The sequence below is a fragment of the Metopolophium dirhodum genome, chromosome 1 (assembly GCF_019925205.1).
Source record: "Metopolophium dirhodum isolate CAU chromosome 1, ASM1992520v1, whole genome shotgun sequence".
Lineage (NCBI taxonomy): Eukaryota > Metazoa > Arthropoda > Insecta > Hemiptera > Aphididae > Metopolophium > Metopolophium dirhodum.
In genome coordinates this window covers 104,961,834-105,106,012 of record NC_083560.1, presented here as the reverse complement: position 1 = coordinate 105,106,012, position 144,179 = coordinate 104,961,834, and the positions used below count along the sequence as shown (strand labels likewise).

The 144,179-nt window shown below is 28.1% G+C and overlaps 5 protein-coding genes and 5 pseudogenes across 7 annotated transcripts in view; 5 read left to right on the top strand and 5 right to left on the bottom strand.

Moving 5' to 3' along the window:
- LOC132937069 (peroxidase-like) overlaps positions 1–4,872 on the bottom strand; it is a 12,880-nt gene extending 8,008 nt beyond the window's left edge. The window contains exons 1-2 of one of the 3 annotated variants that reach the window (XM_061003900.1): positions 4,660–4,872; positions 4,428–4,447 (exon numbers count right to left, since the gene is read on the bottom strand). The gene's annotated coding sequence lies outside the window, so the exon portion shown is untranslated. Of the gene's footprint in view, positions 1–4,427; positions 4,448–4,630 lie in introns of all 3 variants that reach the window. The other 2 variants (XM_061003899.1, XM_061003898.1) reach the window with 2 other exon arrangements.
- Positions 4,873–25,964: 21,092 nt separating this feature from the next.
- On the bottom strand, positions 25,965–26,849 carry LOC132945775 (peroxidasin homolog pxn-2-like). Its single transcript, XM_061015878.1, is given in 4 exon segments — positions 25,965–26,155; positions 26,222–26,410; positions 26,485–26,662; positions 26,781–26,849. Coding segments are annotated over 4 exon segments (627 nt in total).
- A 15,994-nt stretch (positions 26,850–42,843) lies between these two features.
- On the bottom strand, positions 42,844–45,270 carry LOC132949176 (uncharacterized; annotated as a pseudogene).
- Positions 45,271–46,904: 1,634 nt separating this feature from the next.
- LOC132937685 (5S ribosomal RNA) lies at positions 46,905–47,025 on the top strand (annotated as a pseudogene).
- A 25,570-nt stretch (positions 47,026–72,595) lies between these two features.
- LOC132937003 (trehalase-like) lies at positions 72,596–124,851 on the top strand (annotated as a pseudogene).
- On the bottom strand, positions 96,571–97,476 carry LOC132936410 (peroxidase-like; annotated as a pseudogene).
- On the top strand, positions 109,755–123,900 carry LOC132936403 (peroxidase-like). Its single transcript, XM_061003125.1, has 13 exons — positions 109,755–109,834; positions 109,951–110,298; positions 110,386–110,612; positions 110,799–110,969; positions 111,052–111,260; positions 112,144–112,682; positions 113,632–113,812; positions 113,932–114,108; positions 114,186–114,375; positions 114,441–114,632; positions 120,676–120,935; positions 123,196–123,495; positions 123,829–123,900. The coding sequence occupies exons 2-13, from the start codon at positions 109,967–109,969 to the stop codon at positions 123,898–123,900; spliced, it is 2,850 nt and encodes a 949-aa protein (XP_060859108.1). The 5' UTR covers positions 109,755–109,834; positions 109,951–109,966.
- A 3,237-nt stretch (positions 124,852–128,088) lies between the features above and the next one.
- Positions 128,089–129,642, top strand: LOC132949166 (tigger transposable element-derived protein 6-like). Its single transcript, XM_061019940.1, has 2 exons — positions 128,089–128,305; positions 128,378–129,642. The coding sequence occupies exons 1-2, from the start codon at positions 128,089–128,091 to the stop codon at positions 129,640–129,642; spliced, it is 1,482 nt and encodes a 493-aa protein (XP_060875923.1).
- A 6,132-nt stretch (positions 129,643–135,774) lies between these two features.
- LOC132949156 (uncharacterized) lies at positions 135,775–138,670 on the bottom strand (annotated as a pseudogene).
- A 2,252-nt stretch (positions 138,671–140,922) lies between these two features.
- LOC132937313 (protein Mpv17-like) lies at positions 140,923–143,713 on the top strand. Its single transcript, XM_061004141.1, has 5 exons — positions 140,923–141,012; positions 141,212–141,300; positions 141,374–141,708; positions 141,776–141,945; positions 143,330–143,713. Exons 2-4 carry the CDS (start codon positions 141,231–141,233, stop codon positions 141,908–141,910), a joined length of 540 nt encoding a protein of 179 aa, XP_060860124.1. The 5' UTR covers positions 140,923–141,012; positions 141,212–141,230; the 3' UTR covers positions 141,911–141,945; positions 143,330–143,713.
- Positions 143,714–144,179: the final 466 nt, after the last annotated feature.

Here is a 144,179-nt window from a genome sequence, read left to right as displayed (position 1 = left end):
TAGGTATTTTTTAATATTTTTGTATACAAGTATACATTTTTACATTTTTGTTCAAAATCAAAAACCATAGCAATATAAAGTAACAGAAGGTATATAGTACAAATTTAAAGCAGTCATAAAGTATAAAATATATCTTGAATCTAATAATTAATGGTCGTTGGCTGTTGTGCTATTTCCGTTTATTAATTTAATGTTTCTGCAGGTTATTACTTATTACTTATTAGTTATTTCTGATCGACCGTGGCGATGTCCTATAGTCCCGGGATTACCCGTAAAAACATACGGGTCTGTTTCGTACAAGACCCGCTTGCGTTACTGCAGTTATAAATAGAGTCTTATCTAATATATACGATTATGATTATATATATATGTAAATATATTATACATTATATATAATATATATTATGATTTATGATCCACCAATAATATCCATCTATACATTTTATTGTTGGGTAATAATAATATGATTAAACCTACTTCAGAGTTTTGATTATCAGAACATTCAGAACGACAAAATACCGTCACAGTTTATTATACAAGTATACAACGCGGACAGTAATTATCGTCAATTGTGATTTTCTTGTGTTCTTGTTGTTTTTACCTATTATTTTTATTTCGGTTTTTGACCAGCTATATTTAAGTATGAAGCGATTTTTAACTACACCATATATGGATGATTCTAAAAAATCCACAAGTGTATCAACAGCAAATGATTTAGCTCAAGTAACTATAGACGACCCAGGTCAATTCGATGACGCTTGTGCACCAACAACAGAAGCGGAATAGCTGATGGTTTTGAGGGAATTTGTCTAACCATTACTTATATGACGGCAAATTTTACGATATTGTGTCAAATATTGGAACAAAATTAATTGCAAAATGTGTACTTTGCCAAAAAACTTTACAAGGCCAAAATAATTCTTCTAGCAATTTTCTAAGTCATTTAAAGGTAAGTTTTTGATTTTATTTTAACCATTTTAAGTAGGTATTAAAATTAAAACATTATTTTTGGTAGGTACTTTGGGTGGTCATTCTTCATATTTAACGAATGATGGATAAATTACATTAATATTATTTAAAAAAAATATAATTATAAAGAGATTCTTGGAACATTTTTATAAAAAAAAATATTTTATATAATGGGTTGTTGGGTATCAATACAAATAATATACAATTTAAATACCTATCATTAGCTAATTTTGATTGGAATTAACAAAATACTTGGTCACTAATAATATAAAATATCTATAATATTGGTAGGTAAGGTATTATATATATATAATATAATATAATATATTTAATGTTAATAATGTAATAATGTATGTATACAAGAAAAATAATATAATTGACAAATTTTTATTATTTTTTAACTTTACAGCTGTTCTTTAAATTAAAGAAAATATAAAAATGTATTTATTTTAATTTATATATAGTATATCTACTATACCTATTGAAGTATAATATTAGCGTTAAAATAAATTTTAATTAATATTTCAGCTTAAGCATGCATCAATATTATCAAAATTAGAAAAGTATAAAAATGAGAAGAAAAAAGCAAAAAAGTCTAACCAGAATAGAGATGTGTCATTAGCATCTATGTTTCAGCCAAAATTACAGTTATCTCCTTCAAAGTCTTATGAAAGTCTTATCAAAGTGTTATGTGAGTATACTATAAGTATTATAAATAAATTGTTCATTTAATCATATATTTTTATTTACAGATTATCAATTTAGTCTTTGATTATATCGTGCAAGAAATGAGGCCAATAATTACCTGTGAAAAACCAGCATTCAGGCAATTAATGATGGGTCTCACTGGTATATCAGACACATAATTTCTTCCAGACTCAAAAGTTATCAGCAAAGAATTGAAATTAAGGTACATGTCCTATGTTACAATATTGACAAAATGTATTTCAGAGCAATCATTTATTTGTACAACAGCTGATATATGGTCATGTAATAATAAAAGCTATTTAGGCATGACCTGTCATTTCATTAATGAAAAAGATTTTAATAGACATTCGTACGTATTGGGTTGTACGCGTATTAAAGGTAGTCACACATATTTGAATATTGCTGAGGTTATAAATAAAATTACTAAAATATTCAACACCAATAGTTCTAAAATTTTTCATTGTGTAACCGATAATGCATCAAATTTTGGTAAAGCCTTTAGAACATTTTCAATTCAGCCACAGTCAAATTCTTCCAACTCAAATAATTTAACAAATAACTGGTTTTGTAGTGATAACGATGAATCAAGTAATGAAGAAAATAATTTAGAGGTTGATGATACTTATGAAAATATTGATATTACAGAATTGTCAACCATATTTTCAAGTCCAAATGTAATTAATTCTTCTGATAATGAAGATGAAATCTGCTTACCAGATCATCTACATGTTCTGCTCATACTTTGAGTTTAATCGCGACTACCGATGTAAATAAAATTGATGACCATTCTTATAAACAAATATCTAAGCCTGTGTTTGAAAAATTATTCCCCCCCTGGAATTTAGTCAGTAGGAGCTCTGTTGCATCAGACAAAATTTTTGATATATGTAACTGTAAATTTCCGGTGCCCATTATGACAAGGTGGAATTCATTATTTTTTGCAGTTAAAAAAGTTTTAACTGATAAAGATAAACTTTTAAATGCATTTGAGGAATTAAAACTAAAGAAACTTAAAATATCTGAATGGAAGTTTTTTGAAGAATATTGCTTAGTCATGGAGCATTTAGCTTTAGCCCTTGACAAGTTACAAGGTGAACAATCTTGTTTCTTAGGATTTGTTGCACCTACAATTATTGCTTTAAGGCTCAAGTTAATTCAGTTAACACATTTAATATATTATAAAAAATTGGCTCATTTATTAATTGTTAGTCTCGAAAAAAAGATTCATTTACTTATTTGACTTAGAACACCCAAAGAGTAAAGCTTTCATCTTGGCTTCCATCAGTCATCCCAAATTCAAACTTAGTTGGGCACCAGTAAGATACTTAAGTTTGTGTAAAAAATTATTTATTTCTGAATGTGAAATATTAAATTTGATTGAAAGTACGACCTCTGGTTTTAACAATACTGATGATGAAACTGATGGCAGTGATAGTGAATTCTATCAAATCCTTAATGAAAATATATGTTTTGAAGAGTCTACTGAATTTTCGCGTAGTGTAAAAAGTAATAATATATCAAGTGTGCAGGCTCTTTCTTATTTAGAGTACAAAAAAAAAAGATATTGATACATTAAATAATTTTCTTGTTGTAAAAAAAGTATTTTTAAAGTATAATACTACATTGCCTTCGTCTGCTCCTGTTGAACGATTGTTCAGCAGTGATATACACATTTTAACTCCCAGTAGAAATAGATTACATGATAAAACATTTGAAATGCTACTCTGTTGTAGGTGTTTGAATTTACAAGTATAATAGTATATTATAATTATATTTATAAAGTATTGTATATTGTATTAAAGTTATCTTGTATATAATAATTAATAATAAAAACTTTATTACTAACCATATAAAAAAAATATTCTAATAATTATTATTTGTTTCAATAATGTTGTTGACTTTTTATAATCCTGATGAGGTATGTTTTTCATTTTTTTATTATTAACAATGCTATTTTTAATTTATATTTGTGTAAAACAGAGAATTTTAAAATTATTTGGTTTTGTTATACATTGGTTAATTGGTTAATAAAGTATAAATTGGTTTTTTATATGTGTTTTCTTTTTCGAATAACTAAATAAACAAAATATGTAAATATACTATATCTTATCTAATCAAACATCATTATTTTATGTGCTAATACAAATCAAAACTAAATACACATTCTGATGTTTAAAAGAGTTATATTAATGTTGTTTTTTATTTTACTTAAGAGTTACTAGGTATGTGATAGGTACATAGGTAAGTATATTTATTGAGTTTAAGTAAAAGCATCAATTTTAAATGATAAAATTAATGATGTAGGTAATATGTGCACCAAAATGTACAGGTGTACACCTAATACAGGTGATGCTGTAAATTATATTATGGTGTTGAATCTAAGGTCCCCCGCATTAAAAGATTTCTGGATAATATGCCACTGAATAGTTATTGCCAAGTATGAAAAAAAAACAGCAAAAAAATTTTTATCTATTTTTTTTATCTAGATAAATCACATTTTTCTATTATCTTTATCCAGATACTTAAAACTTTTTAACTATTATCTTTATCTAGATAAATTCCTACCAAAAATCTATTATCTTTATCTAGATAATATTTTAGTTATCTATTCCCAACACTGCTAATAAACTACATGATTTAGGGTGTTTTGATTATAATTATAACAATAATATAGTACCTACTATTATTATGATTAAATTATTAAAAACTACTATTACATTATTGATAACGCAGCCACACATGATACTCACAAAGCTATATGATCCTTAGACTTGATCAGCGAGTTGAACATTTAAAAAAAAAATTTGAAAATAAACAATTTTATTAAGCAGGGAACGCTATAGTATAAAAACAATTTAAATATGGATGGTAATATAATATCAATGCAGTTATTGTTTTTAAATTTTAACGATGAATGTTGTTATAATTTATAAGGGAGAACCTTCTTATTTACCTTTAAATAAATGTTTGGTAGGTACTCACCATGACTTGAATTATATTGTTTAATGTACAGATACTTATCTTTTGACTGTTATCGTGTCATTTACTTTGTTTTAATTGTGTCGTGAAACACTGAAAATACTCATTCGAAGATTACAATTATTTAACCAATTACGTTTAACGATGAGTTAAATAACTTTTAATAACTGGAAGTCTGCCTGTTGTCTTGGTGAGTGGAGTCGGTGTCACGTGGAATCGTCGTCGATGCACCGATGTTTGTGGTTAGATTCCACTGTCGGCCACCGAGTTATCGGGCGAACGACGATCGTATTGGGTCCACCCCCACCCCCTCCCAACCATGGCGGTGACCAGTTTTTTCACTGTAATTTTAGTCGAGGGGAATGCGACACTGAGACGATGAGTTTTGTATTATTATCGGAAATTAGGAATTCACAAACCGGTTTAACGGTAGTGCTGTGTGTGTTTTATATAATTTATAGTGTTCGAGCTGGAGCATATATTTATTATAAGCCGAATAATAAAAACGTTAGCCAAGCGATTATTTGGAGCCGATTTCCGCGTTCAAATTCATGAGACTTAATAATAAATCTTATAAAAATAATTATCACCTTGTGAATTTTTGTATCATCAAGTACCTATACTTATGTCGTATATGATATATACAATAATATACTCATACTAAGTGACTACTATTATTTTCGAAGAAACCTTAAACGAATTACAAAAACACAAAGTTCAAGAAGATTCAATAAAATCGACATTAATCCTAAATCTAAAAAGCGAGTTCATAAACGAATTTCAACCAATAGGATACTCTATAATACTGAAAGGCAAATTAGAAAATAGGAAACAAAACGACTTAGATTCAATTTCTAGTTTTGTTACGGAAATAGAATATTTATGTAGTCAAATAGACAAGGATATGAAGGAAGGAAGATATTTGTGTTTACATACTAAAAGGCATAAGGGAACCTATATTACACGCAATTTCACTTCACGACCACAGTAACTTAAAAAAGTTAAAAGAAAATTTAAAAAAATATGAACTTATGCAATTTAGAATTAATTCAAGAAGCTCAGGACTTAGCGAATACACAGAAATTTTGAACAAACAAGTAATGCAATTAAATACCGAAACAAAAGACAGCAACCAAGAAATTAAACGTTTAAATACAAAATTAGAAGGAATAGACAGTTATTACAAAAACAAAATTGATCAACTATGTATCGAAATGAACAATTTAAAAAAGGTGGATAAGTGGATGTCGCTCTGCTGTACAGTAGGTTACAAGTGGGTTACTGTAATGGATGGTGTTAAATTTGAATTCAATGATATAATATCATTGTATAAGAAAAACGATTCTGAGCGAAAACGATCAGTCAGCCTATGATATTACCAAGTATATTTTATGATATTATTGTTAATAAAGTAATATTTATATATAACCTATTTACGTGGAGGTTTGTTTTAAATTTTCAATCCTTAGCCATAAAAGTTGAACATTTTATACATTTTTAACTACAAAATAATTAATAAATTATAAATTTGATAAATGTTGTCAAAATTTGGACTTTAAATGCTTATAAAAGAAAATTGTGCATATATATTTTAAATATTTTTCAACTGCAATTGTGACATTATATCAGGAGCCTTGCATTAAATTTTCACGCTTTTTTACACAACAAATAAAATTTTATTGATATTTAAAGAAAACAAAAACTAAAAAACTTGAAAACTGACTATGTCCGTAAACAGTTCAAAAAGACTCAAATTATTTTCAAAATTTTATGGTGTATACAAAATGCTAATATAAACATTCAGTGAAATTTTCAAGTCATTCGTTTTTTAATTACAACAAAATAAGAAAATCGTTACATGAGATATCGAGTGAATATCAAATGTTGTAAAAATATAAATTTCAGACGCTCATAAAAATTTAATTTAAGTTTCTTGTAGACATTTTTTTTGTTGATAAAGGTAGAAAAATTTATGAGTAATCTTATATTACATTTTCAAATCTTAGATTTAAAAAGAAAAATTTTTATGGATTCTCAACTCAAAATAATTTGCTAATTTTCGTGATTTTTCAGTATTTTGTCAAAATTTGAACTATAAATGCTTATAAATAAAAACGGTGACTAAGGATTTTTAATTTTTTTCATCTGTCTTTGAAACAATAACCTAGGAGCCTTCTATTAAATATTTAAGCTTTTTTACTCAACAGATAAAATTTTATTGAAATTTATAGAAAAAAAAACTAGAAAAATTGAAAACCGACAGTCAATAAACAGCTCAAAAAGAGTCAAAATATTTTATGGTTTATAGAAAATTGAAATATAAACATTCAGTAAAATGTTCATGTATCTACAGTCATTTGTTTTAGAGTTACACCAAAAAGCAAAGTGCTTTTGAAAACTATTGGAAATTTTTACTTTTGACCCCCCAAAGTAGCAACTAGATTCACTTTCCTATCAGAAAAGTTACTGTTGAAGAAAATCCAAGAACTTTTACTGTCCTAAATGGCGATGACAGACACAAAGATAAAAAAAAAATTAAATAGATAAAAAATAAAAAATTTTTTAAAAAAACACACATCATTGTAAAATCAATACATTCATCGCTTCGCTCAGAATCTAAAAAACTAAAAAAATTGAAAACTGACTATGTCCGTACACAGTTCAAAAAGAGTCAAATTATTTTCAAAATTTTATGGTGTATAAAAAATGCTTATATAAACATTCAGTGAAATTTTCAAGTACCTATCTACAGTCTTAAAAAATAAAAAAATAAAAAAAAAACAGAAATTAATAAACCTAATATAGGAGAAATTATAAAAATTTAAAAATTTTTATTTCTAGGATAGTTGAATTCTTTAAAAAATAATTTTAAACCATCACCTATAGGTTGAAAAACACCTTTAATAAAAAATGTATTAGGCCCTTTAAGTAATTGAATATAACCTAAAACTTTACGTTCTAATAAAGTAAAAAAAGCAACTCTTATAAAAACTATTAAAAATAAAATCCAAAAATTAATAATTATAATAAATATAAAAATTACTATCTATAATTAAATTCTAAATTTAACACAATTATCTGCCAAAATAGTTAAATTAATTTAATTCACTTAATAAAAAAATTTAATTTAATTATTTAATCCTTTCGTACTAAAATAAATTATTTTTAAAAGATATCAACCAACCTGGCTTACACCGGTTTGAACTCAAATCATGTAAGGATTTAAAGGTCAAACAGACCTAATACTTAAAATTTTGCACCTAAGATTAATTTTAATTCAACATCGAGGTCGTAAACTAATTTTTAAATTTGAACTTAAAAAATGAACACGCTGTTATCTCTAAAGTAACTTTTTCCTATAATTAAAAATTTTAATTCAAATAATCACTAAATAATGTAAAATTTTAAAAAAAGTTTAATAATTTTTTTTATCACCCCAATAAAAAAAATAATAAAATAAAATATTTATAATCCAAAAAAATTAGAATTAATATTTATAAAGTTTTATAGGGTCTTATCGTCCCTTTAAATAATTTAAGCTTTTTTACTTAAAAATAAAATTTTAATTATATAAATAATAAATAATAAAAAATTAAAAGACTTATTAATATGCTACTTTGCACTGTCAAAATACTGCAGCTATTTAATAAATCATTGAGCAGATCCTATATTAAATTAAACTTAATACAATGTTTTTGTTAAACAGATGAAAATAATTTTTGCCGAATTCATAATTTATAAATATAAATTATACTAATTTAATCATTATTACTAAAAATTAAATATTAATTAATAAAATTTAATAAAAAAAAAAAAATAAATTTATAATAAATTAAAACTAAATAAATAATACATTTGTACAAACTTAAAATAAAAATTTCTATTCCTATAAATTATTAAAATAAATAAATTATTATATAAAAATTTTAAGCTTATTCCTAAAATAATTTAAATTTAAAATATTATAATATATAAAATCAAAATACCTAACTTTTAAAATTTAAAATTAAATTTAAATATTAAATAACTAAATATAAAATAACGAATTAAATTACAAAACCAATATTATTTTATAAATATTTATAAAACAATAAATTAATAATAAAATTAATTCTATACATTTTGAGAAATCAAAAAAAAATTAAAAATTTTAATTAACCCTGATACAAAAGGTATTTTAAGTTTGTATTTTGACAACATTTATCAAATGTTCAACATTTATAGCTAAGAATTGGAAATTTAAAACAAGGTTTTTTTTATTTATTTTTAAAATGGATAAGGAAATAAACCTATACCTAATTAATTTTAATATGCTCATTATGGATAGTAGAGACTAGAGAACGATACTTCATACAATATTTCCATAAAAGTTAGATTCGAATGATATATAGGTACATTTTTAATTTTAAACAATTAACGATACATATTTTTTGACATGAAAACGAAATAGACTGAAATAGTGAAATATTATAAAATTAAAAACAAAATAAATTAACTTAACTGACTTCTTAAAATAAAAAATTAACTCATTAATTTCACGTTAATAAAGAAAGAAATTTAGTAAGTTAACAGTTAAGTTAATGAAAAGCCAAAAGTAACTAGTTAAGTTAAAAATTTAAAATAAAATTAACTTTTTAACTTAACTTTAACTTTTTAAATCGTTAATGACCATCCTTGATCGTAATACCGTCGTTGGCAATAATAACATGAAATATATTCTTCTAATTTTATAAATAATTTATATTGTAATAGAATTTTAATAACATTGGTTTTAGATTTTTGTAGGAGCACATATAAAACGTACAATGCATTTGATTACCTTGACTCAAAATACAATCGGAAGAAAACTCTAAATTTGTATTTTTAATAAGTACATCCATATTTTGTTCCAGCTTACGCTTGTTGAACCTATATTATAAATATAGTATAATATTAATCAACGAATAAACAAATATGGTATTATTATAGATAATTTTAGTAGGTTAGGTCAATAGTAATAGTCTGTCAATATTTGATTTTAAATGAAAAGTTAGCGTATAGTTGTGAGTAATTTAAAGTTTTTAAGAATGTATTTTTTTATGATTATTTGTGGATGGTTTAGAATACTTAAATGTTACGTCAGTCAAAGATTGTTAATTATAATTTAACATTTTGTTATAAATATTTTTTGAATCAGTCATTTAATTTGTTCTACATTTCCAAATTAGTAAGTTAAAATTGGAGCTAAAAAATAAGTGATAACACATTAACAATAGCTATTTACATACAGCGAGTTTCATATTTTATGTGAGAATATTTACCAAGAAATATTAAAATTAGGAAAAAATTATCTACCTTTGTAAAAATGGTTTTGAATCATATTATTATCTAGACATTATTACCTAGAAATTAAAAATGTTTTTATTATTAATCAGAAAGAGGATGTATGAAGGGTAACATTTAAAATTAAAATAAAACGATATTAAATATTTTTACTGGATCATATTATAAATGTAGCTTTGTGTTGCGGAAATTATGTGACCACTCCCCACTCTCATTAACTCTCATTAATATAATTACGCCACTGACCTATACCACCTTATATAAGATATTCAAACAGTCAAATACATGAAGTATCTTCTTTTTTAAATATTAATTGTCACATAATATAATTTGGCGTTTGTGTTTTACTGCATTATAACACTATTTGTAACAATAAATTATAGTCCATAACACTACTATTTGATAACGAGTGTATGACCTATATTATAATATTATGAAAGCAACTATAAACGAATAATAAAATATACTGTATGAATACAATAGTATACAACACGATAGTAACATTTCAGTGTAAATAATTGGTCCAAATGTCCAATAACAACTATTGCAATTATTATGATGACGTTTCCCAACCTGCAGTCAAAACATTAAGCTTAATAATTTAATATATACATAGGAGTCAGTCAAGTAAAGTACTTGAGTAAAAGTACTTGGATCAATTATTTTAATTACTTTCTTAAAGTATCTGTATTTAAAAGAAAATAGGATTATTAAATACTTATTCTTTTTAGTTTATATACTTTCTATTTTGATTTTAATCGTGTAAAATAAAATAAAATATATTGAAAATTTATATTGTAGGTATAAGGTATATTTGTTATTGTAAACTATAATACTCAACCTCGAAATCTAAACTTCAACAAAGAAAACAGATGAGTGTTTCATAGTTACATATTGATACGTTGTAGTTTATATAAGACACATAAAAATCGGTATTAGGGCCAAAGCAGAGGCGTCATTTAAAGTGTTGCAGAGTATGCATATCTAAAATTTATCAAGATGTATTTTGGCCTGACTATAATTTTTCAGCGCCAGACAAAAAATTTTGTTTTTAATTTTTAATTTGTCTTAATGAGCCGTTACAGTGACATTTGTTGTCTCCGTCTTACCAGTGCGTAACATAGCAAATTTTACGCTCAGCAGAACATGTTCATCTCCGTTAGTTTAAAATTTAGATATTATGAAATTTAAAGGTAAGATTATTATCTAGACAATGACATAGGCTTTTTATTATATTTTAAGATGTTCAAACAGTTTACAATTTTAAAATACACATAACTGGTGCGTAACATAAGTTGCTATAAGACAGATACAATAAATGTCGCTGTAACGTCCCCTTAAGTATCGTCAAATATGGCTATGCGATATTATGATTAATGTATTATTAAACTGTTTAAATGAAATATAAAAATGTTTGGTTTATAAAAAATATTTTATCTGTGATTGAGGATTTTAAAGTTTTGTTTTATAAATTTATATAAGTACACTATTTATGTACTTATAATATAATTTAGAACTACTGGGCTCCCACACAAATTATTTATTGTTATTTTGAAAAAAAAATGTCAATGTGTTTAGGCACAAATTACTGTCTATAAATATATATAAGTTTAAATACATAAGTACTACCTAAGTAGTTAGAATTATTAGATAATATACAATATTCATAATATATTAGATTATTACATGGATAATATTTAAAGATTCTAATTAAATTTTTTCTTGTAATTACACTACAGTAAAATATATATTGGCTGAAAATTGGTAAGTAGCATAAAATTTATTATTTTCAGTGGTTCAAGAAATATGATAGGAATATATTATATAGGTACCTATTGTTAGTAATTAAGATTTACAGTAATATTAAATATATCAAAGTAAAATATATGGTTTTAAAATTAAAGATAAATGTTACCTATAAATCATAATTAATTTGTTAAACATGAATAAATTCGAATTAATATAGACATTTAAATAAGGATTAATAATAATTAAAATTGTTTTGATGTTTAATAAAATTTATTGTGACTTATATTCAGTAATCAGTAATCACATTGGCATCATTCACAAATACTGTGGCTCAAAACACTCAAGTTTGTTGACTTATAATGTTATAACTATCTAGTAGGTACCTAATAAGTAATAATTAATTATTTTGTTGTATAATAGCACGCCGCAAACTATAGCATAATACGCCGTATTGCACGTATTATTATAAAATAACTGATGTCTATTGACATAATCATTACAAATTTGGGAACTGTTATTAGGTAAGTATATTAATACATTAATACATTTCGATCGCTGATAGCTATACTGCTATAAACACATTGGTTGTTTGAATAATACATTTCAAACAGCATAATACTATATATTTAATACTATTAGGTATACTAAATTACATTATATAATACCGTTATTAAAATAATTAAAATTATATCATTTTAATAATTCACAAGTAAACAAATTTATGACGACAAAATTTCGGCGCCCGTATCGTTTCTGATAGGAAAGTGAATCTAGTTGGAACTTTAGGGGGGTGGGGTGGTGGTGAGGGGGAGGTGTCAAAAGTAAAAATTTTCAAATAGTTTTCAAAAGCACTTTGGTTTTTGGTGTAACTCTAACACAAATGACCGTAGATACATGAACATTTTAAGGAATGTTTATATTTTAATTTTCTCTACAACATAAAATTTTTAAAATATTTTGACTCTTTTTGATTTGCTTACGGACTGTCGGTTTTCAATTTTTTTAGTTTGTATCTCTATAAATATCAATAAAATGTTATTCGTTGGGAAAAAAGCGTGAAAATTGAATGCAAGGCTCCTGATATATTGTTACAATAGCAGTTGAAAAATATTAAAAATATATAATCACAATTTTCTTTTAAAGTTACAATTTTGACAAAATTTATCAAATTTAAAATTTAATAATAAATTATTCTGTAGTTAAAAATGTATAAAATGTTCAACTTATATAGCTATGGGTTAGGTATCATAGGCTGACTGACCGTCTTCTATTTTTAAATAGGCGTGGGAGGCAAAATAGTGGCGTAGCTGTCATTGGGAAAAGTTGGGCAGTTCCCTGGGGCCCAACAACATTACGTGTATATTTAGAATTCCATTTCTAATTTTTACCTTGCCCAATTTATCTTTTGTTTTAAATTTCTAAAAATATTTTAGCTGTATTGTTTAAATATACTAATGAAAGTTTTATATACTTACAAATTTTATCAACATTTAAAAATATATTTTATACAATCAGAAATGTAATTTATTAAATATTAAATATAGACTCATAATTAATTTTAAAAATATTTATTAAAAACAACATATATAGGGAAAATGAAAAAATAGTTAAATGCTGACTATTAATTATTATTTTTAATTTAGAACTTATACAATCTATACCAAAAAAAAAATTACAATAAGCATAATGTATATTTTTTAAATAAAAATAAATGCAATGCCAAGAGTTTCTTGAGGGAAGAAGCCATCCAGTGAAGGTATTTCCGCTGATGATTGATTATTAAATTTAAGGTTATTTTTGAAATGTATCGACCATCTCTGACCAGGGATTGATGTTGATTTTTGGAATTAATTGGAAATTACAGAGTTGCAAATCAGCCATTGCAGGTATCAAAAATACTTTTTTCTGCATCATTGTGACATTATTGCTGTTATCACAAAAGATTCTGGCACTTTTCTGATTTCTGTCAGTTGATTTAAATATTATAAAAATATAGTTAAAATCAGGATCATTAATTAAAAAATATTTCAGATATACTAACATTCATTGAATATATTTAGTAAATCGTAAAAATATCTGTCTGCCATTCTAGTTCTTATAAATTGTTCTCTAATAATACATCTCATCGTTGGGCCAACCATTGAGTCGTCTTCGATTGCAATTATTACGATGACGTTTCCCAACCTGCAGTCAAAACATCAAGCTTAATAATTTAACATATACCTTGAAGTCAGTCAAGTAAAGTACTTGAGTAAAAGTACTTGGATCAATTATTTTAAATATTTTCTTAAAGTATCTGTATTTAAAAGAAAATAGGATTATCAAATACTTATTATTTTTAGTTTATATACTTTCTATTTTGAATTTAATTGTGTAAAATAAAATAAATTATATTGAACATTTATACAGGTACCTAATAGGTAGAAGGTAGGTATATTTGTTATTGTAAACTATAATACTCAAACTCGAAATCTAAACTTCAACAAAGAAAATATATGAGTGTTTCATACCCACACAACACACATATATTTATTTTGTGTACAATAAATATTTGATAAAAAATCTTGATGAATAATAAATATTTAATTTTTATTGATTAAAAATTTTTAAATATTAATTTCAATATTTAATAAACTACGTTTGAACCATTTGGAGTTTTGCAATCAATATTTCTAAACAAATATTTAATTGTTATTATCGACTAATGTTCATTAAAAATTAAACTATTAATATAGGTTTATTTATAATAAACAATAACTATATTATTCCAAATTAATAAAAATAAAAAAATAATTTTCTTCGTATATTAATTTAAATTATACAAACAAAATAGTTTTAAATTTAATCATAGCTTATGAGAATCTTATTACATAAATAATACATATATTGTATATAATATATATTATTATATTTTATTTATAATTATAGGTATAAAACAAAATATTTTTAAATTTAATCACATCTTGTGAGAATATGTTACTACCTAAATAATATATATTATATTCGTATATTAATTTAAATTATATAAAATAAAATGTTTTTAAAATTTATCACAGCTTGAGCGAGAACATATTTGATGATATCCTCCATTTCATTTTGAGATGAATGTTTAAATTTATTTTGCTTCTTGACAGCATCTAAAAAATATTTAAAATGAATAATTATTAGGGTAGTAAAAATATTTAGGATGTTTGGGTATTTTAGCTCTATAAAGCTGCAAAATTAGTGTTAAGTGTAATAATCCTCATCATCATTATTATTATTAGTATATAAATTAATACTCTTATATCTATATATGTATATATCATTGTGTATAAGTACTATTATCTATAACATGCATTGACTTTGTATGAATACCAGATATACGGAAAGCGTGTATATAGTTCAGAGGTGATGTCTAAGATTAGAACCTCATTAGAAATTATCGGTCATCACATTTACAAGGTGATACCGTTTAGCTTAAATAGGAAAGCGATAGGGATAGTGAGGGAGTTGATTACTGGAGACGACGTGAGTACGTTCTTGAATATATCTATTCAAGACGTTTGTTACTTTTAATAAAAACACTTTGAGTATACGTAAATTTGTGTGTCTTTATTATTATACCTCTAATTCAAATTCGAGTGTTGAAGCGGACACGTTACAACATAAGACATTACAATTTACAGCCATAAAAGTTGAGTATTATATTTAAAAAGGTATAGAAGATAATACAATATTAATGTATATATATAAACGTGGGATTATTTGTATTATCTATTATCATCAGATTTACTATTATATTTATATTTATTATCAGTGCTTTAATCTATTGTATTGTATTAAGTTGTTAGTATATTGTTGTGTCACAATAACACGGTCCAGTCAGTAGTGAGTGAACCGTGATCGTGATTGCACCGAGTAGGTTAAGTTGTTACAGTAATACAGAATTATTTAATACTTGACATTGTTGTGTTCGTTAATATCACCCTCAACCCACTTGGAGTTACCTATACAACACTGTATTAACTTCTACATATATATATAGGTGTACATATAATATATTATATAAATAAGAAGAATTATATTTTATCAAGTGTTAATTGAATAATCATTTCATTATTTCTGATTATAATAATATTAATAACTATATATAGGTATATATTATATAATAGTAAAAATTATATCATACCAAAAATCACAGAAGTACAACCCAGACAGCAAAATTTTTTTTTGCCCTTTTTACCGGTGTATGAGTAATCTTTTAATAATTCGTCTTTAAATAATTTTCCCTTCACCCGTTTGACCATGGCCTTGGCATGTTTACTGCCGATGTATGAAAGTTCATTTACCTCAAAAATTAGTAAACATACATATAAAAGGAACATTTTCTTTATACATAGTACATTAGTACTAAATACATTATAATACCGGTTACCCAGCAGCATATTATATAATTTCTTACCAACTGACTACGGAATTCCTTACTGCCAGAATTTTTTCTTCAAAGATTTCAAGATCAATTATATTGTCAAGAAGTATATTGAAATCTTTATCAATTAAAGAAGATGATTCATTGTTGTTAATATTGGAAATGTCATATGATATTTTCAAGTCTAGTTTCTATTATCTCCAGTCTTTGGGCCATATCTCATTGGTTATTTACTGCTCGCTTTAATTCAAATTTTAAAAATGAAAGCCTATGAAGCACTTCTTTTCAAATTCTGTAGTTCTGATCAAAATAAAAATAATACTATCGGTTTACATATTTTTAATATATTGTTAGGTATTATTTTGCATAAACAAATATATTTATTATTAGTGATAAAAAATGAATTAATATTGAAAAATACTAAAATGTAGCAGGTGTATATTATATAGCAGGTTATATATAATTATATTTGTTATAGTATCTCATAAATATTAATTAATTTAATAATTATAGCAACATATTGCATAAAATATATAAGATTACCATAACTTTAATTGTGCACAATAATTATATTAATAATATAAATAATTTAATATATTAAATACAATAAAATAAAAATCCAGTTTAAAATGCTTATTTTAGTATAGTTTTGTAAATTGTTGGAGAGAACCCTATATATATTCAAAATGTAGAGAAATAATAAATGTAAGATTTAATTTACTTTAACTAAATTTATATTATATATTATCATAATTCATAGCTAAAATCAAGTAATGGGAGTTTTGGTGATTGTATAAGAAATAAAACTATAGTTATATGAAAGTTTCATTTCCATATAACTATATCCTATACTTGACACAATATGCATTAACTAAAATAAATGGTTAACTATTATTTATTATTATGTGCAGTTAAAGTATTAAGTAATTATGAAATGGATGTTTTACAATTAATATTATTTTATTTATTACACTAACCCTTTGAAACTGATACAGAATTAGAAATTTCTGGGGTCTGGTTGATTGTAATTTGATTGATGGCATATTGAGGTGTCTCTGCATAACTTCTGAGCTTCCATTATCAGCTATTATATCGTATTAGAAATATTAACTATTTTTGTTTATATATAGGTAGTTCAAATAAAATTGCATGAAGAAATTACTAATTTCAAGATCAGTTGATATTACCTCATTACTGCAGGTAGTTTCAGTACCTTTATTATTTGAGTTTTTATCAAGATAATCATGTTCAAGATTTGTCTGATTAACTATTAAAAAAATAAATATATAAAATTAGATATTTTTGCTATACCTACAAGCTAAAATTCTTACACAAGAAAAATTATAGAAGCTACAGCCACTTAATTAAAAAAAAAATACACTGACAACAAGATATATATTACCAATAAATAAAACAATATTTGATTTGCCTGCCCATCATACTACTATACAAATTATATATGATATTATTTTAAAACATTTACCCATATGTTTGTTCTTGGAGGTCTCATGAATAGATGTATTATTATCACTAAAAGATAATTGTTTCACAATTGATGACTTTGAAGCATAACGACCATCTGTATATTTTGGAAGAGTACTATTAGCTTGTAGATTTTTCAGCACTTCATAAATTAAATATAAATAAACCATATTTAAGTAATTTAACATAATATTAACTGTGAATGTTATTAGATATTATTTTACTGGCTAATAAAAATATGATATATATATATATAACATACATTTAAATATACATTATATAACTTAAAAAGGACTTATATTATATGATACAACGAAACACAATGTAGTATACAGTGTGTTTCACTCAAATGGTAACACGAAATATTTCCGTTCAGTGACCTTGGATTGAATTGGGGATTTTTCGAGGAGCTAGGAAACACTAAAATACACATTTTGTGATCATTTTCGAATTTTTAATTCTTTTATTGTGCGCATGCCCAATAAAACTTACATTTTTTAAAATGGAAACACCTATTTTCAACACCAGATTTCAATAGCACTATTTTTTTTTAAGCAACTTTGATAAACAAAATGATTCCAAAATGATCACAAAATGTGTATTTTAGTATTCCCTAGCTCCTTGAAAAATCCCCAATTCAATCCAAGGAAATATTTCGTGTTACCATTTGAGTGAAACACACTGTATATAAATCTATATTAACTAAACTATATGTTACACATATAACCTATTTTACCAGATATTTTCAACACTTTGGCCGTATGATAACTGTATTCAATATCATTAGGAATGCTTTTTAGTTCAACACATTTTTTTAATGCGTTGGCATTTTTAGTATTCGGCTATGCGCAAGTGCCTTCTTTTTTTTGAACCAGCTAGCTGAAACAGCTTCTATTGAATTGTTTTCATAAAATTCAACAACCAAATATTGGGACATCTTTATTTTACACTATACCAAAACATACAAACTCTTTAATACAAATTACAATTACAATAAATGACTAACATAAATATTACTATAATAATAAAACATATAAATTAAATTTTATATTAAATAGTAAACAGGTACATAAAAATGTATTAACATTTATATCAATAAACTGTCAGTAATTCAAAAATTAAATGAATGTAAAATAGGGTATGCAACATTTACATTACTATCACTAGTCAATATCATATATTTTACGAATTCAGTATTCTCAATGTCTATGGTGGAATAAAATTCTGATAAATTTTTTACCACAGCAATACCTAATTTAAGACTACTGATGGGTTTATCAAAAAAAATGCTATTAGTTTCAAAATGCTTAACTACGAAAACATATTTTTCTGTTGTAGAATCACGACATATATTAAAAACCTTAACAATTTTAAGACATGTTTCATCTGTGAACCCAATATAGCTGTCTGATGAAGACTTAATATTTATTTTAATATTATTTTTAAAAACTATCTGGAAATGTGGAACGGTTAAGTGCTCAAATACTGAAGGTCCATAACTGTAAGGTTTTTTATAAATTATTTTTTTTTGAGAATTCAAAACAATTGGTTGGTTAAAGAATAAAGATTCATGGTAGCGTTTAATATCTTGTTCAAGTGGTTTTTCATGTATCCGGACCATTTTTTTTTAAAACTTTTATGTAATTATCAAAAGGAAAACATGAACACTCTTCAAGTGACTTAAATTTTCTAAAATCGTCAACTATGTGCAATAACCCATACACATTATGAAAAATAAACTGAGGACCATACATTTTACTAACATTTTCAATAAAGTATTTAATAAGTTTTTCACTGAAATTCACTAACTTTTCAGAACAACCAGGACATAAGAGAACTCTAAAACTGATGTGTAAACACAAAAAAATGAAAACAACATTCATTATTTAAAATATCTTTTAAGACCACAGGTCCTGTATATAATAAAAATAATCTAAACTCAGTTGCTTTAAACCGGCAAATTTCAGTTAACCCTCTACATTTTCTTGAAAAATCACTCGGTACAAAGGTATACAATAACGATAAATGATTTGAAATATTCTTGACACTTCGATTTGGAATACGGACATTGATAGGAGCATTTTTTGATACACCGAACCAGAGTAACAGCATTTTTTTCTTAACCCCCATACATACCAAATGCATATTGTCAAGACTGAAATCTTCAACTATATAAGTGATACTTACTTGGTATGTTTATTTGACACTTAACAAACAAATTAACTTCCGAACATTTCTTTATAGTTTAAAAATCGTACCAAGCATCGTAGTAACTAAGATAAATAATTCGTTAATTTTTTTTGTAACTAATTTTCAACTTAACTGTAGTATTTTTATCAAATTTAACGTGTTAACTTCGAGCTAATTATATACAGATTTATTTAAATTAAGTTAAATTATTATTTGTTTTCTAACCATTTATTTATAATTTTGTTGCGTATTATAATTCATAAAAATGTTCAAGAATATTATTGATTTGTGCAGATTAATTACTATTTTCTATTGATATACAATAGGTACCTATTACTATATATTAGGTATGTATAGTATAATGCGTATAGGTAGTTTAATATACAATACGAGTTATATAATACTGCGGGGTAGTGATTGTATAGTGGATGTTACTAATTTACGCGATTAGGTAAGGGGAATGAAATAAAGTTTCACTTTATCGGATAATAGGTATTGTCTAGAAGAACAGTGGGATCAGCCAAAGTCATGCCCCCCCCCCTTCAGTACATTACAGTTATGGCGTTAGAGAGCACTGGTAATAAAGACGCGAAAAAAATTGCGTTAGTACTAGCTTCCAAATGGTTGTGCACAAACTACGTGCCATTCTATAACAACACGAAAATGTATGAAAAGTAAGTCCGATTTGATGAAATAAATGAATAAAACAATTTATAGGGTAGAAAGGGGATACTGTATAGTGTAAACAATATTATTTTAATTTATTATAAATATAGGTACTTTTCATTAAGCTGTTTTTGACTATCAATTTATATTTATAATTCACAATGTACATAACCATTATAGGGGTATAATTATTTGAGACAAATGCCTAAAGTTGCTAAAAAAAAGTTTTACAATATTGTATTTCAGTAGACACAGCTTAGAACACTTTGAATTCCCCATTATCATTTCTTCTTTTTTTTATAACAAACTTGTCCATAGTATAGAAATAAAATAAGTAGGTAGTTAACTTAATTTAACAGAATAGATAATTAGTAAATTAAAATATTAAATAATTAATGTTTGTTATTTCTACAAAACTAAAAAAACACGTTATAAAACTTGGGACACAGATTCAGGGGACACACTTTGATTTTCAGGGGACATAGTATTTTAGCCCCTGGTAGACTGTACATTTTTTAATACTTGTTACTACATCTACAGACCTATTGAAATAAATCATACTGTCGTTGGTTATCGTGTATACTAATTCGCCAAATGTTTTGACAGTACCGAGCGGACGAAGGCGGCCAATTACTCAGTTCGGAAGAATATACAACTGTAGTAAACCGACGTTTTTACATAAAAATGGTTTAGGTGGTTTAACTGATAGGCAGGTTTCACGTGAATTGTAGACTGCAGTGCCTAAAATACATCTGATTTCAGGGGACACACTACACACTTATTAGTTTCACTGTTACTTTTGGGCTCTGACAGTTTTCTATAGTAAAAACTGTGGGAGTTGTAATACACAAAATTCCCGCCCCCCACTTTCATATACTAAAAAACAAATTTGATAATGTTTAGAACATAAAATTGGGTTTGTTAAATAAACTGTTATAATATTATATGTATAGTATTATGTATGTAGATCCTTTTAGTTACATTTATTATAAAACAAAATAACTATCTAGTTCTTTATAATTCTATTTATGATTATACTTATCAGTTTAAACTTTAATTTTTTTAATATTTTAACATATATTTGACTTAAAATAAACTACAATAATACAAATTTATAATATGATATAGTACCTAAGGTACCTTAGGTACCTAATTATATAATATTATGAAAATATTTATATGTTACCCATAAATCATAATTAATTTGTTAAACATTAATAAATTCGAATTAATATAGACATTTAAATAAGTATTAATGATAATTAAAATTGTTTTGATGTTTAAAAACATTTATTGTGACTTATATTCAATAATCAGTCATCACATTGGCATCATTCACAAATACTGTGGCTCGAAACGCTCAAGTTTGATGACTTATAACCAGGGCTAGGATTTATATGCAAAAGCATGTTTTTTTTTGCGACTTCTGATTATTGATTTAGTCAGTAATGTCCACGAACACCTCATGATGAGATAAATTGTGGTATTTTTATTTTGCATGTTTTTGCATATTTTGGATGAAATGCATATTATTGCATATATTGATTAAAATGAATATTATTGTACATTTTGATTATAAGAATGCAAAAAATAAATGTTTTATAGTAAATTTCATAATACTTGGTTTTTTGTCAAACATAAATTTTATTTTTATAAATACAATCCTATGGTACAATAGGTATGCGATAAAAGATTAAATAATTTGACATTCATTTTCGAAAATTTGAAAAAATATGTGATCGTAGCATGTAACACTTGTAATGAATGTGAATTATAAAATTTATTTCTAAATTATTTTTTTTTCTCAATTATATTATATTAAGGCGCCCGATGCCGATGCCATTTTGTCCCCAAAAATATATTCTGCGGGAATAATGATACCACCTTATAGAATCAACCAAATTTCATAATTTTTTATTTAATTGCTAGAGAGAAATATTCTACAGCCCGCATCGATCTCTGTTTTTCAATATTTCATTCTCAAACTTTATAATATGTCTAAAAAAATACAAGATAAAAAGCATTTTTTTTACAAGTTTTTTAATACAATTATTTGAAATAAAATACAAAATCAGAGATTGGTGTGGGCGGTAGGAAGTCTTCTTCTTTCAGATAAAAAAAAAGTCATCAGAATCCGACAATTCTACAAAGCTTGAGCGTTATTCCCGTAAAGTCGTTTTTTTTTGATATAATACACCCTATCAACCCCCCCCCCCTCCCCCCTAAATAGGTATCAGGTAGTAGATTAGTGTAAAAGTCTTATAATTGAAGTGGCAACTAAAATATAAAATTTAATTTTCAAATTTTATAGAATTATGAAAAATTTGAAAAACTGGTAACGTGACCCTAAAGACGAACAGCTAATCACTGATGTATTTCAACAAAAAAATATTTTTTTTGTAACTATAGTTTTGTGTTTATCTTATAAAAATTTAAATGCATATTTTTGCATATTTTGGTAAATAAAACGCATATTTTACCGTTTTTTATTGCATACAAATACTAGCCCTGCTTATAACTATCTAGTAGGTACCTAATAAGTAATAAGTAATAATTGTGCTGTAAAATAGCACGCCGCACACGATAGCAAAATACGCCGAATTACCTGTATTATCATAACACATTTGGGAACTGTTATTAGGTATATTAATAATTTTCGATCGCTGATAGCTATATTGCTATAAATACATTGGTTGTTTGAATAATAAATTTCAAACACCATAATACTATTATTCTAAATTATATTATATAATACTGTTATTAAAATAATTAATATTATAACATTTTAATAATTCACAAGTCAACAAATTTATGACCACAAAATTTCGGTGCTCACAAAATACTGACACCCGGAGCAGTTGTACCTAGTGTCCTCCACCCCCCCCCCCCCCTAAACGGCCCTGAAACGATGAATGTATTGATTTTACAATGATGTGATTTTTTTTTAAAGTTTATTTCTTAATTTTTTTTATTTTTGTGTCTGTCATCACCTTTCGGTGTAACTCTAAAACAAATGACCGCAGATACATGAAAATTTTACTGAATAATAAACTAATGAAAGTTTTATATACTTACAAATTTTATCAACATTTAAAAATGTAATTTATTAAATATTAAATATAGACTCATAATTAAGTCGATTATAAGTACCTATTAATTATAATGTGTATATATGTATATTTAAGTTCAAAATATATATCCACCAAACTATTACAGCAACTATAAATGCTTTTTAATTGCAATTAGTACCTAATATTATATGTATGCCTTATTGAGCATTGACGTACATGTCAATATAAAATTATATACACAAAATTACAAATATCATAAAATATCATGTTCGCAAATTATCACATTAACAAAAAATAAATATTAATATAGTTAAATTATTTAATGTTACATTATAAGATACATTTAATTTCCAATTACTATTGGAAATAAATATATTTTATTCAATGAAGAGAAAATAAAGATAGAATATTAATGATAAAGATTGAATAATAAATTATGAGTTTTAAGATTTATTCAATTTTTAACCATCTTTAAAAATTAAATATTGTTGAGCCAATATTTATTCATACAAAACATAAAAACCAGTATTCGGCAAAAGCAGAGCCGTCATTTAAGATGTTGCGGAGTATGCATACCTAAAATTTATCAAGATTGTATTTTGGTCTGACTATAATTTTTCTGCGCCAGACAAAAATAATTTTTTTTTATTGGCCTTAATGGGTTATTACAGTGAAATTTGTTGTCTCCGTCTTACAAGTGTGTAACATAGCAAATTTTAGACTCAAATTATTATTAAAAACAAGATATATAGGTAAAATAAAAAAAGATTATATTAAAGGCTGATTATTAATTATTTTTTTTAATCTAGAACTAATGCAATTTATACTAAAAAAAGGTGGATAAGTGGATGTCGCTCTGCTGTACAGTAGGTTACAAGTAAGTCACTGTAATGGATGGTGTTAAATTTGAATTCAATGATATAATATCATTGTATAAGAAAAACGATTCTGAGCGAAAACGGTCAGTCAGCCTATGATTTTTCCAAGTATATTTGATGATATTATTGTGAATAAAGTAATTTATATATAACCTATTTACGACGTGTAGCCTTGTTTTAAATTTTCAATCCTTAGCCATAAAAGTTAAAAATTTATAAAATTTATACATTTTTAACCACAAAATAATTAATTAATTATAAATATGATAAATGTTGTCAAAATTTGAACTTTAAATGCTTATAAAAAAAAATTGTGCCTATATATTTTTAATATTATTAAACTGCTATTATATCAGGAGCCTTATATTAAATTTTCACGCTTTTTTACCCAACGAATAAAAATTTATTGATATTTATAGAAAAAAAAAACTAAAAAAATTGAAAACTAACAATGTCCGTAAAAAGCTCAAAAAGAGTCAAAATATTTTCAACATTTTATGGTGTATAGAAAATGCTAATATAAACATTCAGTGAAATTTTCAAGTATCTACGGTCATTCGTTTTTTAATTACAATAAAATAAGAAAATTGTTACATGAGAAATCCAGTAAATATCAAATGTTGTAAAAATATAAATTTCAGACGCTCATAAAAATTTAATTTAAGTTTCTTCTAGACATTTTTTTTTTGATAAAGGTAGACAAACTTATGAGTAATCTTATATTACATTTTCAAATCTTAGATTTAAAAATAAAAATTTTTATGAATTCTCAACTCCAAATAATTTGCTATTTTTTGTGATTTTTCCGTATTTTGTCATAATTTGAACTTTAAATGCTTATAAATAAAAACTGTGACCAAGGATTTTTAATTTTTTTCATCTGCCTTTGAAACAATAACCTAGGAGCCTTCTATTAAATTTTCAAGCTTTTTTACTCAACAGATAAAATGTTATTGATATTTATAGAAAAAAAAACTAAAAAAATTGAAAACTGACAATGGCCGTAAACAGCTCAAAAAGAGTCAAAATATTTTGTAAATTTTATGGTGTATAGAAAATGCTAATATAAACATTCAGTCAAAATTTCATGTCCTTACGGTCATTTGTTTTAGAGTAACACTAAAAACCAAAATCGATTTTCTCGAAAACAGATTTTGCGTAAAAATTCCCGTTTTTCCTTAATTTTTCTTTTGTTTTTCTCGTCGCTTGTGAAAATTACTGGGAAATTTTTTGACCCCCCAAAGTACCAACTAGATTCACTTTCCTATCAGAAAAGTTACTATTGAAGAAAATCCAATCTCTTTTACTGTCTTAAAAGGTGATGACAGACATAAAAATAAAAAAAAAATAAAAAAATAAAAAAAAAAACACACATCATTGTAAAATCAATACATTCATCGCTTCGCTCAGAATCTAAAAAGTATAATAAGCCTAATGTCTGTTTTTTAAATAAAATTAAATGCAATGGCTTGAGTTTTATGAGGGAACAAACCATCCAGCGAAGGTACTTCCGCTGATTATTGATTATTAAATTTAAAGTTATTTTTGAAATGTTACGACCATCTCTGACCAGTGATTGATGTTAATTTTTGGAATTGATTGGGAATTACAGAGGTGCAAATCAGCCATTGCAGGTATCAAAAATACTTTTTTCTGCATCATTGTGACATTATTGCTGTTATCACAAAAGATTCTGGCAAGCGTCACTTTTCTGATTTCTGTCAGTTGATCTTAAAAATTATAAAAAAATAGTTAAAATCAGGATCAATCATTAAAAATATTTTAGATATACTAACATTCATTGAATATATTTGGTAAATCGTAAAAATATCTATCTGCCATTCTAGTTCTTATAAACTGTTCTCTAATAATACATCTCATCGTTGGGCCAACCATTGAGTCTTCTTCGTGTTTCTAAAACAATGCACCTACCAATAGCTCTATATCTCTCCAATGTTTGTATTGCTTCAATAGTCTATCAGTTGACAAAATATTATAATATACAGGAATAAATTAAGTACTATATCATTATTTAATATTTAATATACTTTTAAACTTACGCCTTCAACCATGATCTTGGATAAATCTTGTACACTTCTGATAGCTTTTAGTCGACAATATTTTCTAAATTCTGTGTAGCTTGGTATACCATGATCGCGGGTTCGTTGTATATCCAAGCTGACGATGTCCATTCCAAACGCGTGGTTTGGATAAACACTGTATAAGTGATTTGTAAGCTGATAAAAAATTTGAATCACTAATGTTAAATTATAGTTAAACGTATAATATAGTCTGTTAAAAGGATTATGTAATGTAATGTCATTGCGTTATATTGATTGTATTTCAAAAACCAACCGTTTTAGTAAATAGCATATCAATTTTTTGTGTATTCTGCGTAGATAGCACTCTGACAAGCTGATCCATCTAATTTAATAGTAAACCAGTTGGTCGGTTGTAATGTTCCTTTAGTGAAAGACTTGCGTTGATCATTCGGCCTTCCGTATATAAACTAAAAAATACGTAGGTTCATACAAATTAGTAATTATAAGTAGGCTATATGCGATGATTCTCTTTAGAAACAAAAGCACAGCAATCGACATAATAATATATTCTTGTGTACATTATCAATTTTTAGGTTGGCACATGTATTTATTGTTGTCATATTATATTGTTGAGTCTACAATGTAGACAGTCGTCAATATAATTGTATTTAATATAATATAGGTAGTATAGGTGCAAATATATTTTAGTAACTTTTAAATGTAGATAGGTCAAACAACGAAGGAATCTGTGCTGAAGTGACAGTAGAATTTTTCTAATTTATAACACCGCAATTCGCGTGTACCAATAAACTTGTTTCTGATCTAAAACAGTGATTGAGTTTTATTTCACCAATTTTACCTTCTTACATTTAAAAAAAAAACAGTGGCCCATACGATTATTTAAACCAAATAGTACATGTTATATAGAATCTTGAGTAATTCTAATTTAGAAGGAACCGACAAGCACATACTATCGTACTTCAACAACGCTAATTTAATTTGTTTTAGATAGAGTCAGTCTAAGTATCTTCCATATATAAACTTAACAAAAACGTAGGTTCATACAAATTAATAATTATAAGTAGGCTATATGCGAAGATTCTCTTTAGAAACATTAATCAACAGAACATGTGACATATTCTTATATATAATTATTTTTCATTGATATAAAAATGTAATATAATATTAATTCAAATTTATGTTAAGACATTTTAAAATGTATAGTCATATTATAAAACAATTTCCGATTTATTATATTATAATAAAGATCTTGTTGCCATTACACACATTACTTGGAATGTTTAAAATTAAAATTTACTCATCGGAAAAAAATATTTTAAAAAAATATAGATATTTAAATCAGGTATCCAAAATGAAAATTATAATAGTACTATAACTTGTAGGTATCAATATAATTAAAATGGAAATTATTTTTGGAATAACATTAACATTCATATACATTTTAACAACACCACCTACAAATACACATATAGTAAATTAAATAATTAAAATAAAAACATTATAATATTTAGATGCTTATGTCTTATTTTATTGTTTAGTGCCTCGTACCTATTATGTGACATTGTTACGTGCGTTGCCCGAGAATCCCCGCGAAATTGATTCCGCGATTATAGGTACGTCGAATAATAAAATTATACCTAATATGTAAAAAATGAATAAAGCATTCATAATTAATAAATTAATTGATAAGAATGGTATTGCGGTTACAAATGGAAAAAATATTTGTGATGGTTGGTAAAAAAAATAAATAATAATATCAAACAAAAACGTTATGAAGAAAAATCATAGAAGGATAATAAAATTTAAATGTAATCACTACATTAAAACATTAACAATCACAATCCAAAGATTGTTTACATCTTTAACGAAGTTAGACACGTATATAATTTTAAAATAAAACGTTTAGTATATGTATCAATCACTTGCACAATCAATCCTAAATATTATGGAATAATTACATGGGGCCAATCATAATATTATAACAGTTATTTATTTATTTACATCAATCAATAAAAAATAACCGTAAATAGCTTAGTTAAATATTTGTTGAACAAATCAAAATATACTAGTTGATAGCGATTATGTACTTAGTGAATTCACTATAAAACGATATTAAATATTTTTACTGGATCATATTATAATTGTAGCCTTGTGTTGTTTTTTAAATAAAATTAAATGCAATGGCTTGAGTTTTATGAGGGAACAAACCATCCAGCGAAGGTACTTCCGCTGATTATTGATTATTAAATTTAAAGTCATTTTTGAAATGTTACGACCATCTCTGACCAGTGATTGATGTTAATTTTTGGAATTAATTGGGAATTACACAGTTGCAAATCAGCTATTTCAGGTATCAAAAATACTTTTTTCTGAATACTTTTTTGAATCACTGAAAATAAAAAAATTTATAGTGCCAATATTCCGCCTATTTCAATTCTTTTATTCAAAACACAATAGACCGTACTTATTTTCCTTTTTCCGCAAGGGGTCACTAATAATTGATTTGATAAATTTCATTGAATTCAAATTTTACACCATCCTTAACAGTGACACACTTGTAACCTACTGTAGAGCAAACCGACATCCACTTACTCACTTTTTTTCTATGAATGTCAATAAAACTTTATTTGTTGATTAATACTTGAAAATTTAATACAAGGCTCCTACTGTATTGTATAAAATTTTTCTTTTTTAATCCAAGTATTTCAATGTAATCCTTCAGTCTTTGATATTATTCATATAATAAGACATAGGTTGTAGGTATAACTATATATTATTATTTGTAACAAAAAAAAAGGTTGTATTCGAATCCATTCCTTCAAAATGTGTTTTTAATATTTTACACGCAAATTAAATAGATCATGACTGATGTATTCAAAAAGTTATTTGTAGACATAGTTCCATAAAACAAATAAGAGTTATACTTTTTTATAGAATTATATTATAAGTATCTACTTAATAAACTATGTTCTTTAATGACATATTTATTATCCGTAATAAGTAGGTTGTCTAGTTGTAGGTATGTCCTATGTACTGCAGGTATATTTAGAATACATGATTGATAATATTATATAGAATACTATTCAAAATAAACTGCACCCAATATAACAAAAAGGTGGAAAAATGGGTATACCGCTCTGCTTTACAGTAATTGTCGGGCATGTGATTGTAATGATCGTAAGAACTAAGTAATCAAACTAAATAATATAAAAAATAAATGCTAATATAAACATTTGGTGAAAATTTCAAGAGTTTATTTGTTTTTGTATTGTAAAATATCAATTGTTAAATTGAAAAAAATTGATTGATGGGAATTCGTTAATTTACCATTAAAAAGGTATACTATCGTAAAACTGTTAAATTCAAATACTCATAAAAAATTAATATTAAATCTGTAGGGAATCATCTATTAAATTTTTAAATGTTAGTAACCTTTCACCTATGAAAAGAAAATTTTTTATAAATTTTTAACTGAAAAATACTTAACAAATTTTCGGAATTTTTTCAACATTTTAATTTCATATAATCTATACTCCGTCAGCTTACATTAGTGCTACATGAGCTAAAACTATTGCAATAAGGTACATAATATTAAAATTGTTGACCAAACTTTACATATTATAATCATTGATATTGTATATATGATAAATATTATCTTATGTCTTTAATGATTAAAATTTAAAACTATGTATATAATATTATAGATAAGCCGATAAGCAGAATATTAAGAACACCTTACCTGGTTTGTCAAAACCTAAATCAATACATTTGTTGCATACGCCATGGAGGCAATTCAATAATTTTGAAGTAGTGTCCAAAAGCTTTGCGCAAGTCACATATATGTTCAATTCCCAAAGTTGTTTGGCACTCACGGTGAGCTTGCTTTTATTTCTGGCAGACTCCATTACGAAGGTACTCTGTAATTAAAAAATTGTATGTTTATTCATTATTGTAATACATTTTGTAGGTACCTGCTACCATATCATTATTTAATAATATTAATTACAAGAAACTACGTGAACAAGGTGGGCATCGTTGTCAGCAGTTATCATAATTTATGAATAATATAGATTATATAGACAATAGAGTTTGGTATTATAATGGTATTAAAGCCGTACCGATGTAAAATTATGTAAAAAATAAATGTAGGATATAATGTTCTCGGTACAGTCATCTCGATCATCACTATATTCTTTCAGCATTATTCATTATTTAGATTACAGTCCGCAGTATTGGCCGTTCGGTACGCGGCACGCCCCGCCCTTTTCTCCAGTACCACTACTCACTTCTAACTATTATAATAGTCAATAAATAATAATAATACTAGTCGGTTTAAGTCGGTACCATCCTATTCAACCTACTTTAACGATTAGTTAGCTATCAGATAGTTCTCTCATAGGGTATATGAGTTTATCGATGGCTTCATTTGGGGGGCTGGAGAATTTCTCCATCCCCCATTTGACAATTTCGAAAAATACTGAGAATTTTCAATTTTGACCTCCGGAATGCAATAACTTGATTCACTTTTCTATATCAGAAAAGATGCGTAAGAACTTACTATAGTAAATCGGAGCATTTTTACTACCCTAAAAGTTGACGACAGGCAGAAAAAAAACACACACATCATTGTATAAAACCAATATATTTATTGATACACTTAGAACCTAAAATGTCAAATGTCTATAAATAGCTCAAAAAAATGTTCATGAAAAAATATTGAATTTATATAACGTAATAAATTAACATGTACCTATATACAGTGAGATACTGAGATCAATAGTTAATATTTATAAATTTAAATATAACAACTTTATACGTTTGCGCACCGTTTTGACAGTATCCCATATAGAAACATACTATTTGTAGTTTAATCTATAAAGTTTTAATAGTTTTATACAATAATGATTTTTATGTAGGTAAGGTTTATAAATTATAAGACATAAATTAAATTAATAAGAATAAATTAATAATATATTTAAATCATGCTACACTTTTATGCAAGTTCATGAGTTCTTTAACAAATACTTTTCTGTGATTGGTTGGTATATATGGTAAGCTTTTGGTATAGGAGAACTATTATTTTTAGTTCTATACTCTATTTCCCGTAAGTTGACCCACTTTTTTTTTTGCGCACGGTGCAAGAGTATGATGGTGAAAACGTTATGTGACAATATAGCTCACTGCTGTAGTTCTACAGTTTCACGTCGCGAAACACCACGTGTATACGTAGTGAACTATAATATTGTCACAACATATTCTATACATCATGTACACCGTGTGCGCAAAAAAAAAAAGTGGGTCAACTTACGGGGAATAGATTATAGTTTTACCTTAAATAAAAACAAAAAAAACAGAAATTGACTAAAATATCTAGGTTTTTGTTAGTGGCGTGTATCATCATAAATCATAATTATGCAAAGAAATGCAAAAAAGCAAAAATAATTTAAAAAAAATTGGGAATAAGCATATTTAAAAAAAAAAAAAACACTTTCAAATTTCATAATTTGTGAATCGAATGTGTTGTAATATTACATACACTTCCATAGCACTCTGCTACATGTTGTGTCAATAACCATAAAAATAAGAAAATGATATAAGTGATAAGTCCCAACCCCTGCTAATAAATAATAATCATATTTTATGACTAACACAATATTATATTATATAGATACTTACACGCGAGTGTTCAGATCACCTACTCCATCTTCGTATTGGTATTCTTATAATTGGATGCACAGTAGCGTCATTTTAGTTTTTAATAGAGGAGCAACATTTTTGACCAGCCAAACATAGGTAACTTATAAAACAACAGGTGACCGGTCGATTCGCTCGCAAGAACATATTAATAATAATTATGTTTCATTTCATTTCATAAAACACACACATAGGTAGGTACTTACCAACTTTCATGCACGTCCACGCATATATTTGTCTATATTATATTCCAACTATTAGTAATTACCAATTTATCGCATTATGACAATAATTGGTTAGAACCAAGTAAACCAACGTAATGAAATATTTTCCTATAAATAAAGGTTTGTTTTTGCGCTATGATATAATAGAAAACCGGACACCGACACATCGGGCTGCTTTTAAAATCAGACAGTGACAAATGCCCACTTTGCCACCTCCAAAATGACGCCAATTGGGCGTATTGGCATGTAAATTGTCTAATCAAACAAGACAAATTTTATAAATTAATATTTTTTTTCTTGATTTTTTTAAGACCCATGCCTCTATGTAATTTTTCGTTTTTGTTTTCAAAAAGAGGCAAATTCTTTTTTCATTTTTCATAAATTTGAGTAAGATTTTTGAAAAATGTTGTTTTATATAAGCTGGGGAGCTTACAAAATTAATGTGGCTTTTCTTTGAGAACATTTTTCCATTTTATCAAAATATAATGAATCTTTTTTTCTTTTATTGATGAATCTTTCCGTTTGCTCGATATAATTTAAGAACGATTTTTGAATATAGGTACTACAACAATTATTATACTGAACGACGGGACGTATATCAAATATATATATATATATATATATTATCATTGATTAATGATTATAAATACTTAGTATAGTATATACACATTTTGCCACAGGTTATACAATGTAATATAATATAATGTCATAATGTCATATAATATAATTGATTGGATATAATAATTTTTATTTAAAACTTTGAAATTTGAGAACTATATTTTAACCCGTGTTTGTTTATCCGAAGTTAATAGACTCAAAAACTACTAAACCGAATAGCTCATATGTGACAAATGTTAAACTGACCTTTTAATTTTTATTAGAATCACTAGCTATAGGTATACCTAATTAAATCACTTATATAAACATTTTTTTTATTATTCTTATAGCTTTTCAAACTGATTATATTAGAAGACCAATTACTGGTAGGTACCTATTGGTTTTACTGTATTAGCTATTATAGGTGATACAATTTTATTTTTTATACTTATAACTTATAAGTGCATTGATATTTTATAATAATACAGGGTGTTACTTGGAATAACTTTTGTTCTAATCAATATTTTTTAATTTTTTTTTATATATAATTTATGGCCACTTGCATTACACGTGTAATAAAAAAAAAATTATTTTAATTTTATAATACTGAAAATAAAAATTTTTAATTTGTATAAATTTTTTTGAATAAATTCAAAATAGCCAATTTATGAATCTGATTATAAAAACAATTTGGATGGTAAAAATATTTATCTAAGTTAAGTAGCTTATTTTTTAGCAAGCAAAATATATCATTGTTAATGTTTAAAAATTATAATATAAATATTAAAAAATAAGGTAAATTAAATACTTGAGTAAATAAATAATTAATTTTTTTATATTTTTAAGTGAACATATATATGAGGGTGTGGGGGCATCGCCTCCACGGGATACTTTTCATGTAATGTCAGGTGGGGGCTACAGCCCCCCCAAACATTTCAGCCCTAGTTGCGCCACTGTGTGAATGACATCGTGGGACAGCGCGGTTATGATAATACAGACGCGTGCGCCGCCGTCGTTTGTTTAGAAACATAATATTGTGATTGTCATAGTTACGATAACATTTAATTTTAACTGCGCCAGAACTGGTCACATAGGCAGTTACATTATTTTTCAATAAGTATTTAAAATTTAAATTTTTACAAACTTAGTCATCTTGGATGGATCTGCGTGTATTCAATATTGATTGTACCTATATGTGTCTGTATTTTTTTGTATAATATTAAAACTATATGCTCACTTAATCGCCTACCCTAACCAAAATAACATATTTATCGTGTTTTTTGCTCATCCGATAGACGATAGTTAAACACAAATACTTTTACTATTGTGTTAGTGCACTACTATAGATTTAGCGTGAAGTTGGTCGTCACAGCCTGCAGATCATTTTACGGCTGTCAGAAAGGCAATAATTAGTTTGCACACTTTTTAAATATTTCCTTTTAAGACCACACACAATTTTATATAATAGTAATCACTCGTGTGCACTATAATATAGGTACTACGTGTTTAAACGATATACGATATATCTTATTATCTTCTTATTGATAAATATTATATTTTACTAAGCTATTATTACTCGCCAGTTTATTGTATTGTTTTTTTATAAGATAACTATCGTCGATGACGTACACAATAAAACTATGTAACAATGTTCTACAGATAATTCAGCCCGACAACCATTGGTTATGTCAAATACTAGTAAAAGTGCATTATTATACGCGAGTATAAAAACATAAATTTCTTGGTAGATTGATGTAATATTACATAGGTACCTAAATGCGTATTTTTTCGGTTTGTCGTATTTGCTACTAGAACTTAAAAGAAATAGAAATAAAATATGTTGAAAATGTATTACCTGAGCTCAACCTCATGAATATATTATATTTGGTGTATATGGTATAAATTACGTAAGTCAAAAACGCCTAGTTTTCAGGAAGAGAAAAAAAACATTGAAAAATCATTCAAAATCGTTGATAATGATGTCATATACATGTAATGTACCTATACTTTTATCTTCAATTTTATGTAAAAATTTAAAATCGTTCGTAAAATTCGTAGAATTATTCGTGGTTTTTGAGCGACTTAGGTTAGTTGGATTTTTATATTATATGACCTACACTAACAGGGCATGCATTTAAAATTATAAACATATAATAATTATGACAATAATAACTTAACTTAAGATATTCAGACCATTTTAAATTATTTATGTCAGATTCTCAAATATTAACTAGACATGCGTGTTTTGTACTTTTGTACCCAATATGATGTGACTTTAAATGTTTGAACCAAAATAAATTCTCTAATATGAGTTGTTATAGTTGACTTACGTGATGTGTATCGAAAAAATATAAAAATATAAAAATGTTTGATTCTGATCATACTTTTAGCCAAAAATGTAATTTTTGACACTTATTATACCTTACACCAAAGACTACCTGATTATGTTTTTGCATCATATATTATATATATATATCGATTCTAACTTTTAACCCATCCCAGCGGGCTGGAAAATAGTTATACATTTTAAGCAGGGCTCGGATTTAAATGCCCTTCATAGCACATATCACATACAATTTTGTTTAAATGTATATTGTGTAACACCTATATCAATCTGTATCAATATGTTATTTTGTTCAATCACGCTGTATACACTAATCGGTACATAATGAGTTTTGATAAAAATAAATCAGTACACATTTCTGGATTTAATATAATTTAGCTGGTATACACAAACATGTATTGCTTATTATCACTGCATTGTGAATTAAGTAGAAAGAATTTTTTTTAAAAAATTTAAATATTATGTAAATTATTTTATTTGTCTTATTATGAACACATAAACATAATGTATATACACTACAAGTCTATGACCAATAACATCGCGTAATCGCATTCGAATTCACCCTTTGCGCACGGGGATAGTAAACTTAAATTTAAATACAAATTTGTCATATATATTTGCTTATGATACATTAATTGTTTTATTTAGTTGAAAAATAAAATAACTAGCCACTTATAAGAATAATTGACATAATAAATGGACAACACGGACACACAGTATATACTATACCCTATAGGTGATTTGAACGTACGCGTTTATGTTTTTAAAACGTCACAATTAATAATAATATTTATATTATTATTATTTTTTATATTTATATTATAATTATAATATATTATATTATATTATATTTATATTTATATTTATTATGGAAATTCAGATATTATAATAAAATATAATAATTTATACATTTCGGGAAAAAAATACGACGTCCACAACGGACAGATGAAATGTTTTTTTTTTTGTTTTCGTTTCGAATAGATTCGTATGTAGTTCTATGGCATTGTCGCTACCGAATAATCGCATCTGGGTTAGCACTGTAGGAATTTTGGGACCATGTGGTAGCTGCACGCCAGGCGGGTGCGTTATCGGACACTCTCCTCACGGAACACCGAAGAGTCACTGGAACTTATGCCATTTGCGAGCTAGGTCCACCGTACCCGTATAGCCGACCGCTTCGCCATAACATAATTTTTAGTTTGTACGAATATACAATCTATTGAAGATACGTAGAAAAAAAACCTTAAAAAACGACAGTTTCGAACGCCGTGTGAGCCTTGACGAACGATAAGTGGTTTACACAGATTAGCGGATATTTAGTGATAGTATATATGAAGATAAATATTTATATCAAGGTTATTCTTGTGATGCGTATTTTATTCTGATACGAAAAAATCTAACAAATATTTGATATTATGAAATACGATATAGCTGGTAATGTAACTATCGTTTATCACGTATTAATTCGTATATTCATATACATGTTATAGATAACAATCCGTAACATAGTGATGATAATATAAAAAAATAGCTGCATTTAGACTTAAATTTGGCAATGAAATATTTTAACACAACTACCTAACTTATTAGATTTACTATAGCTGTCATCATCATTTCATGGTTTTGGATAGAATAATTGCCAAATTGGAGCGATCTATGATAAGAAAGTATTGACTCAAAAGTTAATAACAATATTATAATAATATAATATACAGAGTGTCCCATTGAGATATGACAAATTAAATAACTTTTGTTCTAATTAATATTTTTAAAAAATTTCTTTTAAATATAATTCATAGACTATTGCGCTACATTTTTAGTATACATTTTTTATTTTTTATTTTTTAATACTGAAAATAAAAAACTTAAAAACTGATAAAAAAAATTTCCAAAATATCCAAAATAGCCAATTTGTAAATCTGATTTTCAGAAAAATTTATATCGTAAAAACATTTATTTAAGTCAAGTGGCTGATTTTTTACCGTTTTTTTAAATATCAATATTCTTGTTAAGTAATATATGATCTAGTTTATGTTAGAAACATTATAATTTCAAAAAATATAAATCATTTTGAAATTATTTTATATGAAAATTTTGGACATTTTTTTTATCAGTTTTTAAGTTTTTTATTTTCAGTATTAAAAAATAAAAAATAAAAAATGTATACTAAATATGTAGCGCAATAGTCTATGAATTATATTTAAAAGAAATTTTTTAAAAATATTAATTAGAACAAAAGTTATTTCATTTGTCAGATCTCAGTGGGACACCCTGTATAATGGCATGTATTATACATTTATATACAATACTTATATTGTATTATGTTATAACAATAGTGAAAATAATATACACTATGCTTAATACAAAATATGGCATGTTAATGTTTTACGTATTATTATTGATTATTATGTATAGATAATATTATTTATAATATATTCAATTATGGACGTAATGTATAATAATGTATATTATATTATTATATCATATATTTTATACTCACGAATAATACAAGTTATATGTGATCAAAAACGATCGATTGAAAATTGACGAATACGACAATGTCAGGACATACCGATGAAGAAGGTGGAAGTGTGAAACCGTATGTTACCGACTATAGTATAATATTATAATAGGCTATATCGTGAGTATAGTGACTACTAAGAACGTGCCCAACAATACTAACACCAAGGACTGCAGTTTAAAAAATACAGAATGCCGGAAGAACATAATATGTTTAATGTTATGACTTATGGTCGATTTAGCTGTGGAGAGAAAATTGTGATTGCAACGGAATGAAGTTACAATTATTTCGATTACGTGTGACCTAAAACGTAAATACTTACTGTAAAATAATACTAAATAATAACAAAAAACCACTTAAAGTAATCTTGTTGATAATACTGTATATTATAATGTAGATTATATACTCATACCGATTACCTATGTAGTATGTATAATTATGACGCGCAGAACTGTAGCAAAGACTTAGCGAGACTGACCCAGGTCAGGAGGCACAAAATTAAAAAAAAAAATATAGGTACCTACATTATTTTTATAATATACTGTGCAACTCGAGACATATTGGTCATTACTCGAGAGACAACATTCATGTACATGGTACCAGTTTACTTAAATTAACTTAAACAATACAGAAAATCACCACCGCATCGATGAAACCGCACTCCAGCATCCGTTCAGCGACAGCAGTAGACGCTGGACGACAGTACGGGCTTACACCAACTCTGCGACGCAAATACGCCATCACAACTATAGCAATCAATGTGAAGGTTGAAATTTTGTCCGTGACCAATATTATTGGGTGGATTAATTTCTGAAAAAAAGCAGGCATTATTCCGTTTGGGCAAAAAAATTATATTGTACAATCCAGCACGTAAGTATGACGTACTGTGTTTCCTAATATTCACGACATAATGCATAGCGGATAATATTGTAATATAGTAATAATATAATATAATATTATACCTAATTTATAATCATTATAATTCTCAATGCAACGCTGCGGCAATGTCGTGACTATAGCGTGCACACTTAAATAGTTTGCACCGAATATTGACGGTATCGTTATAATCTTTTATATTATAATAATATCATATTCTCGTCGTCATTAATTACGCGATCGGAAAAATTGTATATAATATATTATATTATACAGATGCCATTATAAGTGGTCTATGAGAAAATGTTATTATTACTATTTATATTATGATAAATTATATTTTGAGACTCGTTGTATGTTTTTCGAAAATCCTGGCAAGGTCTGTGACAACTCGAGACATATTGCTCATGAGTCGAGAGTCATGTGGTTGCCCACCGCTTTGAGCAAGGTCGCCAACCACGAGCCGAAGGGCCGGAGCATCGTGGATTTCTTTTACTGTAATAATATAATGAGAGGCCCCGGGACAAAAAGATGGAACCACAGGTATTGCAGTAATAATAATTACAGAATAGAACTCAATACACAATATTTAGGTAAATAAAATAAAATATATTAAGTTGGTGTCTAGAAAGCTTAACGGGCGTAAAACTCGGACTTATAAAATAACAAAGACAGTAATAAAATTTGACCAAACGATGATATTTTTAGTAATAATACTAGTAAGAATAAATTATAATCCCCAACAGCTCCTCTAGGCTGTACAGGTCGTTCGCTTAGGACGTATATTATATATAAATGTATAATTCACTAAACGGATTGTACCGGCCAGATACATAAAAAATAATAATAATACGTGCATAGTAAAAAAAAGGGATCAGACACCCGTCGATATCGACATATTTCTGATCACCATGTTTCACCAAACGCTCTTCCCGCGGGCATCACCGAGAAAACTTCAACGATCGCTACTCTATGTTTTCATAAGAAAAACGTTGATATACAATAATAATTTGCGCCCATGTGTCACCGTAGGTGGCAGGAAGAGAAGAGGAGTGAGTACGTAAACCGACGGCCGTCGTTAGCCGGTCGTCGGTCTTGGAAATAATTGGTGGGAGGTCAGTAATATACATAGTGTTAATAATATAATTAATTTACGAAAATTTGATTGCGGGCACAGGTGATAGAGTGTGCGGACGGTGGTGTTGGAAGTGTCGCACACTGACGCGCGGCGCATTACCTATACGGCTATACCCGATATTATAATATAAATTTAAGATTAATATACACGAATGACCTTAACTTAACGTTCAGTACATTTTATTTAGATTTAGAATATCTGCACAATAATAGTCTATTATAATAGCTACAATCAATGGTAATAATCGTTTTTCGTATACTTACGAATTTTATATCATTGAATTAACATTTAACATAGGTATCCATTACAGCGACCCACACGGTACATAATGTTCAGCAGAGCGGTAACCACTTACCCACCTTATATATGACTATAATTTTAAAAATAAATGTTAAATAAAACTTTTTGTTTAATATTTCACGTATTTTAATACATATTTACAAAAAAATAACATTTGTTTAATATTTTACGTATTGCAATACATATTTTCAAAAAAATAACATAAATATTTATATTTTTTGATTTTTTTTCGTATTAGCCAAGGTGTGCAAACAATTTGAACCACTCTGTTGATTTTGCCAGATCGTTTGTATAAACTATACCTACTTATGCGTTATAACCAGGTAGCTAGTTATAATATGTTGGTATATAATGGTATATATTCTATAAACTATATTATATTTTGAACTTACCCTAGATATCCTAGAATAAAAATACGAAAAGATAAACGGAAAAGGAAAAATAACAATTATAGAAAAATGAAGTGTATAAGGTAAATGTAAATGTGTAAACTTATAAGGTGATATTCTACGTAAAATATTGTATGGACGGGGATGTTGATGACCCCACGACAAGCTCTGCTACTAAAGTTTATGTGTTAAACGGTATAATAAATTAATATTGGTTTACGTAATAAAATGTATGATATATTATGGATGAACATATTAAATAAGTATGTGTTTACTCGTTCTGGTTTTATTTAACGTTGATTAGTGATTTTATTTCATTAGTCTATAGGGTAGATACGTATAATTATTCTACTATATACTTTATTATATTTCATATCGTATAATGATGTATAAATAAAAATATATTATGAAATATTATAATTAATTTACCTGAGTATGTAATTGTAGGTATTCGTGGATACGGGGTTGAGTTCGACGCTCGAAGTCATTGCGGTGTATATACGTATATGTTACGTGTTTTGATTTGTATATTTTATAACACTTATTAGGTATATCAGTGGTGGTCAAATGATTTTGTCAAGGGGGGGGGCGGGAGGAGGGATTTGGCTGATTTTTCAACATGTATTATTTTATCATTAAAAACCTAACCGTTCGTTTTTTATGTATAAAAACATTTTGTCTTACAATAAAATCAGTTTCACAAATACAAATTCATTTTTTTTTTAGGAATACCTTCCCAAATCCATATCTATCTCAGTGTAATTCGTTATCACGATTTAACTGATACTATCTTAAAACGTAAATTCGTAATATTATTATACAAATTTATCTAAGTAAGTGGATGTCGCTCTGCTGTACAGTAGGTTTCAAGTGGGTCAATGTATAATGGAATGTATTAAACTTGAATTCAATGATATAGTATCATTGTATATTGTTCGCTCCACTCAGAATCTAAAATCATACAAAAAACAAAATAAAAATTATGGAAAAACGTGAATTTTTACCCAAAATCGGTTTTTAGCTTACCTAACTCAAAAACAAATTACTGTATATTCATGAAATTTTCACCGGTTGCTTATATTAGTATTTTCTATACACGATAAAATTTTCAAAATATTTTGTTTTGTTTTGAACTGTTAACGGACATTTTAGTTTCAAATGTTTTAGTTTTTTGTATCAATGAATGTCAATAAAATTCCCAATATTGTAGCCATATTTAAATTGGTAATTTAGGTTCTCTATTAGTACCTATAAAATAGGTGGTTAGTTAAATAGTTAATGATGAATAATAAATAAATAATACAATTTTCTGGAAAAATATGCTCATAATGTTTTGAAATATTGTAGAAACATTGTGGAAACATCCGGAAGATTCGGACACCCCCCACCCACCCACCATTGACAACATTGAAATAATAATAACCAATAACCATATCGTATTATACGACCTACATATTTAGTATATTCGCTTGGATGGCTATAACATATAAATTATTGTCTACTAAACTATAGTTTTTAATTTTTTTAATTTTATATCTAGTGAAAGTTAATTCTAGTTAATTTTAAAGTTATATCATAGCTTATAAACTAAAACGTTACTGCGACGTGACTATACGTGAGCCATTCTTCAGTTTCATGCAAGTTGTATACAAAAAAAAAATTAATATAAAATATAAATATAGGTAAATATAATTATGAAATTATGAAAAATTAAAAAGTAAAAATTAACTAAAAAATTGTGCCCCTAAAAATATTACGCCCTAGGCACGTGCCTTGGTGGCCTATGGGTGAATCCGCTCCTGCTTGTGACGATACAAACATCTATTTTTTAAATTAAACACCCCACCCCCTTTTTACTGCAAATTATTTAGTGGAAATTCTAATGAGTATAGTTTTTGAGTTATTAAAATGTTTATGCCAATGATAATAATTAATAACCCTTAAAAATGATTTTACAAAAATATAAACTATATGTAATATAAGATAGATGTAGATAATAATTAATAATTATGTAGTATTTATTAGTATCATTATTACAAATTATTTATATTGTTAGATCAATAGTAATAACCAACATTTTAAAATCATCTTAGTATAATAAAAAGCAAGAGCCGTATTCTATTTATACTCAATGCGACAATGCTTAAGAATAATAGTATTGCCTAAGCTAAATTTGATAATTTAAAAAAAAAATAGATTAAGCAATACTTATTCTTAAGCATTCGACTATATGAATACGACGGCCCTAAATTATATATAACTTAAGAACTACTTAATCGAACTTTGATTTAAATACATTAAAATTCTTAAAAAAATCAATTAATACATTTTTATAAAAAGAATAACACACCGTTACATATATTTTGGTTTAGACGTTTGCGTCAAACGTAATTATGCTTGATTTGTATTTTATTAAAAACAAATATATATTACAATTCCTTATTCATATATAGGTACTTGTACTTACATCATCGGAATTTGGACATGGGACTTTCGATTGATCATACTCTTCTTTTTGGTATTCTTCATCCATATAATTATTTCTTAAAATACTCTAAAGACAACAGCATAGTATGAATGAAAAATTAAAACCATATTTATATTGATATACTATAAATTGTAATATATTATTTATTCAGATAATATTTTATACAGGTGCAATTTGTGAGTGGTGGATGAGTGTGACTTAATGCTAAGGGGTACTGAAGTGATTTCAATAAATCAATTAATTAATTATTAAATGTAGTTATAAACTGCGTGTTAAAATGTTACCTACTTAGGTACCCCTCCACTATTAGTTATTGTTTTCCATTAAATTGCACCCATACCCTGAGTAAACAATAGGTACAAGCTGGGTATATAAAAAACTTGTGATTACTTCATCGAACTGTTCACAAAATAATGTACAATTTATGAGTCTTTTTGAAATGTCAGTTACCACTCCACAATCGCATACGAATTGACCTATATAAACAATAAAAACATGATAAATAAGCTTGTAGGTACAACTGTTATAAAGTAAATCAAATATAAGTAATTCTATGCATTTTTTTGAACTCGAATGCAATATTAATTGCATTGAAATATTCTAAATGTTATATTTTTAAATTTGCAGTTATTCATACAAAAAATGCATCCTTCAGTCTTTGGTATTATTCATACAACAAGTATATAATTATTATTATTTGTAACAAAAAAAATTTGTATTCCAATCCATTCCTTAAAAATGTGTTTTTAATATTTTACACGCAAATTAAATAGATCGTGACGATTCACCGATAAATTCCAAAAGTTATTTATAAACATAATTCCATAAATAAGAGTTATACATTTATATAGAATTATATAAGTACTTAATAAAATATGTTCTTTAATGACATATTTACTATCTATAATAAGTAGGTATGTACTATGTATAGGTATACATATTTGGAATACATGATAATATTAATTATATTATATTTTGGTATTTTTACTATACCTATATAGAATATTATTCAAAATAAACTGCACCCAATTTAACAAAAAGGTGGAAAAGTGGGAACCGCGCTCTGCTTTACAGTAATTATCGGGCATGTCTTTGTAATGTACGTCAATAATCAAACTAAATAAAATTAAAAAAAAAATTGATAATTTTCAAATTTGGTGGAAAATTCAAGAATTTATTCGTTTTAGAATTGTAAAATATCCAATGAATAGTGGTATCCTATCGTAAAACTGTTAAATTCAAGTACTCATAAAAAATTATTATTACCTACCGATAAAGAGTTAAAGGGGCTGCAGCCGGTTTTGCCAAAAGTCAAAACTAATGTAGATTTGACCGCTCTAAACATTAATTTTGTTTGTTATAATTTTTTTCAATATATTTGAATTCCGTATCATAAAATAAACCATAAGGAGTCTGGAGGGGGCTCCAGTCAATGAAAAAAAGTGACTTTCAGACCAATAAGCTAGTCAAAACTGGAAGAATTTGGTTTGACAGTTTTTATTTTTGAAAACGGATTATGATTGATCAACATATTTACTTGCAGGGAATGATCGAGGCGATTTTGAATATACCAATTATTGTTAGTGTCATATAATGAATAGTATAAATACAAAATATCATATTTTTTCGATATTTTTATTCCTGGATATCACAGATGAAAAAAAATATATTCAAAATCGCCTCGATCATTCCCTAGTAAACTTGTTGGTCAATCATAATCCGTTTTCAAAATGAAAATCTGTCAAATCAAATTCTTCCAGTTTTGTCTAGCTTATTGGTCTAAAAGTCACTTTTTTTCATTGGCTTCAGCCCCCTTAAGGTTACTCACACTATTTTCGGCATTTTTTCAACATTTTAATTTCATATAATCTACTCCGTCAGCTTACGGTCAGCTAGTGGTACACGAATTAATACTATTATTGCATAATATTAAAATTGTTGACCAAACTTTACATATTATTATCATTAATATTGTATATTATGAAGAATATTAATAATAATATGTTTAATGATTAAAATTTAAAACTATATTTAGAACATCTCACCTGGTTTTTCAAAACACAAATCAATACGCTTGTTGCATACGTCATAAAGGCAATTCAAAAATTTTGAAGTAGTGTCTAAAGGCTTTGTGCAAGTCACGCATATATTTAATTCTTAAAGTTGTTTGGCACTCATGGTGAGCTTGCTTTTATTTCTGGCAGACTTCATCACGAAGTACTATTCTAGTAAATTTTGTAGGTAGGTACCTAGCATATTATTATATTTTAATAATATTTATTACAAAAAACGACTTGAACAAAGTGGGCATTGCGTTGTCGGCAGATAGCGTAGGTAGCGTAGGTTTTAATTTATTAATAATATAGATTATATAGATAATAAAGTTTGGTATTATAATGGTATTAAAGCCGTACCGGCATACAATTATGTACAAAATAAATGTAGTTATCTTATATTTTTTTCTTTATAAAAATATTGACATATTCCTTTTTTCACGAACACCGTCCTTATAATATAATTATTAAGTTGCAATGTTCTCGGCACAGTCATCTCGGCCATCACTATATTCTTTAAGCATTATTCATTGTTTAGATTACAGTCAGCAGTATTGGCTGTTCGGCACGCGGCTTGCCACGCCTTTTTCTCCAGTACCACTACTCACTTCTAACTATTATATAATTAGCCTATAAATTATAATAATACTAGTCGTTTTAAGTCGGTACCATCATAATATTCAACCTACTTCAATGATTAGTTAGCTACATTGGCGCCTGCAGGGGGGGGGGGCAAGGGGGCCATTGCCCCCCCCCCCCTGGGAATTTTAACTGCATACACTTTAATATTAATATCGCTATAACTAATATTAGATTATAAATAATTTTTATCTTGCCCCGGGTGGGATTTTATCCTGCGGGCGCACTTGGTTAGCTATCAGATAGAAGTCATCCTCTCATATAAGCTAGGGTATAAGCTAGCCATGATATATAGGTACCTAGTACCTATATACCTAATGTATAATTGTAAATTGTATAATATTATAGTAGTTATTTATCAGTGGCTTCATTTGAGGGCTGCAGAATTTTCCCCTCCCCCATTTGAAAATTTCGAAAAATACTGAGAATTTTCAATTTTGACCTCCGGAATGCAATAACTTTATTCACTTAGGTACATATATCAGAAAAGATGCGTCGTAAGTATATAGTTTACTATAGTAAATCGGAGCATTTTTACTACCCTAAAAGTTGATGATCACACAGAAGAAAACACACACATCATTGTAAAACCAATATATTTATTCAAACGCTTAGAACCTAAAATGTCAAATGCTCAAAAAGTGAAAATATTGAATTTATATAACGTAATTAACATGTACCTATACTGAGATACTGAGATCAATAGTTGATATTTATAAATTTAAATATAACAACTTTATACGTTTGTGCACCATTATGATTGTATCCCATAGAAACATACAATTTGTATTTTAATCTATAAAGGTTTATACAATAATGATTTTTATGTAGGTACCTAATGTTTACAATAGATTTTTGATTTAAATATTGATTAAACATTTTTATCAATTATGTCTGAAAAAGCCCGGAGTTATCGTCATTACCTAGGAAATATTTCTAAATGCATCATTGCCTGAAAATAATGGACGTTATTACATTATAGCATTATTTCCTAGTTAATAATCAATATCGTATACCTACTGTCTAATTTGATCGAATGTATTATCGTTATTGAATAATGACTAGTCATTTACGTTAATTCCTTAATTTACATCTTTGCCGGTATCAGACACATAATATTATTATAATATGCAGTCAGATACATAAATTTTCGCCAACGACCATACCACGTTGAATACACCAGTTCTCGTCCAATCACTCAAGTTAAGCAACGTCGGGCGTAGTTAGTACTTGGATGGGTGACCGCTTGGGAAAACACTACGTGCCGTTGGCATTTTTATTTTATTTTCACATTATATTATAATACTAATTAATTATTACCTATACTACTTTAGATATTTTTATCATAAAAGTATAAAGCTTATAAGTTTTAGATTCTGAATGTATTAATTTTACAATGATGTGTGTTTTTTTTTGTGTTTGTCATCACAAACAATATATAATATATGGTTATTATTATTATAATATAGCATATTTTTATATCATGAACCTACTTACCTAATTACCGTAGTAATTTACGGTGTGTACCTATAGAATTGGGCTATAATTAGGAAATAGCTTAAAATGTATTAATCTAAACATTTTGTAATATTTAAGATTCTGAGCGAAGAGATGAATGAATTGATTTTAAATGATGTGTGTGTTTTTTTTTAATTTTTTTAATTTTTTTAAATTTTTTTTTGTGTCTGTCATACTTTTGGGGGGTCAAAAGTTAAATGTCTCAGTAGTTTTCAAACGCGACGTGAAAAACCAAAGAAAAATTAAGAAAAAACGGGAATTTTAACGCAAAATCTGTTTTTGAGAAAATCGATTTTGGTTTTTGGTGCAACTCTATTACCAATAACCGTAGGTACATGAAATTTTGTCTGAATGTTTATATTAGCATTTTCTATACACCATAACATTTTCCAAATATTTTGAGCTGTTTACGGACTCGTGTTTTTGCTTTATAATAAAGCATTTGAGGGGTGGAAACCCAAAACGTACTATTGCCAAAATACTGATTTTTCAGTAGAAACGATTTTATGTTTCCTAACATTTCAAATAAAAAAAAGGTGGATAAGTGGATGTCGCTCTGCTGTACAGTAGGTTACAAGTGGGTCACTGTAATGGATGGTGTTAAATTTGAATTCAATGATATAATATCATTGTATAAGAAAAACGATTCTGAGCGAAAACGGTCAGTCAGCCTATGATTTTACCAAGTATATATGATGATATTATTGTGAATAAAGTAATTTATATATATTATAACCTATTTACGTGGAGCCTTGTTTTAAATTTTCAATCCTTAGCCATAAAAGTTAAAAATTTATAAATTTATAAATTTTTAACCACAAAATAATTAATAAATTATAAATTTGATAATTGTTGTCAAAATTTGAACTTTAAATGCTTATAAAAAAAAATTGTGCCTATGTATTTTTAATATTTTTCAACTGCTATTAGAACGATATATCAGGAGCCTTATATTAAATTTTCATGCTTTTTTACCCAACAAATAAAAATTTATTGATATTTATAGAAAAAAAACTAAAAAAATTGAAAACTGACAATGTCCGTAAACAGTTCAAAAAGAGTCAAAATATTTTCAACATTTTATGGTGTATAGAAAATGCTAATATAAACATTCAGTGAAATTTTCAAGTATCTTCAGTCATTCGTTTTTTAATTACAATAAAATAATAAAATTGTTACATGAGAAATCGAGTAAATATCAAATGTTGTAAAAATATAAATTTCAGACGCTCATAAAAATAAAAGTTTCTTCTAGACATTTTTTTTTTGATAAAGGTAGACAAACTTATGAGTAATCTTATATTACATTTTCAAATCTTAGATTTAAAAAGAAAAATTTTTATGAATTCTCATCAAAATAATTTGCTATTTATCGTGATTTTTCCGTATTTTGTCAACATTTGAACTTTAAATGCTTACCTATAATTAAAAACTGTGACTAAGGATTTTTAATTTTTTTCATCTGCCTTTGAAAAAATAACCTAGGAGCCTTCTATTAAATTTTCATGCTTTTTTACTCAACAGATAAAATTTTATTGATATTTATAGAAAAAAAAACTAAAAAAATTGAAAACTGACAATGGCCGTAAACAGCTCAAAAAGAGTCAAAATATTTTCAACATTTTATGGTGTATAGAAAATGCTAATATAAACATTCAGTCAAAATTTTATGTCCTTACGGTCATTTGTTTTAGAGTTACACCAAAAACCAAAATTGATTTTCTCGAAAACAGATTTTGCGTAAAAATTCCCGTTTTTCCTTAATTTTTCTTTCGTTTTTCACGTCGCTTGTGAAAACTACTGGGAAATTTTTACTTTTGATCCCCAAAGTACCAACTAGATTCACTTTCCTATCAGAAAAGTTACTATTGAAGAAAATCCAAGCACTTTTACTGTCCTAAAAGGTGATGACAGACACAAAAAAAAAAAAAAACACACATCATTGTAGAATCAATACATTCATCGCTTCGCTCAGAATCTAAAATAAAAAAAAAAACACACATCATTGTAAAATCAATACATTCATCGCTTCGATCAGAATCTAAAAAACCATTTATAAATAGAGAAATCATATAAGGTAATAGATTCTGAGTGGAACGATGAATGTATTGATTTTACAATGATGTGTGTTATTTTTAAGTTTTAATTTTTTTTAATTTTTTTAATTTTTTTTGTTTTTGTGTCTGTCATCACCTTTTAGGACAGTAAAAGTGCTTGGATTTTCTTCAACAATAACTTTTCTGATGGGAAAGTGAATCTAGTTGGTACTTTGGGGGGTCAAAAGTAAAAATTTCCCAGTAGTTTTCAAACGCGACGTGAAAAACAAAAGAAAAATTAAGGAAAAACAGGAATTTTTACGCAAAATCGATTTTGGTTTTTGGTGTAACTCTAAACCAAATTTCCGTTGGGACATAAAATTTTGACTGAATGTTTATATTAGCATTTTCTATACACCATAACATTTTGTAAATATTTTGACTCTTTTTGAGCTGTTTACGGACATTGTTAGTTTTCAATTTTTTTAGTTTTAGATTCTGAGCGAAGCGATGAATGTATTGATTCTACAATGATGTGTGTTTTTTTTTTATTTTTTATTTTTTTTTTTATTTTTGTGTCTGTCATCACCTTTTAGGACAGTAAAAGTGCTTGGATTTTCTTCAATAGTAACTTTTCTGATAGGAAAGTGAATCTAGTTGGTACTTTGGGGGGTCAAAAGTAAAAATTTCCCAGTAGTTTTCACAAGCGACGTGAAAAACAAAAGAAAAATTAAGGAAAAACGGGAATTTTTACGCAAAATCTGTTTTCGAGAAAATCGATTTTGGTTTTTGGTGTAACTCTAAAATAAATGACCGTAGGGACATGAAATTTTGACTGAATGTTTATATTAGCATTTTCTATACACCATAAAATTTACAAAATATTTTGACTCTTTTTGAGCTGTTTACGGCCATTGTCAGTTTTCAATTTTTTTAGTTTTTTTTTTCTATAAATATCAATAAAATTTTATCTGTTGAGTAAAAAAGCTTGAAAATTTAATAGAAGGCTCCTAGGTTATTGTTTCAAAGGCAGATGAAAAAAATTAAAAATCCTTAGTCACAGTTTTTAATTATAAGCATTTAAAGTTCAAATTTTGACAAAATACGGAAAAATCACGAAAAATAGCAAATTATTTTGATGAGAATTCATAAAAATTTTTCTTTTTAAATCTAAGATTTGAAAATGTAATATAAGATTACTCATAAGTTTGTCTACCTTTATCAAAAAAAAAATGTCTAGCAGAAACTTAAATTAAATTTTTATGAGCGTCTGAAATTTATATTTTTACAACATTTGATATTTACTCGATTTCTTATGTAACAATTTTCTTATTTTATTGTAATTAAAAAACGAATGACTGTAGATACTTGAGAATTTCACTGAATGTTTATATTAGCATTTTCTATACACCATAAAATGTTGAAAATATTTTGACTCTTTTTGAACTGTTTACTGTCCTGTTTACAATGTCCTTGTCAGTTTTCAATTTTTTTAGTTTTTTTTTCTATAAATATCAATAACATTTTATTGAAAATTTAATGTAATAAGGCCCTTGATATATCGTTCTAATAGCAGTTGAAAAATATAAAAATACTTAGGCATAATTTTTTTTATAAGCATTTAAAGTTCAAATTTTGACAACATTTATCAAATTTATAATTTTTTAATTATTTTGTGGTTAAAAATGTATAAAATGTTTAACTTTTATGGCTAAAGATTGGAAATTTAAAACAAGGCTCCACGTAAATAGGTTATATATAAATTACTTTATTCACAATAATATCATCAAATATACTTGGTAAAATCATAGGCTGACTGACCGTTTTCGCTCAGAATCGTTTTTCTTATACAATGATATTATATTATTGAATTCAAATTTAACACCATCCATTACAGTGACCCACTTGTAACCTACTGTACAGTAGTACACTTATCCACCTTTTTTTTTTCTATAAATATCAATAAAATTTTATCTGTTGGGTACAAAAGCTTGACAATTTAATAGAAGGCGCCTAGGTTATTGTTTCAAAGGCAGATAAAAAAAATTAAAAATCCTTAGTCACAGTTTTTATTTATAAGCATTTAAAGTTCAAATATTGATAAAATACGGAAAAATCACGAAAATTAGCAAATTATTTTGAGTTGAGAATTCATAAAAATATTTCTGTTTAAATTTAAGATTTGAAAATGTAATACAAGATTATCCATAAGTTTGTCTGCCTTTATCAAAAAAAAAAAAATGTCTACAAGAACGTCAAATTAAATTTTAATGAGCGTTTGAAATTCATATTTTTACAACATTAGATATTCACTCGATATCTCATGTAACAATTTTCTTATTTTGTTGTCTTTAAAAAACGAATGACTGTAGGTACTTGAAAATTTCACTGAATGTTTGTATTAGCATTTTCTATACAGGATAACATTTTGAAAATAATTTGACTCTTTTTGAGCTGTTTACGGACATTGTCAGTTTTCAATTTTTTTAGTTTTTTTTCTAAAAATAAAATTTTATTTGTTGTGTAAAAAAGGGTGAAAATGTAATGCAAGGCTTCTGATATATTGTTACAATAGCAGTTGAAAAATATTAAAAATACATATGCACAATTTTTTTTATAAGCATTTCAAATTCAAATTTTGACAAAATTTATCAATTTTATATTTTAATAATTATTTTGTAGTTAAAAATTTATAAAATGTTCAATTTTTATAGCTAAGGATTGAAAATTTAAAATAAGGCTCCACGTAAATAGGTTATAATATATATAAATTACTTTATTCACAATAATATCATCAAATATACTTGGTAATATCATAGGCTGACTGACCGTTTTCGCTCAGAATCGTTTTTCTTATACAATGATATTATATCATTGAATTCAAATTTAACACCATCCGTTACAGTAACCCACTTGTAACCTACTTTACAGCATAGCGACATCCACTTATCCACCTTTTCTTTCTTTAAATATCAACTAAATGTTATTTGTTGGGTCAAAAACCTTGAAAATTTAATACAAGATTCCTCACACATTGTTGCAATATCAGTTTCAAAATATTAAGAATACATAGGCAAGATTTTCTTTATAAGCATTTGAAGTTCAAATTTCAACAACATTTATTGTATTGAAAATGTACAAATTATTTTTCAGTTAAAAACGTATAAAATGTCCAGTTTTTATGGCTAAGGATTAAAAATGTAAAATTAGGTTCCACGTAAATAGGTCATACTGTAACCAAAACATCTAAAAAATAAACAGAGTTTTCTATTTTTATTTGAATTTCAATTTTGGACGAAATTAAATGTTTAAACGAAGAAGAACGGTTTTAGTTTTGTGTTATAATTTAAAAATATAATTCGTGGGTACTTGAAACTTCTTAATTATATTATTATATACAAATCATATTAAATATTGCATATTAAATACACTCGATATGTTATCAGACGTCGTACAATCAACAATGTATAACTATAATGAGACTAGACTCTAGACCAGTGTTTCTCAACTAGTGGCAATCAAAAAAATGTCCTTAAGTATGCATATAATATATTCTAGTTGTAGGTATTATGCAATATATTTTAATTATGTAAATGCTGAACTCAACATCCCCAGTAGGTACTGGCTAAAGCTTATAAAAAATGTGTAACCATGTATTATTGTTTTTAATTGGCTTAAAATTAATATTATTTGAATACGATGAAATATATAATTAGTGGAACTAAATTAGGTATACATATTTGTGTTGCATAGTTTACTTAATGTATTTCTAACGTAAAATGTTACTATTTTATTTCATGGACCACAAAAAGAAAAAAAACAGTGGTCACAAATTCCGTTTTATAAAAAAAAGAAATGGACAAATTTGAAAGTGCTTTTACAAAAATAACAAATTATTACAACAGTCAAGTTTCAAAATAATCATTAGGAATAATCAGTGAACAACTAATGTGTAATGTGTATAGACGTATAGTGTAATATAGTATAATAACATGAAAATATGGGCGAAAATCTATATTTACACTTCTTAATAATTTAGATAGGGCTATAGACAACACGGATGCCCAAAAACGAAAAACTGACTTTTTTACATAATGAATATGTTCCTTGTTAAATTTCTGATTTTTTTTATTCCAACCTCTTTGCAATATTACCATTAAGCCGGATTCACAGCTGCATCGTGTGTCGTGTCATGTCGATCAAATCGTATTGTGATTGGATATTACTTGTTTGGTATCATGTAATAACCAAGGTGCAACCAAGAATTTACTACTGCTCATCTTTTAAACCATATTGGTTACCAGTTGTAACCATATAATAACCAAGCCCTCGCACGACACGACACACGACGTAGCTGTGAATGCGCCTTAAGCTTATGATTTAGTAACAAGTAACTACCATAGTCTTTGTATAAAAAGGTTTTTTCAATATCCAAAACACACTATCTAAATTATTACATAAAAAATTCCTATACCACGTTATCAAAAATTATAAACAAAAATTATCAGTTTAGTAAACTAACTCTCCTGCAAAATATTAAAAGTGGTAGTTACTGTGTTCTGTTTTTGGACAGTAATAGTTACAGTAATAGTAAATTAGTATATACCTATATACTAAATAACATTGGTTTCATTGAAAAATCAATAAAAAAGTATTTTATATTTTAATATTTTAATATCAATCATTAGACCTTATAAGGTCCTGTGATGTACACTCTGCAATCTGCATACCTATATATTTTTACGACACTGCCAACGTCAGATTTCAGTTTCATGAGGTCACCTTGGAGATTAGCGAAATAGTTTACTCTCAACGAAAATATAATATAATGTATTTTGTAAACTGTACTTATGCGTTACTTTTTCAAAGACCAAGATATGGGTTTAACAAGTATAAACGTACAATATTTACCTACTTATGGTTATTTATTACATAATCATAAATCCTATAGTACCTATAGAACTATTGTAGGCAGGGGGTCTCACGCCCCGGGGCCCCTACAAGATTAAAAATAAGATAGATAAGATAAATTAGATTAATAAGCTAGAGACCCCCACAAAATAAGTACCTTTTGCGATAAGTTTGTCAATCTTATAGGTGTCCACAAATCTATATCCGACCCTTGCCCTATCTATTATAATTTCATTTTGTTTATGAATAAATGTAAATTTTAATCTACTTAGTAACTATAAATAAAATATAAAATAAATTAATACCCCTCCGCCAAAAAAAAATCTATCGATGCTACAGCCTATAACAATAATTATAACTCATAAGTCATAACTTATTAACGTGCAAGAATTATAAAATTGATTAATAATCTACATGACTACGTGATACATGCAACATGCATGATGTATAAAAATATAAAATATATAATAATAATAGCTTATATAGTTATGACTTTATGGGTCATGCAGGAGAACAATTATGTTTAGTTCTATACTCTATTTCCCGTAAGTTGAGCCACTTTTTTTTTACTCACGCAAGAGTCTGGTGAATACGTTGTGACAATATAGCTCACTGTGGTTATACAGTTTCACGTCGCGAAACACCATGGTGTATACATAGTGAACTATAATATTGTCAGAACATTTTCAATACATCAAATACACTGCATGCGCAAAAAATAAGTGGGTCAACTTACGGGGAATAGATTATAACTTTACCTTAAGTAAAAACAAAAAGAACAGAAATTAACTAAAATATCTAGGTTTTTTTTAGGGGCGTGTGTCATCATAAATCACAATTAAGCAGGGATATGCAAAAAAGCAAAAATAATTAGAAAAACTGGAAATAAGCATATTTTTCAAAAATCGTTGAAAATAGCAAAAAAAAAACTCCATAATTGAACGTGTTGTAATATTACATACACTTCCATAGCACTCTGCCACATTTTATGTCAATAACCGTAAAAATAAGCAAATTATATAAGTGACAAGTCCCGAGTACTGTAAATAAATAATAATCATATTTTATGACTAAGACAATACTATATTATATAGATGCCTATATCTGCGACGACGAGATTAGTAATTGTCTGTTGATTCCCTTTAAATAAAAGCCATAGCGAGGCCCTTTAATCCGTTGTGACGTATTATAATTCAGTATCCTTAGTGGCGTTGTAAAATACAATTAGGTATTCTAATTTCTAACTTAAATGAAGCTGCATTTTAGATTCTGAGTGGAGTGGTTTTACAATGGTGTTTATTTTTTTTATCCTGTATACAAAACTTCTACCAGAAGGAGTGCTTCGATTTCAACATATCGTATCTTATCTTTTCGAAAATTGGATCAAGATGGTACTTTAGAAAGGTCATTTTTCGATTTTATCAATAGTTATTAAATGCCATGGGATAAACCACCGACAAATTACAAAAAACCGCTAAAAATGGAATTTTTATTTCTAACGTTTTGACACTTTGTTTATCACCATAGAAACGAATAAAAATAAACTACTCACATCTACGTATTAGTATTCTTAAAATTGGATGCACAGTGGCGTCATTTTAGTTTTTAATAGAGCAACATTTTTGACCAGCCCAACATAGGTATTTTATAAAACAACAGGTGACCGCTCGAAAGAACATATTATGTTTATTTTCCTTCATAAGACACACATTTAGGTACTATTACCAACTTTCATGCACGTCAACGCATATGCGTCTATATTATATTCCAACTATTAATTAATAATTACCAATTCACCATTGTGACAAAAATTGGTTACAACCTACATAATATAATATTTTCCTATACATAAAAGTATGTTTTTGCGCTAATAAAGTATAATAATATGATTAATCGAAAACAACCGGGCAACGACACATCGGGCTGCTTTTAAAATCAGACAGTGACAATGCTCCCCTTGCCCCTTCCAAAATGACGCCAATGAATTGGGGAATTGGCACCTTAATTGTCCATTCAAACAAAACAAATGTTAAAAATTAATTATTTTTTTCTTAAGGTATATCTATGTTTTTTTAAGGCCAACGCCTATATGTGATTTTCCGTTTTCGTTTTCGGAAAGGTGCAAATTCGTTTTCATTTTTCATAAATTTGAGTAAGATTTATAGCTGAGAAGTTTTCAAAATTAATGTGGCTTTTCTTTGCGATCATTTTTCTATTTTATCAAAATATAGTGAACCATTTTTTCTTTTATTGATAAATCTTTCCGTTTGCTCGATGTAATGTAAAAACAATTTTTGAATATAGGAACTACAACAATTATACTGAACGACGGGACATATATCTCATATATATATATATGATATATAAATTATCATTTATATCATATAGTATATACACATGTTGCCACAGGTTATACATATAATATTATAATTGATCAGATATAATAATTTAAATTTATAATTTTGAAATTTGAAAACTATATTTTAACCCGCGTTTGTTTGTCCGAAGTTTGTAGACTCAAAAACTACTAGACCGATTCTAATAAAAAGTTATACCAATATTTCAAGGAATCTTCCTTGAAACATAAATGGTGTTTATAGTTTATTTTTTCAATCCCTATACTTATATCTATTTAAATAGTAAATGGTATATCTCAAACGTGGCTTTTCATTTAGCTCACGAAAAAGAATACTTTTTTGTTTATTTATAGTTGTCAATATTACTATTATAATTAGTTGAAATATGGTATAAACATTTTATTACAAATAAATTAATAAAAAAAAATACTCGAGCCTTACATTATAGATTAGAGACAAATAAATGCTTCTTGTATCTGGTTAGTCGCCGTTTGGGTGGGTGTGTGTGAACATAGATAAGATAAGAATGAATAGGCTACTCGCCTATATTAACTAAAAAGTAAGCCGTTGTGCGGAATGTGCATGAAAGACAGGCTGCATGATTTTATAATGTTAGCAAGCAGTTTTATCATTGATTTTATTTGTCATTTAATTGATAAGTAGGTATACCTTTGAAGTTTGAAACCCTGTATTGTCCTAAATATCAAAATGTTCATTCTCGCGTTATAGATACTGGTGGCCTATCCATTCTTATATTATTTTCTATATAACTATATATATAATAATTAATATAGTTGTAAAGGACATCGTGAGACAGCGCAGTTATGATAACACGGACGCGTGCGCCGCCGTCATTTGCTTAGAAACATAATATTATGACCGTCGCAGGTACAATTTTGTATTATAATGTGTAAAATTTTATTTTAACTGTGCCAGAACTGGTTACATATAAGTAGTTACAATATTTTTTCATAAGCATTTAAAATTTAAATTTTGACGAAGCTAGTCATCTTTGGATGGATCTGCGTGTATTCAATATTGGTCGTTTACCTATGTGTCCGTATTTTTTTTGTATAATATTAAAAACTATATGCTCACCTAATTGCCTAACCTAATCAAAATCACATATCTATCGTGGTTTTTGCTCATCCGATAGACGATAGTTACACACAAATACTTTTACTATTATGTTAGTGCGCTACTGAACTTAGCTAGAAGTTGGTCGCCACAGCATGCAGATCATTTGACGGCTGTCAGAAAGGCAATAACTAGTTTGCACACTTTTTAAAAATTTTAAAACCACTCAAAATATTTTATAAGTAATCATGCGTGTGTACTATAATTAGGTACTACGCGTTTATACGATATAAATGCTAAACAAATTGTTTTTCTATAGGTATTCATCATTTCGTAATTTCGAATAGAAATTGTAATTTATAATACTTTTCGTCTTTATAAAATACTATACCAATGATCAACATTTTTAAACGTGACATATATTTATATTTCATAGCACATATATCAGATACAATTTTTTTTTTAATGTATATTGTGTAACGCGTATATCACTCGGTTTCAATATGTTATTTTGTTTAATCACGCTTTATACATTCTGTATACATGAGTATACACTACTCTGTACATAATGGTTTTTGATAAAAATAAATCAGTAGGTACTCATATTTCTGGATTTAATATAATTTAGTAGGTACCTATTACACACAAACATGTAATTAAAATATTTTTTTTTTTTTAAATAATTAATAGTTGTGCAAGCACTATAGTATTGTACTCAGTGCCGTAGAGAAAAAATATCTCATAGCCATGCTACTTTTTTTGAGGAATTTAGATTTTGTTTTTATTATTCCTTTGTTTTTCTATGTCGACAAACAAAGCATTACGAAAATCGGTTAAAAAAAAAACTTGTATACCCTGCCCAAAAACATATCTATGTTAAAGTCACGATTATTAACATATAATATTCCAATACGGCAATATCTATATTTAATAAATACCTACTTTAAAAATAATATAAGTGTATCAATTTTATTTGTTAAAATATACTTAATAATACGAAAAATGTACGGAACCTAATGTGGATTATGCACACGAGGCGAAACGCGAACACGTGTCTCCGTTCATTTCAAGCGTCGCACATTATTATTGTATGATACATGCTACTTATTTTGAAAGATACCTACTATAATATATATATTTTACTGTTTTTTTTTGTGTTTTTACATTTTTGTACCACAGAATAGATTAAAACAGATTGTATTAACTAACTGTTGTATTGTATATTGCATATATTATAATATAGTATACCTACCAACTAATCTAGATTATTTAAGTAAAAATTAGTTATATTTAAATGTTTTTATTTTCTACATTAAATAGGTACTAAGTGAATAATCATAAAAACTAATCACTATAGGTATGGAATGTAATAAAAAAAAAAATACTCAAAAACTATTTTCTTATAATAGGCAAAGTATATAAATATTATTGTATTATAGATATTTACACGCGTTCGTTCAAAGCAATAGGTACGCGTCATAGTATTAGATTCTGAGCGAAGCGATGAATGTATTGATTTTACAATGATGTGTGTTTTTTTTTTATTTTTTAGTTATTTTTTTTTTATTTTTGTGTCTGTCATCACCTTTAGGACAGTAAAAGTGCTTGGATTTTCTTCAACAATAACTTTTCTGATGGGAAAGTGAATCTAGTTGGTACTTTGGTGGGTCAAAAGTAAAAGTCCCAGTAGTTTTCAAAAGCGACGTGAAAAACAAAAGAAAAATTAAGGAAAAACAGGAATTTTTACGCAAAATCTGTTTTCGAGAAAATCGATTTTGGTTTTTGGTGTAACTCTAAAACAAATGACCGTAAGGACATGATATTTTGACTGAATGTTTATATTAGCATTTTCTATACACCATAACATTTTCAAAATACTTTGACTTATTTTGAGCTGTTTACGGACATTTTCAGTTTCCATTTTTATTAGTTTTTTTTTCTATAAATATCAATACAATTTTATCTGTAGTGTAAAAAAGCTTGAAAATTTAATAGAAGACTCCTAGGTTATTGTTTCAAAGGCAGATGAAAAAAATTTAAAATCCTTATTCACAGTGTTTATTTATAAGCATTGAAAGTTCAAATCTTGATAAAATAATGAAAAATCACAAAAATTAGCAAATTATTTTGAGTTGAGAATTCATAAAAATTTTTCTTTTTAAATCTAAGATTTGAAAATGTAATACAAGATTGTCGATAAGTTAGTCTACTTTCATCAAAAAAAAATTTCTACAAGAAAGTAAAATTAAATTTTTATAAGCATTTAAAGTTCAAATTTTGACAAAGTTTATCAAATTTATAATTTAATAATTATTTTGTAGTTAAAAATGTATATAATGTTTAACTTGTACGGCTAAGGATTGAAAATTTAAAACAAGGCTCCACGTATATAGGTTATATATGAATTACTTTATTCACAATAATATCATCAAATATACTTGGTAATATCATAGGCTGACTAACCGTTTTCGCTCAGAATCGTTTTTCTTATACAATGATATTATATCATTGAATTCAAATTTAACACCATCTATTGCAGTGACCCACTTGTAACCTACAGTACAGCAGAGCGACCTCCACTTATCCACCTTTTTTTTTTTATGGTTTTCGTTTCAAATAGACTCGTATGTAACTCCATGGCATGGACGCTACCGAATAATCGGACCATGGTAGCTGCACGCCAGGCGGGTGCCTTATCGGACACTCGCCTCACGGAACCCAGAAGAGTCATTAGAACTTTTGCCATCTGCGAGCTATAGGTCCGCCGTATACTCGTATAGCTGACCGCTTCGTCATAACATAATTTTTAGTTTACGAATATACAATCTATTGAAGAAACGTAGAAACAAACCCTTCAAAAAAAGACAGTTTCGAACGCGGCGTGAGCCTTGACGAACGATAAGTGGTTTACACAGATTAGCGGACATTTAGTGATAGTATGAAGATAAATATTTATATCAATTTTATTCTTGTGACTTTCTGATACGAAACAACCTAAGAAATATTTGATATTAATACCACCTATATAGGCACATAGTATTTTGTTTTATGAAATACGATATAGGTAATGTAACTATCGTTTCCGCGTCTTTATTCGTATATTGTATATATACATGTTATAGATAACAATCCGTAACAAAGTGATGATAATATAAAAAAATAGCTGCGTTTGGACTTAAACTTGGCAATGAGATATTATAAACACATATACACCATATTATGTAAATAAAACGACAGTATCATATTGTACTGTGTTTACTAATATTCTCGACATAATGCATAGCGGAGAATATTGTAATATACCTAATTTATAATCATTATAATTTTCAGTGCAACGCTGCAGCAATGCCGTGACTATGGTGCGCACTTGCACACTATTTGCATCGACCATCGACGTCGCGCGACGTCATCGTTATAATATTTATATAATATCATATTCTTGTCGTCATTAATAAATTACGTGATCGAAAAAATCGTATAAAATATAATATATACGGATACCATTATTATAAGTGGTTTATGAGCAAATTTTATTATTACTATTTATATTATGATAAATTATATTTTGAGACTTGTACGTTTTTCGAATATCCTGGCAAGATCGCCATCTGTGACAACTCGAGACACATTGTTCGTGACTCGAGAGTCATGTGGTTACCCGCCGCTTTGAGCAAGGTCGCAACCAAGAGCCGAGACCCGAAGGGCTGGAGCGTTGCGGATTTCTTTTATTGTAATAATATAATGAGAGGCCCTGGGTCAAAAAGATGGAAGCACAGGCATCGCAGTAATAATAATTATAAAATAGAACTCAATACACAATGTTTAGGTAAATAAAATTAAATATATTAAGATTAAGTTGGTGCCAAGAAAGCTTAACGGGCGTATAACTCGGACTTATAAAATAACAAAGACAATAATAACATTTGACCAAACGATGATATGTTTAATAATAATTCTAGTAAGAATAAATGATAATCTCCAACGGCTCCTCTAGGTTATCGGTCGTTCGCTCAGAGCGTATATTATATATAATTTAATATAAATGTATAATTCACTAGGTATACGTTGTACCGCCAGATACATAAAAAATAATAATCATAATGATCATAATAATAGTACACCGGTCGATGTCTGATCACCCTTTTTCACCAAACGTTCTTCCCGCGAACATCGCCGGGAAAACTTCAACGATCGCTACTCTATGTTTTCAAAAGAAAAACGCTGATATACAATAATAATTTGCACCCACGTGTCACTGTTGGCGGTAGGAAGAGAAGAGGAGTGAGTACGTAAACCGACGGCCGTCGTTAGCCGGTCGTCGGTCTTGGGAACAATTGGTGGGAGGCCGGTAATATACATAGTGTTAATAATATAATTATTTTACGAATATTTATTTGATTGCGGGCAGATGTGATAGAGTGTGCGGACAGTGGTGTTGGAAGTGTCGCAAACTGACGTGCGACGCATTTCCTATACGGCTATACCCGATAATATAATATACATTTAAGATTAATATATACGAATGACCTTAACTTAACGTTCAGTACATTTTATTTAGATTTAGAATATCTGCACAATAATAGTCTATTATAATTTATAATAGCTACAATCAATGGTAATAATCGTTTTTCGTATACCTACAATGATTTTATATCATTGGATTAAAATTTAGCATAACCATTACAGCGACTCACACGACACATTATGTTCAGCAGAGCGGTAACCACTTACCCACCTTTTATATGACTCTAATTTTAAAAATAAATGTTAAATAAAACTTTATGCTTAATATTTCATGTATTTTAATACATATTTACAAAAAAATAACATAAATTATAAATATTTAAATATTTTGATTTTTTTTGTATATGAGCCATGGTGTGCAAACAATTTGAACCACTCTGTTGATTTTTCCAGATCGTTTGTATAAACTATACCTATACTCATAGGTTATAACCAGGTAGCTAGTTATAATATGTTGGTATATAATGGTATATATTCTATAAACTATATTGCATTTTGAACTTATCCTAGATATCCTAGAATAAAAATACGAAAAGATAAACGGAAAAGGAAAAGTAACAATTATAGAAAAATTAAGTGTATAGGGTGAATGTATGAGGTGATATTCTACGTAAAATATTGTATGGACGGGGATGTCGATGAATTTATTATTACAAATATATTCTAAATAGACAACATCGTATAACTGTGTAATAATACTGGGGGGACGAGGTGGCCGAGCGGTCTAACGTGACGGATTCGGCACAGCCGGTCCGAGTTCGATCCTCGACCACCGGGCGGCATTTTTCTCCGTGCAAGTCACGGTGTCCGGAGAACAAGTGCCGCCATCCCCCCACCCGGGGCACGGCAGAAACCTACGGGTGCCCCATTAGATATTCTGCCGAAACACAACACACACGTGTACCAACCTACCCAATATAAAAACCTACAGTGCTCTCCCCCACACCCAATGGCCTATGTTGCCGCAAGTTAACCAACAAAAAAAAAAAAAATACTACATCTAGCCTATAATACGATGATAGTAATAGCTTAGAACCTTATATTGCAAAAAGTAAATAGATAGGTGAATGCATATAATTAACAAGGTGAATTTGTTCAATAATACGAGATAATTAATTTAGACAGTCATACACTCATACCACATGCTAGAATAACTCAATATATAAATGTATACAATGTATACATACATAATATATGAACGCTTTGAATCGCAAAAAATATTGTCGAAGTGCATACTACCATGGACGTTGTACATCGGATCCTCTTGTGTAAAAGACAGTCTGACACGACGATTCTGTATGATCCTTATATTATTATAGAATGATATTTGTGTAATCCCTTTTTTTGATATGCATCGGTTAATAGTGTTAATACGTAATGTTAGATTATTGATGTGTTTATGATTTTATTTTATTTTGTGATGTGTGATAAAGGTGCCACTGGTAATTTATTGTGTGGTTTTTACCGAATGTCCTGATCGTAGAATTTTTGAAGTAGAGGGGGTCTTAAATGTATTATACTTTTGTATTATACTATATTGGTATATGAATTATAACGGTGTCGTCTGGCGCCACTGGTAATTGATTGATTGTCTTGTTTTTACTAAACGTCTAATCCGGAGAGGTGTTTAATATTATACTTTATGTGTTGCATGTGTCGCGTGTAAGTAAAAGGATTGCGTATATATAATATGTATTTTGAATCACCCCACATCCCATACGGCCATCGCCACTAGTATTATCCTGTGTTTTTATTGTATAGAAATATTATATAATATATTATATAATTATAAAGTCTTGATTTTTTATTTTTTAATCCCTATACTTCAGTATCACTATTCACTAGTGATGCTTAACGCCAAATCTAGGTACCTATATATAGCTGGTAAAAATTACCGTTTTAATTTAGCTAAATGATATAACACTTATAATACTGTATATATAATTTGCGTAGTCCATCATCGTTCTAAAAAAATCTGCAGATTAAACATTGAGGTCAATGATCTATAAGTCTTGATTTAAAAAGTGTTTGTTAAAATATTTTTTACATGGACATCTATTTGGATAATCCATAATAATTTTGGGGCAGTGGTGTAGGATTACGACAAATGTCAGCATCTTATTACTATGCAGTACCTACATACTTTAACTAAGCGGAAACTTTCAGAAGTATATTTTAAAAATAAAACAAAACGAAATATGAAGCAGATCATTGAACATTGGACATAAGGTAATAATATGTTGATAAAATAAAATATTATAATCTTTGAATATTTTACAAAGACGCGTACAGCATACACATATTATATGTGTAATGTGTATAATAAGTATACTTATATATTATATTTTAATAATATATTATAACAATCGTACACATTAACGAACGCGGGCGAAAAAAAAATATTTTACGTGGTCATCAAATTCCGGGGCGTGGCATAGTACGGAGAAGTGGCATCGTCACGCACGAGCCACCGCCGTTCGCCGCACGTAACAGAGACTGCTTTTGAATACTTCCTAATTTTGACAAAATTTATCAAATTTATAATTTAATAATTATTTTGTAGTTAAAAATTTATAAACTATTCAACTTTTATAGCTAAGGATTAAAAATTGAAATCAAGGCTCTACGTAAATAGGTTATATATAAATTACATTATTCACAATAATATCATCAAATATACTTGGTAATATCATAGGCTGACTGACCGTTTTCGCTCAGATTCGTTTTTCTTATACAATGATATTATATCATTGAATTCAAATTTAACACCATCCATTACAGTGACCCACTTGTAACCTACTGTACTGTAATCCACTTAGCCACCTTTTTTTATTTGTTTTGTTAATAGAATTAAACGTTCATATAATGTGTATGTTTATTTTGATTAGGTACCAGGTCTTACACTCGATTGTCTCGCAAATTTTTCGGGTTTGAGTATAAATTAATAACAGGCTACGTTTGATAATCAAAACATTGATTTTTATTCAAGTAGGTATATTTCATACATTGTGTACATATATAGTTCCCTTATGATGACTAAATTCCGAGTAGAATAAAATTAATATTATATTAAAATATATATTATGGTCATGTTAAAATGCGTAATAACTTACTATAAAAAAATAGCATTGTCAGTTTTAGCGTTGAGCATCTGAGATTATTAATGTTACCATAGTAATATTATGTTTCTAAATGTCTGATAAAATGATAGAATTTCTTTAGTTTTTAGAAGGTCGATACGATCTCCCATGTATGAGCGTCTTTTGGTTTACAGGCGTTAGATGATGAAAATGTCACAAACGTCTCTCTGTCAAGCGATACTTAATACAACGTAAATTATAATTATTGTGCCATCTGCCAATAAATATTGTATACTTCATCATTAGAATTTACCAACGCCCCCCCAGCTTTTTTTTCACGCTATAGTTATGTTGGTGAACCAAGTACAACAGTAATCTCTATTGGTCAAAAGAAACACGTATGCACCATTTTCTCGGATTCTGGCCTAAAATATTGGCAGCCACGAGTGTTTTTGACATAATCGAACAAGTTTTTGATAGTTTTCTCGATCAAATCACCATGTAAAAATCGATATACGATTTCCATGTACGATGAAATAATCGAAGAACACATTTGAATCTAATTTGGTGGCCGGTGGGTACCTCATAGGTATACTATCTTAAAGTAATATATTATAACTTATTATTATACCAAGGTTTCATTTTAAGGATAGGTACTTAAATACCTACGTTAAATATTTTATGCGAAAGTATAAACTACGATAAATTGTGCTGAAGATCGCTAATAACTCATTTAATACAAAAAATCATTGTTTAAGTATAATTGTGTCCACATTTAAAATTAAAATATCTATAAAAAAAATGATACGTCTACAATAATCGAGATCAATTGTTTACTACGGTATTTCATATTAATGTTATATTTTGTACATTATAATAATTGTATTCGTAGTTTTGGACTTACGCATTACGTCAGCCTATTTCTATATAGATACCTTCCAAGGAAGTATGTTAGGCTAAACTGAAATCATTCGATAACGCATTTTGTTGATAATCCCGTATTTTGCGCACAACAAATTATCACCTAAATAACTTATTATTCGAAGGTATTTCAAAACGACTCGTTGGAAAAACACATTATTGTTTTTCGTACGTTCGTTATGTTACCAATGCAGAATTGCAACCCATAATAATATTTTTATAGATAAAAATAATCGCTGTCGGTAATTTAACGTGATTATTTGGAGCTAAAAAATATGTAGGTATGAAAAATGTACAATTGTGTTTATTTTGTTAAAATAAAACTAAATTTAAAGACAATTTTCATTTATTTCTTAAAACCAATAAAATCGTAATAGAATTAAGAAAATTATTTGTTATGTAAATGGATTCCGATTGTGAAAAATATAATGATTCCATTAAGGGTTTCGGTTCTCAGATGTTCTCTAGGAACTGGTATCTATCTATTAAAAGTTACTACTACTAAGTAGGTACATTAAGTATTTATCTTTAAGCATATGTAATCATAATTTCGATAGGTAAGACTCGTCCATAATATTACTATAATATTATAAGTATTATACCATATTCATCTGCATTATAGTAAATATACCAACGTATTTTTAAAAATTTTATAGATTTTGATAACACTATCGAAGGTCATACATTTAATGTATACGTTATATCGGAAATTACTAATTGATTTACAAACAATTAATCTAAAATATAATCATCTATATACTACCTATCCATATTGTATTATTTATTTAAGAATTTGTATTTGTAATTTCTGCCTTATTTAGGTTGAATATACCTAAGGTACATAAGATAGTTAGGTTTAACATAAATAAGATATAAATGTATAACTATGTTAAGGTACTAATTACTAAATAGTAAACCATGTCTGTATACTCTGTATGAATCATGTATTTAGGTATATTTCTATAATGACTAAAATTTCAAGGGTCAAATTATAATATTATGTAAGCTCTCCAAGTAGATGTTTGTCTTTATTACAATTTCATAATATAAGTAGATAAATTATTATTTTTTTTTTTATTTATTTATTATTAAGCCACAACAACAAAGATTATTGGTTGATGTTAAATTTTACATATAAAGATAAAAAGGAGGGAAAGTTATACAATTCAAGTTTGGGGCGTGCAGGCTTATTTAGATTAGGTTATATAATTTAGTTAATTTCAAAAAAGTGAGAATCTTATGGATGTTGTCCGGATCAGGGCCGAGAGCTTCGTAGAGATAATATATTATTATATTGTTACCCATTAGTTATACCGCATAATATAGTCTATAATATAATATGCACAACCCTACAATATTATTGGTAGTGACTAGTGGGGGACACTTTTGACCATTCTTACTTGAATATGAATTCAAGGCTTATTGGCTTTGTAATATTGTAAAATATTACTACATGCTTACTTTATACTTTATAATATAACTATGTAGGGCATGGTCCAAAAGTCCAGTACTTACGTGGTTCGGTGAATTAAGTAATTTGTACGAAAAAAACCTGCGACGTTATAACACGTTCGTTTAATTCCTTGCCACATGGTATGTCAATTAGATATAGTAGAAGCGTTCTGCACTGGTTTACCAGTACCTACCGTATAATATAATATTACAGGTATAGGTATAGTATATTACGGTGGTGTCAAATACGTTGAAGTTCAGTTTTGTATTAATAAAATATATATAACAAATACACGCACGCATATAAATAAAAAACAATATTATAAGCAATCATTATCGGATAATATTTCCGAAATTGTAAGTGTGGGTGAAATGGCTGACAATGTTTTTCATCAAATAATAACGCCAGCTATAATAAGAGAAATATAACATTAATTTATTACTTAAAGAGGCATAATTTATTTGGTATAATAGGTCCCTATGTAAGAAATTATCTGAACTTAAAGTTATTATTAATTAGACATAAATGTAACACTAAAGAATGATCAAGTGATTATGTGATCGGCAAAAAAGAGAAAATTATTAAAATAGAAATAATAATAGAACATAACATTAGTAAATTCAGCTATCCTAACAAAATGTGCCATAATCGAAACAAATAGATAATACTGATAAATTAATATATAAATTAGAAAATAAAAGAAACTAAGATAGTAAGCTCACCGAAAAACGTTGATATTATTTTAGTTGTAATTATACAGGTATACTGTAGTTTATAGGCATGATGGTATATTATGTAGCGTGTGCTTATTGTATATACCTTAGGACCTCTCTTCAATATTGCAAATAATACATTTTGTGCCTAATTTAAAAATAAAGACGCAAGTGACTGCAATTAGTAGCCAAATATTTTAAGGTCTTTTACCTAAATTGAATTGGTATATACTATATTATTCATTACATTTTATAATTTTGTTTAAAACATTATAACAATATTTCAAAAGTAGATACAATATTCATAATAAACAAACATACAAAAATATTATATGTATATAAGTGGTATCAGGTCAATTTTTTTAAATTCATTATATGATATACCTTATACCTATTTACGTGATCCATAGATTATATTTAGACGGGGAAATTTCGTACGGGGAAACGTATTGGACGGGGAAATGTCTTACGGGGAAGTGGCTACGGGGAAATGTCTGACGGGGAAATGGCAGACGGGGAAGTGTCCATGAATCATATTATAAGTAAATGTATGCCAGTATATTATCGGTATGTGTACCTATATGATAGCATCTTAACAATATAAGCTAGAGAGTTGAGCAATATTTGGCCGCATTATTTTTTATAAGGTTATTAAAGTAACACATTAAAATTGCGTGACAATATAATTGTATTTTCATTGTGAATATAGTAGGTATATTAATATATTATCACCAAAAATTATGATTAGGTAGGTATATAGTATATACTACAGACTAGGTACCTACCTACGATTTTTATTATGTTATGACTTATGCCGTAGGTGTGTATGTATTTGTGAGCCATACCTAATCGGTAGAATACTACAATAATATTATATGAATTGGAAATTTCTTTAAAAATTGTACACCTATATACTGCTCTTCATAAGAGATAAATTAGTTTTTTGATTTCTTAATTTTTGTGATATTATAATTTTATAAAATATTATCAATGATCAAACTATGTGCTTTCAATGACAGTTTTCCCGCTGTTGCCACATTCATAGCTGTAAAAATTACATATAACGTATTATAGTTGTACATTTTAACTATCATATTGGATCGTTAGACCGGTGTTTCAAAAGTTTTTAGTCGATTATTTTATCTAAAATAGTTACCCAGCATAATAGCTGTGGACCGAGGACGCACTAATACTATTCAATATAATTTGTCGATTAGACCGCGGATGTACTCGGGATATCCTCACCTATACTACCGGAATCCTCATAAGTATAAATAACCATACAAATTTAAGTATATAAATTGTAAATGTATTAATGATATTAATAGTATGCAGTGGCGGCTCGTGGTAGTTTGATATGGGAGTGCGATAAATTTTTTTTTGAAGTGACAGTAGCCCCCCACCCCCACTGATCTTCGATGAATACTAAATCTATGAATTTGACTTAGACGCCACTGAGGCACTGACCAACAATAATGCTTATATAATTATTATATTACTCATAAAATGATATATTTATCTACAAATAATAATAATTAAAATAATATGATGTAAATAATATCACCAATATCACCGATATGGATAACAAAATAATATACTTCCAGTCACGGCTGTCGGTCTGAATTTCTTTAGCTATTATTAGACGTAAATATCAAACTTGTTGCGCTGTTAATACAAAATCGCAGTTCGCCGCCGAAAATGTACGATGAGAATATTATCGCACTATAATAATAATAGTCCCGCCGCGGCTCATATCAATATAATCATAATAATATAACCCGTATAACACACATTATATTATAGTGTGCACCACGTACCGCATAGACCATACAGTATACAGTTAGACGCTCAGGCTTCGTTTAGTTTTTAGATTATTCTTATCGCATTGGAATAATTACCGGACTAAGAAGATATTTTCTTCAAATATTAAACTTTCAAACACAATTATGAATCATATAAATTATTTCGAAAGAAATATAGATCATCGAGACTTAAGTTACTATAAGAAGTATAATTACGAATATAATTTTGTTTTAAGAATGTACTCAGGGAGTGCGGTGGCACCATCACACCTTAGCATGAACCGCCACTGGCATAATGATGTCATTAATTATTTAATCGATGGTCATCGAGTATGATTGTGACGGGAACTACCCGTTATAAGTACGACTTATATTTTTAATAATTTTCTATGTATGTATCGTATAAAGTAAATATTACATTTTTTGTAGTGGCCGAAAAGGGAATGGTACGATTTTAGACAAAAATAAATGTGTCCAATGAATTATGATCATTGTGAATAAATTGAATATTAAAATAATACGTTTCTATAGTTATATTCTACAATATAGACCACTGTCCGTATCCGGACCTCAGACACATTTTTTACGGACCCTAATGGCTGCGTAATTATATATAAAATATATAAGTAATATAGTATTTACATTACATTTTTATAATAAAATTACGAATAAAAATATTTTCCGATATTGGGAGTATGGTATACATAATATATATTATATATACGTGTCTCCTTCACCGAGCGTTACGTTGAAATCCCATCGCTAAATCGCTCATATAATACAAACAAGGTATTTTGTGAACATTTGGCTTTAAACATTAAAAACTTTCTACGGAGATACTACTTGGAAGGGAAGTGTTATATTTTATGAGTATGTTTTTAATTATAAAATGTATTTCATTTAATGACAGAATACATATTGTATTAGGACTTTTTGATAAGTATCCGAGTATTTCGAATATTTCACTCTCGCTCGCCTAACTGTTGTCCGCGATTTTGCTAGGTATGATATTTTGAACACTAGATAAAGTTGATTAAGAATTTTAATAGAATAATTTGTTTGTCACAAATTAAAAACCATTTGTCAGTTAATATATGTATATATTACGATAGATACAACAATCGATTAAGTAAAAATATGCTTGTAAATATTTTAATTGTTTAATTATTATGAAGGTCCATAGATATGAAATCAGTGCAATATAGCACCCAAAGGAAGTCGACATGCATATTTAAATATCTACTAAAATCTCTCAATTATAATTTATAAATAATATTAGGTACATTTGCTCTATTGTTAAAAAAACACATTTAAAGCACATTATATTTATTTAAAATATTTTATTATACATATTTTTATAAAATTTAAAACCTTAAAATAAAATATCACGTTTCTTAATAATATTTTTACGATAATGTAAATTGGCTAGTATGAATCTACACATTATATTAAATACTTATAAAATAAAATAATATCTTAAAATCAACAATTGTAACTATGTACCTACTGGTAAATAGCGGATGGACGGGGTCACGGGGATATAAGTTGTTCTAAACTTATGTTTAGAAACCTAAAAAGTTTTGTTATATTTTATCATCCACATATTTTTTTAAAAATATTTTACGTTATACAGATATTACATTTCATAATGCGAAGGGTGGCTCCTTTGAATAATTTTGAGTTTAAGTGGGCTAACCTACGATTTTGACTCCCCATGAGGACAGTGATCGAAATAAAGGGGCTGATTAGGTACCTACGTTAAAGTCTCTCGTATTTTATGTATATACTTAATAGTTAATACGTATGAACATTTGATTATAATTATAATTATAGCTAATTATAATTAATAATAGTATAGGTACCTATTACTGTCCATCTAGTGTCTACTTATATATTTTAAATTAAATTCATATGTATTTTTTTTAATTATCTGCTTCACAATTATTTAGAGTAAAATTGTGGTTTTTGTTTGTAAAAAAAGGAGCTTTTCTTCACCATAAGAAACTTTTTATAAATGGTATAGTGTAATTTTTTTTCAAATACTTACGATTTTTAAATAAGAAAAAATTCCTGAAATATAAATTTAAATAAATTTACAATCATACAAAAAATGTGAATAAGCACGTTCGGTCAATAACTCTATACATAAATACTTAAGGTCGTAGGTAAAATGTTTTTAACGGAGATACCACATAAAATTACATTATTGTTTTTTTATACAGTCACCTATTATCAAATATGTAGGTATAATATAATATTAAAAATTTAGCTAAGATATGACGTTAAACTACAGGTACCTATAGTAAATCTAATCTTTGGTTAGAATGACAAAAAATAAAATTGTCCCACCAAATTCCACAAGTTACGCTAATAGTGGGGTACCTATCGATTTATCATAATATTATAAAGCGTCGCACGACGCTGTGGATAGCTGTCAGTTTCATGGTTCTTCGTAAGCATCCTTAACGAACGGAAAATAACTACAAACTCACTCAAGATGATGAACGTAAAACTTTTTATAATTTTCCTCGTATTTTACAATTTTGGAACTTGGAGTTGTTCAGAATATATTCCAATATCTACCGCTTGTGACAGGTAAAATTGGTCTTAAATTATATTTGTGTTGTCTTTTAATTCCGTTAATTGCGTTCTTTTGGTACAAATTCACTTATCGATGGTAAGAGACCAAAATAGTTTTGTGTTTTTATCATTTTTTTTTTTGTGGTATAAGTACATATAATTTAATATTCTATTTTTTTCAACGTAATTTTTTTATTTTTTTTTACAATTTAAATGGCACTTGTTAGAAATGGAAATTATAATTTTTTCGCCATGGACATGGTACTTACTGAGTTTGTTCATTAGGACATATTAATAATATTGTTAATTTAAATAATACTTGAATTATCTAATTAATGATATAGATAATTACAGTTTACTTAAGACAAATTAATTTGATATATAAAATTAAATAAATGTATACTTGTTAAATCATTATAAAACCAAAAAAAAAAAGGTGGATAAGTGGATGTCGCTCTGCTGTACGGTAGGTTACAAGTGGGTCACTGTAATGGATGGTGTTAAATTTGAATTCAATGATATAATATCATTGTATAAGAAAAACGATTCTGAGCGAAAACGGTCAGTCAGCCTATGATTTTACCAAGTATATTTGATGATATTATTGTGAATAAAGTAATTTATATATAACCAATTTACGTGGAGCCTTGTTTTAAATTTTCAATCCTTAGCCATAAAAGTTAAAAATTTGTAAATTTTTAACCAAAATTTTTAAATTTTTAACCAAAATTTTTAAATTTTTAACTACAAAATAATTAATAAATTATAAATTTGATAAATGTTATCAAAATTTGAACTTTAAATGCTTATAAAAAAAAAATTGTGCCTATGTATTTTTAATATTTTTCAACTGCTATTAGAACGATATATCAGGAGCCTTATATTAAGTTTTCACGCTTTTTTACCCAACAAAAAAAATTTATTGATATTTATAGAAAAAAAAACTAAAAAAATTGAAAACTGACAATGTCCTAAACAGCTCAAAAAGAGTCAAAATATTTTCAACATTTTATGGTGTATAGAAAATGCTAATATAAACATTCAGTCAAAATTTCATGTCCCTACGGTCATTTGTTTTAGAGTTACACCAAAAACCAAAATCGATTTTCTCGAAAACAGATTTTGCGTAAAAATTCCCGTTTTTCCTTAATTTTTCTTTTGTTTTTCACGTCGCTTGTGAAAACTACTGAGAAATTTTTACTTTTGACCCCCCAAAGTACCAACTAGATTCTTTTTCCTATCAGAAAAGTTACTATTGAAGAAAATCCAAGCACTTTTACTGTCCTAAAAGGTGATGACAGACACAAAAATAAAAAAAATAAAAAAAAAAAAAAAAAAAATAAAAAAAAAAATAAAAAAAAAAACACACATCATTGTAGAATCAATACATTCATCGCTTCGCTCAGAATCTAAAATGTATTTTATAAAATTTCTAATTTTAGATTCTGAGCGAAGCGATGAATGTATTGATTCTACAATGATGTGTGTTTTTTTTTTTATTTTTTTTTTATTTTTGTTTCTGTCATCACCTTTTAGGACAGTAAAAGTGCTTGGATTTTCTTCAATAGTAACTTTTCTGATAGGAAAGTGAATCTAGTTGGTACTTTGGGGGGTCAAAAGTAAAAATTTCCCAGTAGTTTTCACAAGCGACGTGAAAAACAAAAGAAAAATTAAGGAAAAACGGGAATTTTTACGCAAAATCTGTTTTCGAGAAAATCGATTTTGGTTTTTGGTGTAACTCTAAAACAAATAACCGTAGGGACATAAAATTTTGACTGAATGTTTATATTAGCATTTTCTATACATCATAAAATTTTGAAAACATTTTGACTCTTTTTGAGCTGTTTACAGCCATTGTCAGTTTTCAATTTTTTTAGTTTTTTTTTCTATAAATATCAATAAAATTTTATCTGTTGAGTAAAAAAGCTTGAAAATTTAATAGAAGGCTCCTAGGTTATTGTTTCAAAGGCAGATGAAAAAAATTAAAAATCCTTAGTCACAGTTTTTAATTATAAGCATTTAAAGTTCAAATTTTGACAAAATACGGAAAAATTACGAAAAATAGCAAATTATTTTGATGAGAATTCATAAAAATTTTTCTTTTTAAATCTAAGATTTGAAAATGTAATATAAGATTACTCATAAGTTTGTCTACCTTTATCAAAAAAAAAAATGTCTAGAAGAAACTTAAATTAAATTTTTATGAGCGTCTGAAATTTATATTTTTACAACATTTGATATTTACTCGATTTCTCATGTAACAATTTTCTTATTTTATTGTAATTAAAAAACGAATGACTGTAGATACTTGAAAATTTCACTGAATGTTTATATTAGCATTTTCTATACACCATAAAATGTTGAAAATATTTTGACTCTTTTTGAGCTGTTTACGGACGTTGTCAGTTTTCAATTTTTTTAGTTTTTTTTTTTTATAAATATCAATAAATTTTTATTTGTTGGGTAAAAAAGCGTGAAAATTTAATATAAGGCTCCTGATATATCGTTCTAGTAGCAGTTGAAAAATATTAAAAATACATAGGCACAATTTTTTTTAATAAGCATTTAAAGTTCAAATTTTGACAACATTTATCAAATTTATAATTTATTAATTATTTTGTGGTTAAAAATTTATAAATTTTTAACTTTTATGGCTAAGGATTGAAAATTTAAAACAAGGCTCCACGTAAATTGGTTATATATAAATTACTTTATTCACAATAATATCATCAAATATACTTGGTAAAATCATAGGCTGACTGACCGTTTTCGCTCAGAATCGTTTTTCTTATACAATGATATTATATCATTGAATTCAAATTTAACACCATCCATTACAGTGACCCACTTGTAACCTACTGTACAGCAGAGCGACATCCACTTATCCACCTTTTTTTTTTGAAATAAAACCTGTCTTAAACGATATTCTATGATAATAAAAGATAAAAGTTTAAATGTAAAAATTTTAAATATTTATTATTTATAAGCTATTAGTAATAAATTATAATAGCTTATATAATTTGTATTCAAAAATAATTTATTTCCAAATTCTGAAAAAAAAATTATTTTGATTTATTTTATCAACACCTGAATAAAAGTGTAATAATAACAAATAAAAATAGAAATCATATTTTACTCTTAAGGCTGTTGGAGCAGACAATTTGGAATATTAGCATTTTATTATATATGGAATAGGTATCTATAAACAATTGGAGGTTAATGTGATAGAGCTAGGTTACCTATAGTTACAACTTAATATAATATAAATTATATAATTGAAAAATTATAATATTTGTTTTTTGAATACATTTTTTAAGAATAATTTTGATTTCTAGGCTTGTGAAATTAAAAAAATATTTTTTGATAGGTAATCTAGAAAAAAACTAATAATAATAATCATATAGGTACTTAAATGTAGAATAGTGATAGGACATCGCGGAAAGTACATAAACATAAAATAATATATCAACATTGACAAAAGTTTCATTATACAATTAGCTAAGGTTTTTAATACAATGTGTTTTAAAATTTTCGCTACTTCCTTATGTTTTAATATAGGTAGGGACATTTTATATTATACTGTAAAAACTCTTATGCTGGGTTGAATGAAATATTGATTAATTTAATCGTCTTTAAAATTTAACCAATCAACCACGGGCCACTAAATCATGTTTAAGTAACAATAATCCCACTATTGATTCAATAAATGTTGTTTAGTCATTGTTCATGCAACCCGGCATTAATCCTTACAAAAAAAATTAAACGTAAATATCTAATTGATATTCATGTGGAATATATTTATAGTACAACAATAATTAAAATTATATTACAGTCATACATCGTTATGTGTTTTCTATGATATTGTATTTTATTTAAGATGTTCCTATAAAGTCGGTCAAAAAATATCGTAATAAACAATAATATGTGCAATTTATACACAATTTTACTTAACTATATTTAAGACAGAAACTTACATTTCAAAACACGCCTCAATTAAGTTCTAGAAGTGGATATCAGTCAACCTTAAGATTTTTACAGAATTAAAACTGGCCAGGTCAAAGACTCACATTTTTTTTCTCGCAAATTTTTTTTTTTAATGCGTTATTTGGTATACGGCCATATTTTTAATTTTAATGGGTTTTCGATAACTGATACATGGTCGCGACCGCGAACTACAGCGCATGGCAGTCTATTGTAAAAAAACAATTTTATAATAATTATATTTAAAAATACAAGTAAATTAATAAAAATGTGTATTATTTTAATTCTAAAATACTTTAATACCTATTAATTATGAAATTAACAAATATTAATGATAAAATAAATAATTCATTCGATTTTAATTATATGGAAAATAATATTATAATGATTATTAAAAAACAATCTGAAATATGAATAATTATTTTGAATTTTAGCATGGTTTACTAAAATGGTATTAAATTAGTAGTAATAAATAAATAGGTAACAGATAGCTTAAAATGAATCCGATGATTTTTAAAATTCATTGTGTACCTAAAGTCAAATGCAATGATATACTTACCTATACGTAAAAGCTTCAAGTCCTCACGATTATTATTTTTGAATTACAATAAATAATAAGTAATTATTCATATAAAAATCCAGTTTTGTCAACATTTTAAATTTAATGTCTAAAAAATAAAATAATTACATTTTTTTTTTTGTAATATCGACGAATTTCTTTATACTTTAAACTTCAGATTCTCATAACAGAATATGGGTTTCAAACGAATAAATTCTGCTCGTACCTCTATATAACTTTTTGATATTTAAAACAAACTTTGAAATTTAAAAGGTGTATTATCATTTATAATTTAAGCTCAATGATTGAAATTCATAAATAATGAGTAATTATATTATAAAAAAAAAATTACATCCAATGTTATATAAATGGGCTATTCCTCGGACTCACGGAGTGTATTGTAGAATTTCATCCCGTTCGCACATTATAGAATAATAATTAACTTGTACAATATAAGTATTTTATGACTTGTTATTATCATTATTGTGGTGAATGGCATATATAACTACGATTTTATATTTTACTTTTTCTGTTGTAAGCATGCGCGATTATAGATAGTAGGTACCTATATATCTATAATATAAACATATTATATGGCATATACTATTACAGTGATCCATAATATTAGATACACTCTTGTACTCTATATAGGTACTATAATATCATATTATTATCTTTAATTTAGTGTTTCACCATAGGTAGCGCATTTAGTCTTGTCACTGATTTTTTGAATAATAATGCACCCAAACAAAAGAATACAGAGTAACTTGAACGTTTAAGATAAATAAAATATGTTTTAATTTAGAAACACTTGCTAAAGGGGCTGATATATTAGGTATATTGTCTGGAATGGTCTTATACTCCCCGTCACACAGTGGTTTACAATATTAGGTATATTATAATTATTTATCAGGCATGCTTTTAGGGAATTTTTTCAGATAAAGATGTTACGAGTAATAATAAAAAAAAACTAAGCCGTCATGGGACACCTGGCAGATGTGAAACATCAAACATTTTCTTTTGGTTATAAATTTGAAAATTGAAACGCCACGGTCGACGGGTAGTCGACATCTATAACATTGCCCTGGTCACCAGTGTCGACTACTCGTCCACATATATATATAGTGTTCACTTTGACGGTTCATAATTTTGATCGGCGATGAGATAACATTTTAAAATATATTATAGGTGATCAGGTACTGTCTCAAGAATCTAATGATATAATATTGGTTTTTCTTTTTTGTTCAATTTTAATTTATGTATTTATTTTTTACCCTAAATGACGATGTCTTCGAACGTCAATAACAATAACATACCATATATTATACTCTATTATTGTTGTTACGTCTGGATATAATTAATTTAATAACATTAATAACCTTTTAACGTAACATATCTTCGAATGTATACAGCGTGTTCCTTCAATATACAGAATGATTGAAAATCATAAAATTATTTCCATCACTAATTATTGAATTTATTTTTGAAATAATAATTATTACGAGCAGTACCATCAGTATTTATATTTTATTTACTTCTACTCTTTAATTATTTATATAAAAATAAGATTAATCATTATTAATTATATACAGAGGATATAGGTGAGCGTATGCGCACGTAGAGAGGAGATCGCCGAGCTGAGGCAGATTCGCAGATTGAGCCGACGAGCCACAGAAGGACTCGCTCCCGTACCACGCCATATTATTTTACATCAAAATAATTTTAAAAAATAACGTAATAGTATAGGTACATAAATAAAACACTTTTTAAACATGTTCTCAGTCGTTTCGGTCGGTCTACAGCCTTCACAGCCACACCCATAAATACATTAATACTATATTGAGCTAGATTTTCCAGATATTTTTTTTTAAAACTAAGAACACTTTTATTTTTAAAAGTTTTTGGTATACCGATGTTTATTAAAATCATAGCTATCATATAATTGAACTAAAACATTTGGTTGTACTAAGCTTATGCTGGACTTCTAACAGATGAGCTTTAATCCCACCAAAATATATTGAGAAAAAGTCATGGTTTCAGTTAATTTGATATCTTAATAATTCTCCTTATTTTTATACAAGGATTTTGTATATATTTTCACATCTACTAAATTAACAAATTAAATGTCTGACAAAACCTTTAATGAAACTTGTACTTGTAAGTTTTATAATTTATAGTTTATGTTTGGTACCTTTGAACTTAAACTTCAAGAAGGATTATCTTTAAAAATAATACAATATGTAAAAAAAAAAAAATAGATAATAGTTTGGAAAAGGACATTTAAATTTAGTTACAGTGAATATTATTAAGATAAAATTTATAGTAGATTAATTAAAAACAGTTGAGTTTAATTTCATGAGTTATATTAATATTAATATTTTTATTATTTTTGTTTCAGTCAAATTTACTGTAACGGAACATTACTGCATAATATTCAAATGTTTGAAGTATTTAATGATTCTAAAACATTCGTCGACATGAAATTGAAATTACTTCCTAATGTGACCAAACAGGCCTTCGACACGAAGATGGAAAACTGGAAATATAAACCGACCAAAGATCTTCTGACGGAGTTCGTCAAAGAATATTTTGAAAAAGAAGATTCTGAATTCGAAAAATGGATTCCCACTGATTGGATCCGTGAACCAAAAGCTTTTAACAGTATTAAAGATGAAAAATTAAAAAATTGGACAATCGAAATAAATGCAATATGGCTAAATCTTGGTAGAAAGATCAAAGATGACGTAAGTTTACATCCAGAGAAATATTCAATAATTTATGTACCAAATCCCATTATAATACCGGGTGGTAGATTCCGTGAAGTTTACTATTGGGATTCCTTCTGGATTATTAGAGGGTTATTGATATGTGAAATGCATATTACAGCGAAAGGAATGATTAGTAATTATATCTCAATGGTAAAAACTTTTGGACACATTCCAAACGGAGGAAGAATTTATTATAGTAAGCGGTCACAACCACCCATGCTCATCCCGATGGTAAAGAGTTATTTAGATTCTACAAATGATATGCAATTTGTAATTGATAACATCAATAAATTGGAAGTGGAATTCAAATACTGGCTAACACAGCACAACGTGACGATTCATAAAAATGGAAAACATTACACGCTTGCAGTTTACAAGGATGAGTCCATAGGACCACGACCCGAATCATACAGGTAAATTCAGTTTTGTATTTCATAGAAGTTGTCTCAAATTTAATTTATGGGCTTATAATTATTAATTGATGTTACTGATTATGTCTGATTGAACACTAGAATAGGTGGAATAAATAATTCACGTTTTGTTATAATTTCAAATGTATTTAATTTTTATATGGCACTGTGCTTCATTATATTAAGTAATTACGAGGCTGGGCAAGTTAACGATTTTTTTTAACTCGTTAAGTTAAGTTAAAATTCACTCGTATTTTTTTGCTAACTCGTTAAGTTAAGAGTTAACTCTGAAAAAAAAGTAACTTAACTTAGTGTAAAAATGAAATTTGCTAATTTGCAAAAATAAAATATCATACACATAATATGGTTTATTAGATAGTTTTTCTTTACACTCAAGAAAATTACTGGGGAAATTTAAAATGATACATCAAAGTAAAAACCCATTCAAAAATTTGCATTAATCTTCGGACGAAAATTATCTTAATTTAGATACTTTTGAAATAAAATTAACTTGAAGTTAACACGTTAATCTTGAAAAAAGTAAATTATTAAGTTAAAAATTAATTTGAAAAAAAAAGTAACGAGATAACTAACTTAATTTTAACTTTTAACTCGTTAATGCCCAGCCTTGGTAATTACCTATTTGCCTACGAATCATACATGTTTACTCTGGGTTAGCAAATGTTTAATTTGGGTTTTCATGTTTTGTATTATAACAGAGAAGACATCACTAAAGCACAAAACCTTACAACGGAAAGTGAAAAAGAAAACTTTTTCTCTGAGCTCAAGGCTGCAGCGGAATCAGGTTGGGACTTTTCGAGCCGTTGGTACATCCTCAACGGAACGAATGAAGGTAAATAACTTACTAGTTTTTGTATTTATTATATATATTTCCAAAGACATAGTGATGTAAATATGTAATATAATAATAATTACAATTTAGTCAAATAATATAATTTTGATACAATATGTAATAATATATTATATAATATGTAATTCGATTTCGTATATAATAATATGTATCTAATATGTACTACGTATTCGTAATATTAATTAGGTAGTGTTCTTGTAACCATTACACACACACTTTACACACACACACACACACACACACACACATTACTTGGAATGATTAAAATTAAAATTCACACACAGAAAAAATTATCAAAAAATTATATAGATATAATAATCGGAAAAAAAATGGAAAATTAAAAAATATACTTATTGACATTAGCCAATAGTAGAATTAGGAACTAGGTATTTGTAGGCATCAGTAATAGTTATACTATTTTAGCTAACCCTTTCTTAAATTATTGGGGGAGAGTTAACTGAATAATAGGCTATGTTAATAGGCTATATGCCTCGTATTATATGGGCCCAAATCATAATTACATTTTTAATTAAATATAATTTTAACTAAGTTAATTGTTTTTAACCAACCATTTTTAACTTAACTAGGTTATTAAAAATATATTAGTTATTTTTTAGCTCAAATTTACTAACATCTTCTTAGATTAACTTAACTTAACGAGTAAAAAAATCTACTTTTTTCTCTTTTCGTTAGATAGTTAGGTACGTTAGGTAGCTTGTATCCTACATACAGTCTATGTCATAAACGATGTGTACTTAAAATGTATCATCCGTCAATTATACTCAATTGATACACGTTACATTTTTATATTATTTCTAGAAACATGTCCACAATATAATATAATATATAATATATATAATATAATATAATATAATATGAAGCATATTGGTTTTAATTTATTTTTATCTGTCATACGCATAATTAAAACTTGATCCCGAGTTTGACGTATACGATAGTATAAGACGTCTCAATGAATACAATATAATTAGGTACTTCATTTCTGATCAAGATAATATATGATCTTCATAATCCCCACATTGGTTGGAAAATTATTTAGTTTTGTTACTTATTATTTTAATTTTTTTTTTTTGTACCTAATTTACATTAAAAAAATGTAATAATTGAGCTAAGAGGTAAACGAGCGATGTATTAAATATTTAAATATATTTTACATGTGTATCATAATAAAATCGGCAAGGGGAGTGAGATAAAGTTTCACTTTATCGGATAATAGGTAATGTCTTAGGATATGATGTGGTCAAAAACGTTGCATACAATAACTGATGTCATTGTATGATTTCAGGAAACCTCTTAAATACAAAAACGAGGTCAATCATCCCGGTAGAGTTAAATTCAATAGTATATTGGAATGCAAAAATATTGAGTGATTTCTACCGAGAGATGAATAACACAGTTAAGGCATCGATATATGAAAAGATATCATTGCAGTGGATTGATGCGGTGACAGCAGTATTATGGGACGAAGAGGTCGGCTCATGGCTAGATTTCGACTTGATTAATAATGTAAAACGAAATTTTTTTTACCCAACAAATTTATCACCATTATGGACTGAATGTTATGCAAAGAACAATACCAATTACCTTGTAACAAAGATTCTCAAATATTTGAATAATGCAAAAATACTGAATTATGTGGGGGGTATACCTACTACGCTGAGGGAATCTGGACAACAATGGGATTTCCCCAATGCATGGGCTCCTTTACAGTATATAACGGTGATGGCGCTAGACAACACCGGCCATAGAGACGCAAAAATCTTGGCGTCCAAAATTGCTTCCAAATGGATCTGTAACAATTACCTTGCGTTCAAAAGAGAGAACAAAATGTTTGAAAAAGTAAGTCTGAGTTGATTATAAATGTATATTTATCGTTCACAACAATCATAACTATCATAACTATTTAAAACAAATACTTAAAGTAGCTAAAAAAATTTTTGCAAACGAATATCGACTGGTCTGCCGGACGGTAACTGAAAATAGTTTAGATGGTTTAGCTGATAGGCGGGTTTTACGTTATTTGTAGACTGTAATTTTTTTTTAATACTTTTTGTCCCTACACCTGCAGACTTATTTTAATAAATAATATTAACGTTGGTTGTCGTGTATACTAATTCGCCACATGTTTTGACAGTATCTAGTGAATGCAACTGGAAAAGCAGGCTTAAGTAATGGAGAGTACCCTATTCAGACCGGATTCGGATGGACCAATGGTGTAATCCTGGAGCTTTTGCAGAAGTACGGGTTCACCGCATCGTCCGAAAAGTGGAACATAACAACACCAATCTGCAGCGATGACTAACCTAAACAAAATTTTAAATAAATCTTCATAATTGATGATTAGTTCCTAATTAATGTTAAAACAAATTTAACAATAATAATATATAATATAAACGTATAATGCATTTGATTAACTTGAACCAAACTACAATCAAACTCTAAATTTGTATTTTTAATACAAAATGGTATATCAATATTTTGCTGCAACTTATTTGTTGAACCTATAATATAAATATCATATTAATATAATGAACAAACAAATTTAAAATTTAATAGATAATTTTAGTAGGATTTTAATAGTCTGTATATATTAAGTTTTAAATGGAAACGTTACCGTATAGTTGTGAGTAATTTGAACGTTTTTTGAATATGTTTTTTGATGGTTAATAGTGGATAGTTTAGAATTTTTATGTGAAACGTCAGTCTTAGATTGTTAATTAGAATTTAACATTATATTATAAATATTTTTTGTATCATACACTGATTTTCATTTAAGTTAATATAAAAATATCTGGAATTGGTGCTAAAAAATAAGAAATAACTAATAAATAATAACATATTAACAATAGCAATTTATATACAGAGTGTTAAAATTGTATATGAACAGATTTTACCATGAAATATTAAAATTAGGAAAAAATGACCTATGCAATTCTTTTTTTTAATCATATTATTAACTAGACAAATTAGATATTAAATATTTTTTTATTTATTAGAAAGCGGAGGTATAAAGGGTAACTTCTAGAATTAAAGTGGGAGTTATTTGTGAAATAATATTCATGTACTTACAGTTTTTAATGCATTTTGACGGGTCGTTTATATTGATATGTCAACAATATTTCAACGAAATTTCGACATTTGAATTTCGGTTGTAATTTGTAAAATGTCATCAGCTAGTGATTACAATAGTATACCGTATACTATACGTATAAGTTTCTGTCAAGCGTCCTATACTTTTCTCTTAATTATAAATTAATTATAACTTAATTATCAATATCGCAAGACAAAAATATAAAACAAATTATAATCATCTTAATATGCTTATTAGTACACAAGACTGGCATACAGTTATAAATTCAACAGATATAAATAAGTATTGTACCTCTTTTAGCAAACAATTTTCTGAACTCAAAAATTTATAATCTTACAAAATAAAACTTAAATAATGGATTACATGAGGACTAACTACTGCCAATTAACACATTACACAGAGATAAAATGTCAATTAAACTCTGTAAAAGGCCTTTTGATATATAACTACAACCTAAGCACAATAAATATATAGGAACCTAATAAATATTTTAATAACTAACGTATACTATATTAGTATACTATGAGTATACTATATTGCAATGATGAAATTAAGAAAGCGGGCAAAGACACAAAATAAGTGTGGACAATAATTGTCAAGTATTATTATTAATGATCTAATATGTGAAAAAATTAATAAAGCACTCATAGTTAATACAATTGGTACGATCTATAATTGTGTTTTGAATAAAAGAAATAAAATAGACGGAATATTGGTAAGTACTATAAAATATTTTATTTTTAGTGGTTCAAAAAATGTGTCCAAAATTAAATTAAATATATGTTCAAAATAGTAACAATATTACGCCTATTTCATTTCTTTTATTCAAAACAAAATAGACCGTACCAATTTTCCAGTTTTACTCGGTTTTACTTACATTTAACTTTTAATTTTAGAATAAATTCGGCACCAGGCGTATAACTTTAAAATATACGGAATAATTTGCATATTTTACAGCGATGAGTTCGGTGCGGTCACAGCTCTCGAGATTTTTACTATTAAAGGTATTTTATTATTGAAACCAACGAAATACCGTTATTTTCATTTTAATTCTTTACCAATACTTTACCAACAAACTTGTGTTTTTGTTTTCTTTCAATCTACTTTTGTTTTTATTTTTAGATTTATTTACAAGTGAAGGAATTACATAAATGTTGAGGGATATAAATATAAACGTTCAACCGTAATACCTCTACACAGTTGTTTACAATTTAGACTATATATTAATATGTCTTAATACCATTTTAGCAAAAAGTGAAATATAATACTGACCTATCTATATAAATGCGTAACCAAAAAAGGTTTCCTTTGAGATAGTAAATCTTTTGCAAATACATTTCGGCATATTTATTTCATATCAGATTTTAAATAGGTAAACGTTTCAATTTCTTCAACGAGCAAATATGTAGGTACCTAATAACATATTGTAATAATATAAAGAAGATTCACTAAAAATAAGTCACTCTTACTTCTATATTGACATTTTGCATAAACCATCTATTTATTACACATTTTCATTAATTGTCTTGTATAGTTGTATAGTATACATGTAATTATTCTATTTTGGCGAAGTAAATCGATGGCACGTGAAAATAATTGTACACAATTTTATTGGAATGATATAGGTAATAATAACTGTAAATTTTTCTAATATTATATGGTATTTTGTCGTCGGTAAACGTTTGGTAGAATAAACAGCAAATCAAAATATAATATCGACCTATCTATTGGCGGTTAGTTTTACATCTCGGTATTATACCGAGTCTACGAACTGTCTATATTACGTCGTCACACCATTTAATGTAAGTTTAAAAATAAGTTCGTCTGCAAGGTTTTAGTTTTTTTTGAATTTGAAATGCATCCATACGAAAAAATAACTATTTTTTCATTACACCATAAAGAGGACGATGACGTCGTTGATCAGCAATAAAAAGATAATGAAAAAACTCAATGTCCGGCTCATTATTGTCATCGCAGCTTCGAAAAATGCAAATGTTCTCCCATTGTACCTAATTTAATCATTGTCATCATCCAAAAAATAATGTCTTAATTAAATAGCATCAAATCAAAAAATTAACACTGAGTTAAGATACTTTAGGTGGTATAACAACGTAAAATATATTATAAGAAATAACATAACTTGAGGTGGGTAAATTAACCCCAAATGTTACCAATAACACGCTATGCACATACAGTTTAGACACACAGCACGCTTGTTTTTACGGATTATAAAAACTCGGTGACTCGACACTCGGAACTCGCCAGACAGAAATGGTTTGTCACTGCTCCGTCGCAGTCGTCAATCGTCATTTGGTCTGGCTGTGGCGTCATCGAGTGCGTCGTACGTCGTCGTTGCCGCAGCGACGAGAGTCACTTGACTCATTTGTCAATCATAAATATTTTTTTATATAGGTAGTGTTAGCCAAGCGAATGCCAATTATATCAATCTATTAAAAATAACAGAAAATATCTTAGTTACATTTTTGTCAAACAAATCAAAATATTCTAGTACTTACGTAGCGATTATAAGTACCTATACCTATTGTTCATTAACTAGGTATAACGATATTAGATTTTTTAACGGGATACTAAATGTAACCTTGTGTTGCGGAAATGATGTGACCCATCGCAACTCCCATGAAAAATTCCAAAATGCGTCACTGTCTATACCACCTAATAACTACAAAATACTGTGCAGATACATAAGGAGTATCTTCGGTGTCAGCACATATGCGGACGCCACAGTTGCGGTCAATACCTTTATGGTGGTACTTGCGGTCATTCATTTTTTTTATAGCTACCTATATGAACTGTTTTTACAAATTACCTATTCAAATTTGTTTTCAAGAGATGTCCCCTTGTTGTCCACAATTCCCAACCGGTCTAAAACTCAAAACGTGTAGCATCCTGCTCAATAATTTATCATATACCTTGGAGTTAGACTAGTAAAGTACCTATTTGAGTGAAAGTACTTGGATAAATTATTTTAAATACTTTCTTAAAGTATCTGTATTTAAAAAAAAAATAGGTACATTCAATTACTTATACTTTTTAGTTTATACAGTATTTTCTATTTTGATTTTAATCACGAAAAATAAAATAAAATATATTGAGAATTTATATAATAGATAGAAGGTAGGTAGTGTTGAGTAGTAACGTAACGCAAATTACAAATAAATGTAACGTAATTACTTTTTCAGTAACGCAGCAATAATTTCACTAACTAAAAATTAATTATGATTTATGAGTTATGACTATGTAGCCATATAGGTGAGATGAATGTACATTTGTACATAATACTTTAATAGGTCTATTATCTCTGGGTCTATGATGGTAAAATATATACATAATAATTGAATTAAATATGGTTAAAAAAATGATAAAAAAAGTAACGTTATTTCTAAGGCACTACTTTATTAATGAAAAAGTAATGTAATGTGATGAAAATTATTTTAGGTAACGCATATGTAATTTAAATAAAAAATATTTGAAGTTACGAGTAACGTAATTTCATTCCTTTTTAAAAGTAATTAACCCAACACTGTAGGTAGGTATATTTTTATTGTAAGCTATAATACTCAACTTCTGTTTGCACCCGACAACGGGGACGGACACCTGAAGGACCAATCGGTTGGTCCGAGAATAAGTTGATGTGCCATATTTTTGGATAACCGTCAGATGATGCCTACCAAAATTCTGAATAGGCAACCCAATATACACCTGACCAAATTGCTTCTATGCAATCATTTACACGACAACGAATCTATGGCGTGGACGAGAGGTAAGTACCTGAGTAGAAGGAAGTACAATTTAGTTAAGAAAAGCGGTGGGTGGTGTCTGTGGTCGAATCGGTTTGGTGCAATGACCACAGAACTCACACACATCGATCTTAACACTAACTTAAATATTTATAAGAAAGACTGCTATACTGGTGATCCCTCAGATGATCAACACGACACACTAGAAGACCTAGGCGGCCTCACACATCACTCGTTTGAGTGGCTGGTGGACTTACGCACGACATCTGTCACCAATTCCGATGACTGATAATTTCAAACAACCAACTGAAATCTGATATACTGGCGATGATCATGTACACAGTACATCATACCACGAATAGGAATTCTATGTTAAAAAAAAGGTGGATAAGTGGATGTTGCTCTGCTGTACAGTAGGTTACAAGTGGGTCACTGTAATGGATGGTGTTCAATTTGACTTCAATGATATAATATTATTGTATAAAAAAAAACGATTCTGAGCGAAAACGGTCAGTCAACCTATGATATTACCAAGTATATTTGATGATATTATTGTGAATAAAGTAATTTATATATAACCTATTTACGTGGAGCCTTGTTTTAAATTTTCAATCCTTAGGCATAAAAGTTAAACATTTTATACATTTTTAACTACAAAATAATTAATAAATTATAAATTTGATAAATGTTGTCAACATTTGAAATTTAAATGCTTATAAAAAAAAATTGTGCCTATGTATTTTTTATATTTTTCAACTGCTATTAGAACGATATATCAGGAGCCTTATATTAAATTTTCACGCTTATTTACCCAATAAAAATGTTTTTATTGATATTTATAGAAAAAAAAACTAAAAAAATTGAAAACAAACAATGTCCGTAAACAGCTCAAAAAGAGTCAAAATATTTTCAAAATTGTATGGTGTATAGAAAATGCTAATATAAACATTTAGTGAAATTTTCAAGTATCTACAGTCATTTGTTTTTTAATTACAACAAAATAAGAAAATCGTTACATGAGAAATCGAGTGAATATAAATGTTGTAAAAATCACGAAAATGTCCAAATTCAAAAGCTTATGAAATACCATGGATAATAATCTTACATTTTAATTAAATAAAAGGTCATTTTACTGGGGGATATAATTAAAACCCTTCCTTTTTCGTGGAATCCAATAGGACATATATAATTGTATAGTAAAGTAGAGCATTTAATGAACACACTAATAAAAACACCACATTCAATGTTTTACACATTATAAAACTAAGAGGTTGGTTATTAATTTTGTAAAAACTGCGTATCAATAAGGGATTGTAATACAAGAAGATATCGTAATAATTGTTGAAATACTCAGATATAAGCAAGTTAAAGGTAAATAATAATAAAATAGGATATATATAATATAATAATAAGTGTAATGATACAATGTACAATAGTGTTACTATACCTAATATAAACAACTACCGGCAATACAGATATGTTATGGTATTATAAAAAATTAAAAGGTATACTCTGCGTCTAATGCAGACACGTAGCCAGGGGTAGCCTGGATGGGCCAGGCCCACCCTAATTTACTCTGGCCCAGGACCGGCCCCACCAAATTTAAAATATAATTATTTTTACTAATTATCAAAAATGTGATTATGCATATTGAGAAAAATCTATTGTGTTTACTTTACTAGGTAATACAATTATAATTGTAATAATTTAATCTGTAAAAGATAATAGGGTCTTGATACCTATTATATAAACAATAATAGACTAAACGCAGCTATAAGCATAGGCGATAATCGACATTTAAAAGGAACAACATTTTTGAATTCGTCAATAATTTCATTAGTTTAATTTACACTTGATTAATAACTAGGGCCCTTGTCGTTTATGGTGAATGATCCGGGGGTGCCCAGGCATCAAAAGGACCCGCGAAAAGTATTACAAATATAAATTTAAATTATATAAGACTTACAATGTATTTTTTTTTCATAGGAATTGATTCTGCAAAAATTATTGTAAAATCAATATTATTGCTAGAAAATGCTGGTATTGGAGTAGAAGGAATTGCAAGTGATGATGCAACGACAAACTGTGCTATGTGGAGTATTTTAGGTATATCTGAAAAAATGGATAATATGAAAAATTATTTTGATAATCTTTATGATAGAAACCGTAGGGTATTTGTTTTTTCAGATTCTCCTCATTTGTTGAAGACTATTAGGAATAGGTTAATCACAAAAAAATCCTTACAGGTAAAGATATAAAGTATATAAATATAATTACAATAATATTAATCTATACTTATTACTTTTTAATTAAATAAGTTTTAGATTCATCCCTCTAAGTCTCCAATTAAGTGGAATATTTATGAAAATGTTTTTTTCAAGATTCAAAGTCACTAACTAAAATATGTCCAAAATTGACCCCCGGTGCGCACGCCTATAGCTATAAGCCTATAAATAGTCAGTACGTACCCGACTGCTATTTGTAGACTGTCAGCAATACAGCCGTTATCTTATACCTTCTGACTGTGTCATATGTGAACTGGTAATATAATTATTGTATTATTATGTTATTTGTTGGGACACCCTTTTGTTTCGGTACTATTACCGCTGGTTGTTTTAATATAATATATTGTTTATTTTGGTGTCCCGAACACCACAAATTACATACAGGCATTTATTATTTGCAATTATATATTTTTTGGGTAACCCTTCCCGCTCCTGTCCTGTCATGTAACTAAATAGATCATGTTATATAGAATCTTGAGTCATTCTAATTTAGAAGGAACCAACGTATATCCAACATAGTCAGAGATTTGATCGAATTTTAGAGGGGGCTTAAATGTTTCTTTGCAAAAAAGACCGTGGGGGCGTTGCAATTAAAATTAATTAATTTATGTACCTACTGATATAAATTATACGACGATTATACGAATTTATTTTCTTTTATTCAATGACTCACGTATATCTATAATTTAATAAGGACATAATAAATTCAGGGGGCAGGCCTCGTCATCGTGCTGATTTGCATGTTGCAATGATGTAATATCTTTAATCGTTCATTCTTTTTGATGATATTTTTGCGCAAACAGGTAGTTTGATTTTAATTGTAATTCAAGAATTAAATTTGAATCACTAATGTTTAAATATATAAACGTATAATATCATTCAGGTTAATTGATGATTTCATCATTATCTATGAGTTGTAAAAATATTATTGCGTTATATTGATTGTATTTAAAAATCCTACTACCCCACTCTAATAAAAATTTGTATCCCTAATTAAGTGCCGTCAAGAATTGTTGTGAATATCATATAGATATATTATAAATACCGTCATAAACGTCGTCGTCGTCACGCGCTGATTCCTTTTACGAAATAGTTGGTGGAATAGTCTATATTTTAGTATATTTTAATATTTAGTATTTCATACTATTTACGATATTTTAATCAAGAATATAGTCTGAGATTTACATCGTTTTAATATCGTATCATACTATTACGATTAATTCTTTGGTCAATGCTATTATTTTAACTTTTTGGTTATGTTTAAAGTTTAAATAAATAAATAATTTTAAAATTGTAACAATAAAAAACATATTGTATGCAATTTAGTTTTTTGATTTTTTAATATAGCCATTATCTTGATATTATGTTTTAAACTTCAAAGGAAATCGACCAAATTAAAGCATATTAAGTTTTTGATTTTGTAATAATAATAGTTATGTTATCAACCCACGAATCGCCTAAATAAACGGTTTGAAAAAATATGATTAAAAATTTAAAAAAAAGAATTTTATAAACCGGTTTAACCGGTAACCGATCACCAAAAAACCTTATCAACGGTTTTTAAACGAATAACGGTTATCATAGTGTTTGAAGTATCTTTAAAGAAACGGTTACCGGTTGCCATAATATCAAAATTAAACGATAACCAGTTACAGGTTTTCAAAAATTACCGACTTTATTGGGAACGGTTGTAAGCCCTTCCTTAATCTCTACTTGATTTTGAATTTTTTGATGATCTATAATATAATATAAAGTGTATACGCCATACGGTATACCTATACTATAAGTATACGTTTGTAATTAAATATTAATAATGTGATATATTATTTGGGTGATTTTTAACTGTGGGGTAGGGTACTGTAGGTTTTAAACATGTGTGTTTTTAGTTTGGCAGAATTTTTAAGTGGGTACCCGTAGGTATCTGCCATGCCCGGGTGAGAGATGGCGACCTTTCTCTCCAGACACAGTGACTGCCCTAAGAGAAGTGCCGCCCGTGGCCGGTGTTCTAACCGGCGACGGTGCGCGTCGCAACTGACGCCTTTATCCACCCGGCCACTCCGTCCCTCTTAAGTCTATTATGTCCGATTGTTATAGGTCATTATTACATTAAATGAAACTATTTTGAAATCGTCTACAAAAAAAGAAAAAAGTAGATTTTTTTGTGGACGATTTCAAAATAGTTTCATTTAGTATATATAAAATATATATAATCTGAAGTTTTTATCAAATTAGAGTAGGTTCTATACTTTCATCTTTACTTTAAACACTTTATAAAGTACATTTTTCCAATTCATTATTACTGCATGTGTTATATGCGACATGCCTCAAGACTGACCGAACGATGGTTTCATAACGATAATACATTAGGTACCTCGTATCCTTCATACAGTCTATGTCATAAACGAAGTGTACCTAAAATGTATCAACACATTAATTATACTCAATAGATACACGTTACATTTTTATATTATTTCTAGTCACTAGAAACATATGTCCACAGCGCTTTATATGAAGCATATTGGTTTTATTTTTATCTGTCATACACATAATTAAAACTTGATCTCGAATTTGACGTATACGATAGTACTTATACGACGTCTCAATGAATAAAATATAATTAGGTACTTCATTTCTGATCAAGATAATATATGATCTTCATAACCCCCACATTGGTTGGAAAATTATTTATTTGTATTACTTCTTATTTTAATTTTTTTTTGTATCTAATTTACATTAAAAATTTAATATTTGAGCTCAGAGGTAAACGAGCGATGTATTAAATATGTAAATATATTTTACGTGTGTATCATAATAAAATGGGCAAGGGGGAGTGATATACAGTTTCAGTTTATCGGATAATAGGTATTGTCTTATGTTATGATGTCATAGTATGATTGCAGAAAACCTCTTAAATACAAAAACGAGGTCAATCGTCCCGATGGAGTTAAATGCATTAGTATATTGTAATGCAAAGATATTGAGGGATTCCTACCGGGAGATAAATAACACCGTCAAGGCATCGATATATGAAAATATATCTTTGCAGTGGAAAGATGCGGTAACAGCCGTTCTATGGGACGAGGAGGTCGGCTCGTGGCTTGACTTCGACATGACAAATAATGTAAAGTGAAATTTTTTTTACCCTACAAATTTATCACTATTATGGACTGGATGTTATACAAAGAACAATACTGATTACCTTGTAACAAGGATTCTCAACTATTTGAATAAAACAAAAATACTGAAGACACCTGTGAGCATACCAACCACCCTCAGGAAATCTGACCAACCATGGGATCAGCCGAATGCATGACCCCCACTTCAGTACATAACAGTTATGGCGTCAGAGAGCACGGGTAATGAAGACGCGAAAAAATTGGCGTCTGAAATCGCCTCTAAATGGTTGCGCACGAAATATGTGCCTTACTATACAGACAAAAAAAGTATGAAAAAGTAAGTCCGATTTGATGATAATATAACTAAATAAAACAATTTATCCGGTGGAAAGGGGATACTGTGCGCCTGTAAACAATATTATTTTAATTCATTATAAATATACATTTCATTAAGCCGTTTTTGACTATCACTTTATATTTATAATTCGCAACGATCATAACCACCATATTATATGTGTATAATTATTTGAGACAATTTTTTAAAGATGCTAAAGAAATGTGTGCACAGACATATCGATTGGTCTGCAGGACAGAAATTGAAAATGGTTTAGGTGATTTAACGTCTTATAGGCAGGTTTAACGTGAATTGTAAACTGCAGGGCCTAAAAATACATCTGATTTCAGGGTACACACCGCACACTTATTAATTTCACTGTTACTTTTGGGCTTTGACAGTTTTCTATAACAAAAAAACCTGGGGTTTCATCGATTCCGCCAGACCTTTTTATACTTGGGGATAAGGTTTATCAATTCCGCCAGAATCGATTTCGCCAGTGCAGATAGTCTAAAAATAACCTATCGATTCCGCCAAAATAATAATCTTCCCGAACAAAAATTTTAGTTTAATTTTATTTATATAGCTATATATTATAAATATTATATGAAATACCGATATAAAAATGTTATCGCGAATTGATGACTTGTATACGCGTAATGATGCGAAAAACGACTAATAGTATTGTCCAACACTAATCTGGTTAGTCTCGATTTATCCTCGTGTCATTATACTTCATAATAATGAATTTCGAAATCTAGGTTTTTGTTTAAAGTAATTTCGAAAAATAAAAGACTTAAGAAATGGTTAAGCTTGGGTTTACTTAGTTCAACCAAAATAAAACATGAAAAGGAATTTTAGATAGTAGTAAAAAAGTTATAGCAATATTTTCTGATAAAAATATTCTACCTAGTTTTGGTATAAAGGGAGAAAGACTTTGTTGGTTTTCTAGCTAGTAATAGTAGGACTCAGATGGTGTCATTAAACAAGACTGTTGTTATAAACTAGCAATTGGGATAACTGCTTAGTTTATAATTTGCAGGTAGCAAGACTGTTGGTAGAGGATTTCTTAGGTAGAGTTGACGAAATAATTAGACTGGTTGAAAGTTTAAGTTGTTTATTGAATTCTTCTTCATAAAATATTCTAAGTCTAATTCGACAAAGTTGTTATGTTGTCTTTCGTGAAGGTGCTCGTCTGTACTATGGTGTCACACGTCTAATCCACAGGCCGTTTCGGGTGTGGTATTATAGGGCCTCCTGCTCTCCTACTCCCCCCTAGTCTATCGATATCTCCGTGGACATCACAGGATGTTGTTTACATTCCCACGCCTGGTTAGGTTAGGTACGCTATATTTTAAACTTTGTAACTTAACTAGTTAATTATTATGGTTTTTTACTTATTAACTTAATCAGTTAAAATGTATATTGTTGTAACTTAACTTTGTTTAGTTAATTATCATTGTCGTGCAGTTAATTAATTTTCTTTTCGTGTCATGAGTAATCAACTAGAAACTACTGATTCATCGTTGGCTCTTTTTCGATTATAGTTATTTATTTTCGAATTATATATTATTATAAATTATAATAATTAATTATTAATTAAAATTTTTTACACAGTGTTAATCGTCTAGGTAAATGTTTGTGTATAACAAAATACTAGAGCCGTTTATGACTTAAAAATATCGTAACTTGAAAAATAAGTTTTTTTTAACTGAGTTAAGTTAATTTTATTTTCTATATTAACTTTAAACTTATTTAATTAAATTTATTTTTTGTTTACTCTTAACAATACTGAAGGCAATTCAATTGAATTAACTTTTCTTGCAACAGTTACCTAATTATTTTCATTTACTTGGAAACCTTTGGAAATTATCAAAGGTGTCGATATTTACTCGTTTGAATATTTGGGAATTGGAAACTGAAATATATCTGTCATATTTCCTAAGCCTTTGCATGGCGTACTTATACGACAAAGTGGCACCAGCCTTTTATCCTAGGCCGGAGACATTTTTAGTATGCCCAAATTTACAATCGTTTTTTTTAAGTGTGGTCTGGGTAAAATTCCCTTGGCACACCATTTCTTTATGTTAATTTTTATGTACAGTTAAAGTAGGTACGAGAGTTTGTATGTGTGTTTTGGGTAAAGTAACCCGGAGCACAATTTTGTATTTGTGTATAGCAAGGGAGTAGCCACATACATGTTCGATTTACGTGAGTACTGTTTGTTTACCGTTCGTCCACACATATGTACGCTAAGGTGAGCAGCTATTTATTATAGCCTGTTAGTTGACTTTATATTATAATATAAATCATTCTGGTAGAAATTTTGTACACAGGATAAATAAAAAAAAAATATAAAATAAATAAACACCATTGTAAAACCACTAGCTTTATGACAATTTATTGTACCTACATATTTCATCATAATTTAAAAATGTATTTTAAACAGTCAAAAATGTAATCTATTAAATATTAAATATGGACTTATATAATTCATATTAAAATCATTACATATTGGTATAATGCAAAAAGGTTGGATGAGAAAATAATTATTGGTTATTAAATTAAAAAAAAACTAATAACTCTTAATAACTATTAATATTGTTTTTCAACATTAATACATTCAAAATAAATACATCAATGGTTTGTATGAGGTTATTTTTGAAATGTATCGACCATTTCTGACCAGTGATTGATGTTGATTTTTGGAATTGATTGGGAATTACAGAGTTGCAAATCAGCCATTTCAGGTTTCAAAAATACTTGTTTCTGCATCATTGTTATATTATTGCTGTTATCACAAAAGACTCTGGCAAGCGTCACTTTTCTGATTTCTGTCAGTAGATCTTAAATTTAAAAAATTTAGTTAAAATTAAGATCATTCATTAAAAATATTTCAGATATACTAACCTTCATTGAATACTTTTGGTAAATCGTAAAAATGCAATTCTTGTTCTTATAAACTGTTCTCTAATGATACATCTCATCGTTGGGCCAACCATTGAGTCTTCTTTGTGTTTCTCAAACAATGCACCTACCAATAAATCTATATATATCCAATGTTTGTACTGCTTCAATAGTCTATCAATTGACTAAATATTATAATATACAGAATTAAAATAATCAGTATGTTATTATTTAATATTTCAAATACTTTTAAACTTACACCTTCAACCATGATCTCAGACAAATCTTTCATGTTTTCTAAGTCTTTTAGTCTACAATATTTTCTAAATTGTGTGTAGCGTGGAATACCATGATCGCGGGTTCGTTGTATATCCAAGCTGTCTAGCAAGTCTATTCCAAACCTGTTTTCTGGATGAACAGTGTATAAGTAATTTGTAAGCTGCAAAAAATTTGAATCACTTATATTAGAAAATCTAAACGTAGGTATAATACAATCTGTTATATGGATGATGTCATCATAACTTATGAGTTGTATAAATGTCATTGCATTATTTTGATTGTATTTCAAAAACCCACCGTTTCAGTAAATAACATATCGACTTTTTGTATATTTTGAGTAGATAGCCCTCTGACAAGTTCATCAGTGTAATTCATTATTAAATAAGTTGGTCGGTTGTAATGTTGTTTTAGTGAAAGACTTGCGTTGATCTCTCAGTTTTCCGTATATAAGCTAAACAAATCGTACACACAAATTAATCATGATAAGTAGGATAAAGGAGCATAGCACGACTTAATGTGATGATTCTTTTTAAAACAAAAGCACAGAAATCGACATCTCAATATGTTGTTATATTTTTTACCTAATCAAATTTGACGTGGGCACATAATATACTTATTGTAGAGTTTGTAGAATGTAGACAGTCGTCAATATAATTGTATTTAATATTTTATATTATGTTGTATAGGTGCAAAAGCTGCAATTATATGTTAGCAATTTTTAAGTTATTTATTTTTTTTTTTTATTCCACCTTTTGATTTGCTCTCTTTCTCTAACACACGCACGATATAGGATTTAAGACGTGTTCTTTGGCCTTTGAAAAACATACCAAATATTCTAATAAAGGGATAAGAATTCTAAAAAAAGATATGAATTTGTCGTCAAGTTTCAAAATCTACTTTCCAACATTTTTTATATTATTTGCGAAATTTATAATAACTTTACGTTAAAAAATAGGAATTAAAAGATTGCGGTATTTTAATTTTTGGAGAAATTTGAGTCAAAAAATCAAAAATTTCAAGTAGAATTGACGACAAATTCAAATCTGTTTTTAGAATTCTTGTCACTTCATTAGATAAATTGGTATGTTTGGCAAAGAACACGTCTATAATCCTATGTCACACGTGTGTTGGACGGGCATGTACCAGTTGCCCCCAAATGTACCTTTTTTATACCAATCCCCCCACCCCAAACTACCTAGATAAACATATATATTTATTACGTTTAATAGAAACATACACACGATGATGAAAAGTAATGTATGGGTAATATTTCACATAATTATAATATTAATTATTTTATTGACTATTGTATTCATATTATTTTGTTAGTAATTACAAAATACGATATTAAGTAAGTATATTATAATTTCAAGCATATGAATTTTTTTTGTTCATTTTATACTATTTTACTATAATTTTATTTATTATTTGTGTATTTACCTCCCCTATTTTACAGGCTATAATAGTATATTGTAATCGTGTATATATGAACATGTGAGGGCAACTGGTAGGTACATTCGGTTGGGGGCAACTGGTACATTAATTGGTCGAGGGTAACTGGTATATTTTTCAAATTACGATAACAGCTGTGGAGGGGGGGCAACCGTGTTAGACCATTACAGAAAATCACGGTATCGAATAACCTTAAGATGGGGCAGACAAGTGTGGAAAAATGTGCTGAAAAGACAGTAGAATTTTACTATATTTTTTTAAACGACGATCGCGTAGGTGAAATATTTTTTATAAAATAAACATGTTCCTACCCTAAAATTGAGTTTGAGTTTTTTTCAGTAATTTTAACTTCCTACAATTTAAAAAAGAACAGTTGCGGTACTCATTGTACTTATAGTCATTGTGATTTATTTAAACCAAATAGTGATATTTTTTATTATGGAATCATTAGTCATTAAAATTTAGTAGGAATAAACGAATAACCGACAAGCCCATACTATCGTACCTGAGAAAACCTAACAGCGCAAATCTAATTTTTTAAAAAATCCATTTTAAGCGTAGGAGATTAAGGCGTCAAAGGTCCGAAGCATGTGGGCACTTGTATGACTATAAAATTGTAGGTTACAAATTCATAGGTTAGTTCCAACATGTTGATAAATCATAAATAACATAATATTTAAATAAATGTAATATATTATGTTATTTCCTAAACGGGAAAATAGGTTAGGTAGTTATATTAGATCCTACGATTCTTTTTTGGATGTATACCTGAAAATGTTGTAGGATTTCACTAGTTTAAAAATATCATGAATATTAATATATTGTTCTGAGTAGGAACTTACTAGCATCCAACGAGAAACTTGACACCAGAGATTAAAAGCGTACTCATTTTTACAAAATAATAAGGATTTAGTTATAACTTTTAGAATTCTGAGTGGAACGATGAATGTATTGATTTTACAATGATGTGTTTTTTTTAACATTTTTTTTGTTTCTGTTATTACGGTTTGGGGCAGTAAAACTGCTTACTTTTCAAAACCGATGGGAAAAACAACGTAAAAATTAAGGAAAGACGGGAAGTTGTATTTTCTATACACGATAAAATTTTCAAAATATTTTGATTGGTTTTGAACTGTTTAGGAATATTTTCAGTTTCCAATTTTATTAGTCTTTGTGTCTATGGATATCAATAAAACTTTATTTGTTGGGTAAAATAGCTTGAAAATTTAATTCAAGGCTCCTACTATATTTTTACAATGCCAATTGAAAACTATTAAAAATCCTTAATCACAGTTTTTTTTTTATAAGCATTTAAAGTTCAAATCTTGACAAAATATGGAAAAAGTCACGATAATTAGCAAATTATTTTGAGTTGAGACTTCATAAAAAATTTTCTTTTTTAATCTTAGATCTGAAAATATAATACAAGATCCCTTATAAGTTTGTCTACCTTCATCAAAAAAAAAAATGTCTACAAGCAAATAAAATTAATTTTTATGAGTGTTTGAAATTTATAATTTTACAATATTGGATATTCACTCGATTTCTCATGTAGCGGTTTTGTTATTATATTTTAATTCAATAACGAAGAACTATAAACAAATGAAAATTTCACAGAAGTTTTATGTTCTCATCGTCTATATACCATACGATTTTGAAAATATTTTAACCCTTTTTGAGCTGTTCTTTGGAAATTGTCAGTTTTCAATTTTTTTAGTTTTTTTTCTATTAATATCAATTTAGTTTTATTTGTTGAGTAAAAAAGCGTGAAAATGTATTCAAGGCCCCTGATATATTGTTACAATAGCAGTTGAAAAATATTAAAAATACATGGACACAAATTATCGCTCAGAATCGTTTTTCTTAAACAATGATATTATATCATTGTTTTCAAATTTAACACCATCTATTACAGTGACCCACTTTTATCTACTGTACAGCAGAGGAACATCCACTGACCCACTTTTTTTAATTGGAAATAGATATGATTTCTTTTATGTAAATCTACACTGAATATTGTTATGAACATACTTAGATGAGTATGAATTAAATATCAATGATAAAAGTTTATTTATTTGTAAGAATTTGCTGAAGTTAACTGAATTTACAATCTATACTTCCCTAAATTTGTAAATATGTAAATCAACTTAAATTAAATGCATAAGTACATTGCCATTTTAATAAAATAATTTTGTTTCAGATTTTGATATTTGTTTAATAATTTATGTAGGTCACTGTTTAGAAATCAAAAGCCGGTAACAGGTTCACCGGGATGAAATAAGATAACTTAACAGTTTTTGCACTAACACACTGACTTTAAATGTTTTAATGAAACACATTCCTACGATCCTATTGGGTCCACACCCGCCTTCATCCCCACCATAGCCAACAACACCAATAAATTTGCCAAACAAACACACGTACAAATGAAAACGTATTTTATATCTTGATAAAGAATTTTTCTATCATTTGTTTTAGGAACCTATATATGTACTATCTGAACATTCCTTCTTATTAAGATATCGTACAGTTTTTATTGCAGGCCTGGCGTGGTGACTGAAAAACATTTTTCGTAGCGAAAAAGCATGATTAATGATATAATCGTGCAAAAGAGCGTGACCGTAAGATACTGCGTTATCATTTTTTTGTTATTATAGTCTAACCAGTTGTCTAAGCAAAAAAATTCTCAAATAAAATATTTCCGTACAGTGTGTAACAGGCACAATATGTACACTATTGTTCTGTGGTTACACACTTACACAATTATCAACAAAAACAACTCATTTTGTCATTTTCTTTTCGGTCGTCATGCTCAAAAAGTGTAACTTGAATTATATCACACAAAAATAAAGAGTTATAATTACATGATACATAGCTACAAAATTGCTATACAATAACTTTACGGTGGCTTTACCCAGAGTACCTCAGACTTTTACCATTATTTTTGTGGAGATTGTTATTGTAATACTAAAATGTATACCTATATTAAAACAACAATCACGTATTTATAATAGGTATATAAACACGTCATAGTCCATAAACAATATTTTTATAGTAAATGTATCTAGGAACTTAGACTCAGAAAGCTACACATCTCATCTGATGTTTTTATTAAATCTTGTGCTCCAACTAAATCCAAGTATTACAGAAATTAAATACCTCAACATTTAGGCATTGTTATGGGGGGGGGGGGGGGGGGGACAATGAGAGAAGTACATTAAGTAAGGTTGGTATCTTGCTCTAATATGTTTCGGCGTATTATTAGTCCCCTGATCATGAATATGAGCAGTTCAGAAATTGATGTTTGACTTGGAGTCTTGCGTGACGGCGGCTAGTTTTTTCCTCAGTCGTTTTGGTCGAGGGATGTGCTATAATAACGGCGCGCCTCAGAGTTTTATATCACTATCGAAAATCAGGAATGCGCGAACCGGTTCTACGCTATTGCGAGGTGTGTATTACATATATAATTTATAGTGTTCGTGCAGCAGCATAAATAAGAACGTTGGCCTAGGGATAATTTAAGCCGATTTCCAGGTTCAAATTTCTGAGACTTTATAATAAAAAGTAAAATATTTAACAATTTTTACTCTACAACAGATACAACTGTCATTTTATTTTTGATACTATCTAGTATCTGCAATAGATTGTATTCTTATAACAATATAGTATATTGCCTTTTTGATATAATGTGATGCGTACAATTGTAATTTGTGATAAATATACAGTATAATATTTAAATTTAACTAATTAAGTACCTATTAATAATTATATAAGTACTAACTCCAATGACTTTTTTTCTTGTACCTACTTCAAAGACTACCTACCTACACTATATATTTGTCATCCGCTTCTCCCTGATTATATTCTCAGTTCGTTAATTATGAATCAGATTAATTATGAATAGAAAAATAGGGGGAAGTATGGGTTACCACTCTACTGTACTATTGTGATGTCGAGTTTATCTCGTATTGGGCAAGTCAGTGTAATGGGTGTGTTAAATTTGATATAAATAATAAATCATTGCATAAGAAAAACGATTCCAAGCGAATAGGTATGTCTGTTATCCTGTAAGCTGCGACGATGGGTATTACTATAAGTATATTATACTGTTTTTTACTATTTTATTTTAGTATTATAGTAATACGGCATAGGTCCGCACTACGCAGTAGATTAAATCAATTTATTCCGAAAACAGTTAATTTATAATATTATGTTAGGTATATCAAGTACTTTGTATAATAGCATTAATTAATATTATGTACCTACCTAATTACCGTAGTACGGTGTAAATTAATTTATTATAATTTATATTTAATACGGTGCATAATCCAGTAAAGAGTAATAATTGTTATACATTAATAATGCATTTTTTTAAATAATTTTAGTTGTTATTATTAAACGTTCATAATGTGTATGTAAAGGTATTAAGTAACAAACGGTAAAGACTTTGCTGCGAACAAGTCTGCATATTATACCTAGGTAGGTACCCTTACGAAACATGGAAGTTAAATACAAATCTGACATAAAATATACCTACACAAATATAATTCCAATATTTTTAAATTTGATTTTAACGATCAACATTCAAAACAATCAATTTTTCTCACAATCAATTCACCAATGTTTGGCACATTTGCCTGCGATTGATTCATCAGTCATCCATTTAAATCTGAGAATAAATTATCACGCGGTAATGTTACCCATGGAATTATTGATAATTTTAACTAGATCGACGACAGAAATTAGTGCCACAATGACACTGCCGTGGTGTCGGCCTTTTTGGTGTATTGAGATATAATACTTATACGATTTATATAACATTTATACGGGAGGTTGATGTATGTGCGTGAGAGCCTTATCTCTCCGGATTTTATTTTTATTGCAAAATTATTAAATTGTCCTATCAACCAACAAAAAAAGAAAAATGCAAATTAATTTTATTAAATTAAATAAGTAAACATTTTTTGTCAAAAATTGGTATTTTTAAAAGTATTAAACATAAAAATTTACTATTTACTACGGGTTACGTTTTAAATCTTTACTTTTTTCAATTTAATAAATATAATTTGTACATTTCTGGTTTAATTGCGTAGGTACTTAATTGAAATAGTGTACTGATATAATTACATGAGGATTATACGTATATTTATTTTATTTCATTTTATTATCCACGTATATCAATAATTTGATAAAAACATAATAAATTCATTAAAATGTTACACATTGTAATGTAAAGATAAAACTTATACCTTAACTGTGTATTGTATATTTTATTATTCAACAGTTAATAAATTCATGAGTTCAATACAGATGCTCATTTCACTATAAATAACATATTACCTATACACCGCCCGAACGGGCTCTGTAAAACTTCTCGTGTAGGTATTTCTGAATTCCAACTACTTATCAAACGCCAGTTTCTCATCGTCCCAAACCCCTCGACAACATTTACAAGGGAATAGACTGGTAACTGCCACAATCGAAACCCAAGGTCAAATTCCATTATTTCTATAGGTACACTGTAGTTACAAATTAACCAACACACCTGCCATATTTCTAGTGCATCGGTTTAGTTTAATAATAATATGTTTTTATTTTAAGATCAATGGTGAATACAATAACTCGGAATAAAATAGGTACTTTCTCTTTTTTGAAAAAAATTATTGAAATTAATTAATCATTATCATAGTTAATTGTAGGTACGTTACATATTATAACATATTATAATAGTAATGAAAAAAAAAATAAATAATGAAATTACAAAATATTAAAAAGTTGTCAACTATGAAAATATTACAATAGATTACCATAGGACGACAAAAACTTATTAGTCCGTTGTGATTATTTTCAATCAACGCTATTATTTATGAACGATAATAATAATATTAATATAGGTACAGTAATTGGTACGGTTTATTATTTAGGATTATGACGAAGTTAACAATAATAAAACTAAAATATGCATATCTATTGTGCAGAGAATATTATTATAAATATCGAAATTCATTTATTCTTCTCCAACACTATATAAAATGTTTGAAATTTAGATGAAATACAATACCAATAATTTTTTTTTACATAATTTGTTAGAATATTTAATTAAAAAGTGTACTATCCTCCATCATTTGTTAAATAAATTTTATACGTCACGCAAGAAAAGTTTGAAATCTTCAAAAAAAATGTTAAAACTGCAAAAATGTGTAAATAATGAATAATTGAAAAAAAATTTAAAATCAAACGCTTATCAACAATTAAATGGACTTTTTGCTAAACTTTTTTTTTTATTAAAAACTAATGGGGAATCTTGTATTAACTTTTTAAATCTTAGAATTGAATTTTGAACTACAAAATCATTTGAACATTTTCATTTTACAAAAAAAACACATTAAAGTTTCCTTTAAGAGAAATTACAACCAACCACTTTTGTTGGGCAATTTTGATACTCGCGGTATCGATGCAATGCTAATCGGACTAACTTTACAGGCTACACAAAAATTCGTTATGCTATTTACACAATTTGTAGCTTAGCAACACCGCCAATGCCGGGATAGACGGTAATAGCTGCAAGGTATTACCGGCGAGCGTATACCTAAATCACACCAAAAATACTTCGTTATAACTCTGTGTAAAAAAAATGCTAAGTTAAAAAAAAAATTTAGTAATGATTAAATCTTTAAAAGACGTGATATAATATGGAAATTAAGTAAAATGCCATTTTATAATATTACAAATACCTATGATGACAAATAAGATCAATTGTAATGTTAAATACTTAGTCAACATATTATGTTTAACTATTTGGCAGGACGTAGAAGTATACTTAAATAAATACAATTAATATACAATTAATATATACTTGACAGTTAAAAAGTATTAAAAAACAGAAACATTTTTTTATAATTATTTAAAGTTCGAATTTTAACGAAATAAGTAAAAATCTACTAAATGTGCAAATTATTTTAAGTAAGAAATTCATAAGCATTTTACTTTTTAAATATAAGATTTGAAAATTTAATTCAAAATGCCTCATAAGCTTTTCAACCTTTATCAAAAGAAATGTCTACCTGAAAGTCAAATTAAATTTTTATGAACGTGTGAAGTTCAAATTTTTACAAGATTGGATATTAACTACTTAAATTCTCATGTAGTTATTTTCTTATTTTGCTGTAATTAAAAAACGAATAACTGTGGATACTCAAAATATTCACAATATGTTTATTTTATAAATATTTTTACACATTTTGAGCTGTTTACGGACATTTTCAATTTTTTTGTTTTTTTGTTCTGATGTATTTAATCTATAGTTTCAGGGGATTTTCAGTGGCATACCCTACGACCCTATGTTATATAATTATTAGTTTATGACGTTTTCTTTCAATTCACATTGTAGATTCATCTTGTTGGCTCTTTTTTTTATAATGTTATGTTTAATACCAATTATTTAAATGCCATGGTAGCAGCCTTTTTGGTGTATTGAGATATAATACTAATACGATATAATAGATAACAATTTTATACGGGAGGTTGCTGTATGAGCGTGCGATCATGTATGGGTTCGCCTTATCACTCCAGACCATTTTAACGGATTTTTTTTTAATTGAAAGTTATTTAATTATCCTATCAACAAACGTAACAAGAAACGTGCAAATTAATATTAATTAGTTGAATGAGTAAACATTTTTTATCAAATATTAGTATTTTTAAGAGTATTACACATAATAAATAATAATGTACTATTTACTACACCGTTTCACTGCTGTGGACGTGTATACACGTCGGAGCAAAGCACCTCCTGTGTTCTGTGGACGTGTATACACATTTTTATCAATTTAAATTATTTGACGAGCCATAGAAGAATAAATGTTATAACAGATTATAGATTTTTTAATTGTCTATCTAATGGAAGAAAAATCAAAAGCCTATCACAAAAACTTAATTTGTTACGAACTTTAACGTGTTTGGCGAAAATCAATGATTACTTAAATGATAATATTTCTTATCACGAGTGATTTATACTTAACTTACATTTTTTAAATAAAAAAATTTTAAATTGTGTTAAAAATATATTTATGACTTAGAAATATTTAAAAACCTGATGTCTAAATGATTTGGTAATTCAATTTATTCAAATGATTGCATTTTGAGGACCACTGTCTAAGATTTATACAATTATCTATAACTTAGTAAGTTTTGGTCCAAATTGTTTTTCCAAATTTTTTTCTGATTCATTGAGCAAGATCTATTCTTATAGGGTAGGAAAACCATTTAAATAATTTATGAAATATGGTCAGCACACAGCAGGTGCTTTAGATTTTAGTGGTCAACAGTGAAAGAGTTTTAAATCTTTACTTTTTTCAATTTAATAAATATAATTTACCAATTCACGTTTAATTGCGTGGGTACCTAATTGAAATAGTGTACTGATATAATTACATGAGGATTATACGTATTTATTTTATTACCCACGTATGTCTATCATTTGATAAAAACATAATAAATTCATTAAAGTGTTACACAATAAATGTATATTCTAATCGAAAAAATCATATTAATAATAATTTAATGTAAAGACAAAACTTATACCTTAACTGCAGGGTATTGTATATTTTATTATTTAACAGTTAATAAATTCATGGGTTCATAACAGATGCTCATTTTACTATGAATTACATATTATACACCGGCTCCATTGATTTATTTTGCCGATCGTATTGTGGTCGTGCGTATTAATTATTACTAACCTTAGCAGTTAAGATATATTTTACATTGCAGAACATTACAATAAATCGCTCTGTACCTTTTATTACCGCAAAACATTGTTGTTAATATTTTGAATCATCCTATATAATATACAGTCCACTCTCCCCCTCCTAACAGGGCTATTGACAGATTCACCGACGAGGTAATTCACACACCGACGCGCTACGTGTAGGCCACCCACCGCGCACGCTCGCGAGTACACGCGTCGTCAGGCTTGGTGTGCAGCTGTCGCACGATTACAGATGCTCATTTTACTATGAATTACATATTATACACCGGCTCTGTAAAACCTCTCGTGTACTTCTGAATTCCAACGATTTATCAAACGCCAGTTTCTCATTGTCCCACACCCCTCGACAACATTTACAAAAGAATGTACTGGGAACAGCCACGCTTGAAACCCAAGGTCAAATTCCGTTATTTCTATACACTGTAGTTACAACTCAACAAACACACCTGAATATTTCCAGGTTCGGTTTAATAACAATATGTTTTTATTTTCAGACCAATGGTGAATACAATAACTCGAAATTAGATAGGTAGGTACTATCTATAAATATATAACTACTATAAATATTTTTCTGCAATAAATATATTTTGTTGAATAACAATAAAACAACAATAATATTTTAGATAGACGCGAAATAATTTTTAAAATTTTGTTTTTAGCTATGTGCAGTGTTTGTGTAAATCTACTAGGTATTTTAAAGTCTACACATACTAATATCATAGGTACTGCATATAAATTGAATGGTAAATAGATCAAAAATGAAATATTAATAATAAATAATTATAGTTTATATTTATATTTAATAATCGTTATAGATACCTACAAAGGTGAGTAACATATTATAACATGCTACATTTCAACCAGAAATTCAGACTTTTTAACATATCGAAAATCGAGGATTTTTTTCTTCGGTTATACACATACAATATATAGTAGCATTTGGATACAAAAAATTAATAAATTATTGTGATTTGATGATTTTATTTTCTTTACGGAGACTTAAACCAATATAGGTGGTTTGAATACTAACAATATTTGATGAACTAATTATTTATTGTAAGCATTTTCCAGTTTGATACAAAGGAGATTTAAGGTTATAATATTATTTATAAATCAAAATATTTTGTGTTATTAATAGACGTTATTTTAAAGTTATTATAGGTTTTTACAGCAATAAAACATATTCAAAATAATAATTTACAAATAAAAGCGTCGTTATACGCCCTAAAATAATAGAACATGAAAAAATGGAAAAGGAAATTGAAGCTGTAATACGATAAAAAAAAAATCTAATATAAAACAATAATATAAGTTGAAACGTCATGCATTTGTACGTGTGTTTGTTTGCATTGTTGGCGGGTGGGTAGAAGAGCTATTAGGATGTATGGTGGGAGAGAGTGTAGTTTCACCAATAGGATTGTCGTTCGTCCGATGCTCCCGTGGTTGTAAATATCCCTTGGCTACCGAAATCAGTCTGACGATAAATGTAGTTCCAGGTGATACCGCTAACACCAGACAGTCCGGAAGATCTAATAAAATTGTACTCATAGTGAGTGGTTAAATTATCTCAATCATTGAAAAAGGAATTTTGGTACTTAACGATCGAATAAATACTGGTTCAATCGCATGATAGATTTCAAAAGGATAATCAGGGGATCTGTTAATGATTCAAAATAAATAACTTATCGGAGAGTAAGTACCTAACTAAAATTTACAAACAAATAACTAAAATAAGTAGGTTCTTACACATAAGTTATATCGACACTTGTCAGTTGTCACCCGTCAATACATGCAATGTTGTTCAATAGCTAAATTTACCTTTGTATTAAACTTTATATTTGTATCTTATCTAGAAAAAAAATTGACACCTAATTTATAGCCATCTAAATAAATGTATCTACATAATTCACAAAATCCATAACTAATAAGTAATAAGTCCAGGGTCGGAAGATGGTATCACTTAAAATTGAATAATTATTATGGGCTTTAATATTACCTCAATAGTTTAATATCGCTATATATGCGCTAAAGATATGCAATAAAAACTACAAAATATGCAAAAATAACGGAGATTCATTAATTAATATTTTATTAAATCAACACCAACAAAATCTCTAAATATCTTTAAATATGTAATATCGAACACTGCCGTCAGGTTAATAGATCTTTTTACACTTAACATTACTGTTAACCTTTCTTAATTATCCGTGATATGTTGACTTAAACGCGCTCGTGTATATATTGTGTGAAAATAGTTGATAAATAGTGAGCTTCCGAATTTAAAATTAATCTTTGTATGTAGCCACACCCTGTAAACACACGCGCACCACTACAAAACACAAATTGTTACTTTACACAAAAAATAAATATATTATTTTGTTATCTCAGGATCTAAAAATTGTTATCTATACATAAATTAATGCATGGAGTATGAAAATAGTATATTGATAGCTAGTTAATATTTTGTATCAAATTATACCGGCTGATATTTTGGTATTTAATTTATGAGAGGTAATTGCAGTGTAAATATATTTTAATGCAATCAATAGACAATCATACAACTCTAAAAATAATTATATAAATAATGTTATAGTTAATATTTAAACATTTTGTTATATGATTACCAGATTACAGTTTATAAAAATGATCAGAATGAGTACATCGATAATTATAATACGATTGTTGGTTTGTACGGTGATATTCTTTCCACCATGTTGTGTAAGCTCGAATAACTGGTACCAACAACTCGATATCTCCAAGATAAACAAAGAAATTCAAAAAGTTAGTAAAATAATTGAAAACAGATATCGTTCAGAGGATATTATATTATCAAATATTAGTCGTTTGACAATTGGAAGCCCGGTTTATGGACAACTGATCGAATCTATGCCTTCCAAAGAGGGACATTCAGGATCTCAAAATGCTGAAATTATATTTGAAGTTACACGAAGTTTGAAGAATACATATTGTTTGAAGTATATAAGCATACAATAAATATCTAAATGAAAAAAAAATATGTATGTTTATTATAATAATATGTATAAATTAAATTATCATTTCAGGTACGGGTTAAGTGATATACAATGTACCAAAGATTTAACGAAAGTTAATCTGACTGGAACAACATTGGGTGGGATGTGTATGTCTGAGTATTACAACGACAATTTGTGCATCGGGAAGGACTTTGAGTATCGTAGTCCTGATGGATCTTGTAACAATCTGAAACGTAAATATTTGGGAAAGGCAAACACGCCTTATAAACGTTTGCTGTTTCCAGTCTACACAGACGGTAATATTTTTCATGACGCAAATCACCCATAACCTATATTTAAATATTTATTTTTATTAAAAATATTAAGATATTCATAGTACCTACTCTTACAACTAACACTTCATTTTTTCTAAATATAAATGACGTATTTTTATTTACACTCTTGCTGATCTAATGTTGTGATTTCATTAACCGATCACTCAGGTGTTTACGAAATGCCCAATATTCACGATGAACAGCTGCCTAATCCTAGATTACTGAGCACAAATCTTGTAAAAGACGAAGACTCTCCTGACCTAACAAAAACGATGATGGTGGCGTACTGGTCGATATTCATAGGCCACGATCTCTCACACACGACAGTTTCTACAATGGGTATACACATTAAACACATAACCGTATAAAAATTGATTTGATTTTAATTAATGAAAACGTATGTTATTTATTTAACCCAAAGGGAAAGAGAACAGATTTGTAAATTGTTGTGATAAGGACAAAAGTATTCAATATTCTCTGAACAAAAATATAAGGTCCTGCAAGCCCATATTTATACCGGATGAAGATAGGTTTTTTAAACCGGATCCGTTTGATTACATGAACTGCATGAACTATGTGCGTTCGCGGCCAGCGGTGCGTTCTGATTGTACATTTGGACCCATGGAACAAGTAACAGCCATATTAAAAAATAGCATATAGATAAAATTATATAATATTTTTATTACGATAAAAATAATAACACTTATCGAAGGTATTTTGAGGAAAAGGCTCGAATGGTGGCTTTTATAGGCCAAGTCCATATAAAAACGTACAAAGAAAAACGCGTATATTAAATAAATAAATTTTGTCCGTTTGGAAAATGTTATACGTATGTCGTTTTGTTTAAATGTATATTAATTATTGATAATAAATAAAAAAGAAACAAACTGTGAAATCAGTGTACATGGTGTTATGAACAAGTATTAATAAACATAGGCACGGATGTAATAGTTAGTAAACAATTAATAAATGTAGTGTTTATAAAACAAGTAGAATAAATTACGGAATTAAATAATGATTGTAAATTAAATAAACAAGAACAATCCCGAAACTGTAAATAAGCACTTTTTATATTATAGTTAAATTTAGATATATACAGGTACGTACATTTGGACCCATAGAACAAGTAACAGCCATATTAAATAATAACATATTGATAAAATTATATTATATTTTTACTACGATAAAAATAATAACACTTATTGAAGGTATTTTGAGGGAAAGGCTCTAATGGCGGCTTCTATTGGCAAAGTCCATATAAAAACGTATACAAAAAATAAATGTAACTAATACTAAATAAATACATTATTGCATTTTTTGTCCATTTGAAAAATTTTAATTCGTTTTGTTTAAATGTGGTTGATAATAAACAAAAAAGAAACAAACTACGAAACCCGTCTACATGGATTGGTGCAAGTATCTCCAGCACCTTAGTATTTCGTAAAAACCACAGAAACTAATAGAATATTTAAAAATTCGTTGTCACTATTTAAATCGTATTTATGTTTCACAGATGAACCAAGCTACCCATTATTTAGACGCATCGATGATATACGGTACGACGGAACAACAGACGTTGTCGTTGAGAAAAATGTCGAGCGGCCAACTATTGGTACAAAAACCAATTTTATTCATACCAAACAGGGATCTCATGCCGCTGGAAACAACCGATACGAACGTTTGTCAGCTCGGCCCCGGCACGTGCTTTAGGGCTGGTGACATTCGAGCCAACGCGTTACCACAACTGAATGCCGTGTACACACTGTGGGTAAGGGAACACAATCGGATAGCCCTAAAACTGTATAAAGAAAAACGCTTCCTGACTGATGAAGAACTTTTCCAAGAGGCTAAGAAAATCGTGACGGCTTGCATACAGCACATCACGTACAACGAATGGCTGCCGGCACTGCTTGGCATTAACTACACCAAGGAAAACGGTTTGGGACTGGAACAAAGAACCACGTACGACGAGACTGCTGACCCGACAGTTAGCAATAGCTTCGCGACCGCAATACTGCCGTTCACCAATTCCATGATTAGCGATACAATTAGGTTCGGGCTTATACCGAATATAATATTATTATTATTATTTTTTTTTTTTATTGAACTTAAGCCCGGTGACTAAAGTCATTAGCTGTTGTAGGGGTTATGAACTGTGGTAAGGACTAGGAATAAGTTTGGTACAGTAGGTTGTTTTTACGGTTGTTACGGTATGTATCAAACACGTGTATGTGTGGCAAGGTTTTTAACTACTATCAACCCGGGTGGTCACCCATCCGGGAGCTAGTAGCTGTGTCCGTTACTTACTACCAGTCGCATTCCGCGACTAGTAGCAGCCAACGCGCCACATAATATTATTATTGTCATTATTATAATACAATTATCGTGTATGCTGGTAAGTCATTTCGTGTTGACAGTTTTTAAAATAGATGTGGACGATATTGTCAGTATTCAAAAATATTCCTTTTAAAATTTAGGATTAATACGTAAGTGCAACCATATTATCATCATATTTGTTATTTCACCTCTGTGAACTTGTTAGCAGTTTTTCTTATTTAAACAGTGACTTATATATTTTAGATTTTGATATTCGGTACGAAAGAATGTATTGATTTTACAATGATGTGTGTTTTTATTTTGTTTGTAAGACTCCCTACAAATTTTCCTGACGCGAACAATAAAAAAAAAAGATTACTGGAAAGTAACTTTCATTTTTTATGAACGTATGAATTTAAATTTTTACAATATTTTAGTCTATCAATTTTTGATATTTTGTTGTTACTCAAAACTAATAAGCAAACACACTTTAGAAATTCATAAAAGTTTATCATTTCATAGTTAACATAAATAATTTCAATAGAGGTTTCCCAAAAAGTTTTTGATAGTATAATACATAATACAATTATATATGAGAATATGACTTTGAAAAAATTTAAATTATAAAGTTGTATTGTGTTGTCAAAGCTACCAAAATATTATTAATGTGCATGTTTTTGTTTAGTTTCAACTGGATTAATAATATATTATATTATGATTCTACTTCGTATAATGGTTCCTTAAAGAGAAATTACAACCAACCACTTTTGTTGGGCAAATTTGATGACCCCTACGGTGTCAATGAAATGCTAATCGGACTAACTGTGCAGGCTACAGAAAAAGCCGATATGCTGTTTACACAATCTGTAAGTTTATAAGAGACAATCAATATAAAAACTTTATTTTTTTATAACATGAATGTTGATGACTTCAATATTTTAGACAATATTATTTACATATATGTTTTTTTTAAATATTTTTATAGATTACAAATTACCTATATAATATTGATCCTAATGATTCGTTTGGAATGGACATTTTCAGCTTGGATATACAACGAAGCCGCGATCACGGTATTCCAAGCTACACGCAATTTAGAAAATATTGTGGACTAAAAGACATAGAAAACATGCAAGATTTGTCTGAAATCATGGTGGAAGGGGTAAATATGAAAAAAAATTTAAATTGTTAAATTATAATATAACTACTGAACTGACTAGTACGTTATGTTGTTTTTAGTCAGCTGATAAATTATTGAAGCTGTACAAAACTTGGAACGATATAGATCTATTGGTTGGTGCATTGTTTGAGAAACACGTTGACGACGCAATGGTTGGCCCTACGATGAGGTGTATTATCAGGGAACAATTTGTTAGAACTAGAATTTCAGATAGATATTTTTATGACGTACCAGGAGTATTCTCTGATTGTTAGTTTACCTAATTAATTTTTAATGAATTAACTTAATTTGAACTAACCTATATTTAATTAAAGATCAACTGGAGAATATAAAAAACGTGACGCTTGCCAGAGTTTTATGTGATAACGCTGCTACCAAAGGTATGATACAACATGTATTTTCGAGACCGGAGGTATATGATCATTCAATTCATAATTGTGTACCAACATCAATTCCGGAAATGCAATTTATTGGTTGGTATGATAAATTGGAAGACAATTTTTTTGGTACAAATTAATACTAGTACAAATTGTAATATCATTTTTTTTTGATAATGTAGTACTAATATAAATATTTTATTTTTTACATTTATTTACATTATTATTCACCTTCATTTACGGACAACACAATTTAAGTTGCACGGTTTTACGAGATAACGACGTACCCAGTATCATTCACTGAATATAATATCCCCAGTCTCGCCGGGTATCACCTATACTGTGCAGTGTAAAACATATAATTTTAACCATCACTATACATTTTAATAAGCCCTTTTTGAATATAAATTTAAATTTATCATTCACAACAATCATATATCCAATATCCATCATAATTATTTTAAACAAATACTTAAAATACCCAAACAAAATATATGCAAACATATCGATTGCGGTCTGCAGGACGGTAATTGTAAATGGTTTAGATTAGAAGGTTAACCTGATATAGGTGGGTTTCACGTTAATTTAACAGATATCGGGAATTGGAGCTAAAAAATTAGTTATAAGTTATAACTAATAACTTATAAGTATTAACACATTATCAATAGAAATTTATGTACAGTGTGTTTAAAATTTTACCATGAAATACCTACTAAAATTGAGAAAAAGGTACCAATGCAAAACTGGTTTTGAATCATATTACCTAGACAAATTAGATATTAAATATTTTTTTATATTAGAAAACCGAAGTATGAAGGGAAACTTTTAAAATTAAAATAGGAATTATTTTTGAACTAACATTTATGAACAGTTTAATTATTACAATATTATTTAATTACACTTTCTATTTACCTACGTAATATAATTTGTATGTTATAGTGATTGTTCATACTTGTAATCACAGATTATATTATTCTACATAATAATGTCCTATTTTAATTTCTGTAACCTATAAGCATTAAGACTGTAGTAAGTAGATAGGTATCTGTCATGTACCTATTTATGTCTTGTACCGTATTGTCTCATCAATACTATAATTTTATAGTGATTACTGATTAGGTAGGAACCTACCAATTAAGTTTGGTTATGTACGTCAGAACAATAAATTGTGTATAGGAAGTATACTTCTACAGTTCTACAACATACAATCTCATCAAGCTAAAAAACGGTTGATAATTAATTGTATACTTTCAGTCTACATGGATATAAATATAAATAAGTCCTGTAAGTGTGCCTCTTTAGCGAACAATTTTCGGAGTTTATAAATTAATTATCAAACAAATTAGAAATAAAACTTATTGAATAGATTACACGAGGACTAATTACTGCCAATAAAATAATACAGAGATAAAATGTTAATAAATTAAACTCCGTAGAATTATTAGATTATATTATACAGAAATGATTGAAAAATTTTTCTTCTTGCTCTCAGAGATCAGGAAACATTGTGGCAAATGCGCCTTTTAATAAAGACTTTCGGGCTATCAAAAGGTATTTTCATATATTAATATATTAACAAACTATCAATAGTCTTTGTGCGCGATTTTTTTAGCCATTTGTTTTTTTTTAAATAATTACACCCCGTAAAAAATATAAGCCGCTTTTATCTTTGATTATTCATATTCAATTGTAATTAAGTCTAGGTTGTATTAAGTGATAGGTTATAGATGTTGTCTATACTGAAGTAAAACTTTGAATGACAAAATTTCTTCTGAGTCAGTTTGATACGCGTACATGTGAACCTTAGTATATTAAAAAAATGCTACATTAAACTATGATGAAATAGTATACTATATTACCATGATGAAATTAAGAAAGCGGCTAAAGACACATTATGTGGACAATTATTAAAGATCTAATAGGTATGTAAACAATTAATAAATAAATATAATAAAATGGTATAGCAATCACAAACGAAAAAAATATTTGTAATGTATTTAACATTTCGTTTACTAATGTTGGTAACAATATATGAAAGAATATCAAACAAATAGGTTGTAAAGAAAAAACGTGGGAACTGGAAGGATAATACATTTTAATGAGATCACCACATTTAAACATTGACTTTGATAATCACAATATGAAGATTTTTTTTAAACCTTTAACGAAGTTAGACCTTCAAATAAAACGTTTAGCATATGTATCACTAATTGTACAGTCAATTCTAAATTATGGAATATTTCCATGGGGCCAAGCGTATGTCAATTATATCAATCCATTAAAAATAACAGTAAATAGCTTAGTTAAATTTTTGTCAAACAAACTTACGTAGCGATTATAAGTATACCTATTGTTCATTAACTAGGTATAACAACGATATTAGATTTTTTAACGGGATACTAAATGTAACCTTGTGTTGTGGAAATGATGTGACCCATCGCAACTCCCATGAAAAATTCCAAAATGCGCCACTGTCTATACCACCTAATAACTACAAAATACTGTGCAGATACATAAGGAGTATCTTCGGTGTCAGCACATATGCGGACGCCACAGTTGCGGTCAATACCTTTATGGTGGTACTTGCGGTCATTCATTTTTTTTATAGCTACCTATATGAACTGTTTTTACAAATTACCTATTCAAATTTGTTTTCAAGAGATGTCCCCTTGTTGTCCACAATTCCCAACCGGTCTAAAACTCAAAACGTGTAGCATCCTGCTCAATAATTTATCATATACCTTGGAGTTAGACTAGTAAAGTACCTATTTGAGTGAAAGTACTTGGATAAATTATTTTAAATACTTTCTTAAAGTATCTGTATTTAAAAAAAAAATAGGTACATTCAATTACTTATACTTTTTAGTTTATACAGTATTTTCTATTTTGATTTTAATCACGAAAAATAAAATAAAATATATTGAGAATTTATATAATAGATAGAAGGTAGGTAGTGTTGAGTAGTAACGTAACGAAAATTACAAATAACTGTAACGCAATTACCTTTTCAGTAACGCAGCAATAATTTTGTACATTTGTACATAATACTTTAATAGGTCTATTATCTCTGGGTCTATGATGGTAAAATATATACATAATAATAATTGAATTAAATATGGTTAAAAAAATGATAAAAAAAGTAACGGTATTTCTAAAGCACTACTTTATTAATGAAAAGTAATGTAACGTGATATGTAATTTAAATAAAAATATTTGAAGTTACGAGTAACGGAGTAAGTTATTAACCCAACACTGAAGGTAGGTATATTTTTATTGTAAACTATAATACTCAACCTCTGTTTGCACCCGACAACGGGGACGGACACCTGAAGAACCACTCGGTTGGTCTGAGAACAAGTTGATATAACATATTTTTGGATAACTATATTTGTGGTGCAATGACCACAGAACTCACACACATTGGGAACTTAACATTAACTTAAATATTTATAAGAAAGACTGCTATACTGGTAGTCCCTCAGATGATCGACACGACACACCTAACCTAACCTAACCTGGTCGGCCTCACACATCACTCATTTGAGTGGCTGGTGGACTTACATATTCTTGAGAGCCATGGCTCTGCGAATGCATATTATACTATATTATAATTCAATTATAATCACAATGTATATAGGTATAATCACATCATTCAGTCACGTACACAATTTTACTACGAATTTTGTACACCTAATAATTACTGAAAATATACACCTTATTTCATTTGCTGGTTGAAATTGACTTCAACTTTATTTCAAACCATTATATTTTTGATCACTGACGGTCCGCATACAACAATATTTTAAAACTGATAAAAAAATATTTTTACTCTCAAAATAATGCTGGGAATATTTTTCAGCACTACGTTTAGAATATACAAATATTAAAAAATAAATCAACAAAAATAATATGTTTCTCTTTATTTCTAAGTGTGTATTATTTCTAATCATCTATAACCAAACACGTTTAAAAGAAGAGAAAATATTTTTCATAATTTCGTTAATATATTTCAAGAAGAGTGAAATTTTCAATTGAAAAATTTTCAGTGAAATATTTCAAATTCAGAACCCTAATTATAATAATAATAATTGTTGGATCACATTGATCCGATTGTTTATTGGTCATTATACTATAATAGTAATAATAGTACACACAAATGTGGATGTGAAACACCAAAAAAAAAGGGTACCTATAATTAAAGAAAAAAAAAGCAACAAAAAACGTGTTACGAGTATAGAAACGGTAGTTGGCCGCAATAAAGATATCACGAAAAACAAAACAACAACATTGATAATCGTGAGGCCAACGAACGATCAAGAATTTCAAACAGAATACAAAACAAAGAGCATAAGTAAATAACAATTTCAATCATTTAAACAATTTATTATAAGGATGGAGTGGCGGATAGACGAGGAACACGATGTTGCCGCCGTGCCGATTAGTGTCACACGATAAGCATTAATTGCTCTGCGCGAACACAACACCAAAATCTAAACTTCGACAGAGAAAATAGATGAGAGTTTTATAGTTTCATATTAATACGTTGTAGTTTTTGTAAACATAAAAATCGATATTGGGGCCAAAGGAGAGGCGTCATTTGAGGTAATATACCACCTGTTATGCTTACCTAAAATTTATGAAGATTGGGCCTCACTATAATTTTTGAATTGGCCTTAAGTATCGGAAACTGGCTATGCGATATTATTATTAATGTATCATTAAATTATTTAAATGAAATATATAAATGTTTGGTTTATAAAAAATATGTTATGTGTGATTGAGGATTTCCAAGTTTTGTTTCATACATTTATATAAGTACACTATTTATGTACTTATAATTTAATTTAGAACACCTGGGTTATCTTCAAAATCTGGGTTTAAAACTAAACAAAAACGTAGGTACATACAAATTAATAATCATAATTAGGCTAAATGTGATTATTCTCTTTACAAACAAAAGCACAGCAATCGACATCTTAGTATATTGTTGAGTCTACAATGTATGTTAGTCGTCAATATAATTTTATTTAATATAATATATGTAGTATAGGTGCAAATATATTACGGGGTATACGTTTATTTAAACCAAATAGTGCATGTTATATAGAATTGGTGTGTGTTTTAGACAAAGACAGAAAATCACGGTATTGAATAACCTTAAGACAAGCGTGGCAAACTGTGCTGGAGAGAGTAGAATTTTACTATATTTTGTTGTCGTGAAACTTAAGAAGAGTGTAAATATGCAAAATATCGATAAGGACTAAGAGAAATATTTATATATGCTCTGTACCCATGAACATGTTTGTGGCCTAAAACTGTGTTTGGTTTTTATTTCAGTAATTTTAACTTTCTACAGTTTAAAAAAGAACAGTTATTGTACTTATAGTCATTGAAGGAATAAACGAATAACTGACAAGCCTATACTATTGTATTTCAGCAAACCTAACAGCGCTAATCTAATTTTTTTAAATGATCCACTCTAAGTGTAGGAGGTTAAGCCGTCGAAACATGTGGGGGCTTGTATGACTATAAAATAGTAGGTAACAAATTCATAGGTTAGTTCCAACATTTTGATAAATCATAATATATAACATAATATTTAATAAATATTATGTTATTTCCTAAACGGGAAAAAAGGTTGGGTAGTTATATTAGATCCTATGATTATAATAAAAAATTAAAAGGTATACTCTGCGTCTAATGCAGACACGTAGCCAGGAGGAACCTGGGTGGGCCAAGCCCACCCTAAATTTACTCTGGCCCACCCAGGCCCCACCAAATTTAAAATATAATTATTTTTACTAATTATCAAAAATGTGATTATGCATATTGAGAAAAATCTATTGTGATTACTACTAGGTAATACAATTATAATTGTAATAATTTAATCTGAAAAAGATATGTAATAGGGTCTTGATACCTATTATATAAACAATAATAGACTAAACGCAGCTATAAGCATAGGCGATAATCGACATTTAAAAGGAACAACATTTTTGAATTCCTCAATAATTTTATTAGTTTAATTTACACTTGATTATTTAATAACTAGGGCCCTTGTCGTTTTTGGTGAATGATCCGGGGGTGCCCAGGCATCAAAGGGACCCGCGAAAAGTATTACAAATATAAATTTAAATTATATAAGACTTACAATGTATTTTTTTTTTCATAGGAATTGATTCTGCAAAAATTATTGTAAAATCAATATTATTGCTAGAAAACGCTGGTATTAGAGTAGAAGGAATTGCAAGTGATGATGCAACGACAAACTGTGCTATGTGGAGTATTTTAGGTATATCTGGAAAAATGGATAATATGAAAAATTATTTTGATAATCTTTATGATAGAAACCGTAGGGTATTTGTTTTTTCAGATGTTCCTCATTTGTTGAAGACTATTAGGAATAGGTTAATCACAAAAAAATCCTTACAGGTAAAGATATAAAGTATATAAATATAATTACAATAATATTAATCTATACTTATTACTTTTTAATTAAATAAGTTTTAGATTCATCCCTCTAAGTCTCCAATTAAGTGGAATATTTATGAAAATGTTTTTTTCAAGATTCAAAGTCACTAACTAAAATATGTCCAAAATTGACCCCCGGTGCGCACGTCTATAGCTATAAGCCTATAAATAGTCAGTACGTACCCGACTGCTATTTGTAGACTGTCAGCAATACAGCCGTTATCTTATACCTTCTGACCGTGTCATATGTGAACTGGTAATATAATTGTATTATTATGTTATTTGTTGGGGCGCCCTTTTGTTTCGGTACTATTACCGCTGGTTGTTTTAATATAATATATTGTTTATTTTGGTGTCCCAAACACCACAAATTACATACAGGCATTTATTATTTGCAAGCATACATTTTTTGGGTAACCCTTCTCACTCCTGTCCTGTCCTGTAACTAAATATATTATGTTATATAGAATCTTTAGTCATTCTAATTTAGAAGGAACCAACGTATATCTAACATAGGCGGAGATTTGATCGAATTTTAGAGGGGGCTTAAATGTTTCTTTGCAAAAAAGGCTGTGGGGGCGTTGCAATTAAAATTAATTAATTTATGTACATACTGATATAAATTATACGACGATTATACGTATTTATTTTCTTTCATTCAATGACTCATGTATATCTATAATTTAATAAGGACATAATAAATACAGGGGGCAGGCCTCGTCATCGTGCTGATTTGCATGTTGCAATGATGTAATATCTTTAATCGTTCATTCTTTTTGATGATATTTTTGCGCAAACAGGTAGTTTGATTTTAATTGTAATTCAAGTATTAAATTTGAATCACTAATGTTTAAATATTATATAAACGTATAATATAGTCTGGTTAATGGATGATGTCAACATTATCTATGAGTTGTAAAAATATCATTGCGTTACATTGATTGTATTTCAAAATCCTACTACCCCACTCTAATACCAATAATAACCAAAACCTATTCCCGACCAAAATAATAACGATTTTTTCGTGGTATTTATTACTTGAATTATTATATATATATATTATAGTTGAATTTGATTTTCGAGCTATTTTTAAATTTTTATCCCTAATTAATTGCCGTCAAGTATTGTTTATCTGTTGTGAATATCATATAGATATATTGTAAATACCGTCATAAACGTCGTCGAGTCGCACGCTGATTCCTATTACGAAATAGTTAGTGGAATAGGGGCTTAGTCTATATTTTAGTATATTTTAATATTTAGTATTTCATACTATTTACGATATTTTAATCAAGAATATAGTCTGAGACTACTCGGTCACTCCGTCCCTCTTAAGTCTATTATTTCTAATTGTTATAGGTCATTATTACATTTATAAATATTACCATTTTTAATTTAAAAAAATCTACTTTTTTCTCTTTTTGTGGACGATTTCAAAATAGTTACATTTAGTATATATAAAATGTATATAATCAGAAGTTTTTATCAAATTAGAGTAGGTTCTATACTTTTATCTTTACTCTAAGCACTCTATAAATACATTTTTCCAATCCATTATTACTACATGTGTTGTATGCGACATGCCTCAAGACTGACCGAACGATGGTTTCATAAAGATAATACATTAGGTACCTCGATTCGCGGTAAAAAAGTCCGTGGTAAAAAAGTCCTAGGAAAAAAAGTCCGAGTAAAAAAGTCCGAGGTCTAAAAAGTCCGTGGTGAAAAAGTCCGAGGTCTAAAAAGTCCGAGGTGAAAAAGTCCGAATCATAAAAAGTCCTAAGTGAAAAAGTCCGGTACATATAATATTAGGTAAAAGGAAAATACGCGATGTGATGCACAATCAAATTTCCATTTAGTATTAATATAATTGTAACTAAATTATTTACCTGACAAATTAGTAAATAATCTTGTAGGTATGTAGTATGTACGTACCAATAACTACTTTTTTGGACTTTGAACACTGCTTGGCTTTTGGCTGCATAAAATAATCAAATACTATTTCTTTTATCTTAATTATCCGGTTTGTCGTGTTTTACTCGTATAGACATACATCCGATATAGTTAATATAGATAGAGATATCTATAGGTGGTGGGTATGTCCACCGTGTACATATCGTACATGGGTAACTGAACAGTTGTTATTTTTGCCAGTATAGTTCGACATTTTGTTAGTACCTATAGTTCGACGTTTTTTTAGTTTGTTAGTTGTTTACTCTTGAAGGAAAAAATGTCTAAAATCATAAAAATCAACGAAAAAGGCACTAAAATAGTTGTGGATGGTTATGCATATACCCTTCAACATACGTTATCAAAAACAAAACGGTGGAAATGCAGTAATAAAACAAAGTATAATTGCCCGGGAACACTATCTTCATCGTTGATCTTAACGAATCCTGTACTTCAAATTGAACACAACCACGTGGGGAATAAGCAAGTGAAAATAATTGAAAAATTTGAAAACGACATCAAATTACGATCACGAAAAACTTGTGACAAACTGAGTCAGATATTTGCGGAAGCTGTAAGTCAAATACGAATTAATAATATTTTCGATTTTTGTATATATAGGTAATAAATAATGATATAGTAAGTACATAATTATTGCACTTTTATAATTTATATAATTACAATTTATATTAATACCAACTGGAAGTTTTTTTTACCTAATTATATAATTCGGACTTTTTCACCTCAGACTTTTTAACCACGGACTTTTTTACTCGGACTTTTTGGTAGTATACCAGGTACCTCGTATCCTACATACAGTCTATGTCATAAACGATATGTACCTAAAACGTATCAATACGTTAATTATACTTAATAGATACACGTTACATTTTTATATTATTTCTAGTCACTAGAAACATATGTCCACAGCGCTTTATATGAAGCATATTGGTTTTATTTTTATCTGTCATACACATAATTAAAACGTGATCTCGAGTTTGACGTATACGATAGTACTTATACGACGTCTCAATGAATAAAATATAATTAGGTACTTCATTTCTGATCAAGATAATATATGATCTTCATAACCCCCACATTGGTTGGAAAATTATTTATTTGTATTACTTCTTATTTTAATTTTTTTTTGTATCTAATTTACATTAAAAATTTAATATTTGAGCTCAGAGGTAAACGAGCGATGTATTAAATATGTAAATATATTTTACGTGTGTATCATAATAAAATGGGCAAGGGGAGTGATATAAAGTTTCACTTCATCGGATAATAGGTATTGTCTTATGTTATGATGTGGTCAAAAACGTTTCATACAATAACTGATGTCATTGTATGATTGCAGGAAACCTCTTAAATACAAAAACGAGGTCAATCGTCCCGGCGGAGTTAAATGCATTAGTATATTGGAATGCAAAGATATTGAGGGATTTCTACCGGGAGATAAATAACACCGTCAAGGCATCGATATATGAAAATATATCTCTGCAGTGGAAAGATGCGGTGTCAGCCGTTTTATGGGACGAAGAGGTCGGCTCGTGGCTTGACTTCGACATGACAAATAATGTAAAGCGAAATTTTTTTTACCCTACAAATATATCACCATTATGGACTGGATGTTATGCAAAGAACAATACTGATTACCTTATAACAAGGATTCTCAACTATTTGAATAAAACAGAAATACTGAAGACACCTGTGGGCATACCAACCACCCTCAGGAAATCTGACCAACAGTGGGATCAGCCGAATGCATGACTCCCACTTCAGTACATTACAGTTATGGCGTTAGAGAGCACGGGTAATGAAGACGCGAAAAAAATTGGCGTCTGAAATCGCCTTTAAATGGTTGTGCACGAAATATGTGCCTTACTATACAGACAAAAAAAAGTATGAAAAAGTAAGTCCGATTTGATGATAATATATCTAAATAAAACAATTTATCCGGTGGAAAGGGGATACTGTGCGCTGTAAACAATATTATTTTAATTCATTATAAATATTAATTTCATTAAGCCGTTTTTGACTATCACTTTATATTTATAATTCACAACGATCATAACCATCATATTATATGTGTATAATTATTTGAGACAATTGCTTAAAGATGCTAAAAAAATGTGTGCACAAACATATCGATTGGTCTGCAGGAGAGAAATTGAAAATGGTTTAGGTGATTTAACGTCTTATAGGCAGGTTTCACGTGAATTGTAAACTGCAGGGCCTAAAAAAACTTCTGATTTCTAGGTACACACCGCACAATTATTAATTGCACTGTTACTTTTGGGCTTAGACAGTCGTTGGTTATCGTATATACTAATTCGCCAAATGTTTTGACAGTACCGAGAGGATGCAAGTGGCCAAAAAGGATTAAGCACTGGTGAGTATCCAATCCAGGATGGATTTGACTGGACAAACGGAATCGTGTTAGAATTTATCCAATTATACAACTCCTCGGCCTCGGTTGAAAAATGAAGTGTAACTGCACCAGACTGCTATAGTGAATTTAAGAAACTAATAATTTAAAAGAATAATAAGAGAAAAAAAATAGATAATAATTGATGTAAAAACAAATTAAACAATAATAATATATAATATAAAAAGTATAATGCATTTGATTAGCTCGACTAAAACTACAATCGGAAGAAAACTCCAAATTTGTATTTTTATTACAAGATGATAATGTTATATTAATATTTTATTGCAACTTACTAGTTACTTGTTGAACCTATATTATAAATATAGTATAATATTAATTAACGAACAAACAAATTTAAAATCTTGATAGATAATTTTAGTAGGCTGTCAATATTTGATTTTAAATGAAACGTTATCGTATAAAAATGAGTAATTTAAAAGTTTTTTTGAATGTATTTTTTGTTGGTTATTAGTAGATGGTTTAGAATACTTAAATGTGACGTCTTAGATTGTTAATTATAATTTAACAATTTTGTTAAAAATATTTTTTGAACCAGTCATTGATTTTGCTCTACATTTGCAAATTGGTAAGTTAATTTAACAAATATCTGGAATTGGATCTAAAAAATAAGTTATAATACATTAATAATAGTAATTTATATACAGTGTATTACAAATTTTATGTGAGCAGATTTTACCATGAAATATTAAAATTAGGAAAAAAATATCTACCTACGCAAAAATGGTTTTGATTTATATCATTATCCAGACAAATTACCTAGATATTAAATATTTTTTTATTAATTAGAAAGCAGATGTATGAAGGGCAACATTTAAGATTAAAATGGAAAGTATTTTTGAAATAACATTAACATGCATGTACTATATTGTAACAGTTTAATTTTGAATGTGGGCTACACAAAGTAAATATAATAGTATATAGTAAATTAAATAATTAAAACAAAAACATTATAATATTTAGACGCTTATGTCTTATTATTTTTTTTTTTTTATTTAACTTAAGCCCGGCAACTATGGCCATTAGCTGTTTTTGTTGCTAGTGGAGGAGAACGGTTGGAACAGTTGGTTAAAACACGTTTTTCTTTTAGATTTGGCAGAATTTCAAGTTGGGCACCTGTAGGTTTCTGCCATGCCCGGGTGGGCATACGCGTGTCTACGGTGGCAGCCTAGGGTGCCTGATCTGCCCCTGCAATTTTTGAAAGGTGCCGGTCAACTGAGTTTTAAGTCAGAAGAGTTACAACATTTTTTTTTTTTAAAACTTAATTTATTTGTGGGTATTGTTATAATTATTATTTACTTACAAAGATTGATTTCCTGACTTCCGAAATCGGAAAACCTACTATAAAGACTTTAGACAGACGACGACGGTACGGTACGCATCTAGGTATTATTGACATTATTGTTGTATTATTTTTGATTTGTAGCTGGGTAGTGTAATTCAAGGCTGTAGATGAATAATATTTCTGAAGTAACTGTAGAATATAGATTATAATTGTTAATAGATAATTTCAACTTTTTTAAAAATTATATAAATATTTCATTGTGTAGGAGGGGGGGGGGGGGCTTAAAAAAATACGGCTTTGGGTGTATAGGGATTTTTTCAGTTCACTAATAAGATAGCGCCGGTTATTAGGTAAGCCGCCCCTGCCGATATGAAGTCTAGTCTCGCCTATGCGGGTGGGGTATGGCGGCATCTCTCTCCGGACACCGTGACTGCCCGAAGAAAAATGCCACCCGTGGCAGGGTTCGAACCGACGTCTTAGTCCGCTCGGCCACTCCGTCTCCCTTATTTTATTATTTAAAATATCATTAAACGGTTTTATAGGTATATTTCTTACTGTCATTACTGTCATTGATCGTCATCGATGATAACCCATTTTTCAAGTATTAGTATTAATTGATTTTACTTATAATAAAATATTATGAAAATAAAATATGTTTGACAAGTTGATGCTGCTATACTATTAGGTGACGAATGACGATTTCTGTTTCCTGGTAAAAAATAACCATTTATTTGCTAGAGTTAATAAATGAATACAAATATCAAATATGGGACGCGTTTCTAACTTAACTAAATGAAGGGGAACTCTGGAATCTATGAAAAAAATTAAAGCTGACTCCTTCAGCCTGCGTACAGTCCCAATTCGAGCACAGATTAATGATTATCATGATACAATTATAAGAAAGCGGGTAAAATCACAAATTATTGTGGACAATAATTATTAATGACGTAATATTTAAAAAATGAATAAAGCATTCATAATTAATAAATTAATTGATAAAAATGGTATTACAAACGGAAAAAATATTTGTGAAGTATTTAATATTTTTTTTACTAATGTTGGTAAAAAAAAATATAAAACAATATCAAACAAAAATGTTATGAAGAAAAACCATTGGAGGATAATATATGTAATACAGTGAAACCTCCACTAACGGACACCTCCGAATAGCGGACTCTCCGAATAACGGACATTATTTTATTAGGGAATTTTTAAAACAATGGTAAATCCCTAATCATTATTTGAAAATACAATCTGTAATATGCCTATCTGTAATACGTATTCACATTCGTATGCACTCTTGTAATAATGTAACATAATTACGATAACAAACTCGTTATGGGACGATACGATTATGACAAATTCGGTTATCGGTGAAGCGATTATGTGTTATGACAAAAGTATGTCAGTTAGTGACGGTTTTCGACGCAATGACTACGTTAAAACGAAAGCGGTTGTCGCTTCGCGAAAAAATTGACATTTTAGATTACCGTAAAAACAACGGAAACGTAGGAATTCGTGCACTCGCAGAAAAGTTTCAAGTTGGAAAAACACAGATCGCGGATATTGTTTCTAAGACAGAAGAAATTTATAAAGTATGGGTTGAAAATGGAAATGAAGAACGAAAATTAACAAAACTAAGAAAATGTGAAGGCTGCAGTGTGGTTGATAAAGAACTTTTGGTCTGGTTTAGCAAAACTCGAGAAAAAAATTGACCAGTTACCGGACCAACAATACAAGAAAAGGCTAAACAACTTGCTGAAGTTCACGGATTAAACGACTTTAAAGCTTCAAACGGGTGGCTGGAAAAATTTCGAAAAAAGCATAACATTTCGTTTAAATCTATCTGTGGGGAAGCTTCAGCTGTTGATAGAATAGCTGTTGATGACTGGAAGAAAAAATTGCCAAACATAATCGATAAATATGAAAAGCGAGACATCTTCAATGCCGACGAGACTGGACTTTTTTTTAGAGTTCTACCCAATAAAACTATGGCATTTAAAAATGAAACGTGCAGTGGTGGAAAAGTTTCAAAAGAACGGTTGACTGTGCTATTGTGCTGTAATATAATAGGTGAGTTTGAACGTCCTCTCATCATAGATAAGGCAAAACGACCGCGGGCTTTCAAAAAATTAGACGTAAATAAATTTCCCGTTGACGGGTGTTGGAATAAAAAGGCCTGGATGACGACACAGATTATGACAGACTGGCTCATTAAAAAATTCGATAAACAAATGATTAAAAGTCAAAGAAAAGTACTACTTGTTGTCGACAATGCAGCTCCTCATCCCCATCTTAAACTGCAAAATGTCGAGCTAGTCTTTTTTCCCCCAAATATGACGTCTCACTGCCAACCTTTGGACCAGGGCATAATCCAACAATTTAAAAAGCTCTATCGTAAGCAATTGTTACAAAAAGCTGTTGCTGATTTGGATGCTGGAGAATCTAGCGCTATAAATGTTTTGGACGCTGTGTATTGGGTGGCTTCTGCTCAAGCCCAAATCAAGCCTGAAACTGTAAAAAAATGCTTCTTGCGATGTGGTTTCAGTCACCAAGTCGATGAACAATTAGAACAAACAATTGATACTGGAGAACAATCCGTAATAGATGGAGAACTTTTAGCTCTCATCACACTGATTGACAGCAGTGTTGAAGTAGAGACATATTTTGAATTAGACAAAATCATTTCCACTCACGACACCAATCTAACAGGCACCGATGATCCTGATGAGCACGATGAGCCCGAAAATGAGGAAGAAGACGAGCCTGCAGAAGCAGAAACTTCAAAATATCAAATTACAAGTTTACAGGATGCTTTGTCTGCTGTAAAGAGCGTAAGTCATTTCATTTCATCAATAGAGGTAAAGAGCAATTCTATTTTTACTTCTGCTGTAACATTAGCGAATGATATTACTAATGAGATTGTACAGAGACGGTGTAATTATAAAAAGACAAAGCTCACCGATTTTTTCAAACAAAAATAATTTTAAAATATGTTAAAATATGTATTTTGTATAATTTTAATTTTAATTGTAAAAATATAAAAATGTCATAATAAATAATAAATAATAATTTTTGATTTTGATTGTAAAAAATATACTTTAAATAATAATATGTAATTTGTAAACATATAAAAATGTAATAACTTACAATAAATAATAAGTAAAAACATTACATATATGTACATACATAGTACATTATTATACAAATAAATTTCAAAAATGTATCCCCTCTGAATAACTGACACCTCCGAATAACGGACAAAATGTTGGTGACCAAGAGTGTCCGCTATTCAGAGGTTTCACTGTACACGTAATCACCACATTAAAACATTGACAATCACAATCCAAAGATTTTTTATATCTTTAGCGATGTTAGACACGTATTTAATCTTTAAATAAAACGTTTAGTATAGAATATATGTATCATTTGCACAATCAATCGTAAATATTATTGAATAATTACATGGGGTCAAGCATATGGCAATTATATCAACTCATTACAAATAACAGTAAATAGCTTAGTAACATTTTTGTTACACAAATCAAAATATACTAGTACTTACCTAGAGATTACGTATACCTATAGTTAATTAACTATAACGATATTACTTTTTTTTACAGCATCATAAATGTTACGAAAATTATGTGACCCCTCCCCACCTGGGCTCTCACACGAGTTCTATCGTTGGCATAGCCAGAAAACATTTTTCCTTGTAATAACTATATAGTAAAATGTATAGTATTTGCCTGCATAAATTTTTTTAGGCCTTCATATAAAGTTGTTAGCATATACTCTTCAAAAAGTAGAAATGATATCCCTGGGCAAAAGGGTAAACATAAAATATAATGTCAATATACGAGTAAGAGTGACTTATTTTTAGTGAATCTTCTTTATTATTACAATATGTTATTATGTACTCGTTTGATCGCTGAAGAAATTGAATCGTTTCCATTAAACCATTTCTGTCTGACAAGTTCCGAGTGTCGAGTCACCGAGTTTTTTTTAATTCCTAAAAACAAGCGCGCTATGTGTCTAAACTTTATGTGCGTAGCGTTTTACTGGTAACATTTAGGGTTAATTTAACCACCTCGAGTTATGTTATTTCTTATAACATATTTTACATTGGCTATATAGTCATAACTCATAATAAATTTTTATTAAGAGGACGTCGCACCTGTATAATATTATAATGTTGTCTCCGTCTTACACGCGTACGACATAGCAAATTTTACACTCGGCAGATCATATTTATCAAATTGAGTTATGAGTATTAAAAGGTGTATAAACAATTTACAATTTTAAAATACTTATAACTCAATTTAAAATTAAAATATAACAAAAAGCCGTTGAGATGCCCAGATAATATTCTTACCTTTAAATTTTATAAAAGGTCAATTCACTCTAATTTTAAAATTAACGAGGCTAACCGTGATCTGCTGAATTTAAAATGCGTTATGTGGTACTTGTGTAAGACGGCAACAACATATGCGGGGGCGACGTCCTCTTAAATTTTATTTTTAAACCGAACTCTTTTCTTTCTGCTAATAAAGTGATAACATTTATTCCTGGAATGTTTAGTAATATTGTTAACTATGATCGGAATCAAAAATAAATGTAATTGATTTTTATTTTTCTGGGATATCCTATGGGTTTTTTTTTGTAATATATTCAAAACTATAATTTTAATAACGTGGAAAATAACACGTTATTGCGTTACTTCATAGAAATTACTTTTCAAAAGTAATTTTGATACAATTGCGTCACTTTAAGTAAAATGTAATGAAATTACTGCTACGTTACTGAAAAAATAATAATTGCGTTACAGTAATTTGTAATTTGCGTTACGTTACTACCCAACACTAATCAATTTCTTCAACGATCAAATAAGTAGGTACCTAATAACATATTTTAATAATATAAAGCATATTCACTAAAAATAAGTCACTCTTACTCGTATATTGACATTTTTCATAAACCATCTATTTATTACACATTTTCATGAGCATTAATTGTCGTGTATAGTAAACATATTGTGATTATTCTATTTTGATGAAATAAATCGATGGCACGTGAAAATAATTGTACACAATTTTATTGGAATGATTTAGGTAATAATAATTGTAAATTTTTCTAGTATTATTTGTTATTTTTACGTCGGAAAACGTTTGGCAGAATAAACAGTAAATCAAAATATTATATCGAACTTACAATTGGCGGTTAGTTTTACATCTCGATATTATACTATTATACTGAGTCTACGGAATGTATTACTGTCTATATTTAATATTAAGTCGTCCGGAGAACAAGTGCCGCCATCCCCCAACCGGGCTTGGCAGATACCTACGAGTGCCCAAATCAAAAATTCTGCCAAAACAAACACACACGTGTAAACAAATCAACAGTACCCTTCCCTACAGTACCACAGGCAAATGACCTAATAGTCAAAACATTAACCCTAATAAAAAAAAAATATATATATTATTTTTCTAAAATAATAATTTTAATTTCTATATATTTGTATTTTATATTTTTTTTTACCGGACGTTCTTTAGCCGGATATTTTTGGTACAGGTTCTTTTTAAATCAAATCAATTGCCGCTGGATATTATACACCGGACCAAATGACGGGTCACCTTCGATTTGTAAGGTAAACTTATAACGTATCACACACGAATATGGTGACTGTGATTTTAACGTAAGCCTCGTGGATCAAATTCACTCAACAGAAAGCCACAGAGTTTAGACTTTTTCTGATTTATACTAATATTTTAAATTACAAATGTTATTTCAACTTTTTATTCCTGATATGTTAATAATACTAGCCAACTTATAAATTGTATTTTACCTTATTAAACCATACAATTATTGTACATTTTTATATATTTAGTACCCCTTTAATGTAGAAATATAGTTTAGGGAATAAATATAAATAATTGTTTTTTTCAAGAGTTTGGAAGAGTTAGCAAGACACTAGTACATATTTTCTCTTCCAATACTCGTTATCGTGGTCAGTCAAGAAAGAGTAAAGCAACCTTAGAGTTATAGACCACACAACATTTGTCAATCATAAATATTGTATTATATAGGTAGTGTAAACGCCCAAGAAACAGCCTCAAGACTACTCGGTTATTCCCAAGAATAATGTTGCTCCTATAATTTTTTTGTTGGCAAATGTACTTGCACGGCCGGGTTGAGGTGGATAGGGTGCATAATAATAACGCACGACGACGACGCAAAGGAACAAGACGAGATTACACGAATGATGTGCTCAACGACTAGAAACAGTTGACACAATATTACACAAAAAACTATAAAAATAAAATAATATATAATATCATAATAATACAAAAACTGTAGTTACAAAAAAGGTGCCATAAGAGTGTAAAAATATATTTATAAAAAGGGAATTGGCCGCTATAATATGATTGCAAGACAATATACACGAAAATATAAAGATAATTTACAAAAAAATAATGAGAATAATAATGGGAATAGGTATAGCTATTTATAGTTATAAAGATAATGAGAACAACATACTAATGAGCTTATAATTCACACACGATTTGGTGGATGTCATGGAAGAGTGTGTAGGGATCAGGGGGCGAGTCAAGTCTCCGTGCTGCTTAGCATGTCAAAATGATGTCATATCTTGAATCGTACATTTCTTTTTGACGGTGTGTCTTTTTGCACAAACAGGTAGTTTGGCTTCAATTGTAATTCAAATATTTAAATTTAAAAATTAATAAAATTATAGGTGGAAATTCATTAAAATTTCAGGGGGCACATTATTAAATTAAAAACTAACATTATTACCATCATCATTTTTTGCCAATGAATACAATGTTGAAAATATATTTTATTTAGTAGGTATCAAATTTTTAATAATTATTATTCTAATAAATATATTTAATTTTACATAGAATTTGAGATTTCCTATATTATGTTAAAATTTGAAATGTTCTAAACATACCAAAATAAATGATTGTTATTGATGTTGTAAAATCAATTTTTATTGTAAGAAGTTTTAATGATTTTTTTTTCATTGTATGTAGGTCGAAAAAAATAATATTACATTTCCAAATAACTTATATATTTAATTAATATTAAAAAAGGATTTTATTAGGTATACTATTTATATTATTACCTAGATAATTCAGTTCAGCAGGTTCAATGTATCTAATACAACTTACACGCAGAACTACCTCAACGCCGACTTAAACGGGGCTGTCCTCTCAACCTTCTTAGTTAACTATTCGTGCTTAGATAAAAGAGGAACGTCATATTAAACAGACATTTATATTATTACTTTATTCTGAACTATACATAATTTACATATAATTATTATTGTTATATTCTTATTGTTTAAACACCATTAATATTATTTTATCATGTTAAAATAGTCAAAACTCAAATCTGTACATAATATATCCATAGACATAGATAGCCTAGGTTAGAACATCTTATAATAAAATTTAAAAAAAAAAAAAACCTAGAATATACTATTTATTATCCAAGAAAAACATTAAAAGTTTGATATCTCTATTCAATAAAATGATAAATTAAACAAATTCAATAAAAATAATTTAATGATTTTCTTGTATAATAAATACAATTTTTTGAACAATTAGAATTTATATATTTAAAAGATAGCAAAATTACGCTTTTAAATATATGTCTTAGCCACTTCGTGAAATCGATCTTTTTATGAAGAGATGACCATTTCATGAAATGGAAACTGATATTTTATACTTCGTGCAATTCGAAAATATTTCACAAAATGGTCACTATTTACTCTAACATCGTGTCATTTTTTAATAATAAAACAAATAGTTTTTGTTCTGTGAATATTAGTAGTATTGATTCTAGTCTACCTTGGCACATTGTACATCTGAGTTAATTTTACAATGCTTAATTTTGAAAATATATTTTCACATTATAACTTGTTTCTGGTATTATGGTAAACATTTTTAGTACTAAATACATATTGTTAAAAATGTCTAACCGTCCGTTCTCTTTTAACCAGTCTAACTACACATAAACAAATTTACTGGATGTACCACTTGGTACATCAAGCATATGTTTGAGAATTTTAATTTCAGCTTCCAGTTCATCGATTGGTATACTTTTATTTACCTTCAACTGTTATCAGCAGACCACTAAATTAACCATAATAATAATATTATTAATGAACACACGATTCTGTTTAATAGAATTCCTCACGTTTTCGAAAAAATAAAAAAACACTTTACTGTTTTATAATAATTGGATTTTTCAAGTCATATGCTGAAGTAAAGTGTAAACCGTGTGTTAACTAAAAATACGACTTGTGGCTCGGCGTGGCGTAGTGGCTGAAATCAATCAAGAGTTAAGCCTTGAAGGCTCTGTCAAACAGAAAGTGTTTTTTTACGTCGCATGATTTTGTAATTTGTTTCAACGCGGCGTTATTCATGCGCGTGAAAGCACCACGCTGACGAGCCGACGATAATACGAGAACCTGCTGCGGGCTGCACTATACATCGTTATATTAAAATTAATTAGTTATAGGTTTATTTCCCCATCAATTTTAACTTCGTAGAACTGTATTTCAAAGGCTCAATTTGTTGTTATTATAAATATTATGTTATTATATTGATATAAATCTAATATTACAAAAATACTAGACAACAATAAAAATAAGTGTAAAAAAATAATATTTATATAGATAAATGTATTGTTGTATTTATCTTTATCTAGATAAATTACATTTATATTATCTTTATTTTTATCTAGATAATTTTTTAGTTATCTATAACCAACACTGAACTTCAGTAATCGACGCCTTAAACCTAATAATAAAAATAAAATAAAATAAAAACCATGTCCGACTATTTGGTTACTATTGAAATATTACGTGGTATTTATATAGTTCATTAATTGTCAACATTGAATACCCCTGTCTCCAAAAACAATACGAATTACGAATAACGAACTTTATAATCCATCGTTAGTCGTTACCCGATTTCGGGTATATCTTTGTAGGTATACGATATTTTATTGTTTTTAAAAAGATTCCCATCAATTTTACTTAAATGTCAATCGACAATGTGATAAAATAGTAACCTAGAATGCTAAAATTAGGACTTTAAAATCTGGACTGTCGGAAGACTCTTAGTAGTTGTTGGTTCTGTATTTTTCTCTGAAAACGGACAGCGTGGGTCATTCCTGGTAGCGGATAAGTGAGATAATGCCAAAACCTAAAAATACAATAGAGTAATAAAGAGAAATACAATTGAATACAAATATCAAACTTAAATTTACCATTCTGAGAACGCGAGCTGCTACCTGGTTTGTACTGATCAAATCCAAAACACTGTTCATCTTTCGGTGACAATACCGTCCAATTTACTAGAAAAAACATTTATTTTTTTTTTTCGTTATATAACTTAGTGCACATAAGTAATTATAAAGTTACTTGGGTAAAATTGAACCAACAGTATCTTAGTTGGCTTTCTGGAATTGTTTGTTGACCGGCTGACATCAGAGCTTTTTCATAATCTGTAATATAACACACACGTTGATAATTTAAAGGTAAAATATTTCGTACAATATCAAACAAAGCCGCATAAAGTTTTTCAGTCATACTCCCTAGTAAAGCATAGACCATTGGAAAGGACTAGAAAAAAATAAAAAAGTTAGTGAAAAGTATATTAAGAAAAATTAATTTAGACTATACATAAATAATATAAATTATTCAACACTTGCAACACTTTTGAAAACAACCTGGATAGTAAGAAAACATTTCGAATCTGCTGGAACATGAGGCACAGTCTTGAACATCCCAAACAATGTCAACATGGCCAATTCTTCTCTGTATTTGTCAATTGCATCCATATCTGCAAAGATCACACATACACTCCTTCTATCAAAGTATAATGCTTGTTGAAAGAACCTAGTAATAATTTTTAAAATAAAATGTATAATAATTTGGAACATTCTTCTTTGAAATAATTCAATACAATACATTATTCAATTTGTAATGATTACAAATTAAATACAATAATTGTATGGTTTATGAAAAGTATTCACAACTACAAACACCATGGTACGTATAATTTTATTTTTTGTCACTGAATATTGTCACTAAATTAACTATGCAATTATAAAAATAATTTTCCTGTTTTTAATGTTAAAATAATCATAGCAAACAATTTGGTTACTATTTCATAACGATATTAATATTCAAATAGTGAATAATTCTCATTTCACAGAAAAGTAACATTTACCTACTATGAGAAATTATATCAAAGTTATACTTAAGTTACTACGCTAATATGTGAGAATTATGTCAAATATATTCATTTATAGTATAAATTGTTATTTATATTCAATTATTTCATAAATGGACAATGTCCTTTTATAGCAATATTTTACTATTTGATAATAAATAGGAATTAAATACAATATTCATACAAGAAAAATAAAAACACAAATAAATGTGCCTATAAAATATTATGAAATATTCTAATACATTCATAAATATATCTACCAAGAGTAGATAAATTACTATACACTTATGTAAGTAATATGAAAATATTTAATCGGTACTTATTATTTAAAATTGAATAAATTAATATACGATTTACTTATATTATAACCATATGTGACCAATCATAATAATAGCTTATTAGTTATAAGTTATAACTTATAAACTTAGAACAAACAACTATATTTACTTAGATGGGGGATTTGGAACTGTAGAACCGTAAATGGTATTAGGTACATGCTTCATTCAGTACAACCGCAAGTTGCCCAATGTCAATAGAGGATTGTCCTGGGAATCTTCGACGTCTCATATTTTTCACTTGACCTGAAATCTGAATAAATGTGTAGTTGAGAGCTGTTCCTGTATTATAGCTAACAAAACCAAAAAAATCAGTTAATAATTGACTTAAAATATATTATTTTGCATTGTTCATTATTAATAAGGATGACTAATACTAACGAGTAACAAATAATAATTTAGCATACACAGATAAGTTTGAGACGACTCACTTGATAATTTCATAACTCAAAAAGTTCTCATAAATGAGGTTGTAACTGGTGGATCAATTCCTCTTTCACCAATGGTTTCTCTCAAAAATGGCACATTCAGGTCAATCACTCCGAGCTGGTGGTCGTGGTGTTACAAGTTTGTTGACCGTAGCCTCGTACTTGTAGAGTTTGAATATAGATTTATAAAATAAATTAGTAACAAACACACGTCTATTCAGTTATACAGTTTATTGAGTTGAACATATACAGACAATAGCACTATCTCCATTTTCCACTAATCGCCTTTCAATCTTCCTGTTCCTTATATCTAAATAGGACAATCCCTCCTATATAAAAAGTACTTACTTGCAGTTTCGGGATTGTACCTGTTTATTCTAATTTACAATCATTATATGATTCCGTAATTCTACTTGTTTTATAAATACTACATTTCTTAATTGTTTACTAACTATTACATCCTTGCTTATTTCCTATGTTTAATAATACTTATTCATAACAGTGGTATGAATTCTATTATCATTCAAATTTCAAATGTGTAATAAGAGTTGCAGTGGAAGGCCAGTACTGGTTCCGATTCTTCTGCCGTTCGCATACTAAATACCTATAAAATATAAAATATATTTAATATTATTCTCAAATAGGTAGATAGGTAATTATTTTGGATAACCTATTATAGATACACGCGGTGTCCTCGGACTTTTCGTTTGTAATACTTGAATCCCAAGTTGTCAACATAATATATCCTCGATCGGTTATGGACTCCAGAAATTAAAGTATATGATTCCGACATTTCGACAATTTAACCTCTTTCTCTTCTTCTGCTTCTTCCAATACCTCAACTTCTTCTTCTTCCAATTCCTCTACTTCTTTGACTACTTCTTCTTCATGCACTATATGATCAACTTCATATATAACTGGCAGGAAGTAGCCGTGGTCCGCCAAATGATCTGGGAGAGCAATTATTTCTTCGTTGATCATCATTATTATTATAAAAAAAGAATGAGTACACAAAAAATACAAAAAAATGAGTAGTTTTATTTATATTAATAAGGTATTGCAAAGATAATTGGATGAACCACTAAAGGTAGGTAGGAAATTGAGGGGTGACATTCCAAAACGTAATATTGCCAAAATGTACAAAATTGAGATACGCATCGATTATTATAGAAAAAAAGCGGGAAGTCGATTGGCGCTATCAGAATAAAACTTAATTCAACTATTCCATGAAAAAAATTGGTTCATAAATGTATAAATCATCCATAACGTACTATTTACACAGTCAATTTCGTCCAAAACGTACTATTTTTTTTTAGTCCAAAACGAACTATTGCCCATATTAAAACTATGTAAGCAACTTATGTGGAGGGGACAATTTTTTTCATAACGCACCATTTCCAGTGAAGTTTTCACTTTAATTTTAATATTTATAAATAATTATTGTTTAATACATTTAATTTTAAATAAGATATGAACATGAGCATTTTTATTTGATGTTACGTAAAAGGAGTTATGATAAATTCATTACTTTGTGTACAATTTCTATTAATAGAAAAGTTATCAACAAAATACCGCAGCTATCCGCTGAGATTATTACTGATAGTGTATTAGTGTAGTGCATTATGATGACAAAACGTTTATATCATTTATTTTATTTTATGTTACCAGCTATATAAAGTAAACTAATTGTTTTACCTAATATTCCAGCGTTTTAATTATTTACAAATAATATAATAAATCGTTTTTATAAATAACTGAAATATGGCGAATAGAGCAAAGAAAATGTTGCTTATGTCTACAAAAGTAAGTACAAGTACTTACATATTATTACTTTAAAAATACCATATGGTACCATAGTTAATCAATTATATAATATAGTTACAGTTATTATGGTTCTTAAGTCAATTGCTTAAATTGTACAGACTATTAACATATAGTCTATTACTAGTATTACTAGTTTATATTTTAACATTAAACTAACTATGTAAAATATATTTTTTTAAATTTAGGAAGAAAGTAAAAAAAATGAACTGCATAAATACATGGTTTCCAAGAACACATTTACTGCTATAAGTCCAAATGTAATTTAATTTTATGTTTTAACATACATTTTTAAGAAACTTAGATTTATAATAATAAATTATATAATTTACAGAGTAAAGTGAAATCATGGTTACAATAATCCTTTGCTGACATCACTAGACATGTACATCAAAATAGTCATGTTTATATTTAGTTAAAATACTAATTATTTTTGCTTATTTTAAAATCTAAATATTAATATAATATTACTGACTATTATATTATTTGAAAGGATTTTTTAGAATTTATAAATTATAGTTAGGTCTAAAATTTATCTCAAAATTTTATATTAACATATTATTATATTATACTATTTATATGTATACTAATAATTTTTTAGGTTGATCATGTTCAATATAACTACATACAGAACAATGACAAGACTATTAAATTATCCAAACATCAACTTATATATTTTGATGATGAAAACAACACTAAAGTGAGATTTACTTTTAAAAAAAATGAGTTAAAATAATATATTTTATGGCTACAATTCCACTACCTATCTAATTTATAGAAAATAAATCGACAGCACGAACTGAGTCGGCAGTATGAACTAGGGTTAAAATTAAACAACGACAATAAAAGGCGTACGGTTGGCGTAAACGGCAAACAATGGTACGGATAAACAGGGCATAGTTAACAAAAATTTGAAAATTCATGAGAGTAGTGCTAAGTCCAAGGGCTGTTGAGCGAGTTTTCGTTACTCGTTCATCGTTGCTCGTTGCTCGTTCGTAATTCGTAGCTCGTATATCGTGAATCGTGATTGTGGGAGTTGACTGGGTGTTGGGAATCTGGAAAAAACGTGTCGCAAAGGCGTTACAAAACACTACAATAAAATGTAAAAACGTGGTAATTATTAAATACAGAACTGATTTCTTATTTAAAGACGGTGCATTTAGAAATACTAAATTTTAAATTAAAAATTTGAATTCATTTGGCGGTTAGCTAGGTTGGGTTATCTTTATTTTTTTTCCTCCATGAAGTTTCGGGACCAGTTCCCCAATTCCACAAGTTACAACAACTAACCTTTTTATGTTATCTAGTACCATCATATACCCACGATGTAGAGAAGATATCTTCTCTACATCGTGCGTATACCTAAGTATTTGATAATACTAACAAGTACCAGGTTGCAACAACAGTAATGGTTTGAATGAAATTAACAACATAGTGAATTTTAATTAGTAGTAAATTTAACCAGTATTGGTAGCAGAAAACAGAATTGGCGGTGACATAGGGTAATAATCTATTCAGTATTCATACATTGTTTATAATTAGGTACTTACTAATGAATAAACTAAAATAAATATTGGAAAACTATCAACTTTTAACTTTAATCTATATAGGCCATTAATCTGTAAGCAAATAGGACCAAACATAACACTTAGAAAACTAATAGCACCTAAATTGTCTTTGTCTTGGTAAAATAAACCATAGCCTAGAACAAACATTTAAAATGGCATTTTTTAAATGGTACAGATACTGCAGCCACACGTATCCAATACGGACCAATCTTATTCAGACAGGTATGTAAGATGTAACCTGTAAAAATATGTATAAATGTTTCTATACATTTTTAATCATTAATTATTATGTTAGGTTTTTTGTTTGGTGTTGGTGATTTAATAGCTCAAAGTGCAGTTGAAAAGTGTAAACCTGATGAAATTGATTGGTTACGTATGGTGCGCTTTGCATCTATTGGGTGTGCAGTTGGACCAACACTTAGTATGTGGTACAAATCATTGGACAGATTGGGAACTAATAACACAATACCAATAATTACTAAGAAAATATCAGTCGACCAATTGATTGCATCGCCAATTATTAATGGAGCTGTATTAATGATGAGTAGAGTGTTTAATGGTGATAAATGGCCACAAATTCAAAATAAGCTAGAAGACGACTTTGTGAAAGTTATGCTCACTAGTTATTTGGTAAAAACGTGAACACAAACTTTTTTTAATATTAGATAATATCTTATCCTACATTTTTTATTTATAGATTTGGCCAGCTGTACAAACATTTAATTTCATTATTGTCCCACTACAATACAGGGTTTTAGCTGTACAAATAGTGTCATTAGCTTGGAATATATACCTTTCATTTGTGAGTGCTGGTGGTGGAAAATCAAAATGATCATAACATTTTTAATAAAATGTCTATGCATCAATGTGAGTATAATTTTGTTTAAAATTGAACATTTTTTCATCAAATTATACATAGTGTATTTTATTAAACAATTAATAATATGCTTCTTTATAAACATTTATATACTTATTTATTGTTAAGTTGAGTTTCCAAGTATCCAAGTTAATTATCTACACAAGTTATTTCTTGTGAAGCCAAAAGTAAAAGATAAATTGTGTCTGGTTGATAGTTTTGAAAATTAATTTTATATTTGTTAGTATCATGTACCTTTACACAAAATTATTAAACTACCTACTGGTTTTTCAATATGTTCCTATTAATTTACAGACTGAATAAAACATTATTATAATAATGTATAAATATCATAAAAAATATATAATTCAAAGTTTATATTTTCAAATTTGTATCTTTTAAAATGTATTAAAATATATGACCTAATGAACTCATTTTCAAACCATATCATTTAATATTTTTGCACTTAGAAATTTAGTATTTATAAAGGGTTATAAAATAATGATTTATTTTTTCTTGATTCATATTGTATGTGTATGACTGTTAAGTAAATATTTATTTTGTTTTAAATTTTTGCCATTTAAGAATAACCTTTACTTTGTTTACTAAACCCTGGAGACTAGTAGTAGCCTGAATGTAGTAATTACCTACTATTAATACATGGTATTCAGCGTTACTGTAACGGCGTTAATTTGTTTGTAATGCTTTAAGTAATTTCATCAGAATTATTTCCAAGTAACTGAAATGTAAGGAAATTGCTTTTGATAAGTAATTTCTATAGTATAATTCGTTACAGTTTTGGCGTACTTAATATCTAATGTGAATTTAAAAATAATAATAATATTATAAAATATGTGTCTTATGTGGGTCTTAAGAGGACGCTACCCATACATTTGTTGTCTCTGTCTTACACACGCACGACATAGCAAATTGTTGTTCACTAGTTTCAATAGTGTGCTGTTAATTTTAATACTAGAGTGAATTAACCTATTATAAAACTTTTAGGTAAGAACATTATCTGTGCTTAACCGTTGCCAATATTTTGAAATTTTCATTTTCAAGCAAGATATAAGTATGTAAAATATCAAAAAATTAAAATGCTCATATCTCGCTAAAAAATTAAAATATCGAATAAAAGCCAACGCTTAAGCACAGATAATATTATTATATAAAAAATTGATAATAGGTCAAATCACTCTAATATCAAAACGAACAGCACACTATTGAAACTAGTAAACGAAAATTTGAGTATGTGTGTAAGACGGAGACAACAAATGCATGGGTAGCATCCTCTTAAGTATACCAATATAAGTATACGTAAACACTATTAACACTTAGCTAGTAGTCTTAAATTTTTATGAATGCAGTACCTATATGGCTATTTATTTTTAATAGGTACTCTAAAGAATTCAGAACGAGAACTGAACAAAAGCTATTCAATTTTATAAATTATTATAAATAATTACAATTTACATTATAGAATAATATTATTTTTCTGGTAGGTATATATTATAATATGTACTGATAAATTATAAATCAAAATATTTACATTGCATTGTTATAAATTATTATAGGCATTTGCCCCTGTATAAAAATTATTTTATTTTTATATAATATTAACATAACACAATTGAGAGCTGTTAATTGTTATTACAAACTCAGTGTCGGTCCATCAGTTGCCAGCCAGTTGTATCCTGTATTCATGTTTAATAATTTTTGTTTATAATTTTTTTTTGTATATTTTTTTACAATTACTATACCTTTTAACTATAGTATATTTCTAGTATAGTTCTAGGTTGCTTGTAAAATGACAATAAATTGATTAAAAATTTAAAAAAAAGATTGTTTTTTTTTTTAACAAGTAAGTAACATAGCTACTTTTCTATTTGAAAAGTAAAGTAAATTTATTGCATTTATCTCTTAGTAACAAGTAAAATAACTTAAGAACATTTAAAAGTAATTTTCCAACACTAAATTGGTATTGAAAAATGTTTTCATTTTATTTGTAACAGATTACACAAACAAATCATTTTTTTTTTCATTTTTTATATTTAATTTGTAATTTATTGCATTCCTTAAAAATATAGCATAAAATGATAAAAATAAAATAAAATTTGAAAATATTTTCTGTTCACAAAAGTACATTGACTACAATACTTTATTGTATCAATGAAATTAATAGTAATTGATTATTAAAAATGAAAGCAATAACTGGTATATCATGAATGAAAGTTTAATTTTGTTG

Coding starts and splice junctions, on each gene's coding strand:
- LOC132936403 (XM_061003125.1), top strand. CDS start 109,967: ATGATCAGAATGAGTACATCGATAATTATAATACGATTGTTGGTTTGT. Junction 110,299..110,385: donor AAGAATACATATTGTTTGAA/GTATATAAGCAT, acceptor TTATCATTTCAG/GTACGGGTTAAGTGATATAC. Junction 110,970..111,051: donor CACGACAGTTTCTACAATGG/GTATACACATTA, acceptor TTTAACCCAAAG/GGAAAGAGAACAGATTTGTA.
- LOC132949166 (XM_061019940.1), top strand. CDS start 128,089: ATGACTACGTTAAAACGAAAGCGGTTGTCGCTTCGCGAAAAAATTGAC. Junction 128,306..128,377: donor ATTAACAAAACTAAGAAAAT/GTGAAGGCTGCA, acceptor AAAATTGACCAG/TTACCGGACCAACAATACAA.
- LOC132937313 (XM_061004141.1), top strand. CDS start 141,231: ATGGCATTTTTTAAATGGTACAGATACTGCAGCCACACGTATCCAATA. Junction 141,301..141,373: donor GACCAATCTTATTCAGACAG/GTATGTAAGATG, acceptor TTATTATGTTAG/GTTTTTTGTTTGGTGTTGGT. Junction 141,709..141,775: donor TTATGCTCACTAGTTATTTG/GTAAAAACGTGA, acceptor TTTTATTTATAG/ATTTGGCCAGCTGTACAAAC.